This window comes from Pleurodeles waltl, chromosome 4_2 (assembly GCF_031143425.1).
Source record: "Pleurodeles waltl isolate 20211129_DDA chromosome 4_2, aPleWal1.hap1.20221129, whole genome shotgun sequence".
Lineage (NCBI taxonomy): Eukaryota > Metazoa > Chordata > Amphibia > Caudata > Salamandridae > Pleurodeles > Pleurodeles waltl.
The window spans coordinates 1,055,951,441-1,056,095,619 of NC_090443.1; the positions used below are offsets into that span (position 1 = coordinate 1,055,951,441).

At 48.5% G+C, this 144,179-nt stretch overlaps 1 protein-coding gene across 1 annotated transcript; it reads right to left on the reverse strand.

Annotated features, from left to right (window-relative positions):
* Positions 1-4,602: 4,602 nt before the first annotated feature.
* Positions 4,603-117,895, reverse strand: LOC138293740 (glutathione S-transferase P 1-like). Its single transcript, XM_069233078.1, has 7 exons — positions 117,740-117,895; positions 78,340-78,375; positions 61,165-61,277; positions 60,073-60,160; positions 59,590-59,693; positions 14,438-14,539; positions 4,603-4,932 (listed from the first exon to the last, which is right to left on the reverse strand). Coding segments are annotated over exons 1-7 (633 nt in total). The 5' UTR covers positions 117,741-117,895; the 3' UTR covers positions 4,603-4,743.
* Positions 117,896-144,179: the final 26,284 nt, after the last annotated feature.

Here is a 144,179-nt window from a genome sequence, read left to right on the forward strand (position 1 = left end):
CGCCTCCTGGCACGGAGTAAGGCAACACAGTGACCTGCGCTGTCATGTCTTACTCCATATGTATGAGGCCATGAAAAGCCATGCGCTGGCACCGTTTCGGTAGCCTAGTGCCAACACAGGCACCCTTGCACCATGGTGCTCATGTTGTAGGCCACCTTCCTGCACAAAAAGAATCCATGGAGGCACACATAGAAAGAGGAAAAACAAGGAGAAATAAAGATATTTCTCCTTGCTGCACCTTCCCTCAGGAGGCGTAAGGTTTGACGCATCCTCAGGTTTACAAGTCCTTGTAAATCTGGAGATGCGTCAAAACCCACGGGTGTTGTGTCGGAGCACCCACCGCAACGTCCATGGAACACCTCTTTGACGCAGAATAAGGCAAAGCAGCGACTTGTGATGCGATGCCTTACTCCATATCTATGAGGCCATGAAAAGCCATGCAGGGTGGGTCTGCGTTGCCTCATAGATATGGGTGAGAGGCTTGCGCCACAGAGAGTCTTAAAAAGTGACGCCGGCGGCGCAGGCCTCTTGTAAATGAGGCTCTAATAACCTTAGTAGCTGGGATGGTTTTCAGTAAACACAAGTGTCTGTTGTGATAGAACAGGTTAGAGACCCCTGGTCTGCTCTGTTGAAAGCGGCCGACAGGTCAAGAAGGACCAGTGGGGGAGCATTTTCCTGGACCATTGGATAATTTATCAGCAGCAGATAACGGGCTGTGGTTAGAATGAAAGCCATATTGGGTCAAGTCCAGAAGAATATTCACTTCCAAGAAATGAACCAATTGCTTATTGATAAGCATCTCAACAATTCTGAGCATGAGGGAGAGAGGAGGGAAATAGGTCTGTAATTGGCTGGCATCAAAGGGTCACCTGATGGCTTCTTCAGCAGAGGTGTCACCTTGGCATGTTTCCAGTTGTGTGGGCCACTGGTTCAGAGAAGGTGGTGTCACACAGAGACGTGGGGGGAGGCGCCACTTGAAAGTTTAGGGTGGCAAAGGGTCAAGAGGTGAACCAGGCTTGGTGGAAAGCAAAGCTGCTTCAACTTATGGTTCCAATACATCTTGAAACCTTGAGAAGTTTGGAGGGCACGTGGCAGGAAGATGAAATGTATTTTTGAAAAGGAGGGAGAAGTCTGCTTCTTACCAAAGGAGGCAGAGATTGTTTCATTCTTACTAAACAATAGGCAGAGAGAAGCTCACACAAAGATTACTTATCAGGGAGTAGCTGCCGGGGTTTAGGGCTGGATAAGGATGTGATTATTTTGAACACTCGGGGCATATGAACAAGCCCTTTGTGGCACCGGTGCGTCACTTTATTTGACGCTTCAGAGGCGCAGAGTGCAGACCCATGTTTACGAGGCCACGCACAGCCACTTAGCGTGGCTTTTCATGGCCTCGTAGATATGGTGTAAATCAATGCTGCACAAGTTGCATTGTTGCCGTACACTGCCCCGGAGGTGTTCCATGGGCATTGGGGTGGGTTTTCCTGCGCAACACTCATGTGCTCTGACGCAAGAATCTGTAAACCTGGGAATGTATCAAACCTTGTGCCTCCTGAGAGTAGGTGCAACAAGGTGAAATATCTTTATTTTTCCTCATTTCTTCTATTCTGCAGCACACGTAGAAAGAGGGAAACGCCTCCATAGATTCTGTTTGTACAGAAAGGTGTCCCTTCCTGCACGAAAACAATCCTGCATGGTGCAAAGGTGCATGCATTGGCACTAGACAGTAAATTGTGCTGCAGCGGAGGGGGAAAGGACAGAAATGAACGTATTTCGTAAATACAAAGCATTTCTGCCCTTTCCCTGTGGCGCATGGCAGCGCAGCAAGGTCACTTCATTGTAAATATGCCCCTTCTTTCTGAGAAGCAGCAGCATCCTTAAATAGTTGGGAGTAGAGATCATGGCACTCAGCTCTAATAAGTTTATGATGGCCTGGGAGCGCCTTCTTTCTGATGGTCCTGTCTTCTGGGAAGCGTTTGGAACCTTTTACTCACAAGGCCTTTGAAGCTCTTTTGCTGGGCTGCAGTGTTTCAGTGAACCAGAGCTCCTGGGTGGGGAGTGGGTGGGTGGGTCTGTTGCACATAGGGGTGTGAGGAGCGGTGATTTAAAGTTTTACTTCATCGCAAATGTGACAGATATCCCGTAAATATGGCGCAGCATTTTTGGCAACCATGCGCCACATTAGCATAAAATGCAATGCTGCTAACGTGGCTCTAGGTGGAGCTAGGGCTTCATAAATATGGCCCTAAATCAGGCCGTCAGTGTCGAGGTTACTCGGTATCCAAGAGTGAGATGTGCAGGATCCTCGCGTGACGAGCCTGCGGACATGTGTTGTACATGTCTTGGATGGCATTATGGGTAGATCTAAAGTGCTACTCATATTATCATGCATAACTTCCATACTTGTAACTAACCAGACTATGACCCAGATGCGGGGCATTGGCCACTGATCTGCAGTTGTGTGGCACAGGACTTTGTACCGCCCTTTCCCTCAGTGTGGAGGTTGCCTACTGGTTCTCTCAATGTAAACTTGCATATTGTGTAATAAATGGACTCCCAAGGTCTCCCAGAGATACGTGTGCTTATCTGAGTGTGAGGGTGGGGGGCTCCCAACCTGGGGTGCCATTGTGTGGCTGTGGGGTACTTCATACATTTAGCAGTGGTCAGTATGGCTGAGTCCAATTCCTCACATGCCTCCCTTTCATGCTCTCCTTCTTTCCTCGTAGCCATTGTATGCCAAGGCCCATGTTTATGGGAAATTGGTGAACGTCAGCGCAGCAAGTCTTTTTGCTGTGCTGACCTACGCCACTGTGAAAGGGCAGGAATGCACCGTATTTGTGAAATACGGTGCATTCCTGCCCTTTTTCCCAGAGTCGGTGCACAATTTGGTGTCTAGCCCCAACGCAGGCACCCTTACAAATGGGGCAAGAGTGTCAGCATTGCATGCAGGATTGTTTTTGTGCAGAAAGGGGCACCTTCCTGCACAAAAATAATCCCAAGACGCGTTTTCCTCTTTCCATGTGTGCTGCAGGATGCAACACACATGGAAAGAGAAAAACAATGAGAAATAAAACTATTTCTCCTTGTTACACCTGCTCTAGAGAGGTGTAAGGTTTTGGTGCTCTCCCAGGTTTACGCCATCTAGTAAATCTGGGGCAGCATCAAAATCCATGGGTATTGCCTGGATACACCCACCGCAACGCCCATGGAAGACCTTCCCAATGCAGTGCTGTGGATCTCTCAGGGGAGCTACCTGGTGCCAGGAGACACTTGGGGTTCACTGCTGTATCTCTGCTCTCTTTCCACTCTGAAAGCCTTCAGCTCAGCCTCTGCTCTCCTTCTTCCTCATCAGGTGATGAAGGATCTTGGATTTTGGCGGAATAGAAAGCTCACTATGGGGTACCAAATTAATAAGGAGTCTGCTAGTAGCTTTGGGCTTCTTAGATGCCTGAGAAAAATCCTGTAACTCCTGCCCATTTCTACCCAGAGGCCAGGATCATCCCTCGTCTGGGCTATGGGGATGTACTTTACTAGGGGCCTGGGGTGGGGATGCTAAATCATGTGTGAAAAGGCTTCAGATCACTCAGAATGCTGCAGCACCTTCGGTGTCACACCACTAAGTGCGTCTCTGTTTCCACTTAGCTTCGTAATCTTCACTGTCTTACTATAGACAAGTGCATCAAGTTCAAAGCATTCTGCTACACACATAAAGCCATGACTCGGTCAGAGCCCAGGTTCATCCTTATTCCCTCAACCGTTCTCTAGGCTTGGGCAGTCACAACCCAGCAGTGATTCCTCAGGTAAACTGGGTCCAACAAGGCCCAAACTTTGTAACTCTCTTCTTCTGTCTTCAAACCCCTTACTGCTCCCCCGTTCCATCCCCTTTAGGGGTAAGGCTGCCCCTCTTCCCATCCACTCCCGTGTCACTCCCACATTTAAGACTAAAACCTACTTATGTCTGCAGAGACTTTGCAGTCGGGGTGACGCACTCGAAACACATAAGTATAGGCAACACTTACATTTGTCGATGTTTTGTTTTACATTTTGTAGCACTACAAAACATTCTACAAAGAGCAGTTTATGAATCAGGCCCGTGATCCTAAAGTTTTCAGACTCACCCCTACTTCTCCCTCAAGGTGCTGAGATGGCTGTCACGAGAACCATGCAAACTCCTCACTGCAGTCTACATTATGTTGGCTGAAGCTCACTCAGTGCTCCTGGACATCCAAAACCTCTTGTACAGTTCCAAACTTCCCAGTACTCACGACAAGGAGGTCCTACAAACTACCTAGAGCTCACCACTGGAGCATTGTTACCTGCAAACTTGAGTTGGAAACTTTTTACTTGCAAGTCTGCCCTCAAAGGCCTTCTTATGATGGAGGGCCAATACTGTTGACACCCCCCACACGTCTTGCCCTGTCCCTGCTAGCCTCTGAGTGTAAATATGTGATATTATCTACGCATTATCTCTGTACTTGTCAACTGTACTGTAGCAGCAATTGCCTATGTAAACACCAATCTCGCTTTGTTCCACCATTTACAAAGTGCATTGCTTTGAACAAATACAAATAAAATTAACAGGCTTACAGATGGGCAGACAAATCTTTGACAAGACATTTTATTTTCAGTATCCTCCCATGAGCTCAGAGTTTGATCAGATCATTCCATTGGATAGAGCAGCCCCTGGTGAGATGAACGAGAGGTTTGATGAGTTGGCAGATGGCACATTGGATGATTGTCCGACTACAGCTTCCGGGTGGGGTGGACGAGGCGGTTCTTGTGATCGTTCGACTGCAGGTAGGCCTTGAGTTTGGGACGAGATTCCATCTTCTCCTTGAAGGCCTTCAGGTGGGGGAAGCTGTTCAGGCAGTCTGGGGCAAAGATCAGGTGGTTTTGGAGGATGTCCAGAAGATTGTAATCGGCAAAGGAGACCTGTCCGGAAGAAAAGACATCCAAGTGAAGAAAGAATCACTCGAAATCCTATTATTTCCTGTGGGATTTAGATCTCGGCGGATGGGATATTCATCACCATTGTGATGGAGTAACCCCTCCGACGAAACCTAAATCAGGCCCTAAATCCCATTGTATCCTATGGGATTTATATTTCAGCGGACGGGATATCCGTCACCGTTGTGATGGAGTAACCCATCTGACGAAACCTAAATCAGGCCCTAAATCCCATTGTATCCTATGGGATTTATATTTCAGCGGACGGGATATCCGTCACCGTTGTGATGGAGTAACCCGTCTGACGAAATCTAAATCAGTCCCTAAATCTCATTGTATCCTATGGGATTTATATTTCAGCCGACGGGATATCCGTCACCGTTGTGATGGAGTAACCCCTCCGATGTAACCTAAATCAGGCCCTAAATCCCATTGTATCCTATGGGATTTATATTTCAGCTGATGGGATATCCGTCGCTGTTCTGATGGAGTAACTCCTCCGACGAAACCTAAATCAGGCCCTAAATCCCATTGTATCCTATGGGATTTATATTTCAGCGGACGGGATATCTGTCACCGTTGTGATGGAGTAACCCGTCTGACGAAACCTAAATCAGGCCCTAAATCCCATTGTATCCTATGGGATTTATATTTCAGCGGACCGGATATCCGTCACCGTTGTGATGGAGTAACCCGTCTGACGAAACCTAAATCAGGCCCTAAATCCCGTTGTATCCTATGGGATTTATATTTCAGCGGACAGGATATCCGTCACCGTTGTGATGGAGTAACCCCTCCGACGAAACCTAAATCAGGCCCTGAATCCCATTGTATCCTATGGGATTTATATTTCAGCCGACGGGATATCCGTCGCCGTTGTGATGGAGTAACCCGTCCGACGAAACCTAAATCAGGCCCTAAATCCCATTGTATCCTATGGGATTTATATTTCAGCCGACGGGATATCCGTCGCCGTTGTGATGGAGTAACCCCTCCGCCGAAATCTAAATCAGGCCCTAAATCCCATTGTATCCTATGGGATTTATATTTCAGTGGACGGGATATCCGTCACCGTTGTGATGGAGTAACCCGTCTGACGAAATCTAAATCAGGCCCTAAATCCCATTGTATCCTATGGGATTTACATTTCAGCAGACCGGATATCCATCACCGTTGTGATGGAGTAACCCATCCGTCAATGACTAAATCAGGCCCTAAGTCAGATGGGTCTTGTTCATGTTTTATTGAAGGTTCTAGGGGTTACACCGAAGAGACAGAATCACTTCATAATCCTCAAATCATTTCTGGCCTGTACTGGTAGTAAGGTTATTGACTCTCAGATGGGAGACCTGATCAACATTTTGAAGTCTGTAGATCAAATGCTGAGATTATGCTGCCTGGAGATTCATGAATTAACCATACAAAGGATTTCTGTAACCAACCTTCAAAGGTTTGACACACTGACCTCAGAGGCTATTACGTGGTAAAACCCTCAAATCCCGCATAGGGACACAGGAGAAAAGACTGGCTTTCAAGGTCTCTTGATGAATCAACGACTATTCAGTAGTGGGTATTGAGAAACTCTAAAATCTGTTCTATTTTTTTAAAAAACAGTGAACACCATAGGCCGACACATGTTTCGCAATACATGTGGCTTCATAAGGCCAATATCCAATAACAATACACTGACTGCAGCATACAAACCTGATGATGACCTTGTTAAATTTGAGTTAAAGAAACATAGTTCCTGGTTCTGTCAAACACATAAAGAAAACGTTATCAAGATCTGATGTTGAGTGATATTGGGTTGTAAAGAGAATATTATCAATTTTGTATGTTGCAAACAGTGTATTGTTATTAGATATTGGCCCTGATGAAGCCAAGTGTCTCGTGAAACACATGTTGGCCTACTGTGTTCACTATGTTTTGAGAAAATATAACACATTTTGTATTTTTTTCCTGTTGCTATAATCAATGTTTTAGTTGATTAAATCTCTGGCAACTACTTTATGTGAGTCTCAGGACGAAACCTTGATAACTTTGTTCACTTCGGGAGGGTCTTCCTTAGAAGAAGACAAAGGGCCAATTTTAGATTTTGGTGGATGGAATACTCTGTCACAAACCTGACGGACATACCGTGTGCCTTATTACGACCTCCATTGAATCTAATGGGATCGTAATACGATGGGAAATCCATCATGTTTGTGATGGAGTAAACCCCATCCCAAGACCTAAATCAGGCCCTAAAAGAAGAAAGAATAATCTCTATGAGGCAAGAAGTCAAAGGAAGAACATTACGGAAAAAGTAAAGACATCCAGAAAGTGAAGAAATAAAACAGGGGACATCTCAGAAGGAGAAGATGGCACCCATGAGATGAAGGGATCATCCAGGGGACCTGTCAGAAGAAGGAGAGGAAGACACCCATGAGATGAAGGGATCATCGAGGGGACCTGTCAGAAGAAGAGGAGGACACCCATGAGATGAAGGGATCATCCAGGGGACCTGTCGGAAGAAGAGGAGCACACCCATGAGATGAAGGGATCATCCAGGGGACCTGTCAGAAGAAGAACAGGAGGAAACCCATGAGATGAAGGGATCATCGAGGGGACCTGTCAGAAGAAGAGGAGGACACCCATGAGATGAAGGGATCATCCAGGGGACCTGTCAGAAGAAGAGGGGGGCACCCATGAGATGAAGGGATCATCCAGGGGACCTGTCAGAAGAAGAGGATGAGATAAAGGGATCATCCAGGGGACCTGTCAGAAGAAGAGGGGGACACCCATGAGATGAAGGGATCATTAAGGGGACCTGTCAGAAGAAGAGGGGGACACCCATGAGATGAAGGGATCATCCAGGGGACCTGTCAGAAGAAGAGGATGAGATAAACGGATCATCCAGGGGACCTGTCAGAAGAAGAGGGGGACACCCATGAGAGGAAGGGATCCTCCAGGGGACCTGTCAGAAGAAGAGGGGGGCACCCATGAGATGAAGGGATCATCCAGGGGACCTGTCAGAAGAAGAGGATGAGATAAAGGGATCATCCAGTGGACCTGTCAGAAGAAGAGGGGGACACCCATGAGATGAAGGGATCATACAGGGGACCTGTCAGAAGAAGAACAGGAGGACACCCATGAGATGAAGGGATCATCGAGGGGACCTGTCAGAAGAAGAGGAGGACACCCATGAGATGAAGGGATCATCCAGGGGACCTGTCAGAAGAAGAGGGGGGCACCCATGAGATGAAGGGATCATCCAGGGGACCTGTCAGAAGAAGAGGATGAGATGAAGGGATCATCCAGGGGACCTGTCAGAAGAAGAGGATGAGATAAAGGGATCATCCAGGGGACCTGTCAGAAGAAGAGGGGGACACCCATGAGATGAAGGGATCATTTAGGGGACCTGTCAGAAGAAGAGGGGGACACCCATGAGATGAAGGGATCATCCAGGGGACCTGTCAGAAGAAGAGGATGAGATAAAGGGATCATCCAGGGGACCTGTCAGAAGAAGAGGGGGACACCCATGAGAGGAAGGGATCCTCCAGGGGACCTGTCAGAAGAAGAGGGGGGCACCCATGAGATGAAGGGATCATCCAGGGGACCTGTCAGAAGAAGAGGATGAGATAAAGGGATCATCCAGGGGACCTGTCAGAAGAAGAGGGGGACACCCATGAGATGAAGGGATCATACAGGGGACCTGTCAGAAGAAGAACAGGAGGACACCCATGAGATGAAGGGATCATCTAGGGGACCTGTCAGAAGAAGAGGAGGACACCCATGAGATGAAGGGATCATCCAGGGGACCTGTCAGAAGAAGAGGGGGGCACCCATGAGATGAAGGGATCATCCAGGGGACCTGTCAGAAGAAGAGGATGAGATAAAGGGATCATCCAGGGGACCTGTCAGAAGAAAAGGGGGACACCCATGAGATGAAGGGATCATCTAGGGCAGTGCTCCCCAACCTTTTTATCGCCGCGGACCGGTAAATGTTTGATAATTTTACCGTGGCCCGCTTGTTTTGATTGCAATGCTCTGCGCGTCGGCCGCCCGCCACAGTGAAATGATTTGAAGTTCCTCGGGCGGCCCGGTGCCGATTGATCCACGGACCGGCACTGGTCCGCTGCCCGGGGGTTGGGGAACACTGATCTAGGGGACCTGTCAGAAGAAGAGGGGGACACCCATGAGATGAAGGGATCATCCAGGGGACCTGTCAGAAGAAGAGGATGAGATAAAGGGATCATCCAGGGGACCTGTCAGAAGAAGAGGGGGACACCCATGAGATGAAGGGATCCTCCAGGGGACCTGTCAGAAGAAGAGGGGGGCACCCATGAGATGAATAGATTATCCAGGGGACCTGTCAGAAGAAGAGGATGAGATAAAGGGATCATCCAGGGGACCTGTCAGAAGAAGAGGGGGACACCCATGAGATGAAGGGATCATCCAGGGGACCTGTCAGAATAAGAGGGGGGCACCCATGAGATGAAGGGATCATCCAGGGGACCTGTCAGAAGAAGAGGATGAGATAAAGGGATCATCCAGGGGACCTGTCAGAAGAAGAGGGGGACACCCATGAGATGAAGGGATCATCCAGGGGACCTGTCAGAAGAAGAGGATGAGATAAAGGGATCATCCAGGGGACCTGTCAGAAGAAGAGGGGGACACCTATGAGATGAAGGGATCCTCCAGGGGACCTGTCAGAAGAAGAGGGGGGCACCCATGAGATGAAGGGATTATCCAGGGGACCTGTCAGAAAAAGAGGGGGACACCCATGAGATGAAGGGATCATCCAGGGGACCTGTCAGAAGAAGAGGAGGACACCTATGAGATGAAGGGATCATCTAGGGGACCTGTCAGAAGAAGAACAGGAGGACACCCATGAGATGAGGGGATCAATGAGGGGACCTGTCAGAAGAAGAGGAGGACACCCATGAGATGAAGGGATCATCCAGGGGACCTGTCAGAAGAAGAGGGGGGCACCCATGAGATGAAGGGATCATCCAGGGGACCTGTCAGAAGAAGAGGATGAGATAAAGGGATCATCCAGGGGACCTGTCAGAAGAAGAGGGGGACACCCATGAGATGAAGGGATCATTTAGGGGACCTGTCAGAAGAAGAGGGGGACACCCATGAGATGAAGGGATCATCCAGGGGACCTGTCAGAAGAAGAGGATGAGATAAAGGGATCATCCAGGGGACCTGTCAGAAGAAGAGGGGGACACCCATGAGAGGAAGGGATCCTCCAGGGGACCTGTCAGAAGAAGAGGGGGGCACCCATGAGATGAAGGGATCATCCAGGGGACCTGTCAGAAGAAGAGGATGAGATAAAGGGATCATCCAGAGGACCTGTCAGAAGAAGAGGGGGACACCCATGAGATGAAGGGATCATCCAGGGGACCTGTCAGAAGAAGAGGTTGAGATAAAGGGATCATCCAGGGGACCTGTCAGAAGAAGAGGGGGACACCCATGAGATGAAGAGATCCTCCAGGGGACCTGTCAGAAGAAGAGGGGGGCACCCATGAGATGAAGGGATCATCCAGGGGACCTGTCAGAAGAAGAGGATGAGATAAAGGGATCATCCAGGGGACCTGTCAGAAGAAGAGGGGGACACCCATGAGATGAAGGGATCCTCCAGGGGACCTGTCAGAAGAAGAGGGGGGCACCCATGAGATGAATAGATTATCCAGGGGACCTGTCAGAAGAAGAGGATGAGATAAAGGGATCATCCAGGGGACCTGTCAGAAGAAGAGGGGGACACCCATGAGATGAAGGGATCATCCAGGGGACCTGTCAGAAGAAGAAGATGAGATAAAGGGATCATCCAGGGGACCTGTCAGAAGAAGAGGGGGACACCCATGAGATGAAGGGATCATCCAGGGGACCTGTCAGAAGAAGAGGATGAGATAAAGGGATCATCCAGGGGACCTGTCAGAAGAAGAGGGGGACACCCATGAGATGAAGGGATCATCCAGGGGACCTGTCAGAAGAAGAGGATGAGATAAAGGGATCATCCAGGGGACCTGTCAGAAGAAGAGGGGGGCACCCATGAGATGAAGGGATCATCCAGGGGACCTGTCAGAAGAAGAGGATGAGATAAAGGGATCATCCAGGGGACCTGTCAGAAGAAGAGGGGGACACCCATGAGATGAAGGGATCATCCAGGGGACCTGTCAGAAGAAGAGGGGGACACCTATGAGATGAAGGGATCCTCCAGGGGACCTGTCAGAAGAAGAGGGGGGCACCCATGAGATGAAGGGATTATCCAGGCGACCTGTCAGAAGAAGAGGATGAGATAAAGGGATCATCCAGGGGACCTGTCAGAAGAAGAGGGGGACACCCATGAGATGAAGGGATCATCCAGGGGACCTGTCAGAAGAAGAGGATGAGATAAAGGGATCATCCAGTGGACCTGTCAGAAGAAGAGGGGGATACCCATGAGATGAAGGGATCATCGAGGGGACCTGTCAGAAGACGAGGGGGACACCCATGAGATAAAGGGATCATCCAGGGGACCTGTCAGAAGAAGAGGATGAGATAAAGGGATCATCCAGGGGACCTGTCAGAAGAAGAGGGGGACACCCATGAGATGAAGGGATCATCCAGGGGACCTGTCAGAAGAAGAGGATGAGATAAAGGGATTATCCAGGGGACCTGTCAGAAGAAGAGGGGGACACCCATGAGATGAAGGGATCATCCATGGGACCTGTCAGAAGAAGAGGATGAGATAAAGGGATCATCCAGGGGACCTGTCAGAAGAAGAGGGGGACACCCATGAGATGAAGGGATCATCCAGGGGACCTGTCAGAAGAAGAGGGGGACACCCATGAGATGAAGGGATCATCCAGGGGACCTGTCAGAAGAAGAGGATGAGATAAAGGGATCATCCAGGGGACCTGTCAGAAGAAGAGGGGGACACCCATGAGATCAAGGGATCATCCAGGGGACCTGTCAGAAGAAGAGGATGAGATAAAGGGCTCATCCAGGGGACCTGTCGGAAGAAGAGGGGGACACCCATGAGATGAAGGGATCATCCAGGGGACCTGTCAGAAGAAGAGGATGAGATAAAGGGATCATCCAGGGGACCTGTCAGAAGAAGAGGGGGACACCCATGAGATGAAGGGATCATCCAGGGGACCTGTCAGAAGAAGAGGGGGACACCCATGAGATGAAGGGATCATCCAGGGGACCTGTCAGAAGAAGAGGATGAGATAAAGGGATCATCCAGGGGACCTGTCAGAAGAAGAGGGGGACACCCATGAGATCAAGGGATCATCCAGGGGACCTGTCAGAAGAAGAGGATGAGATAAAGGGCTCATCCAGGGGACCTGTCGGAAGAAGAGGGGGACACCCATGAGATGAAGGGATCATCCAGGGGACCTGTCAGAAGAAGAGGATGAGATAAAGGGATCATCCAAGGGACCTGTCAGAAGAAGAGGGGGACACCCATGAGAAGAAGGGATCATCCAGGGGACCTGTCAGAAGAAGAGGGGGACACCCATGAGATGAAGGAATCATCCAGGGGACCTGTCAGAAGAAGAGGATGAGATAAAGGGATCATCCAGGGGACCTGTCAGAAGAAGAGGGGGACACCCATGAGATGAAGGGATCATCCAGGGGACCTGTCAGAAGAAGAGGATGAGATAAAGGGATCATCCATGGGACCTGTCAGAAGAAGAGGGGGACACCCATGAGATGAAGGGATCATCCAGGGGACCTGTCAGAAGAAGAGGGGGACACCCATGAGATGAAGGCATCATTCAGGGGACCTGTCAGAAGAAGAGGATGAGATAAAGGGATCATCCAGGGGACCCGTCAGAAGAAGAGGGGGACACCCATGAGATGAAGGGATCATCCAGGGGACCTGTCAGAAGAAGAGGATGAGATAAAGGGATCATCCAGGGGACCTGTCAGAAGAAGAGGGGGACACCCATGAGATGAAGGGATCATCCAGGGGACCTGTCAGAAGAAGAGGATGAGATAAAGGGATCATCCATGGGACCTGTCAGAAGAAGAGGGGGACACCCATGAGATGAAGGGATCATCCAGGGGACCTGTCAGAAGAAGAGGGGGACACCCATGAGATGAAGGCATCATTCAGGGGACCTGTCAGAAGAAGAGGATGAGATAAAGGGATCATCCAGGGGACCTGTCAGAAGAAGAGGGGGACACCCATGAGATGAAGGGATCATCCAAGGGACCTGTCAGAAGAAGAGGGGGACACCCATGAGATGAAGGGATCATCCAGGGGACCTGTCAGAAGAAGAGGATGAGATAAAGGGATCATCCAGGGGACCTGTCAGAAGAAGAGGGGGACACTCATGAGATGAAGGGATCATCCAGGGGACCTGTCAGAAGAAGAGGGGGACACCCATGAGATGAAGGGATCATCCAGGAGACCTGTCAGAAGAAGAAGAGGAGGACACAAATGAGATGAAGGAATCACCAAGGAACAAGAGAGATTGATGGAGGAAAAGACAAAGGGAACCTGTCAGAAGAAGAAGACAAAGGGGACAGGTAGAAACGATAAGTAAAGGAGAGGTTTCAGAACAGTAGGATCCCAGGACATGACGCAGGTCCCAAAGAGATAAGGGAGTGAAGAAGAAAGGAAGAGCTGTACAGCCAAGGGTACCTGCCTGGAGGAGGAGAAATGGCAAAGATGAAGGAATTTTCAATAAAGACCAATGAACATAGGGGAAAGGAGAGGGAAAAGACCTAGGAACTTTATCCAGAGATGAAGACTGAGGAGTCGTCATCAATGGGACCAGAGAGAGAGATGGAAATCATGAATAAACAAAGCTACCATCCACATCCAACCAACCTCCACTGAACTCTTCTCTCAGGTCCCTAAACCCACATGTTGGAGTGACATACATGCCAAAAGACTCAGTCATGAGACTCCTAAGTTTTAAATTAAAACCCAAAATGGCTTTGTTTTAGGTCTCTCCTCTCTAAGTGAAGAAAACAAAGTCCACAACTTTTTCTCACTATCTTCCGGTTTCCCATTTTGAAATGTTGGCATGCATGGGGTTAACCCAAGTACACCGTACGCCCACTCGGTGGACGGGTTACTCCATTACAACTGTGACGATATCCCATCCACTGAAATCTAAATCCCATAGGATATAATGGGATTTAGATTTTGGCAGACGGAATATCCGTCAACGTTGTGGTGGAGTAACTCATCCACTGAGTTCTAAATCAGGCCCTTTGTTTATGCCTCTATTGGAATCCTTCATCTCCATGTAGCGTGAAGGAACCAACTGCACAGACCATCTGCCCTTCTGTACCTGTCAAGCTCTGCCACCTCTGTATACTGTGAGGGAGACAACTCCACAGCCCACAGCCCAGTATGTCTCTGTTACTAGATTGCACTGTGAGGACAAGGTCCATGGGCCCCGGGCACCGGAAGTCTCCAGCACTGTGGCTATCTGAAGCCCAACCTTTCTTCTATCTGCAGTTCGGTATTGAGCCTCCAGAGGGCAGTCATTCTGCTCACCGTGCTGCCAACGAGGAATCCAGATGAATTCTGGGAGAGAAGACGCTCAAAAGGCCTCAGCTGATTGGGCAGATCTTCCATGTACTTCTCCTTGCCTGTGTCCTGTATCAAAGTAAACCAAACATTGACAAACTCAATGGGTTTGTATAGCGCATACACACATAAAACCCCAATAAAGAGGCGTAGATGCACACACAATATATGCACAGTGCTCACACCTATGAATACAGAATAACAGTCCCACCTGTGCCACCAACAATCACCCATGAAAGCAGACCAATATACACGCAGGCAGTCATATACATGGGTATTCATGCACACCTCGTCTCATACACTCATCAACAGTCCTAACCTTGCATAGAGGCTTAAATACTTCCAAGAGCACATTTAAATGCAGGTACCAGCAAGCATGCACAAAACACACAGACATACATCGATGCCCATAATGGTACATAAACAGGGCCTGCTTCACAAAGGTAAACTTACACTTTTGAGTAAGTTTACTACTTTATAGTATTCACAAAGGTAAACTTAGACGAAAAGTCTAACTTAGGCCAAAAGTCTAACTTTACTCGTAGTAAATTACCTTTGTGAATACCGAAAAATAGTAAAGTTAGACATTTGGGGGGTCATTCTGACCCTGGCGGCCGGTGGCCACCAGGGCCACCGACCACGGGAGCACCGCCAACAGGCTGGCGGTGCTCCCACGAGCATTCTGACCGCGGCGGTTCAGCCGCGGTCAGAAGCGGAAAGTCGGCGGTCTCCCGCCGACTTTCCGCTGCTCGGGGGAATCCTCCATGGCGGCGGAGCGCGCTCCGCCGCCATGGGGATTCAGACACCCCCTACCGCCATCCTGTTCATGGCGGGAAACCCGCCATGAACAGGATGGCGGTAGGGGGTGCCGCGGGGCCCCTGGGGGCCCCTGCAGTGCCCATGCCAATGGCATGGGCACTGCAGGGGCCCCCGTAAGAGGGCCCCAAAAAGAATTTCAGTGTCTGCCTAGCAGACACTGAAATTCGCGACGGGTGCTACTGCACCCGTCGCACTCCAGCAACTCCGCCGGCTCCATTCGGAGCTGGCTTCATCGTTGCTGGGTCTTTCCCGCTGTGCTGGCGGGCGGCCTTTTGGCGGTCGCCCGCCAGCACAGCGGGAAAGCCAGAATGGCCGCCGCGGTCTTGTGACCGCGGTGCGGTCATTTGGCGGTAACCGCATGGCGGGCGGCGACCGCCGCCCGCCGCGGTTAAAATCAGGCCCTTGGTCTAACTCTACTTTTATGAATCGGGCCCTCAGGGCAAAAAAAATTAGCCCCCGGGAGCCCGATTCATAAAGGTAAAGTTAGACCAAAAGTCTAACTTAACTACTTTTCGGTATTCACAAAGGTAAGTTACAACAAGTACAGTTAGACCTTTGGCCTAAGTTAGACTTTTGGTCTAAGGTTACCTTTGTGAATACCAAAAAGTAGTAAAGTTGGACTACTCGTCTAAGTTTACCTTTGTGAGTACTGAGAAGTAGCAAAGTTGAACTTTTCTTCTAAGTTTACCTTTGTGAATACCGAAAAGTAGCAAACTTACACAAAAGTATAAGTTTATCTTTGTGAATCGGGCCCCTAGGTAACATCACACAGACAGTCACAGACATCACAGAAAACAACAGACATACAAGCCCACATGGCACAGCAAAGGGAAGGACCACTGAACTAGTGGATGGAGCGAGTGACCACCAGACAAAGAGGTAGGACAATGGATGAATAGATGGATGCAGACAGGCTTCTTTGTCCTGCAGAGGAAATTGAGGCGGGGAGAGACGTGGGGTGTTAATGCTGATTTCATTCTTTCCCCTCCTTTAGAGGACCCACTAACAGCAGATGGTGGTTGGCTTCAGTCTGCACCCCCACCCCATCACTGCAGTTATTAGGAGCCCCACTGCCAACACCATAGTGTTCCCTGTGCCCCTTCAGCCTTGCCATCTAGTAACAACTATCAGTTGCGGCTCTGTGGCATGGTCACTCCAGGGCAGTCAGTCCTTGACCTGTTTATGGTAAAACCAGAAGCCAACAGTGCAATCTTCACAAGCATGAACCTTTATCTAAGCAAGCTTAATTTCTGTGAGAAATACAGAAATGGAATTGTGATGATCTTGACAATGTCAATTGTTTTTGTTTTTTGTATTTATAGCAAAAGATTCAGGAATCAAACTTCCAGGATCCAGAGACAAATCATCAGCATCCATGCCGAGCAAATGGACAGAGGCGAGAACAGAGATGCCACAACCCCCTTAGTGGTCTGTAGAGGCGCACGCACACACACACACACACACACACACACACAGTCCGCCAGTGGGTAACGAAACATGAGGGCCACCATTGCAAAGTACATGAAGGAGGCCCCCCTGACCCAGTCAGGAGCTCCCAGGCCAGGGGCCACACGCCTGTGCACAGTGTACTGTGCTGTGGGGGCCCCCTGGAGCTCAGGACCCCCCAAACCGACAGGGCTGCGGGGCCTAATGTTACGCCAGTGCAGTCAGCGTATTCACTCGAACATCATCATGTGCAATTCACTAAGGTAACCGTACACCTGAGTAAATGACGTGACACGCTGTGGGTGATTCAAAACACACTGGGGTCTATTCACAAAAGTAACCTTACACCTGAGTAAATCACGTGACACGCTGTGGGTGATTAAACTCTCACTGAGGTCTATTCACAAAGGTAACCTTACACCTGAGTAAATCACGTGACACGCTGTGGGTGATTAAAAACACACTGAGGTCTATTCACAAAAGTAACCTTCTAAGGGTGATTATAAACACACTGAGGTCTATTCACAAAGGTAAACTTACACCTAAGTAAATCACGTGACATGCTCAGCGTGATTAAAAACATGCTGAGGTCTATTCACAAAGGTAACCTTACACCTCAGTAAATCACGTGACACGCTGTGGCTGATTAAAAACACACTGGGGTCTATTCACAAAAGTAACCTTCTAAGGGTGATTATGAAAACACTGAGGTCTATTCACAAAGGTAACCTTACACCTGAGTAAATCACGTGATATGCTAATCGTGATTAAAACACACCGGGGTCTATTCATAAACGTAACCTTACACCTGAGTAAATCACGTGACATGCTGTGGGTGATTAAAACACACTGGGGTCTATTCATAAAGGTAACCTTACACCTGAGTAAATCACGTGACACGCTGTGGGTGATTAAAACACACTGGGGTCTATTCACAAAGGTAATCTTACACCTGAGTAAATCACGTGATATGCGAATCGTGATTAAAACACACTGAGGTCTATTCACAAAGGTAACCTTACACCTGAGTAAATCACGTGACATTCTGTGGGTGATTAAAACACACTGGGGTCTATTCCCAAAGGTAACTTTACACCCGAGTATATCACGTGATGCTGTGGGTGATTAAACACACCTGGGTCTATTCACAAAGGTAACCTTACACCTGAGTAAATCACGTGACACGCTGTGGGTGATTAAAACACACTGGGGTCTATTCACAAAGGTAACCTTACAGCTGAGTAAATCACGTGACACGCTGTGGGTGATTAAACTTTCACTGAGGTCTATTCACAAAGGTAACCTTACAGCTGAGTAAATCACGTGACACGCTGTGGGTGATTAAACTTTCACTGAGGTCTATTCACAAAGGTAACCTTACACCTGAGTAAATCATGTGACACGCTGTGGGTGATTAAAAACACAATGAGGTCTATTCACAAAGGTAACCTTACACCTGAGTAAATCACGTGACACGCTGTGGGTGATTAAAACACACTGGGGTCTATTCACAAAGGTAACCTTACACCTGAGTAAATCACGTGACACGCTGTGGGTGATTAAAACACACTTGGGTCTATTCACAAAGGTAATCTTACACCTGAGTAAATCACGTGACACGCTAACCTTACACCTGAGTAAATCAGGTGACACGCTGTGGGTAATTAAAAACACAATGAGGTCTATTCACAAAGGTAACCTTACACCTGAGTAAATCACGTGACACGCTGTGGGTGATTAAAACACACTGGGGTCTATTCACAAAGGTAACCTTACACCTGAGTAAATCACGTGACACGCTATGGGTGAATAAAAACACATTGAGGTCTATTCACAAAGGTAACCTTACACCTGAGTAAATCATGTGACACGCTATGGGTGATTAAAAACTCACTGAGGTCTATTCACAAAGGTAACCTTACACCTGAGTAAATCATGTGACACGCTATGGGTGATTAAAAACTCACTGAGGTCTATTCACAAAGGTAACCTTACACCTGAGTAAATCACGTGACACGCTGTGGGTGATTAAAACACACTGGGGTCTATTCACAAAGGTAACCTTACACCTGAGTAAATCATGTGACACGCTGTGGGTGATTAAACTCTCACTGAGGTCTATTCACAAAGGTAACCTTACACCCGAGTAAATCATGTGACACGCTGTGGGTGATTAAAAACACACTGGGGTCTATTCACAGAGGTAACCTTACACCTGAGTAAATCATGTGACACGCTGTGGGTGATTAAAAACACAATGAGGTCTATTCACAAAGGTAACCTTACACCTGAGTAAATCTCGTGACATGCTGTGGGTGATTAAAATCTCACTGAGGTCTATTCACAAAGGTAAACTTACACCTGAGTAAATCACGTGACATGCTCAGCGTGATTAAAAACATGCTGAGGTCTATTCACAAAGGTAACCTTACACCTCAGTAAATCACGTGACACGCTGTGGCTGATTAAAAACACACTGGGGTCTATTCACAAAAGTAACCTTCTAAGGGTGATTATGAAAACACTGAGGTCTATTCACAAAGGTAACCTTACACCTGAGTAAATCACGTGATATGCTAATCGTGATTAAAACACACCGGGGTCTATTCATAAACGTAACCTTACACCTGAGTAAATCACGTGACATGCTGTGGGTGATTAAAACACACTGGGGTCTATTCATAAAGGTAACCTTACACCTGAGTAAATCACGTGACACGCTGTGTGTGATTAAAACACACTGGGGTCTATTCACAAAGGTAATCTTACACCTGAGTAAATCACGTGACACGCTGTGGCTGATTAAAAACACACTGGGGTCTATTCACAAAGTTAACCTTACACCTGAGTAAATCACGTGATATGCGAATCGTGATTAAAACACACTGAGGTCTATTCACAAAGGTAACCTTACACCTGAGTAAATCACGTGACATTCTGTGGGTGATTAAAAACACACTGGGGTCTATTCCCAAAGGTAACTTTACACCCGAGTATATCACGTGATGCTGTGGGTGATTAAACACACCTGGGTCTATTCACAAAGGTAACCTTACACCTGAGTAAATCACGTGACACACTGTGGGTGATTAAAACACACTGGGGCCTATTCACAAAGGTAACCTTACAGCTGAGTAAATCACGTGACACGCTGTGGGTGATTAAACTTTCACTGAGGTCTATTCACAAAGGTAACCTTACACCTGAGTAAATCATGTGACACGCTGTGGGTGATTAAAAACACAATGAGGTCTATTCACAAAGGTAACCTTACACCTGAGTAAATCACGTGACACGCTGTGGGTGATTAAAACACACTGGGGTCTATTCACAAAGGTAACCTTACACCTGAGTAAATCACGTGACACGCTGTGGGTGATTAAAACACACTGGGGTCTATTCACAAAGGTAATCTTACACCTGAGTAAATCACGTGACACGCTAACCTTACACCTGAGTAGATCAGGTGACACGCTGTGGGTAATTAAAAACACAATGAGGTCTATTCACAAAGGTAACCTTACACCTGAGTAAATCACGTGACACGCTGTGGGTGATTAAAACACACTGGGGTCTATTCACAAAGGTAACCTTACACCTGAGTAAATCACGTGACACGCTGTGGGTGAATAAAAACACATTGAGGTCTATTCACAAAGGTAACCTTACACCTGAGTAAATCATGTGACACGCTATGGGTGATTAAAAACTCACTGAGGTCTATTCACAAAGGTAACCTTACACCTGAGTAAATCACGTGACACGCTGTGGGTGATTAAAACACACTGGGGTCTATTCACAAAGGTAACCTTACACCTGAGTAAATCATGTGACACGCTGTGGGTGATTAAACTCTCACTGAGGTCTATTCACAAAGGTAACCTTACACCCGAGTAAATCATGTGACACGCTGTGGGTGATTAAAAACACACTGGGGTCTATTCACAGAGGTAACCTTACACCTGAGTAAATCATGTGACACGCTGTGGGTGATTAAAAACACAATGAGGTCTATTCACAAAGGTAACCTTACACCTGAGTAAATCTCGTGACATGCTGTGGGTGATTAAAATCTCACTGAGGTCTATGCACAAAGGTAACCTTACACCTGAGTAAATCACGTGACACGCTGTGGGTGAATAAAAACACATTGAGGTCTATTCACAAAGGTAACCTTACACCTGAGTAAATCACGTGACACGCTGTGGGTGATTAAAAACTCACTGAGGTCTATTCAGAAAGGTAACCTTACACCTGAGTAAATCATGTGACACGCTGTGGGTGATTAAAAACACACTGGGGTCTATTCACAAAGGTAACCTTACACCTGAGTAAATCACGTGATATGCGAATCGTGATTAAAACACACTGAGGTCTATTCACAAAGGTAACCTTACGCCTGAGTAAATCACGTGATATGCGAATCGTGATTAAAACACACTGAGGTCTATTCACAAAGGTAACCTTACAGCTAAGGAAATCACGTGACACGCTAAGGGTGATTAAAAACACACTGAGGTCTATTCACAAAGGTAACCTTACAGCTAAGGAAATCACGTGACACGCTAAGGGTGATTAAAAACACACTGAGGTCTATTCACAAAGGTAACCTTACAGCTAAGGAAATCACGTGACACGCTAAGGGTGATTAAAAACACACTGAGGTCTATTCACAAAGGTAACCTTACACCTGAGCAAATCACGTGACACGCTAAGCGTGATCAAAAACACACTGAGGTCTATTCACAAAGGTAACCTTACACCTGAGTAAATCACGTGACACGCTAAGCGTGATCAAAAACACACTGGGGTCTATTCACAAAGGTAAACTTACACCTGAATGAATCATGTGAAACACTAAAGGTGATTTAAAAAACAATCTGTCTTTGTTTCGGAAGGTGTGCAGCTTTTCTGTCCTGGAAATCTCAGTACAAAATGTATCCTTTTCACACCTTTATTTATACCTGCGGGTGCTGTCCTATTTTGTGAAATAAACTAAATTTATATCAATTGCAAATCAGCAACTTAATTATGAAATTGTTTACGGAGTTGGATCGGTAAACAAAATAAAGTAGCAGGAGGGGGTGGGGACAAATGCAGGAAGGGTGGGACAACACGGAGGGCGTGAAAGCAAAATGGAGGGTGGGCAGAAACATCACAGGGGGTCTGTGGGGAGGAGCAACACAGAGGGCTCGGGAAGGGAAACAAACGGACAAGAGACTGCCATGTGGAGCGGGGAGAGAAGCAACATGGGGATGTGGGGAGAAGCACGGGGCTGGGGAGAGGTTAGAGGGGAGAAGGAGTTGAGTCTTTGCACTATGTGCGCATGTGTGTTTGGCTGGCTGTCTCAGGGCAATGTCGGAATGGCAGAACAATCCTGCTCAGACCAATCCTGGTGCTGCTCTCATACTAGGTTTAGCATGAGAGCCGCACCAGGATTGCTGAGGAGCCTGTGCTGGTGTTTCAGTGAATGCTGGGACACCAAAGAAGAGCAGAGGAGCGAGGTGGCAGGCGGCAGCAGCGACAGGAACCAATATTATTTTTTTATTATGTCCCTATCCCTACCCCCACCCGTCCCTCCCCTTGAGATCTGTGGTAGCCGCCGCTGGTAGGAGTCAGGCAAAACAACACCAGAGGAAGGGGAGATGTACATGAGGAAGATAGCTTGAAAACACATGCTCTCTCACAGGGGCGGCTCCTCCGTTAGAGCGGAGGAGCATCTCCCCCCGCCAGCAGCAGAAGCTGCAAAACGTTCACAACAAGGGGATAATAAACTGAGTTTATTATCCCCTCGTTGTGAAAGGGGTGGGGCATCTGGGATGAGGAGCAGTGAGAGGGAGTGCTGAGCACTCCCTCTCACTGCGCATGTATGTTTGTCCAGCCGTCTCGGGCCGGCCAAACACACAAGCACAGTAGGCTCTCTCCAGCCCAGGAGCACAGTTGCCGGGATAGAGAGAGCCTGCACAAGCTCCTAGTCAGCCTGGGAGCACCCTGGCTGGGCGCTCTGACTCTGCTTTGAGCAGCGTTGGGATTGGCTGCAGGGCAGGCTGGGCGCCTGCATGCAGCCAGCAGGGAAGAGGAGCGGAGTGGGGCGCTGTGTCGAAAATGTAAGTGTTAATTTTTTAAAATTTTATTTTATTACATTTTACATCCCCCTCCCAACCCCAGCCCCCCATCCGCGCACCGCACCCGTCCCACTCCTTATGAGGAAAGCGAGGTTCGACTGCGCTCTTGTGAAGTGGCCAAAGAAAAAGAAAAAAGTAGTGCCTGAAATGCGAGCAGTGGAAGGACACAAGTAGTGCTTGAGGGGAACAAACACTCATAAGCTGATGAATAACAAGGAACCAAATGATAGTGACAGTAAAGGTGACCATTGGTAAGCAATGGGCGGGCTCTAGGCCCACTCTAAGCAAAGTCATCTGACAGATTTTTGGGGCCCCAGGCAAAATATTTTAGGGGCCCCTGTTTGAAACAACTTCTTATTTTATTACCATTTTCTGGTAATTAATGCCTGCAAGATACCAAACAAACTTTCAGAAACAGGATAATATATAAATAGTTGAAATATGTCTTTCCTGGGTCACACAAATCCTCAAGATGACACTCAGCAAGAGAGTGAGGGGCAGTGGTGGGCAGAGAGCAGGGCAGAGGTTGGGATACAAAACTAGACAGAGGTGAGATAGAGAGAACATTCAGGGGCCTCCAGAAGTGGAGGCCCTTGGCATTGCCCACTTTGCACATGCCTCTGCGCGCCCCGGACTGTAAGCTCACAAAACATCATAGGCAATGCCAAGAGGTCTCGCTTCATTGTAAAGGAAAGGAGGGTCTTCAGAACGTACTACAGGTTTACTTTTTATTACTAATGGTGACTATGTTAATTCACGGAATTTACACCAAACCACTCCTTTTCTTTACAAACAAGTGACAACGGCGGGAATTGACAGTTCTTCGCAAAAAGATAGGGGGCGAGACCGGATGGGAGCTTCTGGGGGCAGACACAAAACCCAGAGCATCCGTGACAGCAAACACACACTTTCTAGGCAGTCACAAAATAACCAGTGAAAGCAAACACACACTTTATAGGCAGTCACAAAATGACCAGTGAAAGCAAACACACACTTTCTAGGCAGTCACAAAATGCTCAGTGACAGGCAAACACACACTTTCTAAGCAGTCACAAAATGACCTGTGAAAGCAAACACACACTTTCTAAGCAGTCACAAAATGACCTGTGAAAGCAAACACACACTTTATAGGCAGTCACAAAATGACCTGTGAAAGCAAACACACACTTTATAGGCAGTCACAAAATACCCAGTGAAAGCAAACACACACTTTATAGGCAGCCACAAAATGACCAGTGATAGCAAACACACACTTTATAGGCTGTCACAAAATGACCAGTGAAAGCAAACACACACTTTATAGGCAGCCACAAAATGACCAGTGATAGCAAACACACACTTTATAGGCAGTCACAAAATGACCAGTGATAGCAAACACACACTTTATAGGCAGTCACAAAATGACCAGTGATAGCAAACACACACTTTATAGGCAGTCACAAAATGACCAGTGATAGCAAACACACACTTTCTAAGCAGTCACAAAATGACCAGTGATAGCAAACACACACTTTCTAGGCAGTCACAAAATGACCAGTGATAGCAAACACACACTTTCTAGGCAGTCACAAAATGACCAGTGATAGCAAACACACACTTTCTAGGCAGTCACAAAATGACCAGTGATAGCAAACACACACTTTCAAGGCAGTCACAAAATGCTCAGTGACAGGCATACACACACTTTCAAGGCAGTCACAAAACTCAGAGCAGCAGCGAGAGGCAAACACACACCTTCTAGCCCGTCACAAAACTCAGAGCAGCAGTGAGAGGCAAACACACACTTTATAGGCAGTCACAAAATGCACAGTGACAGGCAAACACACACTTTATAGGCAGTCACAAAATGCACAGTGACAGGCAAACACACCCTTTATAGGCAGTCACAAAATGACCAGTGATAGCAAACACACACTTTCTAAGCAGTCACAAAATGACCAGTGATAGCAAAAACACACTTTCAAGGCAGTCACAAAATGATCAGTGACAGGCAAACACACACTTTCAAGGCAGTCACAAAACTCAGAGCAGCAGCGAGAGGCAAACACACATCTTCTAGCCCGTCACAAAACTCAGAGCAGCAGCGAGAGGCAAACACACACCTTCTAGTCCGTCACAAAACTCAGAGCAGCAGTGAGAGGCAAACACACACTTTATAGGCAGTCACAAAATGCACAGTGACAGGCAAACACACACTTTATAGGCAGTCACAAAATGCACAGTGACAGGCAAACACACCCTTTATAGGCAGTCACAAAATGACCAGTGATAGCAAACACACACTTTCTAAGCAGTCACAAAATGACCAGTGATAGCAAAAACACACTTTCAAGGCAGTCACAAAATGCTCAGTGACAGGCAAACACACACTTTCAAGGCAGTCACAAAACTCAGAGCAGCAGCGAGAGGCAAACACACACCTTCTAGCCCGTCACAAAACTCAGAGCAGCAGCGAGAGGCAAACACACACCTTCTAGGCAGTCACAAAACTCAGAGTAGCAGCGAGAGGCAAACACACACCTTCTAGGCAGTCACAAAACTCAGAGCAGCAGCGAGAGGCAAACCCACACCTTCTAGGCAGTCACAAAACACAGAGCAGCAGCGAGAGGCAAACACACACTTTCTAGGCAGTCACAAATACCCAGAGACAGGCAAAAACACACTTTATTGGCAGTCACAAAATGCACAGTGACAGGCAAACACACACTTTATATGCATTCACAAAATGCACAGTGACAGGCAAACACACATTTGTTAGGCAGTCACAAGAACCCAGAGACAGGCAAACACACACTTTATAGTCAGTCACAAAATGCACAGTGACAGGCAAACACACACTTTATAGGCAGTCACAAAACGCAAAGCAGCAATGATGGGTATAAGCAACTCGGTTACTGGTTGAGGGAGGTGAATCCCTACTTAAGCAGAACCCACAATCCTTGTCAGGGTGGGGCACAAGCAAACCCCAAAGTGCTCAACTCTCTGGACGCTTGGCACAAAGCAGTCAGGCTTAGCTTAGAGGCAATGTGTAAAGTAGTTATGCATCACTTCAAACAGTAATAAAATGAAAACACAACACAAGAAAAATACCACACCAATTTTACATAGCAAACTGTAATAAAGAAAACTAGACCAGAGTTATGAATTTTTTATGAGTTAAATGAAAAATAGTGCAGAAAACCACCAAAGTGCCACCTGAAGCTATCTGGTCACGCAAGACTGGGAGAAAGTTACAAGTGCAGCCTGAGCAAGATGGGGTGCAGGACAGATAAAGTCACAAGTGCAACCTGATCGCGATGGAGTGCAGGACAGATAAAGTCACAAGTGCAGCCTGAATGCGATGGAGTGCAGGACAGATAAAGTCACAACTGCAGACTGAATGCGATGGGGTGCAGGACAGATAAAGTCACAAGTGCAGCCTGAACGCGATGGAGTGCAGGACAGCTAAAGTCACAAGTGCAGCCTGAAGGCGATGGGATGCAGGACAGATAAAGCCACAAGTGCAGCCTGAACGCGATGGGGTGCAGGACAGACAAAGTCACAAGTGCAGCCTGAATGCGACGGGGTGCAGGACAGATAAAGTCACAAGTGCAGCCTGAATACGATGGGGTGCAGGACAGATAAAGTCACAAGTGCAGCCTGATTGCGATGGAGTGCATGAGAGATAAAGTCACAAGTGCAGCCTGAACGCGATGGAGTGCAGGACAGATAAAGTCACAAGTGCAGCCTGAACGCGATGGGGTGCAGGACAGCTAAAGTCACAAGTGCAGCCTGAAGGCAATGGGGTGCAGGACAGCTAAAGTCACAAGTGTAGCCTGAATGTGATGGGGTGCAGGACAGATAAACTCACAAGTGCAGCCTGAACGCAATGGATTACAGGACAGATAAAGTCACAAGTGCAGCCTGAGCGCGATGGGGTGCAGGACAGATAAGGTCACAAATGCAGCCTGAATGTGATGGGGTGCAGGACAGATAAAATCACAAGTGCAGCGAGAACGCGATGGAGTGCAGGACAGATAAAGTCACAAGTGCAGCCTGAACGCGATGGGGTGCAGGACAGCTAAAGTCACAAGTGCAGCCTGAAGGCAATGGGGTGCAGGACAGATGAAGTCACAAGTGCAGCCTGAAGGCGATGGGGTGCAGGACAGCTAAAGTCACAAGTGTAGCCTGAATGTGATGGGGTGCAGGACAGATAAACTCACAAGTGCAGCCTGAACGCAATGGATTACAGGCAGATAAAGTCACAAGTGCAACCTGAACGCGAAGGGGTGCAGGACAGATAAAGTCACAAGTGCAGCCTAAAAGTCACAAGTGGAGCCTGAACGCGATGGAGCGCAGGACAGATAAAGTCACAAGTGCAGCCTGAACGCGATGGGGTGCATGACAGATAAAGTCGCAAGTGCAGCCTGAGCGCGATGGGGTGCAGGGACAGATAAAGTCACACATGCAGCCTGAACGCAATGGAGTGCAGGACAGCTAAAGTCACAAGTGCAGCCTGAACGTGATGGAGTGCAGGACAGCTAAAGTCACAAGTGTAGCCTGAACGTGATGGGGTGCAGGACAGATAAACTCACAAGTGCAGCCTGAACGCGATGGATTACAGGACAGATAAAGTCACACGTGCAGCCTGAACGCAATGGAGTGCAGGACAGCTAAAGTCACAAGTGCAGCCTGAACGCGATGGAGTGCAGGACAGCTAAAGTCACAAGTGTAGCCTGAACGTGATGGGGTGCAGGACAGATAAACTCACAAGTGCAGCCTGAACGCAATGGATTACAGGACAGATAAAGTCACAAGTGCAACCTGAACGCGAAGGGGTGCAGGACAGATAAAGTCACAAGTGCAGCCTAAAATTCACAAGTGAAACCTGAACACGATGGAGTGCAGGACAGATAAAGTCACAAGTGCAGCCTGAGCGCGATGGGGTGCAGGACAGATAAGGTCACAAGTGCAGCCTGAACGTGATGGGGTGCAGGACAGATAAAATCACAAGTGCAGCGAGAACGCGATGGAGTGCAGGACAGATAAAGTAACAAGTGCAACCTGAACGCGATGGAATTCAGGGCAGATAAAGTCACAAGTGCAGCCTGAACGCAATGGGGTGCAGGACAGATAAAGTCACAAGTGCAGCCTGAACACGATGGGTGCAGGATAGATAAAGACACAAGTGCAGCCTGAACGCGATGGGGTGCAGGACAGATAAAGTTACAAGTGCAGCCTGAAGGCGATGAAGTGCAGGACAGATAAAGTCACAAGTGCAGCCAGAACGCGATAGAGTGCAGGACAGATAAAGTCACAAGTGCAACCTGAACGTGATGGGATGCAGGGCAGATAAAGTCACAAGTGCAGCCTGAACACGATGGGGTGCAGGTCAGATAAAGTCACAAGTGCAGCCTGAAGGCGATGGGATGCAGGACAGATAAAGTCACAAGTGCAGCCTGAACGCGATGGGGTGCAGGACAGGTAAAGTCGCAAGTGCAGCCTGAAGGCGATGAAGTGCAGGACATATAAAGTCACAAGTGTAGCCTGAACGCAATGGGGTGCCGGACAGATAAAGTCACAAGTGAAGCCTGAACGCGATGGAGTGCAGGACAGCTAAAGTCACAAGTGCAGCCTGAACGCGATGGGGTGCAGGACAGCTAAAGTCACAAGTGCAACCTGAACACGATGGAGTGCAGGACAGATAAAGTCACAAGTGCAGCCTGAACGCAATGGAGTGCAGGACAGATAAAGTCACAAGTGCAGCCTGAGCGCAATGGGGTGCAGGACAGATAAAGTCACAAGTGCAGCCTGAAAGCGATGAAGTGCAGGACATATAAAGTCACAAGTGTAGCCTGAACGAGATGGAGTGCAGGACAGTTAAAGTCACAAGTGCAGCCTGAACGCGATGGGGTGCAGGACAGCTAAAGTCACAAGTGCAACCTGAACACGATGGAGTGCAGGACAGATAAAGTCACAAGTGCAGCCTGAACGCAATGGAGTGCAGGACAGATAAAGTCACAAGTGCAGCCTGAGCGCAATGGGGTGCAGGACAGATAAAGTCACAAGTGGAGCCTGAACGCGATGGAGCGCAGGACAGATAAAGTCACAAGTGCAGCCTGAACGCGATGGGGTGCATGACAGATAAAGTCGCAAGTGCAGCCTGAGCGCGATGGGGTGCAGGGACAGATAAAGTCACACATGCAGCCTGAACGCAATGGAGTGCAGGACAGCTAAAGTCACAAGTGCAGCCTGAACGTGATGGAGTGCAGGACAGCTAAAGTCACAAGTGTAGCCTGAACGTGATGGGGTGCAGGACAGATAAACTCACAAGTGCAGCCTGAACGCGATGGATTACAGGACAGATAAAGTCACACGTGCAGCCTGAACGCAATGGAGTGCAGGACAGCTAAAGTCACAAGTGCAGCCTGAACGCGATGGAGTGCAGGACAGCTAAAGTCACAAGTGTAGCCTGAACGTGATGGGGTGCAGGACAGATAAACTCACAAGTGCAGCCTGAACGCAATGGATTACAGGACAGATAAAGTCACAAGTGCAACCTGAACGCGAAGGGGTGCAGGACAGATAAAGTCACAAGTGCAGCCTAAAAGTCACAAGTGAAACCTGAACACGATGGAGTGCAGGACAGATAAAGTCACAAGTGCAGCCTGAGCGCGATGGGGTGCAGGACAGATAAGGTCACAAGTGCAGCCTGAACGTGATGGGGTGCAGGACAGATAAAATCACAAGTGCAGCCAGAACGCGATGGAGTGCAGGACAGATAAAGTCACAAGTGCAACCTGAACGCGATGGAATGCAGGGCAGATAAAGTCACAAGTGCAGCCTGAACGCAATGGGGTGCAGGACAGATAAAGTCACAAGTGCAGCCTGAACACGATGGGTGCAGGATAGATAAAGACACAAGTGCAGCCTGAACGCGATGGGGTGCAGGACAGATAAAGTTACAAGTGCAGCCTGAAGGCGATGAAGTGCAGGACAGATAAAGTCACAAGTGCAGCCAGAACGCGATAGAGTGCAGGACAGATAAAGTCACAAGTGCAACCTGAACGTGATGGGATGCAGGGCAGATAAAGTCACAAGTGCAGCCTGAACGCGATGGGGTGCAGGTCAGATAAAGTCACAAGTGCAGCCTGAAGGCGATGGGATGCAGGACAGATAAAGTCACAAGTGCAGCCTGAACGCGATGGGGTGCAGGACAGGTAAAGTCACAAGTGCAGCCTGAAGGCGATGAAGTGCAGGACATATAAAGTCACAAGTGTAGCCTGAACGCAATGGGGTGCCGGACAGATAAAGTCACAAGTGAAGCCTGAACGCGATGGAGTGCAGGACAGCTAAAGTCACAAGTGCAGCCTGAACGCGATGGGGTGCAGGACAGCTAAAGTCACAAGTGCAACCTGAACACGATGGAGTGCAGGACAGATAAAGTCACAAGTGCAGCCTGAACGCAATGGAGTGCAGGACAGATAAAGTCACAAGTGCAGCCTGAGCGCAATGGGGTGCAGGACAGATAAAGTCACAAGTGCAGCCTGAAAGCGATGAAGTGCAGGACATATAAAGTCACAAGTGTAGCCTGAACGCGATGGGGTGCAGAACAGATAAAGTCACAAGTGCAGCCTGAACGCGATGGAGTGCAGGACAGCTAAAGTCACAAGTGCAGTCTGAACGCAATGGATTACAGGACAGATAAAGTCACAAGTGCAACCTGAACGCGAAGGGGTGCAGGACAGATAAAGTCACAAGTGCAGCCTAAAAGTCACAAGTGGAGCCTGAACGTGATGGAGCGCAGGACAGATAAAGTCACAAGTGCAGCCTGAACGCGATGGGGTGCATGACAGATAAAGTCGCAAGTGCAGCCTGAGCGCGATGGGGTGCAGGGACAGATAAAGTCACACATGCAGCCTGAACGCAATGGAGTGCAGGACAGCTAAAGTCACAAGTGCAGCCTGAACGTGATGGAGTGCAGGACAGCTAAAGTCACAAGTGTAGCCTGAACGTGATGGGGTGCAGGACAGATAAACTCACAAGTGCAGCCTGAACGCGATGGATTACAGGACAGATAAAGTCACACGTGCAGCCTGAACGCAATGGAGTGCAGGACAGCTAAAGTCACAAGTGCAGCCTAAACGCGATGGCGTGCAGGACAGCTAAAGTCACAAGTGTAGCCTGAACGTGATGGGGTGCAGGACAGATAAACTCACAAGTGCAGCCTGAACGCAATGGATTACAGGACAGATAAAGTCACAAGTGCAACCTGAACGCGAAGGGGTGCAGGACAGATAAAGTCACAAGTGCAGCCTAAAAGTCACAAGTGAAACCTGAACACGATGGAGTGCAGGACAGATAAAGTCACAAGTGCAGCCTGAGCGCGATGGGGTGCAGGACAGATAAGGTCACAAGTGCAGCCTGAACGTGATGGGGTGCAGGACAGATAAAATCACAAGTGCAGCGAGAACGCGATGGAGTGCAGGACAGATAAAGTAACAAGTGCAACCTGAACGCGATGGAATTCAGGGCAGATAAAGTCACAAGTGCAGCCTGAACCCAATGGGGTGCAGGACAGATAAAGTCACAAGTGCAGCCTGAACACGATGGGTGCAGGATAGATAAAGACACAAGTGCAGCCTGAACGCGATGGGGTGCAGGACAGATAAAGTTACAAGTGCAGCCTGAAGGCGATGAAGTGCAGGACAGATAAAGTCACAAGTGCAGCCAGAACGCGATAGAGTGCAGGACAGATAAAGTCACAAGTGCAACCTGAACGTGATGGGATGCAGGGCAGATAAAGTCACAAGTGCAGCCTGAACACGATGGGGTGCAGGTCAGATAAAGTCACAAGTGCAGCCTGAAGGCGATGGGATGCAGGACAGATAAAGTCACAAGTGCAGCCTGAACGCGATGGGGTGCAGGACAGGTAAAGTCGCAAGTGCAGCCTGAAGGCGATGAAGTGCAGGACATATAAAGTCACAAGTGTAGCCTGAACGCAATGGGGTGCCGGACAGATAAAGTCACAAGTGAAGCCTGAACGCGATGGAGTGCAGGACAGCTAAAGTCACAAGTGCAGCCTGAACGCGATGGGGTGCAGGACAGCTAAAGTCACAAGTGCAACCTGAACACGATGGAGTGCAGGACAGATAAAGTCACAAGTGCAGCCTGAACGCAATGGAGTGCAGGACAGATAAAGTCACAAGTGCAGCCTGAGCGCAATGGGGTGCAGGACAGATAAAGTCACAAGTGCAGCCTGAAAGCGATGAAGTGCAGGACATATAAAGTCACAAGTGTAGCCTGAACGAGATGGAGTGCAGGACAGCTAAAGTCACAAGTGCAGCCTGAACGCGATGGGGTGCAGGACAGCTAAAGTCACAAGTGCAACCTGAACACGATGGAGTGCAGGACAGATAAAGTCACAAGTGCAGCCTGAACGCAATGGAGTGCAGGACAGATAAAGTCACAAGTGCAGCCTGAGCGCAATGGGGTGCAGGACAGATAAAGTCACAAGTGGAGCCTGAACGCGATGGAGCGCAGGACAGCTAAAGTCACAAGTGCAGCCTGAACGCGATGGGGTGCATGACAGATAAAGTCGCAAGTGCAGCCTGAGCGCGATGGGGAGCAGGGACAGATAAAGTCACACATGCAGCCTGAACGCAATGGAGTGCAGGACAGCTAAAGTCACAAGTGCAGCCTGAACGTGATGGAGTGCAGGACAGCTAAAGTCACAAGTGTAGCCTGAACGTGATGGGGTGCAGGACAGATAAACTCACAAGTGCAGCCTGAACGCGATGGATTACAGGACAGATAAAGTCACACGTGCAGCCTGAACGCAATGGAGTGCAGGACAGCTAAAGTCACAAGTGCAGCCTGAACGCGATGGAGTGCAGGACAGCTAAAGTCACAAGTGTAGCCTGAACGTGATGGGGTGCAGGACAGATAAACTCACAAGTGCAGCCTGAACGCAATGGATTACAGGACAGATAAAGTCACAAGTGCAACCTGAACGCGAAGGGGTGCAGGACAGATAAAGTCACAAGTGCAGCCTAAAAGTCACAAGTGAAACCTGAACACGATGGAGTGCAGGACAGATAAAGTCACAAGTGCAGCCTGAGCGCGATGGGGTGCAGGACAGATAAGGTCACAAGTGCAGCCTGAACGTGATGGGGTGCAGGACAGATAAAATCACAAGTGCAGCCAGAACGCGATGGAGTGCAGGACAGATAAAGTCACAAGTGCAACCTGAACGCGATGGAATGCAGGGCAGATAAAGTCACAAGTGCAGCCTGAACGCAATGGGGTGCAGGACAGATAAAGTCACAAGTGCAGCCTGAACACGATGGGTGCAGGATAGATAAAGACACAAGTGCAGCCTGAACGCGATGGGGTGCAGGACAGATAAAGTTACAAGTGCAGCCTGAAGGCGATGAAGTGCATGACAGATAAAGTCACAAGTGCAGCCAGAACGCGATAGAGTGCAGGACAGATAAAGTCACAAGTGCAACCTGAACGTGATGGGATGCAGGGCAGATAAAGTCACAAGTGCAGCCTGAACGCGATGGGGTGCAGGTCAGATAAAGTCACAAGTGCAGCCTGAAGGCGATGGGATGCAGGACAGATAAAGTCACAAGTGCAGCCTGAACGCGATGGGGTGCAGGACAGGTAAAGTCACAAGTGCAGCCTGAAGGCGATGAAGTGCAGGACATATAAAGTCACAAGTGTAGCCTGAACGCAATGGGGTGCCGGACAGATAAAGTCACAAGTGAAGCCTGAACGCGATGGAGTGCAGGACAGCTAAAGTCACAAGTGCAGCCTGAACGCAATGGGGTGCAGGACAGCTAAAGTCACAAGTGCAACCTGAACACGATGGAGTGCAGGACAGATAAAGTCACAAGTGCAGCCTGAACGCAATGGAGTGCAGGACAGATAAAGTCACAAGTGCAGCCTGAGCGCAATGGGGTGCAGGACAGATAAAGTCACAAGTGCAGCCTGAAAGCGATGAAGTGCAGGACATATAAAGTCACAAGTGTAGCCTGAACGCGATGGGGTGCAGAACAGATAAAGTCACAAGTGCAGCCTGAACGCGATGGAGTGCAGGACAGCTAAAGTCACAAGTGCAGTCTGAACGCAATGGATTACAGGACAGATAAAGTCACAAGTGCAACCTGAACGTGAAGGGGTGCAGGACAGATAAAGTCACAAGTGCAGCCTAAAAGTCACAAGTGGAGCATGAACGCGATGGAGCGCAGGACAGATAAAGTCACAAGTGCAGCCTGAACGCGATGGGGTGCATGACAGATAAAGTCGCAAGTGCAGCCTGAGCGCGATGGGGTGCAGGGACAGATAAAGTCACACATGCAGCCTGAACGCAATGGAGTGCAGGACAGCTAAAGTCACAAGTGCAGCCTGAACGTGATGGAGTGCAGGACAGCTAAAGTCACAAGTGTAGCCTGAAGGTGATGGGGTGCAGGACAGATAAACTCACAAGTGCAGCCTGAACGCGATGGATTACAGGACAGATAAAGTCACACGTGCAGCCTGAACGCAATGGAGTGCAGGACAGCTAAAGTCACAAGTGCAGCCTGAACGCGATGGAGTGCAGGACAGCTAAAGTCACAAGTGTAGCCTGAACGTGATGGGGTGCAGGACAGATAAACTCACAAGTGCAGCCTGAACGCAATGGATTACAGGACAGATAAAGTCACAAGTGCAACCTGAACGCGAAGGGGTGCAGGACAGATAAAGTCACAAGTGCAGCCTAAAAGTCACAAGTGAAACCTGAACACGATGGAGTGCAGGACAGATAAAGTCACAAGTGCAGCCTGAGCGCGATGGGGTGCAGGACAGATAAGGTCACAAGTGCAGCCTGAACGTGATGGGGTGCAGGACAGATAAAATCACAAGTGCAGCGAGAACGCGATGGAGTGCAGGACAGATAAAGTAACAAGTGCAACCTGAACGCGATGGAATTCAGGGCAGATAAAGTCACAAGTGCAGCCTGAACGCAATGGGGTGCAGGACAGATAAAGTCACAAGTGCAGCCTGAACACGATGGGTGCAGGATAGATAAAGACACAAGTGCAGCCTGAACGCGATGGGGTGCAGGACACATAAAGTTACAAGTGCAGCCTGAAGGCGATGAAGTGCAGGACAGATAAAGTCACAAGTGCAGCCAGAACGCGATAGAGTGCAGGACAGATAAAGTCACAAGTGCAACCTGAACGTGATGGGATGCAGGGCAGATAAAGTCACAAGTGCAGCCTGAACACGATGGGGTGCAGGTCAGATAAAGTCACAAGTGCAGCCTGAAGGCGATGGGATGCAGGACAGATAAAGTCACAAGTGCAGCCTGAACGCGATGGGGTGCAGGACAGGTAAAGTCGCAAGTGCAGCCTGAAGGCGATGAAGTGCAGGACATATAAAGTCACAAGTGTAGCCTGAACGCAATGGGGTGCCGGACAGATAAAGTCACAAGTGAAGCCTGAACGCGATGGAGTGCAGGACAGCTAAAGTCACAAGTGCAGCCTGAACGCGATGGGGTGCAGGACAGCTAAAGTCACAAGTGCAACCTGAACACGATGGAGTGCAGGACAGATAAAGTCACAAGTGCAGCCTGAACGCAATGGAGTGCAGGACAGATAAAGTCACAAGTGCAGCCTGAGCGCAATGGGGTGCAGGACAGATAAAGTCACAAGTGCAGCCTGAAAGCGATGAAGTGCAGGACATATAAAGTCACAAGTGTAGCCTGAACGAGATGGAGTGCAGGACAGCTAAAGTCACAAGTGCAGCCTGAACGCGATGGGGTGCAGGACAGCTAAAGTCACAAGTGCAACCTGAACACGATGGAGTGCAGGACAGATAAAGTCACAAGTGCAGCCTGAATGCAATGGAGTGCAGGACAGATAAAGTCACAAGTGCAGCCTGAGCGCAATGGGGTGCAGGACAGATAAAGTCACAAGTGGAGCCTGAACGCGATGGAGCGCAGGACAGATAAAGTCACAAGTGCAGCCTGAACGCGATGGGGTGCATGACAGATAAAGTCGCAAGTGCAGCCTGAGCGCGATGGGGTGCAGGGACAGATAAAGTCACACATGCAGCCTGAACGCAATGGAGTGCAGGACAGCTAAAGTCACAAGTGCAGCCTGAACGTGATGGAGTGCAGGACAGCTAAAGTCACAAGTGTAGCCTGAACGTGATGGGGTGCAGGACAGATAAACTCACAAGTGCAGCCTGAACGCGATGGATTACAGGACAGATAAAGTCACACGTGCAGCCTGAACGCAATGGAGTGCAGGACAGCTAAAGTCACAAGTGCAGCCTGAACGCGATGGAGTGCAGGACAGCTAAAGTCACAAGTGTAGCCTGAACGTGATGGGGTGCAGGACAGATAAACTCACAAGTGCAGCCTGAACGCAATGGATTACAGGACAGATAAAGTCACAAGTGCAACCTGAACGCGAAGGGGTGCAGGACAGATAAAGTCACAAGTGCAGCCTAAAAGTCACAAGTGAAACCTGAACACGATGGAGTGCAGGACAGATAAAGTCACAAGTGCAGCCTGAGCGCGATGGGGTGCAGGACAGATAAGGTCACAAGTGCAGCCTGAACGTGATGGGGTGCAGGACAGATAAAATCACAAGTGCAGCCAGAACGCGATGGAGTGCAGGACAGATAAAGTCACAAGTGCAACCTGAACGCGATGGAATGCAGGGCAGATAAAGTCACAAGTGCAGCCTGAACGCAATGGGGTGCAGGACAGATAAAGTCACAAGTGCAGCCTGAACACGATGGGTGCAGGATAGATAAAGACACAAGTGCAGCCTGAACGCGATGGGGTGCAGGACAGATAAAGTTACAAGTGCAGCCTGAAGGCGATGAAGTGCAGGACAGATAAAGTCACAAGTGCAGCCAGAACGCGATAGAGTGCAGGACAGATAAAGTCACAAGTGCAACCTGAACGTGATGGGATGCAGGGCAGATAAAGTCACAAGTGCAGCCTGAACGCGATGGGGTGCAGGTCAGATAAAGTCACAAGTGCAGCCTGAAGGAGATGGGATGCAGGACAGATAAAGTCACAAGTGCAGCCTGAACGCGATGGGGTGCAGGACAGGTAAAGTCACAAGTGCAGCCTGAAGGCGATGAAGTGCAGGACATATAAAGTCACAAGTGTAGCCTGAACGCAATGGGGTGCCGGACAGATAAAGTCACAAGTGAAGCCTGAACGCGATGGAGTGCAGGACAGCTAAAGTCACAAGTGCAGCCTGAACGCGATGGGGTGCAGGACAGCTAAAGTCACAAGTGCAACCTGAACACGATGGAGTGCAGGACAGATAAAGTCACAAGTGCAGCCTGAACGCAATGGAGTGCAGGACAGATAAAGTCACAAGTGCAGCCTGAGCGCAATGGGGTGCAGGACAGATAAAGTCACAAGTGCAGCCTGAAAGCGATGAAGTGCAGGACATATAAAGTCACAAGTGTAGCCTGAACGCGATGGGGTGCAGAACAGATAAAGTCACAAGTGCAGCCTGAACGCGATGGAGTGCAGGACAGCTAAAGTCACAAGTGCAGTCTGAACGCGATGGGGTGCAGGACAGCTAAAGTCACAAGTGCAACCTGAACACAATGGAGTGCAGGACAGATAAAGTCACAAGTGCAGCCTGAACGCAATGGAGTGCAGGACAGATAAAGTCACACGTGCAGCCTGAGCGCAATGGGGTGCAGGACAGATAAAGTCACAAGTGGAGCCTGAACACGATGGAGCGCAGGACAGATAAAGTCACAAGTGCAGCCTGAACGCGATGGGGTGCATGACAGATAAAGTCGCAAGTGCAGCCTGAGCGCGATGGGGTGCAGGGACAGATAAAGTCACACATGCAGCCTGAACGCGAAGGGGTGCAGGACAGATAAAGTCACAAGTGCATCCTAAAAGTCACAAGTGAAACCTGAACACGATGGAGTGCAGGACAGATAAAGTCACAACTGCAGCCTGAGCGCGATGGGGTGCAGGACAAATAAGGTCACAAGTGCAGCCTGAACGCGATGGGGTGCAGGACAGATAAAATCACAAGTGCAGCCAGAACGCGATGGAGTGCAGGACAGATAAAGTCACAAGTGCAACCTGAACGCGATGGGATGCAGGGCAGATAAAGTCACAAGTGCAGCGTGAACGCAATGGGGTGCAGGACAGATAAACTCACAAGTGCAGCCTGAACACGATGGGTGCAGGACAGATAAAGACACAAGTGCAGCCTGAACGCGATGGGGTGCAGGACAGATAAAGTTACAAGTGCAGCCTGAAGGCGATGAAGTGCAGGACAGATAAAGTCACAAGTGCAGCCAGAGCGCGATAGAGTGCAGGACAGATAAAGTCACAAGTGCAACCTGAACGTGATAGAGTGCAGGACAGCTAAAGTCACAAGTGCAGCCTGAATGCGATGGGGTGCAGGACAGCTAAAGTCACAAGTGCAACCTGAACACGATGAAGTGCAGGACAGATAAAGTCACAAGTGCAGCTTGAACGCAATGGAGTGCAGGACAGATAAAGTCACAAGTGCAGCCTGAGCGCAATGGGGTGCAGGACAGATAAAGTCACAAGTGGAGCCTGAACGCGATGGAGCGCAGGACAGATAAAGTCACAAGTGCAGCCTGAACGCGATGGGGCACAGGACAGATAAAGTCACAAGTGCAACCTGAACGTGATGGGGTGCAGGACAGCTAAAGTCACAAGTGCAGCCTGAATCTGATGGGGTGCAGGACAGCTAAAGTCATAAGTGCAGCCTGAACGCGATGGAGTGCAGGACAGATAAAGTCACAAGTGCAGCCTGAACGCGATGGAGTGCAGGACAGATAAAGTCACAAGTGCAGCCTGAACGCGATGGAGTGCAGGACAGATAAAGTCACAAGTGCAGCCTGAAGGCGATGGGGTGCAGGACAGATAAAGTCACAAGTGCAGCCTGAAGGTGATGGGGTGCAGGACAGATAAAGTCATAAGTGCAGCCTGAATCCGATGGGGTGCAGGACAGATAAAGTCACAAGTGCAGCCTGAAGGCGATGGGGTGCAGGACAGATAAAGTCACAAGTGCAGAATGAACGCGATGGAGTGCAGGACAGATAAAGTCACAAGTGCAGCCTGAATGCGATGGGGTGCAGGACAGATACAGGGACCAGGTTAGACCGTCTGAAAAGTTACCTTCTTAGTTCAGCACAAAGAGTCCTGTTCATGGTGGAGGGGGCTGAGAAGAGCAGGGAAGCGTTGCAGATGGTTGTAGTCGCAAAGAGCTGGCCAGGCGTTGTGGACGCTTGTTGTTCTAGCGCAAACATCCTGTTGTCGTCACAAATGGGTGGGCTGGAGCTTTGCGTTGGCACTCCCTGAGAGTGGTGGATGCTGTAGTGTGGCGGGTCAGGCTGACAGAACTTCCCTTTTGCAGGCAGTGCTAGTGACAAGATTTCAGCACCAATCGACCCGTATGTGGTTGTGAAGAGCCCAACAACTTCAATTCAGCCTCTCCAGGGGTCCATGAACTAAAGGGCACCACTTGGGGGCCAGGGGCAAGCTCCTGCTGGATCAGGCGGTGGGGGACCCTTTTATGTCCCTGTGACTCTGAACCGGAGGCCAGCACACTAGCCCTTGGAGTGACTCTGGGAGTCCTGGGTTCTGATGCAGGTCAAAATCCCTCTGACCCAGGCAGGAGGGCAACATGGCAGCAGACAGCAGTCCAGCAAGACAGCAGTCCAGCAGGTCAGCAGTCCAGCAGGTAGGCAGTCCAGCAGGGAGGGAGTCCAGCAGGGAGGCAGTCTTTTCAGCAGCACAATATTCTTTTTCCTGGCAGAGCTTCGACAGGTTCAGAGGTGTACTGAAGAGTTGGGGTCTGGTGTCCAAAGGGGAAGGAGAGGAACCTTCTACAGGTTTCCACCCCACTGGGGTCTAAGGCATACCCTTCTTCCCTTTCCTGGCCCCAGCTTGTCTGTGATCACAACAGAGTAGTGACAAGAACTTTGTGAGAGTGCTCAGGCAGAGCCTTTATGTTGTGCAGGTGTGGTAGGTGACAGTTCCTCCCCCTCGTTTACTCATAGTGGACCATATAGACACTATCTTTCCTTTATTTCACTGTTTGGGAGCAATACACAAAGACCAACTGTCAGCTACAGCTACAGCTACAGCTACCGCTAGTCATGGGACCCAGGGATAGGCCGCAGGCAACAAATGATTATGACAAGGAAATTGCAATTGTGCTTAAAAATCTGACTTTCTAATAAAGAGGGCTTGCTATAATTGGAATTCTTTAGACACCAAACTTGAGCTGTCTACCTTTTCCCAATTGTAAGTCACAGCATATTAAATATAATAAGGTAACTCCAATGTTATCCTATGGGAGAGTTAAGCCTTGCATTAGAGAAAAACGAATTTAAGAGTGTTTCACTACCAGGACATGTAACTCTTAATAGTACATGTCCAACTTTTTAAATACACTGCAACCTGCCCTCTGGACTGTTCAGGACCTACCCTAGGAGTGACTTATATGTATTAAAAAAGGAAGGTTAAGGCCTGGTAAAAGGTTTATTTTGCCATGCAGGCTGCAGATGGCAGACCTGAGACATGTTTAAAGGGCTACTTAAGTGGGTGGGACAATTAGTACTGCAGGCCCAGTAGTAGCATTTCATTTATATTCCCTGGGTATATGGTATACCACTCCCAAGTGTGCAGGGTCCTAAAAGGCAACAACAATGTGTTCAGAAAACAGAAAAGTGAAGGCAAAATGCTTGGGGATGACCCTGCAGAAAAAAAGAAGTGGTGAATGCTGCGTTGGCTGAACTGCAAGAGACAAAGGGTGGACTGTGCGGATGGCACAGATGAGTGTCCTACAGGAAAATAGAGTCAACGGTGTCAGTGGCGGTGATGGCTCATTTTAGGGACCTGTTGAAGTTTCAGGAGAAGCCTCAGCAGGATGTGGACGGACTCTTTGTGAAGTACACAGCCCCTCAGGCAGATGAGCTTCCTTTCCATGAAGTCCTGAAAGCTGTGGTTCTAAAGAAATGCAAAGATTGGGAGAAGAAAACAAAAATCATAGTTTCCAAGGTATATATAAAAAAAGTATCCTTTGGACCAGTTGGAGGTGAACTTTACACGGTCGCCAAAGGTGAATACTGTTTCTGCCAGCAAGACGTCCACTTCATTTTTCGCTTTGGATGAGTTTTCTCTCTGGGATGCTGGGGCGAGGAGAGTAGAAAATGACTTCAAAAGGAGTTATTCACTGTTGAGTTTTGTGCTGACAGCTAATACTGATGCGGTGTATGCTTCACAAGTATTGTTGAAAGACTTTCAGGTTCTCTTGATTGTTTACAAGAAGGTAAATATCCCACAGAGGTTTTGGGGTAAATGGAACTTCTTGCCCAGTTCTAGTTGGACGCTGTTTTCGTGTCCTTGTGGACGTCGCCCGCAGCATCAGGGGCATTGATAGCCGATTGGAGGCTACGGTGGCTCAAACTGTGGGAGGTGGAAAAAGTCACCTGGCTGTTTTGATTCATCAACGGCTCTTTTTTAGGGGGGAAAAATATTTGATTCACAACTAGATGAAATGGTTGAAATGTCAGGAGAGGACAGAGTGATTTCTTTTCGCTTTGATCACATTTTGCAAAAAAAAGAAAATTCAGGAGAAGCCAGGAAAGGTTCTGCAATAGAATAAATGTCCCTTTTGAGACTGGGCTTGTGGTCGAGAAGACTGAGCTTTTTTCAAAAGCCTGACAGCAGTCCAACACAGAGCAACCTAGCATATCATGACTAAAGGCCCGATTTAGAACTCGGCAGACAAGCTACTCTGCCACAGTGGTGAAGGATATCCCGTCTGCTGAAATCTAAATCCTTCTATCTTCTATGGGGTTCAGATTTTCATCAGATGGGATATCCGTCACCGTTGTGACAGAGTAACCTGTCTACTGAGTTCGAAGTCAGGCTCTATGTGGGTGAGGCAGAAAGGAGCTTTCCTCTCTGCCTGTTTCCAGTCACAGATGAAACCAGATGTGGCATACTAGCTTTGAACGGCAGTGTTGTCAGATGACACAGTTTTTGTTTCTCATCCTTTTTAACTGTTTCTTTTTTTATGTGATTGCCTTGATTAGTAACATGCTGAGTTTCTCTTAATGAACCTATTATGTACTGGTAATCTTCATTACCTCTTCATCCATTCCTCGTCCCATTACTTACTCAATGCGTTTATGAGGAGAATCCTCATTCTAGTCACTTCCTCAAGCACCTCTCTTCAAATAAAACAAAGTCCACCCCAAGACCAAGATCATCAGATTTGGGTAAGTACTTTTCAAGATATACATTTTTGAAGTTTAATAAAAATAGTCTTTTTTTGTGTAATTACGCACCATAGGAATGGAGGATTACCTTTAAAAATGCATATAAAATTATACAGTTGGTTTACCAAGTTCTTCTTTTGCAGGTTGGTCGAGGTCATCGGTGGGCACACTGTGCCAGCTGGAGAAGTTCAGGTGGCTCCCGGTTCCAGCGAGAGCAGTGGGAGAAGGTCTCTGGAGCGAGTGCAGGGCCACTGCGGGGGACCACTTGGAAAAGCACTGCACAGGTAAGTTTAACAGTGAATCCTCGGGGTCCCCTTGGAGTGTTGAGGTCACAAGGGGTGGGCGGCCCTTAGAGCACAGTCGGTTCTTCGGTGCAGGGCACCGGGCAGCCGGGTGCAGAGGGAATCAGTGAGCCAGGAGCTTTGTGCAAGGAAGCCCTGGGGAGCAAGATGTAAGTTGGTTTAAGGGTATTTTACAGGACAACGGGGCCACTAAGGTGGGAGTTCCAGGTTGCTTCCGAAGTCCCTTGACTGGGGCTTCCTCCTGGTCCTTTTGCAGCTCCAGGGGGGCTGTTTTTCTTGGTGTCCGACATTGGCTGACCAATACCCAGGGTATTGGCATGATTTGGCCACTGAAGGGCACAGTGCCACCAAATGTGGCATACTGGTAGGGTTTGTCCTTGTGGTTGTCAGAGTATAGATTGGTGCAACTGCAGCATCCAGTGTGGGAGTTATTGGCTAGTCAGTGAAGTGACCCTCACTGGGTTGCTGGTTCCTTAAGGTTTTACAGTAGTGCCTCCACTCTGGAGGGAGTTCACTGGTGATTTGCAAAGCCTGGACTTGTTCAGATGTCCAGCAGCTCCTAAGCGGTGATTGTCAGGCCCCGGGTGCAGCAGGCAGGGGTTGGCGCCTTTTCTTTGGTACAGCAGGTCCACAGTTTTCGTGCTTCGGATCTTCCTGGTGCTGGTCTTCTTTTGTCCATCAAATCTGATTTCCTGGTCTAGGGATGCCCACTAAATACACTATTTAGTGGGCATTTTAGGGGGAACCTGGTAGTGACCAATGGGTCATCTACCTGAGGGTGGCTACACCCACTAAGTGGCCACTTCCGGTGGTCAGAGGTCACTTCCCTACACCTGACTGGCTATTTTCCTTCCCTACAAGGTAACACATTAGGGGTAGTGCATGCCAGGTGGGGCCATTCCTCCTACCCTTTGTGTGGTTTCCCGCCATTGCCCCCTCCAAAAGTGGGATTTACAATGGGAGAGACCATCTGCTGCTAGCAGCAAGCCTGGGGTTCGAGTTTTAAATGGCAGTAGGCCCTTTGAAGCTCGCTGCCAGGACAGTGCACATTCCTGAGAGAGAGGGTGTTAGCACCTGCACCCAGGAAGGCCCTTGTCAGCAACCCAGAGAGAAGAATCTCTCACTCCAAGGTTGTCGATTGGCTGTCTGGAGGAGGCAGGTTGGTTAGAACCACTCAGCAACCATGTCAGGGTAGGTAGCTTTTGCTGGGGGCACCTCTAAGGTGAACCCTGGGTACATTTAGTAATAAATACAATACTGGTACAAGTATGAATTTATGGGTTCAGAGTGGCCATCACGTAGCTGTGAAATTCGTGTTGGGCAGTGCCCAGCACATGTATAAAAATGGCTATGCTGTCCACCCACTATGCCCAAGGTTTGGCAAGGACATATTGGGGGCATATTGCTCATGCACCTATGCCTTCACATACAGTATAGTGCACCCTGCCTTAGGGCTGGAAGGCCTACCAGAGGGGTGGCATACCTATATTGTATGCAGTGTATGGTGGACAGGGCACACAGGCAGTGTGCCATGTCGAGTTTGTGTTTTAGGTTTGCACCAGGACACTCAGGCCCATATTTATACTTTTTGATTATGCCTCAAACCGGACTCGCGCCATTTTTTGACGCACAACCCCCATTGAAATGACTCCGGTCTTAGCAAAGACAAGAGTCATGCCCCCTTGCCCAATGGCCATGCCCAGGGGACTTCTGTCCACTGGGGCATGGTCATTGGGCACAGTGGCATGTAGGAGGGCCCAAATTAGGCCCCCCTATGCCACTTTAATAAAATTTAAAAAATACTTACCTCAACTTACCTGAACTTACCTGGGATGGGTCCCCCATCCATGGGTGTCCTCGAGGGGTGGGCGAGGGTGGCAGGGGGTGTCCCTGGGGGCAGGGAAGGGCACCTCTGGACTCCTTCCGAGCCCACAGGTCCCTTAATGCCTGCCCTGACCCAGCCGTTAAAAAACGGCGCACATCAGGCTGTGCGCCATTTTTTAAGGCCCACCCCCTCCTGTGCGTCAAAATGACTCTGGAGTATAACTAAGGCGCACAGGCCTTAAAGTAAATTTTTGGGCGGGAACGCCTACCTTGCTTACGATTAATGCAAGGCAGTTTCCCGCATCCAAAAAATGACGCACGCGGTGGAATTTTGATGTCCCCAGGGTCGGGCATCAGAGTTTAAATATGGGGCAAGGTTTGCGCCGAATGTGCATCAAAATTTTTGATGCACATTTGGCGCAAACAGAGTATAAATATGCCCCTCAGTCTGCAATGGCAGTGCTGGGTGCATCTGGATGCGTCAACAGTTTGTGTTAGCAGGGACCCTGGGCACTACAGTTTCTAGGCTACATCACCCATCAGGCAAAAAGTGGGGGCTAACCATGTCAAAAAGAGGCCTCTCCTCACAGGATGGCTGCCTTTTTCAACGCCCACTGAATGAGGGCTGCCTTCTTCAGTGCTTGCTGAGTGAGCGCTGGCTTCTTCAGTGCCCTCTAAATTTGGGCTGCCCTTTCCAGAGCCCGCTGAGTGAGGGCTGCCTTCTTCAGTGCCCGCTGAATGAGGGCTGTATTCTTCAATGTCTGCTGAATGAGAGCTGACTTCCTCAATGGCCGCTGAATGAGGGCTGCCTTATTAAGAGCCCACTTAATGAAGACTGCCTTCTTCAATGCCAGCTGAAAGAGTGATGTCTTTTTCAGTGCCCGTTGAAAGAAGGCTGCCTTATTTAATGCCCACTGAATGAGGGCTGCCTTCTTCAGTGCCTACTGAATGAAGACTGCCTTCTTCAATGCCCGCTGAATGAGTGCTGCCTTCTTCAGTGCCCGCTAAATAAGGGCTGCCTTATTCAGTGCCTGCTGAATAAGGGCTGCCTTCTTCAGTGCCAGCTGAATGAGGGCTGCCTTCTTCAGTGCCCACTGAATGAAGACTGCCTTCTTCAATGCCCGCTGAATGAGTGCTGCCTTTTTCAGTTCCCATTGAAAGAAGGCTGCCTTCTTCAATGCCCACTGAATGAGGGCTGCCTTCTTCAGTGCCCGCTGAATGAGGGCTGGTTTCTTCAATGCCTGCTGAATGAGGGCTGCCTTCTTCAATGCCCGCTGAATGAGGGCTGCCTTTTTCAATGCCCTGTAAATGAGGGCTGCCTTCTTTAGTGTCTGCTGAATGATGGCTGCCTTCTTCAATGCCCGCTAAATGAGGAATGCCTTCTACAATGCCCGTTGAATAAGGGCTGGCTTCCCCAGTGCCCACTGAATGAGGGCTGCCTTCTTCAGTGGCCACTGAATAAGGGCTGCCTTCTTCAAAGCCCGCTGAATGAGGGCTGCCTTCTTCAATGCTTGCTGCAGGAGGGCTGCCTTCTTCGATGCCTGCTGAGTGAGGGCTGCCCTCTTCAGTGCCCGCTGAATGAAGGCTGCCTTCTTCAATGCCCTTTAAATGATGGCTGCCTTCTTCAATGACCGGTGAATGAAGGCTGCCTTCTTCAGTGCCTCCTGAATGAGGGCTGCCTTCTTCAATGCCCGCTGAATGAGCGCTGCCTTTTTCAGTGCCCGTTGAAAGACGGCTGCCTTCTTCAATGCCCTCTGAATGAGGCATGCCTTCTTCAGTGCCAGCTGAATGAGGGCTGCCTTCTTCAATGCCCACTGAATGAGGCATGCATTCTTCAGTGCCCGCTGAAGTAGGGCTGCCTTCTTCAATGCCCGCTGGATGAGGGCTGCCTTCTTCAATGCCAGCTGGATGAGGGCTGCCTTCTTCAACGCCCGCTGAATGAGGGCTGCCTTCTTCAATGACCTGTAAATGAGGGCTGCCTTCTTTATTGCCTGCTGAGTGACGGCTGCCTTCTTCAATGGCCGGTAAATGAGGAATGCTTTCTTCAGTGCTCGCTGAATAAGGGCTGCCTTCTTCAATGCCTGCTGCATGAGGGCTGCCTTCTCCAGTGCCCGTTGAATGAGGGCTGCCTTCTTTAGTGCCTGCTGAATGAGGGCTGCCTTCTTCAGTGCCTGCTAAATGAGGGCTGCCTTCTCCAATGTCCGCTGAATGAGGGCTGCCTTCTTCAATGACCTGTAAATGAGGGCTGCCTTCTTTATTGCCTGCTGAATGAGGGCTGCCTTCTTCAATGCCCGCTGAATGAGGGCTGCCATCTTTAATGCCCACTGAATGAGGGCTGCCTTCTCCAATGCCCGCTGAATGAGAGCTGTCTTCTTGAATGCTCGCCCAATGAGGGCTGCCTTCTTGCATGCTCGCTGATTGAGGACTGCCTCCTTTAATGCCTGCTGAATGAGGGCTGCCTTCTCCAATGTCCGCTGAATGAGGGCTGCCTTTTTCAATGCCCGCCCAATAAGGGATGCCTTCTTCAATGCCCGCTGAATGAGGGCTGCCTTCTTCAATGCCCGCTAAATGAGGGCTGCCATCTTTAATGCCCACTGAATGAGGGCTGCCTTCTCCAATGCCCGCTGAATGAGGGCTGCCTTCTTGAATGCTCGCCCAATGAGGCCTGCCTTCTTGCATGCCCGCTGAATGAGGACTGCCTCCTTTAATGCCTGCTGGATGAGGCCTGCCTTCTTCAATGCCCGCTGGATGAGGGCTGCCTTCTTCAGTGCCCTCTGAATAAGGGCTGCCTTCTTCAATGCTCGCTGGATGAGGGCTGCTTTCTCCAATGCCCGCTGGATGATGGCTGCCTTCTTCAATGCCCGCTGGATGAGAGCCGCCTTATTCAATGGCAGTTGAATGCTGTGTTCTGTTTTTAATCCCCTTTAAAGAGAAATAATAGGGAAGAAAATTTTCCTTTATTACACATCTGGAATTACTTGCTTTGTTTACTGATATACATAGATATTAATTGTACTTTGTAAGTACTGTTTTGTATTGGGCGCAAGGTGAAGTCTCTGCTGACCTATGGTACTTTCAGGGGGTATATTGTCTGCCTCTCTTTTTCATGTTTTCTGTGTTGGCGCTTACATGCAGAATCCTGTCCTCTTCTCCCTCTAGGGAAAGGGGCTCTTATGAGCCATCTAGAGGTCTGTTCCAGATGTGACGTATTGGGGGAGCTCATAATATTCCTGCTAAGCAGCTCCAGCTTATGAATATGTTTATCTCTGATGCCTTTAATGGACAACAGGAAGAGAGCAGGTGTTTGTCGCCTGCCAGAAGCCTTTCCTCTCGTTTCCTGTTCACCTCCATCTTTGTCTGGGTCCTCTTCCAGCTCTCACCTCCCACCTGGCAGGTGCAGGAGAATCAGAATTTCCCCAGAAGCTCTATGTTGACCCTTTACTTAGTAACCTAACAGGTCAATTGTCAAGCCTTTTGTCTGATGAGGTGGTGATCCCGGATCCAGTTCGTCAGAGGGTGGAAACATTTCTAAAAATAGTTGTTTTTGGCCTGTAACTAGGGTGGGGCGCAGGGTTGTTTTTACTTTAAACACCCCAGTCTCTGGTGATAGATTTTCCAGTCTTTTCTGCTGCTATCCAGATGGGAGAAGACACAGCATGATTGCCAGCAGCTATGGAAAGGTGGGCACACATTCTCCCAGATATTACCTTTGACAATATAAAAGCATCTGCCATGATTGCAAGTGGGAATGTGATTGCTAGAAGACAAATATATCTGAGAGGATGGAAAAATGACTCCTCCCAAAAAATGTGCCTGTTGAAGATGTCTTTTCAGGTGATAATCCATTCGAAATTAGAGAATGTGATTCAGAAGTATATCAAGTAGGAAGCAAACGCTTCCTTTGAAGCATGATTCAAAGACTTTCTTGAAGAGAAGACAGCGTTACATTAATCCCAGAACAAAGAAATGTGATTTTTAATTCAACAGAAATCATTTCCAACCAAAATCCTTAGGATCTAATTCAAAGAACACCCAGGGCCCAGAAAACATTCAGCTCTCCTGACTATGGCGAGGGATCCCCGATAGACAAGGTTGTTGCTGGAAGACTTTATTGATTTTTCCATACTTGGCAGGATCTGGTCAAGACAACTGGGTGCTTCAGATGATATTCAAGTGTTATTCTTTAGAATGACAAACCTTTTCCGTAATGAATTGTCTTTTTACTAACTTACCTCCCCAGGTCTTAAGGTATAAGTCAAGCACTGAGGGAGTATGTTGCTTTCATGCTCCAGAATACAGCTATTGTCCCTGTTCCAGATTTAGAAAGTGGACAAGGGTGGCACTCTCCTGTCTTTCTAGTAAAAAAGTCCTCGGGGGAATATAACCTTATCATAGACCGCAAAGATCTGAATCTGTTTCTAAAGACAATTCATTTCAAGATCAGTGACCTACAACAAGTCATTCCATAGGTTCATTAGGGGTTAATTAGCATCCTTGGACCTTCGGGATGCATGCCTACACATTCCCATTGTCTTGGATCATGAGAGGGTTTTGAGGTTTGCAGTGGAAATGAATGAAACTCAGATTTGGTTCCTCACTTTGGATTGCTATTCTGCACAAGATGAATATTCAGATACTCCCTTATCTGTGGGATCTGCTTATGGTTTCCAGTTCTGCTCAAAAGCCAACATTAGGCATTACAAGTGTTGTTCAGACCTAGAGGATGTTTGGTTTGGTTTTCTCCTCAGTTTCTAGAACTTTGTTCTGGTTTCTTCTCAGAGTCTGCATCATGCATCAGCCAGGGGGTTCCTATGGGCACAGAGGACATGGTAAGTGTGTCCTATTATCCTAGTTTTCCTGTTTTAGAAATTGACACAGACTCACACAATGGTCCGTCAATCCTCCTACTGGGACTCTGGCAGACAGACAGATTGGAAAGTACCCTCTTTTTGGCATGTTACCCTCATGTTCTGCCTGATGTCAGTGTGTTTGACTGTGTTCACTGGGATCCTGATAACCAGGACCCCAGTGCGTATGCTCTCTCTCCTCTAAATGTTGTCACTGCATAATGGTAACCCAGTATTTCACCCAAAATTGGCATACTGGTCCCCCTTTATAAGTCCCTAGTATATGGTACCTAGGTACCCAGAGCATTGGAGTTCCAGGGGATCCCTATGTGCTGCAGCATTTCTTTTGCCACCCATAGGGAGCCCATGCAAAGGATTCTACAGGACAGCCATTGCAGCCTGTGTGAAATGGTGCATACACCATTTCACTTCCATTTACACTGCACCAGGTCTCTTATAAGTCAACCATATTGCAGGCCTTCTAGCCCTGAAGGTTGGGTGCAGAGTACCTGTGTTGGCAGAGGTGCCCCCACAACCTCCAGGACCATTTTCCCAGACCTCGTAAGTGCGAGGACACCATTTTATGCGTGCACTGCACATAGGTCACTACCTATGTGCAGCATCACAATGGTAACTCCAAATATGGCCATGTTTGGTATCAAACATGCTCGAATCATACCCCAAGGCTTTTGCAAGCATTGGTTGTATGATTTCATGCACTTCGGGGGCTACTTAGAGGACCCCCAGTACTGCCATTACAGCCTTCTGAGGTTTTCCAGGCAGCCCCAGCTGCTGCCACCTCACAGACAGGTTTCTGCCCTCGTGTTGCTTGAGCAACTCAAGCCCAGGAAGGCAGAACAAAGGATTTCCTTTGGGAGAGAGATGTTACACCCTCTATCCTTGGAAATAGGTATTACAGGCATGGGCGGGGTAGCCCCCCAGAGCCTCTGAAAAGGCTTTGAAGGGTACAGATGGTGCCCTCTTTGAATAATTACTTGGGTACTTACACCTTACACCAGGTCAAGTTATCCCTTATTAATTAAGTAATAGTGTTCTAGCCGCTTAGGCTGATATAGGTAGCTATAGCAGAGCAGCTTAGGCTGAACTACGAGACATGCAAAGCTCATGCAATACCACTTATTGTTACACAGTACTTAAAAACAAGTAAAGACAATGCTCAGTGTTACCAAAAATTAAGGTAGTTTATTTGGGTGACAAAGTACCAACAATATCTTAGAAGCAATACTTCTTCTGGAAGTAAGTATTATACACAATCTATACACTAGACACCAAAATAATGTAAGTAATTAGACATAGGATAGTGCAAACAATAGGAAATGCTATAGAATGCAATGGGAGAAAATAGGTCTGGGGTAACGCAAACCATATACTAAGAAAGTGGAATGTGAATCACTAATTCCTCCCTAGATAAGTGTAGTGTGTGCAGAATCGCTGGGAGAGTAAGAATACATTAAAGGTAAGTAAATTACCCCACCCCAGAACCCAGAAAAGCAGGAGTAAAGTACTGCAAGTTTCCTTAGGGCACACTACACCTCGTGATATGGATTATTGCAGTAACCAACCAAGTCTGCAAACAACAACTGCTGGATTCCTGGATCTGAAGACCTGCAAAAGAAGGGGACCAAGTCCAGAAGTCAAAAGAAGTTCCAGGAAGGACAGGAGCCTCTGCCAACCCAGAAGAGGGTGCAAAAGAAGAGTCCCCAGTTGGACGAAGACTGAAGGAATGCACCCTAGGAAGATACCAGCGGGTTCCTGCATGATGCAAAGGATGTCCCACGACGTGAAGATGGATGCAGATGTGATTTCGTGTTGGAAGTGTCCAACAAGCCTTGGTTACGACAAATGTGCGTTTTGCATCAAAATGGCGCAAGCTGGACCCAGGAGGGACCTGGGGGCCTCAACTCTGCGTGAGGAGGAAGAGGGGGCTATTAGCAATTCAGAGAGCCCTCCGGATGCCAGACAGCACCCACGGGAGTCCCAGGACATGGGGACAAAAGAGGTGAAAAACGCAGTTGGTGCAGCACTACAAAGAAGAGTCCCACTCAGCGAGTTGAGCGTCGCAGGGTAGAGTGCTGGGGACCTGGGCCAGGCTGTGCACGAAGGAATTTTGCAAATAGTGCACCGAGGTCTCAGGAGGTGAAGAAGACATGGTGCACAGGGGAACTGTCGCTCTCAGGGAAGGCAAGGTCTTACCTCCTCCAAATTGCATCAGCAGGACCTCAGGACAGTCTATGTCGATGGGGTCCACCGTCTGTGTCCTTAGGAGCATGCTCCTCACTGTGAGAGGAGTCCAAGGGTACCAGTCGTCGTCTTGGAAGGTGCCTGCGTGAGAAGGGGAGTGATTCTGTCACCCCACTGGAGATTTCTTCGGTCCTTCTGGTGCAGGATGAAGACAGGGAGTCCTCAGAGTGTGCACACCATGGAAACTGTTGCAGTTGATGGCTGGAGCTGAAGTTGTAGAAGAAAGGTATCCCTTGTGGATACTTTGTTGCTGTTACAGCGGTTCCTGGAGCAGGCTGCAGTTGATCCAAGGTCAAAGGATGAAGTAGCAGTTGCAGAGGATTCATGCTGGAAACTTGCAAGTAGAATCTGAAGCGAAGCCACACGAGAGACCCTAAATAGCCCTGAGAGGGGGATTCCCTACCTTATCAGGTAAGGACCTATCAGGAGGGGTCTCTGATGCCACTTGCTGGCACTGGCCACTCAGAGCCTTCCAGAGTGCCCCCACACCTTGCAAAGCAAGATGGCTGAAGTCTGGGACACACTGGAGGAGCTCTGGGCACCACCCCTAGGGTGGTGATGGACAGGGGAGAGGTCACTCCCCTTTCCTTTGTCCGGTTTCGTACCAAAGCAGGGAACAAGGGGTCCCTGAACCGGTGTAGAACGTCTTATGCAAGCAGGGCACCACCTGTGCCCTTTAAAGCATTTCCAGAGGCTGGGGAGGCTACCCCTCCTAAGTCTGGAACACCTATTTCCAAAGGGAGAGGGTGTAACACCCCGCTCTCAGAGGAAATGCTTTGTTCTGCATTCCTGGGACTGACCTGCTCAGACCCCAGGAGAGTTGAACCCTTTCTGTGAGGTGGAAGCAGCTGCAGTGCAAGCCTCCGAGAGCTGGTTTGGCAGTACTGGGGGTCCATAGTGGAGCCCCCAGGATTCATGGAATTAGCTCCCCAATACCAGATTTGGAATGGGGAGACAATTCCATGATCTTAGACACCTTACATGGCCACATTCGGAGTTACCATTGTGAAGCTACATATAGGTATTGATCTATATGTAGTGCACGCGTGTAATGGCGTCCCTGCACTCACAAAGTCCCGGGAAATGGCCCTGAACTATGTGGGGGCACCTTTGCTATTGCAAGGGTGCCCTCACACTAAGTAACTTTGCACCTAACCTTCAGCAAGTGAAGGTTAGACATATAGGTGACTTATAAGTTACTTAACTGCAGTGAAAATGGCTGTGAAATAGTGCGTGCACTATTTCACACAGGCTGCAATGGCAGGCATGTGGAAGGGTTTGTCTGAGCTCCTTATGGGTGGCAAAAGAAATGCTGCAGCCCATAAGGGTCTCTTGGAACCCCAATGCCCTGGGTACCTAGGTACCATATACTAGGGACTTATAAGGGGGTGGTCCAGTGTGCCAATTGAAATTGGTAAATGAAGTCACTTGCTTACAATGACATACTTAATAGCAGAGAGAGCATAAGCACTGAGGTTCTGGTTAGCAGAGCTTCAGTGACACAGTCAAGCAATACTGACAACACACACATTAGGGCACAAACTATGAGCCCTGGTGTCCTGAATAGCAGGATCACAGTGAGACAGGCAAAACACACTGACATATAGGTTTTTTTCAATGAGCACTGGGGTCCTGGCTAGCAGGGTCCCAGTGACACAGTAAAAACACACTGACACACACACACAAACAGGCCAAACGTCGGGGTAACCATGCTAGAAAGAGGCTACTTTCTCACACTGATTAAGAGGATCCCAGTGAACACAGTCAAAACACACTGACATCAGGCAAAAAATGGGGGTAACATGCCAAAAAGAGGGTACTTTCCTACACAATCCCCCCAAATAAGGGACAGCAAGGATAACCTTGTCCAGATGAGTGTGCTTTGGAGTGGTTACTCCCAGGTCTATGTTCCACTGTAAAGTCCATTCCCTGTAGGGAAATGGACCACCTCAACAATTTAGGGTTTTCACCTTACGTTTGTTTTAACCATAAAAGAGGTTTGTGGTCTGTCTGGACTATGAGGTGAGTCCCAAAGAGGTATGGTCTCAACTTCTTCAGGGCCCAGACCACAGCAAAGGCCTCCCTCTCAATGGCTGACCAAAGCTTTTCTCTAGGTGTCAACCTTCTACTGATAAAAGCAACAGGTTGACCCTGGCTCTCTGAATTCAGTTGTGATAGCACAGCCCCAATCCCTACCTCTGAAGCATCCGTTTGGACAATAAACTTCTTTGAGTAGTTTGGGCTTTGTAGGACAGGTACAGTACACATAGCCTGCTTCAGCTCCTCAAAAGCTTTCTGACAGCTTGCTATCCATAATACCTTTTTAGGCATCTTCTTTGAGGTGAGGTCATTAAGAAGGGCAATAATGGTGCCATAATTGTCAATGAACCACCTGTAATACCCAGTGAGACCAAGAAAGACTCTGACCTGGGTCTGTTTTGTAGCAATAGACCAGTCTAAAATAGTCTGAATCTTCCCCTCTAGTGGTTCAATCTGTTCTACACCTACCAGTCTGCAAAAATAATTCCTTCCTCTGAGCCATCAGCTGTAGTGTTGGAGAAGAGATCAGGGAGAGGGTCACTCTCATTTTCCTGTCCCTCATCAGTGGCCATGAGTAGGGTTAAGTCAGCCCTATCATAGTAGGGTTTCAGGTGGTTCACATGAAATACTCTAAGTGGACTTCTGGGAGTGCATAGGTCCACTAAATAAGTGACCTAACCCTTCTTTTCCACTATTAGGTCTATCACTGCATTGTCCTGGATTGCCCTGGGTGCCACAGGCTCCATTACCCACATCTTCTGTCCTGGTTGGTACACTGTCAGGACAGCCTACTGGTCGTGCCATTGTTTCTGTAACTCCTGGCTTGCCTGAAGGTTTTTGTGTCCTTTTTCATGTACTCAGCCATTCTAAATCTTACACCAAGCACATAGTTCACTACATCTTGTTTAGAGGGCTTGCAGGGTTGCTCCCACCCCTCTTTCACAAGAGCTAATGGACCCCTAACAGGGTGACCAAAAAGGAGTTCAAATGGGCTGTAGCCCACTCCCTTCTGGGGTACCTCCCTGTAGGCAAAAAGGAGGCATGGTAACAGGACATCCCATCTACTTCTGAGCTTTTCATAGAGTCCCATAATCATACCTTTGAGAGTTTTATTAAACCTCTCAACCAACCCATTCATCTGGGGATGATAAGGTGTGGTGAACTTGTAGGTTACCCCACACTCTTTCCACATTGCTTTAAGGCATGTAGACATGAAGTTGCTACCTATGTCTGACACCACCTCTTTTGGTATGCCCACCCTGGAAATTATTCCCAGGAGGGCCTTTGCCACTGCAGGACCTGTATTGGTCCTCAGAGGTATTGCTTCTGGATATCTACTGGCATGGTCCACTACCATCAAGATAAACCTATTGCCAAAAGTAGTAGGAGGGTCAAGTGGGCCAATAATGTCAACCTCTACCCTTTCAAAGGGCATCCCAACCACTGGCAGTGGGATCAAGGGGGCCTTTGGGGCACTACCAGTTTTACCACTGGCTTGGCAGGTGACACAAGAGTGACAAAACTCTTTTGTGTCTTGTGACATGTGAGGCCAGTGAAAGTGAGGGACCAGTCTGTCCGAGGTCTTGCCTTGCCCCAGATGTCCAGCAAGGGGAATGTCATGTGCCAAGGTCAAAAGAAACTCCATATACTGCAAGGGAATGACCAGTCTCCTGGTAGCACCAGGTTTTGGGTCAATTGCCTCTGTGTATAGGAGATTATTTTCACAGTACACTTTGTGAGTGTCACTGACATCCCCTGCTTCTTGCTTGACAGCTTGCTGTCTTAAACCCTCAAGTGTGGGACAGGTATGCTGAGCCACACTCAACTCCTCCCTGGCAAGCCCCCCTGCACCCAAAAGCTCAGCTGTGTCAGCCTGGAGCTCCTCTGGTGTAGGTTCTGCACAGGGAGTTGACTCCTCCTCCTCAAAAGTTTTTGGGAGCACTTGGTCGATTTTTCCAGGATTTCTCTGTCCTCTTTGCTTTTTGGCCTGAGCCCCTGTCAAAGCCAATATATGGTCAGGAATGCCCAGCATTAATGTATGAGCCTCCAGCTCCACCTCAGCCCAAGCTGAAGTCTCCAAGTCATTGCCTAGGACAGTCTACAGGTAGGTCTGTGGATACCACAACTTTCTTTGGACCAGTAAACACCCCCCACCCAGTTCAGATCAACAACAGCCATGGGGTGGCTAACAGTGTTATTATGGGCGTCAGTCACTTGGTACTGATGACCAAGTACGTGTTGCTCAGGGGCTACCAGGTTTTCTATTACCATTGTGACACTGGCACCTGTCTCCCTGTAGAACTCAACCTGAATCCCATTTATTAGGGGTTGTTGCTTGTACTTATCCATATTAAGGGGACAAGTAACAAGGGTGGCAAAGTCACCGCCACCATCAGAAACTAAAACAGCCTCAGGGGTTTACCTAACTAAACCAACCCCACTACATTACCCAGAGTGGGCCCTGCTACACCCTTGGACTGGCTATTTGTAGTGCTGTTTTTCCCACCACCACTGCTATTCCTAGGGGCACTTGTGGAAGCAGTGGGGGTTGTGGTGGTGGGAGGTTTGGCGTTTTTCTGTACACAGGTACTGTCAGTTGCCCAATGGCCTTTGTTTTTACACATATAACACCAAGACTTTTTATTATGTTGGTTAGAAGAGGATTTAGACCAACTCCCAGAGGATTTTTGTGGGCCTGATGAAGACTCCTTGTTTTTATCTTTGTCCCCACCTTTGTCATGTAACTTACCATCTTTCTTGTCTTTGTCACCCCCTGCATGAGCTTTCCTGCTCACCCTTGTTCTGACCCATTTGTCTGCCTTCTTTCCCAATTCTTGGGGAGAGGTAAAATCTGAGTCTACGAAGTATTGGTATAACAAATCAGACACACAGTTATTCAGAACATGCTCTCTCAAAATTAGATTATATAAGCCCTCATAGTCAGACACTTTGCTGCCATGTAACCAACCTTCCAAATCCTTCACAGAACAGCCCACAAAGTCTATCCAATCTTGTGAGGACTCTTTAATGGTTTCTCTGAACTTAATTCTGAATTGTTCAGTGGTTAAGCCAAATCCATCCAAGAGTGCAGTTTTAAGAATACCATAGTTGTCTGAATCTTCTTCTCTGACAGTGAGAAGTCTATCCCTCCCCTTGTCAAAAAAGGACAACCACAGAATAGCAGCCCACTGCCTTTGAGTGATCCTCTGAACTTTGCAGTCCCTCTCAAGATCAGCAAAGCACTTGTAAATGTCATCCCCCACCTTGTATAGGGGAACAATTGTATGCAAGTTTCTAGAATCAAATGTGTCCTCCCTAACTCCCTAACTCCTGAAACTGCAGCTGCGACCATGGGGAACTAACCCCAACCCCTGCCTTTCCCGTTCCACAGCCAAGGCCTCCCTATCTAGGGCTAGCTGTTGCTGCTGCAGCCTCAGCCTGGCCTCCTCCAGTCTCAGTTTCCTGAGCTCCCTATCTACGCAGTCATCACCTGGAGTTGAACCATGGGATCCCTCAGAAACTGAGGAGATATGGGAATGGGCAGAGGTAGATCTTTCCCTACTTTGTTAACTCTAGTAACCTGACCTCTAGGTGCGAAGGGAGCCCTCCCGGAGTGACTACCCCTCCCACTGCCAGCTACACTAGAAGGTTTACTAGATGGAAGATCTTTGGAAGAGCCCTCCCCAGAATCTAAAGAATGATTCCCTGAATCTAAGGGCGTGGATCTTCCTCCTCCACATCCCAGCTACCGGTATGTTCCTGGTCATCCTGAATAAGTAGGCTCAGAAGAAAGTTTTTCTTAGGGTTTTTCCCTACATATAAGCTTCTCTCTGAGCAAAGCCCCTTCAGTTCTTTGAAGGTCATGTCCTCATAAGGAGTACCCATGACCTCAGAGCTAGGCCCAGCAGTAGATATGATGTAGTCTGAGTGTTAGTGTAGTGTAAGTAAAAACCTACCCTACCTAACTTCTAGTCTCTTAGAAAGGAAGGTAAGAGACTAGACCCCTGTAACTAATTATATGCGTATAGCTCTAGGTACAGAGTACTCTTTCCTGTGGAAAACACCGGTGACAGAGTGATAAGGCAATTGCAAGTACCTATCCCACCGCTGCACCACCAATGTAGGAGGCTGGCCTGGTTTGTGGTAGGTACCTAAGGTACTTGCACCTTATACCAGGTCCAGTTATCCCTTATTAGTGAAATGTAGACAGTGTCTAGAAGCCAGGCTCTCTAGGGGCAGTGGGGATGAGCACCAAGGCCTAACTAGGAGACCTGCAAAGCTCATGCAATACCACTGTAGTCACACAGTACTCATACACATGAAAGAAAATACTCAAGTTACAAAAATAAATGTACTTTATTTTGGTGACACAAATGCCAAAAATTCTAAAATCCTAATAATATTTGTAGCTCTGGGTGATTTTCATCAACATAAATAGCTTTTACTACAAAAAAGGTTTGAGACTCCTGGGGGAATGTACAAAGCCCAACTGTCATCACCCCAGATGGGTATTCAGAGACAGGTAGAGAATGGTTAAAGTAAGAAGATGCCATCTTTTGAAAAGTGGCATTTTCAGACTTACAATCTTAAATCTGATTTCATCATAAATTGTGAATTTATATTCCAGTCGAGAGACACCAAACTCCAAATTTCTATCTATTCCCATTTGGAAATGACACTTAAAAGATGTTTTAAGGTAATCCCAATGTCAACTCATGGGAGAGATAGGCCTTGCATAAGTGAAAAATGAATTTAAGGGTTTTTCACAATGTGGACATGTTAAGCTAAAACGTACATGTTCAACTTTTTAAATACACTACACCCTTCCCTAACCAAAGCCCACATTAGGGTTGACATATGTAATAAAAAGGAAGGGTTGAGCCTGGCAAGTATGTACACTTGCCAGGTCCAAGTGGCAATTTAAACTAGACACACAGGTTCAGCAGTGGCAGGCCTGAGACATGTTGAACATTGCTACTGTAGTGGGTGGCACAATCAGTGCTGCAGGCTAACAAGTAGCATTTAGGTTACAGGTTCTGGGCACATACAGTGCCCTTTACTAGGGATGTACAAGTAAATTGAATGTGCCAATTGTGCATACGCCAATATTACCTCATTCTAAGGAGAGAGCACAAGCACTCAGAAAACAAGAAGGAGGAAGGCAAAAAAGTCTGGTGATAACCCTGCAGAAAGGGCCAGGTATAAAAATGTGTTTTAGTGTCTCTGTATGTTTGTGAGTGTTATTGCTTGTACATGTATGTTTGATTTGTAAGCATGTGTTTGCGTGTTTATGTGCGTATCAGTGTGTGAGTGCTAGTATTTACATATGCGTTTGTCCATGTATGAATGTGCTTTAGTGTTTGTTTGTATATGTGTTTGTGTGTAGCCTCTAAGTTTGTGATTTCAGAGGTGACTGTCTCACCTTGCACCAATTGCACCATTGCACATCTCGCCTTGCATCACTGCTCCCCCTCAGACACACAGACCACTGTATGTCAGGTTGATGTACATCAGGTCTGGGCACACAAATTGACTGGACATTCAGGCCCATATTTATGGGGAATTGGCTTAGGGTAGCTGGAAGTGCCGGGGGAAATGTAATCTGCAGGGGGCTATTTGTGCACCCTTTGGACAGATCAGGTCTAACTTGTGGGAAGAGTTGTTCACCGGACAACGGGACCATGTTTTCCTGTTAGCGAAGGGGGTTTACTGTCCCCTGGCTCAGAATGGGTCAGTGGGGAAATACATAAGAAATTCCATTCCATCTATTCCCCTACCTTCAGGAGAAGATGAATGTGCTATACCCCCTGTCCTGCACCAGGCTCCTCCCTAGTGAGGGATCTCACAAAGGAATCAAGAGGAGGTCAAGAGGTCAGGATCTATAATTCAAGAGTTAAATAAAGGTAGCCATTCCTCAGAGAAGCATCACTGACATAAAGCAACACAGTGTGGCAGAGAAAGACTGGCCCTTATGAGCTTGCTGAAGTGACTAATTCTGCACCTTATAGAGGGATCGATTGGGAGAAAATTTAACCCATTTCCCAATTGGCTATCCCTCCTCTGAAGACTGCAGCAGGTTTCTCTCTTGGCGCCATGAGTTGAACCCTAGAAGGAGAGGACCCAGCCCTCTGGTGGCCATCTTGTAGTGAAGATAAAAACAAACTTACCCATTCTTGGAAAAAGAATTTGGCATACTTCAGTCGCAGGTCCTCCACCCCATCGTTGGCCATGTCAATGAACGCAGCTTCCTTGTCGTTCTTCCCATAGAGATCTGTGAAGGAGGCGGAGGTGTTTAGAAGGGTGGAATGGAGGCAACACACTAAAGGTGGGAATTGTCAGACATTCCTAAGACTGGGAGAGGCAGCGTTCACAATCAGTCTATACTAGTTCAGCCTCTTATGAATTTAGCAAGGCAGAATGGAAACCTTCTTCCACGTCCTGAAGCTAAAGCTTTTGTTGAACCCTGGTGTACTGAGGGCTGCATTGCTCCTGAGGAACTGAGAATTTGTTTGAATTGAGCATTTGTGAGACCTTCAACTGTCTCAAAGTTGTGTTTGGTTCACCTCACTCTTTGTTTATGTCAACCAAAAGAAAGGATTCTGTAAAACCACTGTGAGTTCATACCCCCAATCTACTTGCATGGTGCTCACCATGTTTGCGCCCCAGATATCGGAGGATGGCATTGGACTGGAACAGGATGAAATCACCATCAGCAAACATGGGCAACTGCCCAAAGACCTGAAGAAGGAGGAGATAAAAAGAGAGAGTAAATACATTGTGCCCAGTGTGATCTTCCAGACCTAGTGAAAGGATTCTGATGGGTAGAGAAAGTTAGATCGAGCCTCAGCCGATGAGGGCACCCGATCAAGAACCACCCAGCTACCGATCAGCCCCTGGTGATCACCTGAGACATTAACCAGGTGCCTGGTTTGAATACCCAACGTCGGGGCCCTGCGAGTACCTGTGTGTGCTGTAAGAAAGGTGCACCTCATAGAACCACCTGGGCCACAAGGCAATGATGCTTAGGTTCCCAGCCTATCTGTGAGAGCCCGGGAGTATGAGAACAATCCTGTATGATAGTCTAAGTGTACAATGCAATGTCCCGATGAGCCAGCAATACAGCCTTTGTGTAGCCTGCCTCAACCGCAAGACAGAGGAACTCCGCACCGACTATGTCCACCCTCAACAGGACATTCATGTTCTAATTCAGACTAGTGGACCCTGTACAGCTCCTGGGATTGGATTTGTAGCAAAAACACCAACATACACTGACAGAAGGTGACTCTGAGTTTTCCAAGGTCGTGATCCATTTTCCATTGCAAGACCCTCCGAACCCAAAGGTCATTATCAAAGCTTCCATTGGGCAAGTGTGTGCTTTGCCCCCTCCAGGCAGAATGAGCATCCCCTGCCCTAAATACAATATTTTGGTTCCAATATTCCAGCCTATTGACAAATTATTGGAATGAGAGCTGTCTTCAAATAACTCCAGCTTCTGTACCAGCTGGAATGCCCAAGATATCCTCTCCATCTCCAGTCCACACTTAGGACCTAGGATGCCACAGAAACACTGACCCTCTGGATCTTCTCGGGTGACACCTTAGAGTGAGCGGACAGTCAACAGCTTGCAAGGGAGATACTGATGGACCTGCCAGAGGTGCTGGACACTGGCTCAGCTTACGACGAAGACTCACTGTAGCGAGAGGCGTGATAGGAACCAAATCCTCACTCTCATAAATACTCACCGCTGTCTTCTTGAGCTCAGCCTTTCCATCATACCAGTCATGAAAGGGGACTATGTCCTCCTTCCACTCACAGCCCTGGTCTGCCAGCAGGAACCTCATGACCTCTGAGCGTCCTGGAGGGAAGGAGAGAGAGCAGAGGTAGGAAATTACATACACCCTATAAGGCATCATGTGTGGGGAAACATTATGAGCTACCCCATATATATATAGTAGACAGTTTACAATCCCAGCATAAAGGCCCGCCTCTAATTTCCTTATTACAATTGAGTTTTCTTAGTAGTCACCTGTAATAATGAAATGATGAACCTGCTCAACTGTAATAACTTAGGGCCAGATGTAGGAAGCCTTTTGGGTGTCGCAAACTGCGAAAAACGCAGTTTGCGACGCGCAAAAGGCTTAACGCAATGCACGACCTCAAATTGCAAGTCGGTACCGACTCGCAATTTGAGGCTGCGACTCCCAAATAGGAAGGGGTGATCCCTTCCTATTTGCGACCACATCGCCATGCTGAGTTGGTTTGTGACCGCGAATGCGGTCGCAAACCAACTCGCAGTTACCATCCACTTGAAGTGGATGGTAACACATTCGCAAAAGGGAAGGGGTCCCCATGGGGTCGCTCCGGGGGGGGGAGGGCAAATTACTAGGCCATTTCTGCACCCCCTGGGGGCAGATTAGCCTTGCGATCTGCCCCCGGAGGGGGGGCAGAAGCCACTAGACACCAGGGAATCTTTTTTTGTGTGGGCTATTTCAAGTAAGGTGAGCGGCCCCTTGGGCAAGGGCCGCTCCTCGGGGGCAAATTATTTCTAGGATATTTCTGCCCCCACCGGGGGCAGATTGGCCTAATATTATTAGGCCGATCTGCCTCCGGGGGAAGGCAGAAAACCACTAGACACCAGGGATAATTTTTTTTTGTTTATTTTTAATTTTTTTATGTTCGGGGAGCGACCCCTTAGGCAAGGGTCGCTTCCAGGGGGGGCAAATTTTCATTAGGACATTTCTGCCCCCCTGGGGGCAGATCGGCCTAATATAATTAGGCGAAACCACGAGACACCAGGGAATTTTTATTTTTTGTATACTAACGCATAAGGGGAGCAGCCACTTTGGCAAGGGCCACTCCCTGGGGGGAGGGGCAAAATATTTTTAGGCCTTTTCTGCCCCCTGGAGGCAGATCGTCCTAGTATAATTAGGCGGATTTGCCCCCGGGGGCAGAAACCTCTACACACCAGGGATATATATATATTTTTTATTTACTTTATGTTTTTATGTATGGGGAGCGACCCCTCAGACAAGGGTCGCTCCCCTGTGGGGAAAATTGCATTTAGGCCATTTCTGCCTCCATTGGGGGGCCAATCTGCCCCCTTTGGGGCAGAAACCTCTAGACACCATGGATTGGTGTGTGTGTATGTGTGTGTTTTGTTTGGATGGGGCAGCCCCTTGGGCAAGGGTCTCTCCCCATGGGGGCACATTACTGTTGGCCATAACTGGCCTATTTTGGAAGCGCCATCTGCCCCCAAGGGGGGCAAAAAGCCCACCAGAGACCAGGGAAGATTTTTTTTCAAAATAGGAGGTTGGGGGTATGGTCATACCCGCACCCCGAATAAATGGGGCCAAAGTTGTTCTGCCCACCAGTGGGCAGATTGGGCAATTACCCCCAATCCACACCCCGGGGGGACAGAAAGTCTACTAGATGCCAGGGAATAAAAAAAATAAAAGAAAATAGTGGGGTGGTGGCTACCAACCATTATGGGCCTGGTTATGCCCCCACCCGAACTGAAGGGGCTATCAGTCTTTCAGCTCTCCCCAGCACACTAAAACATCTTATGCCATGGCAAGCAAGAGGACTTTTGATTATTTTTGTTTTTTGTTTTACATTTGGGCCATGAGAGCTTGGTAACTCTCAAAATCGTCCCACTTGGAATGGTGAGGGCTGCACTTTTTTTTAGTTTGGGACGCTGCCATGTAGAAAAATCCACAAGACCTAGACACATCTGAAAACTAAACATCTAGTAGATTCCAGGGTTGTGTCCTTCACATGCACCCGCACCATTTCCTTACCCACAATGCCCTGCAAACCTGCAACTTTGCTTGAAATCACACATTTTTCCCACATTTTTGTGATGGAACCTTCCGGAATCTGCAGTAATCCCCAAAATTCCTACCACCCAGCATTGTCTCATCTATACCGATAAAATTTCTGCTGCACTTGACAGCCTAAAGATGTTTTTTTTCAAACTGCCCTTTTGGAACCACTTTGGTTCCCCCTCAATTTCGACGTGTTTTTTGCTCTTCCCTATTACAAACACTTGGCCCACCTACACAAGTGTGGTACCATTTTTATCGGGAGACTTGGGGGAACGCTGGGTGGAAAGACATTTGTGGCTCCTCTCAGATTCCAGAACTTTCTGTCACCGAAATGTGAGGAAAACGTCTTTTTTTTCTCCAAATTTTGAGGTTTGCAAAGGATTCTGGGTAACAGAACCTGGTCAGAGTCCCACAAGTCACCCCATCTTGGATTCCCCATAGGTCTCTAGTTTGAACAAATGCACATGTTTGGTAGGTTTCCGCAGGTGCCGGCTGAGCTAGAGGACAAAATCTACAGGTAGGCACTTTGCAAAAAACACCTCTGTTTTCTGTCAAAAAATGGGATGTGTCCACGTTGTGTTTTGGGGCATTTCCTGTCGCGGGTGCTAGGCCTACCCACACAAGTGATGTATCATTTTTATCGGGAGACTTGGGGAAACATAGAATGGCAAAACAAGTGTTATTGCCCCTTGTTTTTCTCTACATTTTTTCCTTCCAAATATAAGAGAGTGTGTAAAAAAGACGTCTATTTGAGAAATGCCCTGTAATTCACATGCTAGTATGGTCACCCCGGAATTCAGAGATGTGCAAATAACCACTGCTCCTCAACACCCTATCTTGTGCCCATTTTGGAAATACAAAGGTTTTCTTGACAGCTATTTTCCACTCTTTATATTTCAGCAAATTAATTGCTGTATACCCGGAATAGAGTGAAAACCCACTGCAGGGTTCAGCTCATTTATTGGCTCTGGGTACCTAGGGTTCTTGATGAACCTACAAGCCCTATATATATCCCCGCAACCAGAAGAGTCCAGCTGACGTAACGGTATATTGCTTTAAAAAATCTGACATTGCAGGAAAAAGTTACAGAGTAAAACGTGGAGAAAAATTGCTGGTTTTTTCACCTCAATTTCAATTTTTGTTTATTCAGTTGTTATTTTCTGTAGGAAACCCTTGTAGGATCTACACAAATTACCCCTTGCTGAATTCAGAATTTTGTCTACTTTTCAGAAATGTTTAGGTTTCTGGGATCCAGCATTGGTTTCATGCCCATTTCTGTCACTAACTGGAAGGAGGCTGAAAGCACAAAAAATCGTAAAAATGAGGTATGTCCCAGTAAAATGCCAAAATTGTGTTGAAAAATTGGGTTTTCTGATTCAAGTCTGTCTGTTCCTGAAAGCTGGGAAGCTGGTGATTTTAGCACCACAAACCCTTTGTTGATGCCGTTTTCAGGGAAAGAAAAAAACACAAGCCTTCTTCTGCAGTCCCCTTTTCCCATTTTGTTTTTAAAAAAACGAAATTTTCACTGTATTTTGGCTTATTTCTTGGCCTCCTTCAGGGGAACCCACAAAGTCTGGGTACCTCTAGAATACCTAGGATTTTGGAAAAAAAAGGATGCAAATTTGGTGTGGGTAGCTTATGTGGACAAAAAGTTATGAGGGCCAAAGCAAGAACTATTCCAAATAGGCAAAAAAAGTCCTGGCACAGGAGGGGGAAAAGGCCTGGCAGCGAAGGGGTTAAATAACCTTTGAATCCCAGCTGACATCTGACATGGTGCAGCATTACAGGTGTAATATTAGAAGAAGGGCCCTTAATTTCTCTTTTTGCCAAGGGTGACTTGACCTTGATACTTCGGTACCTAATAATCAGTACTAGGGTAATCCTGTCACAAAATGTTAATATTTTACCCCCAACTTAAAGGAGGTGGTAACCCATTCACTACAGGGAAGGGGTCCTCAAGAAACAAATTTTGAAAAAACTCCTTACATGAGTAGGTAGTGATCTGTGGGCCCAAAGCGTCCTCTTAAGTAAAGTTTGTGTAACTTTTAACTTTTTTTAAATGCAATATATTTTCTTTCAAGGAAAATGGGATGCGAATAAAAGAAAGTTTGCCGTATTTAATTTCAGTCACAGACATTGTGGTCTGCTAAGCCCAGAAGGCAGCCTTTGCTGTGGTTGTGGCCAATCGTAGTACATAGGTCGTACGCAAAATGCAAATACATTTGTCAGAAGCTGGGGCCAGATGTAGCAAATTCCGGCTTTGCGACTCGCAAAATGCGGGTCCGAGCAACTCGCAATTTGCAAGTCGCAAAGCCGGATGCAGGATGGTGTCCCTGACACCATCTGCGAGTCGCAAGGGGGTCGCAAAGGCCCATCTCATTAATATTAATGAGGTGGGTCGCAATTTGCAACCCCCTTGCGAGTCGCAGCACTCACAGGGATGGTGGCCTGCTGGGGACAGCAGACCACCATGTCTGTGACTGCTTTTAAATAAAGCAGTTTTATTTTTGTAATGGAGCCCGTTTTCCTTAAAGGAAAACGAGATGCATTACAAACGAAAAAATGAAACTTGTCAGTTTCATTTTTTCAGAGCAGGCAGTGTTCCATAGGACCAATGCCTGCTCTGAAAAAAATGTTTTCAGGGCCTGGTAACTGCAAATTGCTTTGTGACCCCGTTTGCGGTCACAAAGCAATTCTGCATCGAGATGCGACTCGGAAATAGGAAGGGGAATTCCCCTTCCTATTTGCGACTCGCGTTCCCATTTTGCGAGTCGGTAACCAGGTTACCGACTCGCAAAATGGGAATGGGCATCGCGATGTGGCTTTTGCGTCTCGCAAACAGCGACTTTTGCTGTTTGCGAGGCGCAAAAGCCTTGCTACATCTGTCCCCTGGTGCGCAAATTGCGAACTCTTTCCAAATTCATTTGAGTACATTTTAAATAAGAAATCGCAATTTGCAAACTGTTCTTATTTGCAATATACAATTTCTTATTTGGAATCTTTATATGTGAGGCCATAGGTTGTTAAATAGCGCCTCCACGCCGTCAAATTAGCTATAGGAACTATGTGCAATGGGCAGAGACACGCCCACCTAGAAAATGAGCTAAAACACGTGTTATTTCATGTTATATGTTATGTTCTGTTATGTTGTGTCATGATAAGCAAACTTGATATAGTGCTTGCCCACCTACAGTTTCATAGCGCTGAGTACCAACTTTGTAACCAAGCGAGAAGAGGACGAGAACAACGACTGAAGAGATGTCGGCGGTACAGTCTCGTTTTCTGCACAGGAGGCGCTAGGAAGGAAGATCCTTCCACCTGCCACGTGCTGCGCTTGCACTGACCTGCGCCTTGAAGCCCTGCGAAACGCCCCAGGTGATGACTACTCCTTGTGCTAGAGAGAGCATTGCAAGGTTCGCTCTGACAAACTGAGGTTCCCATGGGCCTCACCAGGCGGTCCTGATCAGGGACCTCCGCCCCGCCCCCGGGTGCTACTTACACAGTGTGTCTATTGTAAACCCTGAGCAACTTAACTCCGTGTCCTGCTACCATGAGGCAGTCCTCAATGTGCTTTGTAGTGAAATGCATCTTGTTTGTTCCTCATCGGTGCAAACTCTGAGAAACCGGGCAGTCGTGTAGGATTGCACAAAGGGCACTCTCTAAACTCATATACAAGTCCTATGAAAGCCATTGTCTAAAGTCCTATAAAAGTCACTGTCTAAAGTCCTCTGAAAGTCAGTGTCTAAAGTCCTTTGAAAGCCACTGCCTAAAGTCCTATGAAAGGCACTGTCTAAAGTCCTCTGAAAGTCAGTTTCTAAAGTCCTATGAAAGCCACAGTCTAAAGTCCTATGACAGGCACTGTCTAAAGTCATATGAAAGCCACTGCCTAAAGTCCCATGAAAGCCACAGTCTGAAGTCCTATAAAAGCCATTGTTTAAAGTCCAACAGAAGGTCTGTATCCCAGAAGCCCCATTCCCCACTTCAGAAGGTACAGCTATGCCACATTTTATTTAGACCTTTCTAAAGTCCTTTGTATTGATGAACTATATGCTGTGTTACTAAACCTTTGATGCCATATGTAGGAAGTTGTCTCTATATATACTATTTCAAAGTAAGAGATAGTGTGCACAGAGTCCAAGGGTTCCCCTTAGAGGTAAGATAGTGGCGAAATTAGATAATTCTAATGCTCTATTTTGTAGTAGTGTGGTCGAGCAGTAGGCTTATCAGAGGGTAGTGTTAAGGATTTGTTGTACACACACAGGCAATAAATGAGGAACACACAAGACTTAACTCCAGGCCAATAGGTTTTGTATAGAAAACTATATTTTCTTAATTTATTTTTAGAACCACAAGTTCAAGATTTGAAGTAAACACATAAAATGCAAGGCACTCCACACAGGTAAGTAAGGAACTTTGAATTAAAGCAGTAGTACACACAGTATAGGTTTAAATGGCAATAAGCTATTTTAAAAGTAGACAGTGCAAAAATCAACAGTTCCTGGGGGAGGTAAGTATTGGTTAGATTGTGAGGTAAGTATGACACTTACAAGTCTCAGTTCCTGGGCATAGGCAGCCCACCGTTGGGGGTTCAAGGCAACCCCAAAGTTACCACACCAGCAGCTCAGTGCCGGTCAGGTGCAGAGGTCAAAGTGGTGCCGAAAACACATAGGCACGTATGGAGAACATGGGGTGCTCCGGTTCCAGTCTGCCAGCAGGTAAGTACCTGCGTCTTTGGAGGGCAGACCAGGGGGGTTTTGTAGAGCACTGGGGGGGGGACACAAGTAGGCACACAAAACACACCCTCAGTGGCACAGGGGCGGCCGGGTGCAGCGTGCAAAGCAGGCGTCGGGTTTTGTATTGGAAGTAATGGAGGGACCCAGAGGTCACTCTAGCGGTGCAGGCAGGGCACAGGGGGGCTACACGGGTCAGCCACCACCTGGGCTGGGCAGAGGGTCGCCTGAGAGTCATTCCTGCACTGAAGTTCAGTTCCTTCTGGTCCTGGGGGCTGGGGGTGCAGTGCGTGGTCCAGGCGTCGGGTCCCTTGTTACAGGCAGTTGCGGTCAGGGGGAGCCTCTCTATTTTCTCTGCAGGCGTCGCTGTAAGGGTCCAGGGGGGTCGTCTCAGGCTACTCACGGGATCGCAGTCGCCGGAGAGTCCTCCCTCTGGTGTTGGTTCTCTGGATCTCGAGCCGGGGGCATCGGGTGCAGAGGGTGAAGTCTCACGTTTCCGGCGGGAAGAGTGAAGTCTTTAAAGTTGCAGAAAAGTTGCAATATTGTTGCTGGTTGTTGAGCAGAGCCGCTGCTCACAGGAGTTTCTTGGTCCTGGGGGTCAGGGCAGTCCTCTGAGGCTTCAGAGGTCGCTTGTCCCTGTTGGATGCGTCGCTGTGGCAGGTTTTCGAGTCAGGAGACAGGCCGGTGGGGCTGGGGCCAAAGCGGATGCTGTCTCTGTCGTCTCTGCAGGGTTTTCAGGTCAGCAGTCCTTCTTAGTTCAGGTTGCAGGAATCTGATTTCTTGGGTGCCCTTAAATACTAAATTTAGGGGTGTGTTTAGGTCTGGGAGGGCAGTAGCCCATGGGCACTGTCCTGCAGGGTGGCTACACCCTCTTTGTGCCTCCTCCCTGAGGGGAGGGGGGCACATCCTTAATCCTATTGGGGGAATCCTCCAAACCTAAGATGGAGGATTTCTAAAGGCAGGGGTCACCTCAGCTCAGGGCACCTTAGGGTCTGTCCTGACTGGTGGGTGACTCCTCCTCGTTTTTCAAATTATCTCCTCCAGCCTTGCTGCCAAAAGTGGGGGCAGTGGCCAGAGGGGCGGGCATCTCAACTAACTGGGATGCCCTGTGGTGCTGTAACAAAGTGGGTGAGCCTTTGAGGCTCACCGCCAGGTGTTACAGTTCCTGCAGGGGGAGGTGAGAAGCACCTCCAACCAGTATAGGCTTTGTTCCTGGCCACAGAGTGACAAAGGCACTCTCCCCATGTGGCCAGCAACTCGTCTGGTTGTGGCAGGCTGGCAGAAACTGGTCAGCCCCACACTAGAAGTTGGATTGGTATTTAGGGGGTGTAAGGAAATGCCTCCTTGGCATGGTTACCCCCTGACTTTTTGCCTTTGCTGATGCTAAGTTATGATTTGAAAGTGTGCTGGGACCCTGCTAACCAGGCCCCAGCACCAGTGTTCTTTCCCTAAACTGTACCTTTGTCTCCACAATTGGCACAATCCTGGCACTCAGGTAAGTCCCTTGTAACTGGTGCCCCTGGTACCAAGGGCCCTGATGCCAGGGAAGGTCTCTAAGGGCTGCAGCATGTCTTATGCCACCCTAGAGACCCCTCACTCAGCACATGCACACTGCTTCACAGCTTGTGTGTGCTGGTCGGGAGAAAATGACTAAGTCGACATGGCACTCCCCTCAGAGTGCCATGCCAACCTCACCCTGCCTGTGGCATAGGTAAGTCACCCCTCTAGCAGGCCTTACAGCGCTAAGGCAGGGTGCACTATACCACAGGTGAGGGCATATGTGCATGAGCACTATGCCCCTACAGTGTCTAAGCAAAACCTTAGACATTGTAAGTGCAGGGTAGCCATAAGAGTATGTGGTCTGGGAGTTTGTCAAACACGAACTCCACAGCACCATAATGGCTACACTGAAAGCTGGGAAGTTTGATATCAAACGTCTCAGCACAATAAATGCACACTGATGCCAGTGTGCAATTTATTGTAAAATACACCCAGAGGGCATCTTAGAGATGCCCCCTGAAAACATACCCGACTTCCAGTGTGGGCTGACTAGCTTTTGCCAGCCTGCCACAACCAGACGAGTTGCTGGCCACATGGGGAGAGTGCCTTTGTCACTCTGTGGCCAGGAACAAAGCCTGTACTGGGTGGAGGTGCTTCTCACCTCCTCCTGCAGGAACTGTAACACCTGGCGGTGAGCCTCAAAGGCTCACCCCCTTTGTTACAGCGCCACAGGGCATCCCAGCTAGTGGAGATGCCCGCCCTTCCGGCCACTGCCCCCACTTTTGGTAGCAGGGCTGGAGGAGATAATTAGAAAAACAAGGAGGAGTAACCGACCAGTCAGGACAGCCCCTAAGGTGTCCTGAGCTGAGGTGACCCTTACTTTTAGAAATCCTCCATCCTGTGGATGGAGGATTCCCCCAATAGTATTAGGGATGTGCCCCCATCCCCACAGGGAGGAGGCACAAAGAGGGTGTAGCCACCCTCAAGGACAGTAGCCATTGGCTACTGCCCTCCCAGACCTAAACACACCCCTAAATTCAGTATTCAGGGGCTCCCCAGAACCTTGGAAACTAGATTCCTGCAACCTTAAGAAGAAGAAGGACTGCTGACCTAAAGCCCTGCAGTGAAGACGGAGACGACAACTGCTTTGGCCCCAGCCCTACCGGCCTGTCTTCCAACTTTGAAGAAAACTGTAACAGCGACGTATCCAACAGGGACCAGCGAGCTCTGAAGCCTCAGAGGACTGCCCTGCAACCAAGGACCAAGAAACTCCCTTGAACAGTGGCCCTGTTCAACAATCTGCAACTTTCTTGCAACAAACAAACGACTTTGAAGACTTCACGTTTCCCGCCGGAAGTGTGAGACTTTCCACTCTGCACCGACGCCCCCGGCTCGACCTGCGGAAAACCAACGCTACATGGAGGACTCCCCGGTGACTGCGAGTCCGTGAGTAGCCAGAGACGACCCCCCTGAGCCCCCACAGCGACGCCTGCAGAGGAAATACAGAGGCTCTCCCTGACCGTGACTGCCTGTAACAAGGGACCCGACGCCTGGAACCAACACTGCACCCGCAGCCCCCAGCACCTGAAGGAACTGGACTTCAGTGCAGGAGCGACCCCCAGGCAACCCTCTGCCTAGCCCAGGTGGTGGCTACCCCGAGGAGCCCCTCTGTGCCTGCCTGCATCGTTGAAGAGACCCCCGGGTATACCCATTGCTTTCTATGCAAAACCCAATGCCTGTTTGCACTCTGCACCCAGACGCCCCTGCGCCGCTGAGGATGTACTTTCTGTGCCTGCTTGTGTCCCCCCCGATGCCCTACAAAACCCCCCTGGTCTGCCCCTCCCAAGACGCAGGTACTTACCTGCTGGCAGACTGGAACCGGGGCACCCCTGTTCTCGATTGAAGCCTATGTGTTTTGGGCACCTCTTTGACCTCTGCACCTGACCGGCCCTGAGCTGCTGGTGTGGTAACTTTGGAGTTGCCTTGAACCCCCAGCGGTGGGCTGCCTATGCCCCAGAACTGAGACTTGTAAGTGTTTTACTTACCTCCTAATCTAACCTTTACTTACCTCCCCCAGGAACTGTTGATTTTTGCAGTGTCCACTTTTCAAATAGCTTATTGCCATTTGTGTCCAAACTGTACATGATATTGTGATTATTCAAAGTTCCTGGAATACCTGAGTGAAATACCTTTCATTTGAAGTATTACTTGTAAATCTTGAACCTGTGGTTCTTAAAATAAACTAAGAAAATATATTTTTCTATATAAAAACCTATTGGCCTGGAGTAAGTCTTTGAGTGGGTGTTCCTCATTTATTGCCTGTGTGTGTACAACAAATGCTTAACACTACCCTCTGATAAGCCTACTGCTCGACCACACTACCACAAAATAGAGCATTGGAATTATCTCTTTTTGCCACTATCTTACCTCTAAGGGGAACCCTTGGACTCTGTGCACACTATTTCTTACTTTGAAATAGTATATACAGAGCCAACTTCTTACAGGGGGCATCTCTAAGATGCCCTCTGTGTGCATTTCACAATAAATTCCACACTGGTATCAGTGTGCATTTATTGTGCTGAGAAGTTTGATACCAAACTTCCCAGATTTCAGTGTAGCCATTATGGAACTGTGGAGTTCGTGTTTGACAAACTCCCAGACCATATACTCTTATGGCTACCCTGCACTTACAATGTCTAAGGTTTTGCTTAGACACTGTAGGGGCATAGTGCTCATGCACATATGCCCTCACCTGTGGTATAGTGCACCCTGCCTTAGGGATGTGAGGCCTGCTACAGGGGTGACTTACCTATGTCACAGGCAGTGTGAGATTGGCATGGCACTCTGAGGGGAGTGCCATGTCGACGTAGTCATTTTCTCCCCAGCAGCACACACAAGCTGAGAGGCAGTGTTCATGTGCTGAGTGATGGGTTCCCAGGGTGGCATAAGACATGCTGCAGCCCTTAGAGACCTTCCCTGGCATCAGGGCCCTTGGTACCAGGGGTACCATTTACAAGGGACTTATCTGAGTGCCAGGTCTGTGCCAATTGTGGAAGCAAAGGTACAGTTTAGGGAAAGAACACTGGTGCTGGGGCCTGGTTAGCAGGGTCCCAGCACACTTTCAATTATAACTTGGCATCAGCAAAAGCCAAAAAGTCAGGGGGTAACCATGCCAAGGAGGCATTTCCTTACACCATATTTCTTGTAATTGGTAAATTGATCCATTATATGAATTTTGCAAACGTTACCTCGCGTGTGTCATTCTTATTAAGAAGGCCCCCATATTGGGCTGGGTGTAATGTATTCAACACCGCTGCCAGTCCCGGCTGCTGGCACGTCCGTACACAGTATGGTGCCACACAGGGCTGTGCCCTGACACACCTGTGCCTACCATCACCAGAAGCTTTGCCCAGGTAGAACGGAGAGCGCGAGAAGGAACCTGGTGGGTCACATCCCTGGTTCCAAATCTAGGTGCAGCACCTTGTAAGGCCTTGACACAGACAGCAGCACTTAAACTGAACTCCGGCACAAATAAAGCTGCTGTCCCTATGGACCATTACCACACAGTTCATGACTAATCAAGCATAATCATTCAGTGAAATATAGATGTAAAGGCCTAATCTATTATTTAAAGAAATAAGCCATTGCTTTTTAAAATACTCCTATGATTCTAGTTTTCTAAATATATCTTGAAGATGTAAATTTAAATGCGTTATAAATTTGAAAGCGTTCTCACCTCTGGAAGAACAGCCTTTGCTGCTCAGTTCTCCGTTAATTATAATTGTTGTTTCGCTGGGATGTGCATATCAAGGAACATACAATGACTGGGCCTTCCTTTCATGCTTCGGTTTAATTTTACAAGTGTTTTTAAGGCAAGTGGTGATGTTAAAGTGACAATTCACTTACGCTATGGAAAGGAGGAACACTACACATACAGGACATATAAAATGTAACGTAAGGTGGATTTGTAGAGCGCAAACTTGTCACCTGCGGGGGTATCCTGAGCGCTAGAACCTCTTGGAGCTCCAAGTTTGATTGAAACTCCCTGGAGCAGCTTTGGGGAATGCGACTTCAGTTCGCACAGAGACAGGACACTGAGGGCCTGATTTAGAGATTGGCGGACGGGTTACTCCGTCACAAACGTGATGGATATCCGTCCGCTGTATTACGATTCTCATAGGATATACTGGTATCGTAATACGGCAGACGGGATATCCGGCACATTTGAAAAGTACTGAAGGTGTTCCTTTGTGATTACCTCTTTGGGGAGCACCTACTGCTTCAGGAAACCCGATCTTCATTGTCTCTCTCTCATCCTGTAGCTCATGGCGCTCCCCGTGTGACTGATGTACACAAAGCCTTGCACCATTTGTAGAAGTAAAAGTCACGGTGGAGGCAGAGGGTCCTTTCTTGCCCACAGTTCCTTCTGCATAAGCTTGGTTCATACTGTACCCAGAGAGCTCTGCAAACTTGTAGTTCCAAGAGGGTGAATCTTGCCATGCAGAAGATTCGCCTGTCTTGGCTGTTTGAAAGTTTGGTTATATGAGGTCGTACACGATTGGAACAGGTGAAGATACCTTACTAGGGCACATGCTTCGCGTTTTCTATTTTGTCTTCCAAGGTATATACTTCCTTGTTCCTAAACAGCTGTTTTAGATATCTTTTTGTTTGTGACAAGGGTTGTCCACAAGGGTGTCCTTCACCTGAACTTTCTTAAGAGGCCGAACTGCGTATCTCCTCAGAATGCTTTTTTCTGTTTTAGGGTATTTTTTTCTGATGCTGCTTCTTCCTACTATTATGTCACAAGATGGCTGCTCATGTAAACTCATGTGCAAGATGGCTGCTCACATAAACTCAGCCACAAGATGGCTGCTCATGTAAACTCATCTATAAAATGGCTGTTCATGTAAACTCAACTGTAAGCTGGCTGCTCCTTAAAACTCTTCCTCAAGATGGCTACTCATGTAAACTCAACCACAATATGGCTGCTTATTAAACCTCTTCCTCAAGATGGCTGCTCATGTAAACTCAATCACAAGATGGCTGCTTATTAAACCTCTTCCTCAAGATGGCTGCTCATATAAACTCATCTGCAAGACGGCTGCTCATGTAAACTCATCTACAAAATGGCTGTTCATGTAAACTCATCTCCAAGATTGCTGCTCATGTAAACTCATCTGCAGGACAACTGCTGATGTAAACTTAGCTACAAGATGGCTGTTCTAAACTCATCCGCAAGATGGCTGGTCATGCAAGCTCATCCACAAGATGGCTGCTCACCCAAACTCATCTACAAAATGGCTGTTCATGTATGCTCATCCGCAAGGTGGCTGCTCATGTAAACTCATCCGCAAGACGGCTACTCACGTAAATTCAGCCACAAGATGGCTGCTCATGTAATCTGATTTACAAGATGGATGGTTGTGACAGAATTCCTTTTGGCTGTTTAGTGCATTGCCTTCATTTTGTTCACCAGTATCCTCCTAGGCTTAGCCGCGTTTGGTGATTTTCGAAAAGGATCCCTATGGACCTTATGCATATCTTGGATTAACATGTCGTCAGGTCCCTCCCATACCCCGCTTTGTCTCAGGAGGTCTACCACTAACATTTTAATATTATCTCCTTCAGCCCCTTCTAGAACATTTATTATTTTAATGTTATTCCTCCTAACGTTGTTTTCCAGGACTTCCAACCGTTCAGCTTTCTGGCTTCCCATAATTTTTAATACTTTGATTTCACTGGTATGCTTCTCCACCGTTTCGTTACGTTGAACAACTTGCTTTTCCAGAATGTGAGTTTGTTGAGTTAATAAATCCATCTTGGTTGCCAGAGCTTCACATACCTCTTGAATCCCCTTCTGATTCATCTGTGATAATAGGAAGCCCTGCCTGACTTCGTTAGATAAGGAGTGCAACAGGAATTCTAGAGATGATGGCTGAGCGGGCACTAAGTTCGTCTCCACCAGCGGCTCCTGTTGAGATTCCGGTAGATCCTCTGTTTTCTACTCTGAAGTGATATTCCTTTGTTGTGAAGGAATATCTTCTCTTATGTCGGGAGATTCCTGCCCCTGTGTCGAAATACCTATGTCTGGTGCTCCTCCCTCCTTTACACTTAGCAGGAGCGTAAATGAAGGCGAAAGACTCAGCCTAGGCAGATCTACTTGCCCTACCTCCTCACAGTGATTCTATAGGGTCTCGTTTGACATTGTACCTGAAGGAACGGGGGAGGATGAGGTATTGGAGGTGGCCATAGTGGTAGCAGAGTTCTTGGCCTTAAAATATGCCCTTAATGAAGGGGTTATTCTCCGTTGGAGAGGGGGGAGGACTGCCTTTTTCTCCCTGCAATTTTCTTCTTTTGCTGCAGATGAGTTACCTCCTTCCTCAAGGTGGGAACATCAACAGTGTCCTCGACTGCATTTACTGTGTCTCTCTCTACTTGAGAGTGCCTAATACAAAGAGGACCCCCCCTTTGAATTATTCACCTCCTCTGAATTTATGCTTCCCCCCCTCTCCCAGTACCTGACTTATGCCGTCCGTGGTGCCTTGGGGCGAACTGGAAGCTCCCAGTGCCTGGGGGAAAATAAATGAGTCCTTTCCTCTCCTGTGGGACAGCGACTCTTTAAACATGCCTTCCATGCCGCCGTCTTGTGCTGCCTCTGCCTGCCTCACCCCCGGTCACGCCTCTCAGCGCGACCCTGGAGGTGAGGGTGCGAACTCTCCTAACCTCGAGAGCGGTGCGCTCCCAGTTGCCACCGCCCTCCCTCACCACCATTGCTGCTGTTGGCGTCCCGACTCGTGCCATGATCCGATCACGGAGCCTGCTGCGAGGCGGCATACCGCCTGTCAGGTAAGAAGCTCCCCGACCAAGGATACGGGGGGTGTCCCTATTCTCGTTCCCGTCTTCTGTTGACGGTTGGGTCCTAAGCAGCGCCGCGGCTGTTCTAGCAGCATCGGCGCTGCTGACCTTCAGCCGCCATGTTCCCACGCAGCTTTCATCTATTGCCTTCATCTTGTTCTTTGACACTAGGGTCCTGATTTCTACATTTTTTTTTGTGCCGCATTACTGTCATTTATTGACGCAAAAGCGTCACAAACTTACAAAATACAATACTCAGTCAGCTTCGAGGAGGGTGGTTTGTGTAGCTTGAGGGATCTGGAGAAGGGATTTCCATAATTTTCCTGGCACTTTACGCAGCTGTTGGCTCAAGTTGTGGAGTCTCCATACTTCTGAGCCATAGAGTAGGATTTTAAAGGCATCCAAAATTCCATGGTCCTCATGGTTTTGTTCGCTTTAAAAAAGCACTACATGGTTACACTCGCACTACTGCAGACTTACAGATGCATTACCTGACATGCTCACATTTTCTCCATGGCACGAGGCTTTCCCAGGAGTTTATACAGATCTGTGCCTCTAGCGAAGCACCCCTTCGGATCTCTGAGTTCAGCCACTAAACTCAGTTATTTCAATTCACAAACCAACCTGTTGATGATTTACATGATCTTAGGAAATTAGTAGTTGGGAGCTCTTAATCACCAGCATTGTGAATATGTAGAAATGTTGATGTTTACCTTTATTTATTTCCTTGGATGGAGACTGCCAGTCTTTGCTGCAGTTTTACTAAATGACAATAGAGGGCAGACTTGGAGCTAACTGCAGCTTTACTCAGTGATCATAGAGGGCAAACCAGGGCATAACTGTAGATTTACTCAATGACCATAGAGAGCGGACCAGGATATAACTGTAGATTTACTCAATGACCATAGAGAGCGGACCAGGACATAACTATAGATTTACTCAAAGACCATAGAGAGCGGACCAGGACATAACTATAGATTTACTCAATGACCATAGAGAGAGGGCCAGGACAACATCGTAGATTTACTCAATGACCATAGAGAGCGGACCAGGACATAACTGTAGATTTACTCAATGACCATAGAGAGCGGAACAGGAAGTAATTAGAGATTTACTCAATGACCATAGAGAGCGGACCAGGATATAACTATAGATTTACTCAATGACCATAGAGAGGGGGCCAGGAAAAACATCGTAGATTTATTCAATGATCATAGAGTGCGGACCAGGTCATAACTATAGATTTACTCAATGACCATAGAGAGTGGACCAGGGTATAACTATAGATTTACTCAATGACCATAGAGAGAGGACCAGAACGTAACTGTAGATTTAATCAGTGACCACAGAGAGTGGACCAGGACATAACTATAGATTTAATCAATGAGCATACAGAACAGGCCCACCACTCAATCTCTGGAGGGACCAGATCATGAAATAACTGTAGCTCTAATGGGGCCACGGAAGTCTGACCAGGACATAACGCAGTGATGCTCCGAGGCAACAATAGACAGGCCACGTTATAGCTGTGATTTTAAAATCTGGCTACAAAGGGCAGATAGTGGCATAAGTACAAGTTTACACAAGTGACCAGACTACAGTGAGTAGACAGTACAATGGTTGTAGTTGTACTAAATGACCAAGGAGGGGAGACAGTCTCCTACACTTAGTTCTACTGAATGATAACAAATGACAGACCATGCCAATGCTGACTACAGATGGCAAGCTTGTAATTCTGTTCTTAAACAACAGAGGGCAGCACAGGAGCAAATATAGTTATAGGCCTCATCTACCTATTGTAGCAGCCCTACTCCATGGCCATCGAGAGAACACAGAGCCATATTGTGGTGCTAACGAGGCCATGAAGAGCAAACCACACCATAGATAGAGCTGCACTGCTTCACAGTAGGAGCAGGGCCCTTCCCTGGCATAGAGGGCACAACATGGCAAAGCTGCAGAACTACTTCTGCTCCTGCGTACTTAAAAGAAGAGACAATATGTCACTTACCGCGGATGTTGAAGTAGGTGATGGTGTACTGTGCCACTGCAAGAAGGAAAACAAAGAATCAGAGGGTGTAATATACACAGATAAACATATACAGCAGGAAATGCATGCTGGCAGCAATCACAGGGCCAGCACTGCCCTAGGGTACACCCAGGCCAGTATTCACAGGAGCGGCACTGTACAGGGTAACACGGGAAGGCCAGTCTCTACAGGACGTCAATGCCCAAGGGCACACCCGGAAGTCCAGTCTTCACAGGGGCAACACTGCTGCAGGGTACACCTTGGAAGCCATTCTTCACAGGGTGCCACTGCTCAAGGGCACACCTGGAAGGCCAGTCTTCACAGGTGCAGCACTGCCCAAGGGTTCACCCGGAAGGTCAGTCTTCACAGGGAAGCACTGCCCAAGGGTGCTCCCGGAAGGCCAGTCTTCACAGGGCGGCACTGCCCAAGGGTGCACCCGGAAGGCCAGTGCCCAAGGGTGCACCCGGAAGGCCAGCCTTCACAGGGCGGCACTGCCCAAGGGTGCACCCGGTAGGCCAGTCTTCACAGGGCGGCACTGCCCAAGGGCACACCGGAAGGCCAGGAGGTGCACCACTGTGCAGACGGCCCTAGGGCAGCCCTCACAAACACTGGCACAGAGGCCCTGCACACACAGATGAAGCTGTTCCCACCAGTGCCCAACGGCTGCAGAATGACACAATGCTACAAACTGTTGCGTGTGTGAGTCCAATGCATGACTGACCCAAGGAGCGAACAGGGGCAGGGTAATGAGAACAGTCTGTGCCCTCTGCTACATGAGAGAGAGGGGATGTGTCCAGCTTTGCTTCTCCCCCTTCCACATGAGCAGTCCCTCTGAACTCCATTATTGCACAACATATAGACATGGCTACTGCCTTAATCCCAAAGCCCTTTCTAGGAAAGAATGCCAGGACTCTCCCACCCCCTCTCTCTGCTCTTCACTCTTCCATGTCTCCAGGCTGGCAGTTTCCCAGGTCCCTGTGTGATGTGTTACTCCAGTCCTACTGTCATCTCTCCTTGGGCTTCAAACCACGCCCATGTCACATCAGTCACTTACATTGGTTTGTGGGCTTACCTTTTAAAATCCGCTTGTTTTCATTTGTGAAAGGCATGCATACGTCATGCCTTTTCCGGTGTTTAGCCCACCTACACAGCACCGGTAAACTACTGAAAACATATGAGGCTCGATGTTTTCAGCCTGGGGTCCGGACTACTTTATCTGTTTATTTTCCACGCAGCGCGATGAGTTTTTTTTCTTTTCACTAATAGCTCTAACTCGAGCAAATGCGAGACCCGTTGCATTGAAAATGCTTGTTTTCTTTGCATTCTGGGACTTGAAGTTCTGTTTTTATAATGCATTTAACAACACTACAAATACCAGAATTCAAAGAAAATACCTAGATGGAAGAAGAACATCAAGCATTGAACTTGGAACCTGCAGACTGTCTCCTGTGGCCACCCTACCCCTTTTGCCCTGGGTCACCTACAGTGCCCGAAGCATCTTGTCAACAATGGAGAACCAAGATAGCTGGTACCAGATAGAGTGGATTTGTCAAACTGAAATCTGCACCATGTCACCAGATACCCAACTTTTCAGCTTTCTCCTATTGTGATGTGCGATGTGCGGTGCTGCACGTTTGATATGTGACCTGGCAGAGTCTCCAGCAGTGACAGACCACAGGCCAATCAGTGTTTTCTTGTCAGGATCTATCACAAAAATACTGCAAATGTTATTATGTTTTCTTAGCAATATTTTCTCTTTCTTACTGCAACATTTGCCCGACCAGGCCACATAATCCACGTGGTCAAGTTAGGTTTGCGACTTTCCTTATTGGATGTCCGGGGCTTATTCAGCAGACAGATTATTCAATTTAATGTTGACTTACCTTAATGAATACAGTGTTTAATTTGAGCCACTGTTTATTGGTGCTCAGCACCGGCTCTTAATTGTGAACACCAGCACTTATGACAGCCCACCACATGGTTGCGCTGTTGGTCTAATTCTGAGGTGAGCATAACACAAGAGTGTTTAATAATTCAAACTACTTTGAAAAAGTAACACCTGCTCCCCAGGCCATTCTTAAAGCTTTGGGGGCCTGGAATAGACCAAATTGTCACATTTGTATGAGTGTGATGGTTAGTAGTTGTGTTGAAACTGGCACCAGCAGCACTGACAGGGAAAATTTACAAATTAAGCACTGTGAGAATGGAGGGGCAATGTGTCTGTTGGCTCTATCTCTGCGCTTTCTATGAGTGAGTCTGTGTTTCTGAACCTAATGACCAAGTGCAGAAACTGTGGGCACAGTTTTTACCAGGTGCAGATGTGTACCCGATAAAAACGAGTCTGGAGAGAAGCCAAGACTCTGGGCAGAGTCCGGCCTGATGCTCCCTCTCCCCTGCCGAGCCACCCCACAGCCCCCCACAAGCCTCATCAAGAGCCCACACCCCCAGTACACTCTATTATCCAGTATTATGCTTAATATGTGTTATTTCTGGAATCGGAGATTACGCCCTAAATCCCATTGTATCCTATGGGATTTATATTTCAGCGGACGGGATATCCGTCACTGCTGTGATGGAGTAACCCATCCGACGAAACCTAAATCAGGCCCTAAATCCCATTGTATCCTATGGGATTTATATTTCAGCGGACGGGATATCCGTCACTGCTGTGATGGAGTAACCCGTCCGACGAAACCTAAATCAGGCCCTAAATCCCATTGTATCCTATGGGATTTATATTTCAGCGGACCGGATATCCGTCACTGTTGTGATGGAGTAACCCCTCCGCCGAAACCTAAATCAGGCCCTAAATCCCATTGTATCCTATGGGATTTATATTTCAGCGGACGGGATATCCGTCACCGTTGTGATGGAGTAACCCGTCCGCCGAGCTCTAAATCAGGTCCTAAATCCCATTGTACCCTATGGGATTTATATTTCGGCTGACGGGATATCAGTCACCGTTGTGATGGAGTAACCCCTCCGACGAAACCTAAATCAGGCCCTAAATCCCATTGTATCCTATGGGATTTATATTTCGGCTGACGGGATATCAGTCACCGTTGTGATGGAGTAACCCCTCCGACGAAACCTAAATCAGGCCCTAAATCCCATTGTATCCTATGGGATTTATATTTCAGCGGACGGGATATCCGTCGCCGTTGTGATGGAGTAACCCCTCAGACGAAACCTAAATCAGGCCCTAAATCCCATTGTATCCTATGGGATTTATATTTCAGCTGAGGGGATATCCGTTGCCGTTGTGATGGAGTAACCCGTCCGCTGAAATCTAAATCGGGCCCTAAATCCCATTGTATCCTATGGGATTTATATTTCAGCTGACGGGATATCCGTCGCCGTTGTGATAGAGTAACCCGTCTGCTGAAATCTAAATCAGGCCCTAAATCCCATTGTATCCTATGGGATTTATATTTCAGCTGACGGGATATCCGTCACTGTTGTGATGGAGTAACCCCTCCGACGAAACCTAAATCAGGCCCTAAATCCCATTGTATCCTATGGGATTTATATTTCAGCTGACGGGATATCCGTCGCCGTTGTGATAGAGTAACCCGTCCGCTGAAATCTAAATCAGGCCCTAAATCCCATTGTATCCTATGGGATTTATGTTTCAGCTGACGGGATATCCGTCGCCGTTGTGATGGAGTAACCCCTCCGACGAAACCTAAATCAGGCCCTAAATCCCATTGTATCCTATGGGATTTATATTTCAGCTGATGGGATATCCGTCGCTGTTCTGATGGAGTAACCCGTCCGACGAAACCTAAATCAGGCCCTAAATCCCATTGTATCCTATGGGATTTATATTTCAGCTGATGGGATATCCGTCGCTGTTCTGATGGAGTAACCCGTCCGCTGAAATCTAAATCAGGCCCTAAATCCCATTGTATCCTATGGGATTTATATTTCAGCGGACGGGATATCCGTCGCCGTTGTGATGGAATAACCCGTCCGACGAAACCTAAATCAGGCCCTAAATCCCATTGTATCCTATGGGATTTATATTTCAGCGGGCGGGATATCCGTCACTGTTGTGACAGAGTCACCCCGCCGCTGAGTTCTAAATTAGACCCTGAATCCATTTAGTGGCCCCCACCCCTACACATGAAATCTAGCATCCCCCTTCCCGGAGTGGGTGTAATCTGCATGTGACATGCATGTCCTCACCCTGCAGAAGAACATGATGTTTTCTTTGTATTATCAGGCTGTGAATCACATTCTTTTTTCAGTCTGAGTTAGAAATCTCTTTACATTTCTTAAAAACCTTGCGTAAGTAAGTAAATAATTATTTTATTGTTTAGATTTCTTAAAATCATATAAAATAAAGTGCAAAGTGCAGTACATTTCTTAAAAACTTTGTGATTTTACTCATGGCCTGTTGGGATGGAAAAATCCTCTACATGGTAAAGACGTGCTGCCCTGCCCTGAGTGCCCAACTGTGCAGTAGTCTGGATCCCTATTGCTGACTTTTTTGTCACAAGGTGAACACGGAACATGCGTGTGCGCCCAGACATTGGCTTGTCTCAGGGATTGCGGCCTTGTTGGACTGCGAGGGGCGCTATCCTCATAGTGGTGGAAGGCTACTGCCATCACCAGTAATTAAGCAGCACAAGCACGGTGGTGGCAGCGAACCGGGTATTGATCAATAGGAGTGAACAGGATCATTGTCCCGGGTATTGATCAGCAGGAGTGAACAGGATCATTGTCCCGGGTATTGATCAGCCAGAGTGAACAGGATCATTGTCCGGGTATTGATCAGCCGGAGTGAACAGGATCATTGTCCTGGGTATTGATCAGCCAGAGTGAACAGGATCATTGTCCCGGGTATTGATCAGCCGGAGTGAACAGGATCTTTGTCCCGGGTATTGATCAGCCAGAGTGAACAGGATCATTGTCCCGGGTATTGATCAGCAGGAGTGAACAGGATCATTGTCCCGGGTATTGATCAGCCGGAGTGAACAGGATCATTGTCCCGGGTATTGATCAGCCGGAGTGAACAGGATCATTGTCCCGGGTATTGATCAGCCGGAGTGAACAGGATCCTTGTACCGGGTATTGATCAGCAGGAGTGAACAGGATCATTGTCCCGGGTATTGATTAGCTGGAGTGAACAGGATCATTGTCCCGGGTATTGATCAGCAGGAGTGAACAGGATCATTGTCCCGGGTATTGATCAATAGGAGTGAACAGGATCATTGTCCCGGGTATTGATCAATAGGACTGAACAGGATCATTGTACCGGGTATTGATCAGCAGGAGTGAACAGGATCATTGTCCCGGGTATTGATCAGCCGGAGTGAACAGGATCATTGTACCGGGTATTGATCAATAGGAGTGAACAGGGTCATTGTCCCGGGTATTGATCAGCCGGAGTGAACAGGATCATTGTACCGGGTATTGATCAATAGGAGTGAACAGGATCATTGTCCCGGGTATTGATCAGCCAGAGTGAACAGGATCATTGTCTCGGGTATTGATCAGCCGGAGTGAACAGGATCATTGTCTCGGGTATTGATCAGCAGGAGTGAACAGGATCATTGTCCCGGGTATTGATCAATAGGAGTGAACAGGATCATTGTACCGGGTATTGATCAGCAGGAGTGAACAGGATCATTGTCCCGGGTATTGATCAGCCGGAGTGAACAGGATCATTGTACCGGGTATTGATCAATAGGAGTGAACAGGATCATTGTCCCGGGTATTGATCAGCTGGAGTGAACAGGATCATTGTCCCGGGTATTGATCAGCCAGAGTGAACAGGATCATTGTCCCGGGTATTGATCAGCCGGAGTGAACAGGATCATTGTACCGGGTATTGATCAGCCAGAGTGAACAGGATCATTGTACCGGGTATTGATCAGTAGGAGTGAACAGGATCATTGTCCCGGGTATTGATCAGCAGGAGTGAACAGGATCATTGTCCCGGGTATTGATCAGCAGGAGTGAACAGGATCATTGTCCCGGGTATTGATCAGCAGGAGTGAACAGGATCATTGTCCCGGGTATTGATCAGCAGGAGTGAACAGGATCATTGTCCCGGGTATTGATCAGCTGGAGTGAACAGGATCATTGTCCCGGGTATTGATCAGCCGGAGTGAACAGGATCATTGTCCCGGGTATTGATCAGTAGGAGTGAACAGGATCATTGTCCCCGGGTATTGATCAGCAGGAGTGAACAGGACCATTGTCCCGGGTATTGATCAGTAGGAGTGAACAGGATCATTGTCCCGGGTATTGATCAGCCGGAGTGAACAGGATCATTGTCCCGGGTATTGATCAGCCGGAGTGAACAGGATCATTGTCCCGGGTATTGATCAGCAGGAGTGAACAGGACCATTGTCCCGGGTATTGATCAGCCAGAGTGAACAGGATCATTGTCCCGGGTATTGATCAGCCAGAGTGAACAGGATCATTGTCCCGGGTATTGATCAGTAGGAGTGAACAGGATCATTGTCCCCGGGTATTGATCAGCAGGAGTGAACAGGATCATTGTCCCCGGGTATTGATCAGCCGGAGTGAACAGGATCATTGTCCCGGGTATTGATCAATAGGAGTGAACAGGATCATTGTCCCGGGTATTGATCAGCAGGAGTGAACAGGACCATTGTCCCGGGTATTGATCAGCCAGAGTGAACAGGATCATTGTACCGGGTATTGATCAGCCGTAGTGAACAGGATCATTGTCCCCGGGTATTGATCAGCCAGAGTGAACAGGATCATTGTCCCGGGTATTGATCAGCAGGAGTGAACAGGATCATTGTCCCGGGTATTGATCAGCAGGAGTGAACAGGATCATTGTCCCAGGTATTGATCAGCAGGAGTGAACAGGATCATTGTCCCCGGGTATTGATCAGTAGGAGTGAACAGGATCATTGTCCCGGGTATTGATCAGCAGGAGTGAACAGAATCATTGTCCCCGGGTCACTGGAGCGAGGTCTACGGTGGCCTCCGAGCAGAATGGGGGAGGCGGACTCTCTGGGTTCTCCCGGTAAGAACATCAATCAATCAATCAATTTTTGTAAAGCGCAACTACTCACGTGTGAGGGTCTCAAGGCGCTGAACATACCTTTCTGATTCTCAGCCTTTGTATTTTTGTGGTTGTGACTATCTTGCTTTATACATTATTGAGATAGAATTTACTACGACGTCTCAGTTTTCCGTTCATGATTTTGTATCTTTACTTATATTTTGCCGAGATGCATATTGATTGAACTAACAGTTTATGCTTAATACATTTCTTCAACTTAGGGCCCGATTTAGAGTTTAGCGGACGGGTTGCTCTGTCACAATCATGACAAATATCCCCCCTGCCGTATTACGATCCCATTATTGCCAATGGAGATCGCAATATGGTGGATGAGATATCCTTCGCGTTGTGATTCTCTGATTTCAATACTTGGATTAAGGAGGCAATTGAGTTGGTGGCTCCCTTGAGGGCAGTCCACTGCACAGAGAGGACAAGAACTTCTTCCCCTTGGTTTTCCTCTGAGCTGAAGATCTTCCAAAGGGATTGCAGAAGACAGGAAAGGAAATGGAAACTCTACCCTACCCTATTAGAAAGTATCAAATTAAGAGATATTAGAAATCAATACAAAACAGCCATCAGACAGGCTAAAACTGTTTATTTTTCTCAGAGAATTCTAAAGGCCTCAAATTCCCCTCAGGAACTGTTCAAAACGGTTAAGTCCCTCTCTACTCATTTGATGCCTCAAGGACTAGACAATTCACAATCGCTTTGCGACAGGTTAGCTAGTTTCTTTAAGGATAAAGGGCCTCATTCTGACCCTGGCGGTTTGAAACCGCCAGGGCAGAGGTCCGCGGAAGCACCGCCAACAGGCTGGCGGTGCTTCATGGGCCATTCTGACCGCGGAGGTAAAGCCGCGGTCAGAAAAGGGCAACCGGCGGTTTCCCGCCGGTTTACCCCTGGCCCAGGGAATCCTCCATGGCGGCGCTGCTTGCAGCGCCGCCATGGGGATTCCGACCCCCTTCCCGCCATCCTGTTTCTGGCGGTTTTTACCGCCAGGAACAGGATGGCGGGAACGGGTGTCGTGGGGCCCCTGGGGGCCCCTGCACTGCCATGCCACTGGCATGGGCAGTGCAGGGGCCCCCTAACAGGGCCCCATAAAGATTTTCAGTGGCTGCTGTGCAGACACTGAAAATCGCGACGGGTGCCACTGCACCCGTCGCACCCCTACAACTCCGCCGGCTCCATTCGGAGCCGGCTTCATTGTTGAGGGGGGTTTCCCGCTGGGCCGGCGGGCGGCCTTCTGGCGGTCGCCCGCCGGCCCAGCGGGAAAGCCAGAATGGCCGCCGCGGTCTTTTGACCGTGGTGCGGTCATTCGCGGTTCCCTCCAGGCGGGCGGCGGGAGCCGCCCGCCAGGGTCAGAATGACCCCCAAAATCATCAAAATCCACTCCGTATTCCAGGACCCCTTACTTTTGATGAGTGACCGGGATTTAGATCTCTATCGAGAGCAGCTTGAGCGCCCCACCCTAGAAACATTTGCTCCACTTTCTTCAGAACAAATTAAGGTCCTTTTATCCAGGACTCATTCAGGATCCCCGGCCGATTCTTGTCCCCCCCAGGGTTCTACAGCGGATTTGCGACTCAGTTCTAGGAAAAGTTGTATGCTGGACTGCTGGAACGGGGTACCTATCCTCCAGAATGGAAAGAAGATCTTAAGAATTTGCGCCCTATCGCTCTGTTACCTACTCTAGCTAAAATCTTGGAGAAACACTTAAACCAAGAACTCACTTCTTACTTCACAACCTATGGATGTTTACATAGCTCCCAACATGGGTCCCGGAAACATCATAGTACAGAAACTTCCCTGTTGGCAACCACCGATGCTATTAGAAAACAGGTAGATTCAGGAGGGGGTATCATCTTAATTTTATTGGATTTATCGGCAGCCTTTGATACCATCTCGCCACTTAGATTAACTGACCGTCTTTATGAGGTCAGAGTGAGAGGACCAGGCTTAAATTTGCTTACATCTTTTTTTCAGAATAGATCACTTGCAGTTAAATGTGGTGACTATATTTCGGACCCTTTTCAGCTCCCTTGTGGAGTTCCTCAGGGATCCTCCCTTAGTCCAACCTTGTTTAATCTGTATGCTGCACCTTTGGCAGAACTAGTGCGCTCCTTTGGGTTTCAGGTGTCTTCCTATGCCGATGATACACACATCATTGTCTCCTTTGGAAACACGACGCAGGACATTGCTAAACAATTTCAGGCCTGCATGCTTGAAGTTCAGAACTGGAAGGATAGTAATTGTCTCAAGATAAATGGAGACAAGACTGAGGTCCTTATCTTTGGGGCTAGGTCATCTGTCTGGGACTCTAATTGGTGGCCGGTCCCCTCAGCCACAGTGAAAAATCTTGGAGTCCTCTTTGACTCTGCCTTAATGTTTGACACCCAGGTTGATAAAATCACCAATGTTTGCATCTGGATCATTAAGATGCTTGAGAAAATCCTCCCTTTTATACCTCTGGACTTGAGAGTAACGGTAGTGTTAGCCTTGATTGGATCAAGACTGGACTACTGTAATGCTCTTTATTTGAACATTAATCAAGCCTCGTTAAATAAGCTACAACTGATTCAGAATCATAGTGCCCGTCTGGTTCTGGGTTTAGACAAGTTTGCGTCTGCCAAAAATAGCCTGCACAAACTCCATTGGTTACCGATTAGGAAGCGGATCATTTGTAAAACATTGTGCCTGGCTCATAACTCCCTTTACTTACAGGCTCCTCTCTCGCCTCTTCCATTTATCAAGTGGTACATTCCTGGGCGGACCCTCCGCTCAGCTGATCAGAAAGTAGCTTACATCTCTAGACCAAGAAAGTGAAATGGGGGGACCAAGCTTTCTCTACAGCTGCAGTTAAATTATGGAACCCTCTACCTTGGAAAATCAGGAACACCCCTTCTCTTCAGCTATTTCGAAAACAACTGAGAACCTGGTTATTTCAGGCTTAACTTAGAGCGAGTGTAGTATTAAGGTCTTGCTTCCCTTCATAGCGCTTTGATACCTCAGGTCGAAATGCGCCTTACTAAATACTCGATAAATAAATAAATAAATTGTGATGAAGTTAACTGTTTCCAAACTCTTAATAACTTTCTTTTTTGTTTTGTTTTACTGAACCTGGGGCCAGATGTAGGTAGTTCCGATTTTGCAAATCGGAAATTGCGAGTTGGTGCGACTCGTAATTTCCGATTCGCAATATCGGATGCATAACGGTGTCTCAGACACCGTCTGCAATTCGTTATGTGGTCACAAAGACCCACCTCATTAATATTAATGAGCTGGGTCGCATTTTGCAACCCCATAGCAAGTCCCTGCACTCACAGGGATGGTGGGCTGCTGAAGTCAGCAGACCTCCATGTCTGTGACTGCTTTTTAAATAAAACAGATTTTTATTTTTATTTTGCAGCCCGTTTTCCTTAAAGGAAAATGAGTTGCAAAATAAAACAATTACCGAAACCATTTGGTTTCGTTTTTTCAGAGCGCCATGCAAAATGCTTGCTACATCTGGCCCCTGGTCCATATTGCCAGTTTGAATGGTCTTCAAGAGACTGAAATATTAAGGGACATATTTACGAGAAACAGGTGCATCCGTCCTGATGTGCCAGTTTTCTTGCATCACCCCTGCCCCAACTAATAATACCATGTTATGTTATGTCATAAGATTTTATATAGCGCATTATCTGCCCAAAGGCCTCTTGGGTGCAGTGTATTTACAATACGGCACACCATGACAGTCGTTAGGACAATAGCTTCAGAATTGTAGACACTATTGTGGCGTTTTGCTGCACTAGCTTCAAAAACTTCGACGCTAGTGCAGTAAAGTGCAAGGAGGCCGGTAGGTTTCTATAGGTGCGTCATTTTAACACCTGCAAGAAGTGCAAAAAGATCCACAGATTCCGATAGGTGCGTCATTTTAACACCTGCAAGAAGTGCAAGGAGGCCGATAGGTTTCTATAGGTGCGTCACTTTAACACCTGCAAGAAGTGCAAGGAGGCCGATAGGTTTCTATAGGTGCGTCACTTTAACACCTGCAAGAAGTGTAAGGAGGCCCATAGGTTTCTATGGGTGCGTAATTTTAACACCTGCAAGAAGTGCAAGGAGGCCGATAGGTTTCTATAGGTGCGTCACTTTAACACCTGCAAGAAGTGCAAGGAGGACGATAGGTTTCTATAGGTGCGTCACTTTAACACCTGCAAGAAGTGTAAGGAGGCCCATAGGTTTCTATGGGTGCGTAATTTTAACACCTGCAAGAAGTGCAAGAAGGTCCATAGGTTTCTATAGGTGTGTCATTTTAACGCCTGCAAGAAGTGCAAGGAGGCCCATAGGTTTCTATAGGTGTGTCATTTTAACGCCTGCAAGAAGTGCAAGGAGGCCCATAGGTTTCTATAGGTGTGTCATTTTAACGCCTGCTAGAAGTGCAAGGAGGCCCATAGGTTTCTATAGGTGCGTCATTTTAACGCCTGCTAGAAGTGCAAGGAGGCCCATGGGTTTCTAAACGTGTGTCATTTTTACACCTGCAAGAAGTGCAAGGAGGCCCAAAGGTTTCAAGCAGTGCGTAATTTTAACGCCTGCTAGAAGTGCAAAGAGGCTCATAGCTTTCCATAGGTGCGTCATTTTAACACCTCCTAGAAGTGCAAGGAGGCCCACAGGTTTCTAGCAGTGTGTCATTTTAGCGCCTACAAGAAGTGCAAGGAGGCCCATAGGTTTCTAGCAGTGCGTCATTAAAACACCTGCTAGAAGTGCAAGGAGGCTCATCGGTTTCTATAGGTGCGTCACTTTAACACCTCCAAAAAGTGCAAGGAGGCCGATAGGTTTCTATAGGTACGTCATTTTAACGCCTGCAAGAAGTGCAAGGAGGCCAACAGGTTTCTATAGGGGCGTCATTTTAACACCTGCAAGAAGTGCAAGGAGGTCGATAGGTTTCTATAGGTGCATAATTTTAACGCCTGCTAAAAGTACAAGGAGGCCCATAGGTTTCTATAGGTGCGTCATTTTAATGCCTGCTAGAAGTGCAAGGAGGCCCATAGGTTTCTATACGTGTTTCATTTTAACGCCTGCTAGAAGTGCAAGGAGGCACATAGGTTTCTATAGGTGTGTCATTTTAATGAGTGCTAGAAGTGCAAGGAGACCCATAGGTTTCTACACGTGTGTCATTTTTAGACCTTCTAGAAGTGCAAGGAGGCCCATAGCTTTCTAGCAGTGCGTCATTTTAACGCCTGCGAGAAGTGCAAGCAGGCTCATAGGTTTTTATAGGTTCGTGAAATTAACGCCTGCTAGAAGTGCAAGGAGGCCCATAGGTTTCTAGCAGTGTGTCATTTTAACGCCTGCGAGAAGTGCAAGGAGGCCCAAAGGTTTCTAGCAGTGTGTAATTTTAACACCTGCTAGAAGTGCAAGGAGGCTCATCGCTTTCTATAGGTGCGTCATTTTAACACCTGCAAGAAGTGCAAGGAGGCCCATAGGTTTCTATAGGTGCGTAATTTTAACGCCTGCTAGAAGTGCAAGGAGGCCCATAGGTTTCTATACATGTGTCTGTGCAAGGAGGCACATAGGTTTCTATAAGTGTGCCATTTTAATGCCTGCTAGAAGTGCAAGGAGGCCCTTAGGTTTCTATAGGTGCGTCATTTTAACGCCTGCTAGAAGTGCCAGGAGGCCCATAGGCATTTATAGGTGCGTCATTTTAATGCCTGCTAGAAGTGCAAGGAGGCCCATAGGTTTCTATAGGTGCGTCATTTTAACGCCTGCTAGAACTGCAAGGAGGCCCATAGGTTTCTATACGTGTGTCATTTTAACGCCTGCTAGAAGTGCAAGGAGGCACATAGGTTTCTATACGTGTGTCATTTTAACGCCTGCTAGAAGTGCAAGAAGGCCCATAGGTTTCTATACGTGCGTCATTTTAACGCCTACTAGAAGTGCAAGGAGGCCCATGGGTTTCTATACGTGCGTCATTTTTACACCTGCTAGAAGTGCAAGGAGGCCCATAGGTTTCTAGCAGTGCGTCATTTTAATGCCTGCTAGAAGTGCAAGGAGGCTCATAGGTTTCCATAGGTGTGTCATTTTAACACCTCCTAGAAGTGCAAGGAGGCCTACAGGTTTCTAGCAGTGCATCATTTTAACGCCTGCAAGAAGTGCAAGAGGCTCATAGGTTTCTAGCAGTGCGTCATTAAAACACCTGCTAGAAGTGCAAGGAAGCTCATGATTTCTATAGGTGCGTCACTTTAACACCTCCAAGAAGTGCAAGGAGGCCCATAGGTTTCTAGCAGTGCGTCATTAAAACACCTGCTAGAAGTGCAAGGAGGGCGATAGGTTTCTATGGGTGCTTCATTTTAACGCCTGCAAGAAGTGCAATTAGGCTCATAGGTTTCTATAGGTGCGTCATTCTAATGCCTGCAAGAAGTGCAAGCAGGCCGACAGGTTTCTATAGGTGCGTCATTTTAACACCTGCAAGAAGTGGAAGGAGGCCGATAGGTTTCTATTGGTGCGTCATTTTAACAGCTCCTAGAAGTGCAAGGAGGCCCACAGGTTTCTAGCAGTGTGTCATTTTAGCGCCTGCAAGAAGTGCAAGGAGGCCCATAGGTTTCTAGCAGTGCGTCATTAAAACACCTGCTAGAAGTGCAAGGAGGCTCATCGGTTTCTATAGGTGCGTCACTTTAACGCCTGCAAGAAGTGCAAGGAGGCCAACAGGTTTCTATAGGGGCGTCATTTTAACACCTGCAAGAAGTGCAAGGAGGTCGATAGGTTTCTATAGGTGCATCATTTTAACACCTGCTAAAAGTACAAGGAGGCCCATAGGTTTCTATAGGTGCGTCATTTTAATGCCTGCTAGAAGTGCAAGGAGGCCCATAGGTTTCTATACGTGTTTCATTTTAACGCCTGCTAGAAGTGCAAGGAGGCACATAGGTTTCTATAGGTGTGTCATTTTAATGAGTGCTAGAAGTGCAAGGAGGCCCGTAGGTTTCTATACGTGTGTCATTTTTAGACCTGCTAGAAGTGCAAGGAGGCCCATAGCTTTCTAGCAGTGCGTCATTTTAACGCCTGCGAGAAGTGCAAGCAGGCTCATAGGTTTCTATAGGTTCGTGAAATTAACGCCTGCTAGAAGTGCAAGGAGGCCCATAGGTTTCTAGCAGTGTGTCATTTTAACGCCTGCGAGAAGTGCAAGGAGGCCCAAAGGTTTCTAGCAGTGTGTAATTTTAACACCTGCTAGAAGTGCAAGGAGGCTCATCGCTTTCTATAGGTGCGTCATTTTAACACCTGCAAGAAGTGCAAGGAGGCCCATAGGTTTCTATAGGTGCGTAATTTTAACGCCTGCTAGAAGTGCAAGGAGGCCCATAGGTTTCTATACATGTGTCTGTGCAAGGAGGCACATAGGTTTTTATACGTGTGCCATTTTAATGCCTGCTAGAAGTGCAAGGAGGCCCTTAGGTTTCTATAGGTGCGTCATTTTAACGCCTGCTAGAAGTGCCAGGAGGCCCATAGGCATTTATAGGTGTGTCATTTTAATGCCTGCTAGAAGTGCAAGGAGGCCCATAGGTTTCTATACGTGTGTCATTTTAACGCCTGCTAGAAGTGCAAGGAGGTCCATAGGTTTCTATACGTGTGTCATTTTAACGCCTGCTAGAAGTGCAAGAAGGCCCATAGGTTTCTATACGTGCGTCATTTTAACGCCTACTAGAAGTGCAAGGAGGCCCATGTGTTTCTATACGTGTGTCATTTTTACACCTGCTAGAAGTGCAAGGAGGCCCATAGGTTTCTAGCAGTGCGTCATTTTAATGCCTGCTAGAAGTGCAAGGAGGCTCATAGGTTTCCATAGGTGTGTCATTTTAACACCTCCTAGAAGTGCAAGGAGGCCTACAGGTTTCTAGCAGTGCATCATTTTAACGCCTGCAAGAAGTGCAAGAGGCTCATAGGTTTCTAGCAGTGCGTCATTAAAACACCTGCTAGAAGTGCAAGGAGGCTCATGATTTATATAGGTGCGTCACTTTAACACCTCCAAGAAGTGCAAGGAGGCCCATAGGTTTCTAGCAGTGCGTCATTAAAACACCTGCTAGAAGTGCAAGGAGGGCGATAGGTTTCTATGGGTGCTTCATTTTAACGCCTGCAAGAAGTGCAATTAGGCTCATAGGTTTCTATAGGTGCGTCATTCTAATGCCTGCAAGAAGTGCAAGCAGGCCGACAGGTTTCTATAGGTGCGTCATTTTAACACCTGCAAGAAGTGGAAGGAGGCCGATAGGTTTCTATTGGTGCGTCATTTTAACGCCTGCATGAAGTGCAAGGAGGCTCATAGGTTTCTATAGGTGCGTAATTTTAACGCCTGCAAGAAGTGCAAGGAGGCCCATAGGTTTCGATAGGTGCGTCATTTTAACGCCTGACAGAAGTGCAAGGAGGCCCATAGGTTTCTATACGTGTGACATTTTAACGCCTGCTAGAAGTGCAAGGAGGCCCATAGGTTTCTATACGTGTGTCATTTTAACGCCTGCTAGAAGTGCAAGGAGGCCTATAGGTGTTTCTATAGGTGCATCATTTTAACACCTGCTAGAAGTGCAAGGAGGCCCATTGGTTTCTATAGGTGTGTCATTTTAACACCTGCTAGAAGTGCAAGGAGGCCCATAGGTTTCTATACGTGTGTCATTTTAACACCTGCAAGAAGTGCAAGGAGGCCCATAGGTTTCTAGCAGTGCGTCATTAAAACACCTGCTAGAAGTGCAAGGAGGCTCATTGGTTTTTATAGGTGCGTCGCTTTAACACCTCCAAGAAGTGCAAGGAGGCCCATAGGTTTCTAGCAGGGTGTCATTAAAACACCTGCTAGAACTGCAAGGAGGCCGATAGGTTTCTAGCAGGGCGTCATTAAAACACCTGCTAGAAGTGCAAGGAGGCCGATAGGTTTCTATAGGTGCGTCATTGTAACGCCTGCAAGAAGTGCAAGCAGGCCGACAAGTTTCTATAGGTGCGTCATTGTAACGCCTGCAAGAAGTGCAAGCAGGCCGACAAGTTTCTATAGGTGCATCATTTTAACACCTGCAAGAAGTGGAAGGAGGCCGGTAGGTTTCTATAGGCGCGCCATTTTAACGCCTGCATGAAGTGCAAGGAGGCTCATAGGTTTCTATAGGTGCGTCATTTTAACGCCTGCCAGAAGTGCAGGGAGGCCCATAGGTTTCTATACGTGTGACTTTTTAACGCCTGCTAGAAGTGCAAGGAGGCCGATAGGTTTCTATACGTGTGTCATTTTAACGCCTGCTAGAAGTGCAAGGAGGCCCATAGGTTTCTACACATGTGTCATTTTAACGCCTGCTAGAAGTGCAAGGAAGCCCATAGGTTTCTATAGGTGCGTCATTTTAACACCTGCTAGAAGTGCAAGGAGGCCCATTGGTTTCTATAGGTGCGTCATTTTAACACCTGCTAGAAGTGCAAGTAGGCCCATAGGTTTCTATACATGCGTCATTTTAACACCTGCTAGAAGTGCAAGGAGGCCCATTGGTTTCTATAGGTGCGTCATTTTAACACCTGCTAGAAGTGCAAGAAGGCCCATAGGTTTCTATAGGTCTGTCACTTGAACATCTGCAAAAAGTGCAAGGAGGCCGACAGGTTTCTATAGGTGCGTCATTTTAACGCCTGCTAGAAGGGCAAGGAGGCCCATAGGTTTCTATACGTGTGTCATTTTTACACCTGCTAGAAGTGCAAGGAGGCCCATAGGTTTCTAGCAGTGTGTCATTTTAACCCCTACTAGAAGTGCAAGGAGGCTCATAGGTTTCCATAGGTGCGTCATTTTAACACCTCCTAGAAGTGAAAAGAGGCCCATAGGTTTCCAGCAGTGCATCATTTTAACACCTGCTAGAAGTGCAAGAAGGCTCATCGGTTTCTATAGGTGCGTCATTTTTTCACCGGCTATAACTGCAAGGAGGCCCATAGGTTTGTAGCAGTGCATCATTTTAACACCTGCTAGAAGTGCAAGGAAGCCCATAGGTTTCTATACGTGTGTCATTTTAACACCTGCTAGAAGTGGAAGTAGGCCCATAGGGTTCTATATGTGCGTCATTTTAACGCCTGCTAGAAGTGCAAGGAGGCCCATAGGTTTCTATACGTCCTTCATTTTAACCCCTGCTAGAAGTGCAAGGAGGCCCATAGGTTTCAATACGTGTGTCATTTTAACACCTGCTTTGAGCAGGCATTAGAAATTATGCCAAAAATCTGTATGTGAGCACACAGAGCACACTACAAAGAGAATGCAGTGTGGTACAGTGAGCACAGGGTAAATGTGTGTGCGTTGGCAGTGTGTGGTTTCAAGTGACACACTCTGGTACAGTACAGAGGAACTGTGAGTGCACAGACTGAGTGCACATATGATGGTGAAAGCATAATGCATGCTTACTGAGTGCCCTAGAAAGATTTTTGGTCACACCCTTATTTCCCTGTATCTCCGAATGTGGTTTTTATGGAACAGGGTTTTTCAAGCCTTGGGCACACTTTCCTACCTTTCATCCACTCCTTGTTCAGTCATTAGTGAGTGACTTTGGACTCTGGCTGTGTTTACTTTTGTTGGTACTTGGCAGCTGTGTCCAACGTTCTGCCTGTTCAGCAGGAATGTGTCTGTTGCTGACTGGGGGACTTGTGTCTTTAGCTTGACGTGACTGGAGGTGAAGGATGCTGGGATCTCTTGATGTGAGTGGAGGTGAAGGATGCTGGGACCTCTTGGCGTGAGTGGAGGTGAAGGATGCTGGGGTCTCTTGACGTGAGTGGAGGTGAAGGATGCTGGGGTCTCTTGCTGTGAGTGGAGCTGAAGGATGCTGGGACCTCTTGGTGTGAGTGGAGGTGAAGGATGCTGGGTTCTCTTGACGTGAGTGGAGGTGAAGGATGCTGGGGCCTCTTGACGTGAGTGGAGGTGAAGGATGCGGGGGTCTCCTGGTCTGAGTGGAGGTGAAGGATGCTGGGGTCTCTTGACATGAGTGGAGGTGAAGGATGCTGGGGTCTCTTGATGTGAGTGGAGCTGAAGGATGCTGGGACCTCTTGGCGTGAGTGGAGGTGAAGGATGCTGGGTTCTCTTGATGTAAGTGGAGGTGAAGGATGCTGGGGCCTCTTGATGTGAGTGGAGGTGAAGGATGCTGGGGCCTCTTGACGTGAGTGGAGGTGAAGGATGCTGGGGTCTCCTGGTCTGAGTGGAGGTGAAGGATGCTGGGGCCTCTTGACGTGAGTGGAGGTGAAGGATGCTGGGATCTCTTGACGTGAGTGGAGGTGGAGGATGCTGGGATCTCTTGATCTGAGTGGAGGTGAAGGATGCTGGGACCTCTTGATCTGAGTGGAGGTGAAGGATGCTGGGATCTCTTGATCTGAGTGGAGGTGAAAGATGCTGGGGTCTCTTGACGTGAGTGGAGTTGAAGGATGCTGGGATCTCTTGACGTGAGTGGAGGTGAAGGATGCTGGGGTCTCTTGAACTGAGTGGAGGTGAAGGATGCTGGGATTTCTTGATCTGAGTGGAGGTGAAGGATGCTGGGATCTCTTGGTGTGAGTGGAGGTGAAGGATGCTGGGATCTCTTGATGTGAGTGGAGGTGAAGGATGCTGGGATCTCTTGATCTGAGTGGAGGTGAAGGATGCTGGGATCTCTTGACGTGAGTGGAGGTGAAGGATGCTGGGATCTCTCCCGCAGGACGGGGCCAGCCTGGTTTAAGGTCTCCACCGGAGGACTGGTGGGTCACCCAGGCGGGCCAGGCACACACTGTGCATCTATGAAGTTGGATCACTCATGGGTAGCTGCGTGGGTTTATGCACCCGTGGGAGTGGGTAACCTGGTTCTCAGGTCTTGAGCTGGCTGTTTTCCGGGTTCACTGGCCCATTATTTACTTGCTCTGCAGAGTTTGGTCATACAGAGGGATTTGTCCATAAATATAGCGTCATGCCCTTCACGTTAGCCGGAGCAACATACTCTCAGGATGGTTTAGAGAAGCTGAATCCTAGTTATGAGGCATCAAAAGCTCCCCAGCTTACCAGTGCCAATCCCCGATCAACTCAATCCACTGCCCCTCTACAGCTCTCCTTAGCTAAGCTTCTGTCCTCATTGCCACAATACTCTTTTAACACATCTGACCATCTCCAGGACTGCACACACAATAGCTTTACCACATCTGACCATCTCCAGGGCTACACACACAAGAGCTTTACTGCATCTGACCATCTCCAGGGCTGCACACACAATAGCTTTACCACATCTGACCATCTCCAGGGCTGCACACACAATAGCTTTACCACATCTGACCATCTCCAGGACTCCACACACAATAGCTTTACCACATCTGGCCATCTCCAGGGCTGCACACACAATAGCTTTACCACATCTGACCATCTCCAGTGCTGCACACACAATAGCTTTACCACATCTGACCATCTCCAGGGCTGCACACACAATAGCTTTACCGCATCTGACCATCTCCAGGGCTGCACACACAATAGCATTACCACATCTGACCATCTCCAGGACTCCACACACAATAGCTTTACCACATCTGACCATCTCCAGGGCTGCACACACAATAGCTTTACCACATCTGACCATCTCCAGGACTCCACACACAATAGCTTTACCACATCTGACCATCTCCAGGGCTGCACACACAATAGCTTTACCACATCTGACCATCTCCAGGACTCCACACACAATAGCTTTACCACATCTGGCCATCTCCAGGGCTGCACACACAATAGCTTTACCACATCTGGCCATCTCCAGGGCTGCACACACAATAGCTTTACCACATCTGACCATCTCCAGGGCTGCACACACAATAGCTTTACCGCATCTGACCATCTCCAGGACTCCACACACAATAGCTTTACCACATCTGGCCATCTCCAGGGCTGCACACACAATAGCTTTACCACATCTGACCATCTCCAGGGCTGCACACACAATAGCTTTACCACATCTGACCATCTCCAGGGCTGCACACACAATAGCTTTACCACATCTGACCATCTCCAGGGCTGCACACACAATAGCTTTACCACATCTGACCATCTCCAGGGCTGCACACACAATAGCTTTACCACATCTGACCATCTCCAGGGCTGCACACACAATAGCTTTACTTCATCTGAGCATCTCCAGGACTCCACACACAATAGCTTTACCACATCTGGCCATCTCCAGGGCTGCACACACAATAGCTTTACCACATCTGGCCATCTCCAGGGCTGCACACACAATAGCTTTACCACATCTGACCATCTCCAGGGCTGCACACACAATAGCTTTACTTCATCTGACCATCTCCAGGGCTGCACACACAATAGCTTTACCGCATCTGGCCATCTCCAGGGCTGCACACACAATAGCTTTACCACATCTGGCCATCTCCAGGGCTGCACACACAATAGCTTTACCACATCTGACCATCTCCAGGGCTGCACACACAATAGCTTTACCGCATCTGACCATTTCCAGGACTCCACACACAATAGCTTTACCACATCTGGCCATCTCCAGGGCTGCACACACAATAGCTTTACCACATCTGACCATCTCCAGGGCTGCACACACAATAGCTTTACCACATCTGACCATCTCCAGGGCTGCACACACAATAGCTTTACCACATCTGGCCATCTCCAGGGCTGCACACACAATAGCTTTACCACATCTGACCATCTCCAGGGCTGCACACACAATAGCTTTACCACATCTGACCATCTCCAGGACTCCACACACAATAGCTTTACCACATCTGAGCATCTCCAGGGCTGCACACACAATAGCTTTACCGCATCTGACCATCTCCAGGGCTGCACACACAATAGCTTTACCGCATCTGGCCATCTCCAGGGCTGCACACACAATAGCTTTACCACATCTGACCATCTCCAGGGCTGCACACACAATAGCTTTACCACATCTGACCATCTCCAGGGCTGCACACACAATAGCTTTACCACATCTGACCATCTCCAGGGCTGCACACACAATAGCTTTACCACATCTGGCCATCTCCAGGGCTGCACACACAATAGCTTTACCACATCTGACCATCTCCAGGACTCCACACACAATAGCTTTACCACATCTGAGCATCTCCAGGGCTGCACACACAATAGCTTTACCACATCTGGCCATCTCCAGTGCTGCACACACAATAGCTTTACCACATCTGACCATCTCCAGGACTCCACACGCAATAGCTTTACCACATCTGACCATCTCCAGGACTCCACACACAATAGCTTTACCACATCTGGCCATCTCCAGGGCTGCACACACAATAGCTTTACCACATCTGGCCATCTCCAGGGCTGCACACACAATAGCTTTACCACATCTGACCATCTCCAGGGCTGCACACACAATAGCTTTACCACATCTGGCCATCTCCAGGGCTGCACACACAATAGCTTTACCACATCTGAGCATCTCCAGGGCTGCACACGCAATAGCTTTACCACATCTGAGCATCTCCAGGGCTGCACACACAATAGCTTTACCACATCTGAGCATCTCCAGGACTCCACACGCAATAGCTTTACCACATCTGGCCATCTCCAGGGCTGCACACACAATAGCTTTACCACATCTGGCCATCTCCAGGACTCCACACACAATAGCTTTACCACATCTGGCCATCTCCAGGGCTGCACACACAATAGCTTTACCACATCTGGCCATCTCCAGGGCTGCACACACAATAGCTTTACCACATCTGACCATCTCCAGGGCTGCACACACAATAGCTTTACCACATGTGGCCATCTCCAGGGCTGCACACACAATAGCTTTACCACATCTGAGCATCTCCAGGGCTGCACACACAATAGCTTTACCACATCTGAGCATCTCCAGGGCTGCACACACAATAGCTTTACCACATCTGAGCATCTCCAGGACTCCACACGCAATAGCTTTACCACATCTGGCCATCTCCAGGGCTGCACACACAATAGCTTTACCACATCTGACCATCTCCAGGACTCCACACACAATAGCTTTACCACATCTGAGCACCTCATCTACATTAGCCTCAATGACTTTACCATATGACCATCTCAATGACTTTATCCTGAAGTGACCATCTCAGTCGCTTCATCCTTAGCGACTTTACCATATCTCAACCACTTCGTTCAGTACTGCCTGGTTCTCCTGTGCCTGGTTGTTCTCTTCCTGGTTCTCCTGTGCCTGGTTGTTCTCTTCCTGGTTCTCCTGTGCCTGGTTCTCCTGTGCCTGGTTGTTCTCTTCCTGGTTCTCCTGTGCCTGGTTGTTCTCTTCCTGGTTCTCCTGTGCCTGGTTGTTCTCTTCCTGGTTCTCCTGTGCCTGGTTCTTCTGTGCATGGTTCTAATGTGTCTAATTCTTCTGTGTGTGGTTCTCCTCTGACTGGTTCTCATGTGTCTGCTTCTCTTGTGCCTGGTTTTGCTGTGCCTGGGTCTCCTCTGTCTGGTTCTGATGTGCCTGGTTCTTCTGTGTGTGGGTCCCCTTTGCCCGGTTCTCGTGTGCTTGGTTCTCCTCCACCTGGTTCTTCTGTGTGTGGTTCTCGTGTGCCTGGTTCTCATGTGTCTGGTTCTCATGTGTCTGGTTCTTTTGTGTCTGGTTCTCGTGTGCCTGGTGCTTCTGTGTGTGGTTCCACCTTTGCCTGGTTCTCGTGTGCCTGGTTCTTCTCCACTTGGTTCTTCTGTGCCTGGTTCTCATGTGTCTGGTTCTTTTGTGTCTGGTTCTCGTGTGCCTGGTTCTCATGTGTCTGGTTCTTTTGTGTCTGGTTCCCGTGTGCCTGGTTCTCATATGTCTGGTTCTTTTTTCCCTGGTTCTCCTCGCCATGGTTCTCATGTGCCTGGTTCTTCTGTGTGTGGTTCCCCTCTGCCTCGCTCTCCTGTGCCTGGTCCTTCGGTGCCTTGTTCTCATCTGCCTAGTTCTCATGTGTCTGGTTCTCCTGCACCTGGTTCTCCTGTGCCTGGTTCTCGTATGCCTGGTTCGCGTGTGTCTGGTTCTTCTGTGTGTTGTTCTCCTGTGCTTGGTTCTCCTGTGGCTGGTTCTTCAGTGCTTGGTTCATTTGTGCCTGGTTCTTCTGTGTGTGGTTCTCCTGTGCCAGGTTCTCCAGTGCCTGTTTTTTCAAGTGTCTGCTTCTCCTGTGCCTAGTTCTTCTTTGTCTGGTTCTCCTGTACCTGGTTCTCCAGTGCCTAAGCCTTCATGTGTGCCTCAATCTCCTTTGTCTGCTGCACCTGTATCTGTTTCTTCTGTACGTGGTTCTTCTGCGTCTGGTTCTCCTATACCTATACCTGTGTGTGTTCTCCTGTGCCTGGTTCTTATGTGTCTGGTTCTCCTACACCTGGTTCTTCTGTGTGTGTTCTCCTGTGCCTGGTTCTTATGTCCTTGGTTCTCCAGTGTCTGGTTCTTCCGTACCTGGCTTCTCTTGTGCCTAGTTCGCCTGTACCTGTTTAATTTGTGCCTGGTTGTTATGTGTGTGGTTTTCTTGTGCCTGGTTCTCCTCTAACCTCTAGAATTCTGGAGTTCTTCTGGGGGTCCAGAGCTCTAAATGGCACAGTAAGTATGTGTGCATGATACACTCTGGTACTAAACCCACCATGCACCATGCAACCCACGAGCACCAGGTACTGAATGGGGTGCAGCAGACATCAGGGGGGCTTAGCACCATGGGACGTGGGGGTGAGGAACAGCTAAGACTCTCAAAGAAACATGGTGGACCTCAGGCCAGAGCAGGGAACAGGGCCACGCCTGCAGTGAGGTGCACTTAAATTTAGAACTGGAACCCACCCACAGATCTGTGACCCCAAAGTATTACTGCACTAACCCTGCACCCCACATCTGTGACCCCAAATTGCTACTGCTCTAACCCTGCACTCCCAAATCTGTGACCACAAATTGCTATTGCACTAACTCTGCACCCCAAAATCTGTAACCACAAAGTACTATTGCACAAACACTGCACCCACAGATCTGTAACCACAAAGTACTACTGCCTAACCATGCACCCCCAGATCTGTGACCCCAAAGTAATACTGCAATACCCCTTCCCCCCCCAGATCTGTGATCACAAAGTACTACTGCACTAACCCAGTACCCCCAGTTCTGTGATCCCAAAGTGCTACTGCACTAACCCTGCACCCCCAGATCTGTGACCCCCAAAGTGCTACTGTACTAACCCTGTATCCTAGATCTGAGACCCCAAAGTACTACTGCACTAATCCGGCACCCCCATCTATGACTACTAAGTAGTACTGCACTAACCTAGCACCCCCCAGATCTGTGACCTCAAAGTGATACCCCACGAAACCTGCACCCCCAGATCTGTGATTCCCAAAGTACTACTGCACTAACCCAAAACCCCTACATTTGTGACCCCCAAAGTGCTACTGCACTAACCCGGCACCCCATATCTTTGACCCCAAAGTTCTCCTGCACTAACCCAGCTCCCCCAGAACTCTTGCTACAAAGTACCACTGCACTAAACAAGCACCCCCAGATCTGTGAGCCCAAAGTACATCTGCACTAACCCAGTACCCCCAGATCTGTGACCCTAAAGTACATCTGCACCAACCCAGTACCCCCAGATCTGTGACCCTAAAGTACTACTACACCAACCCAGCACTCCCAGATCTGTGACCCCAAAGTGCTACTGTACTAACTCTGCACCCCAGATATGTGGCCCCCAAAGTGCTACTGCACTACCCGAGCACCCCAGGTCTGTGACCTCAAAGTGCTATTACAATAACCTTGCACCCCGAGATCTGTGACCCCTCCAAAATTATTGTGCACCAACCCAACACCCCCAGGTCTGTGACCCCCAAATGCTATTGCAATAACCCTGCAATCCCAGATCTGTGATCCCCAAGTACTACTGCACTAACCCAGCATCCCCATATCTGTGATCTAAAGTACTACTGTACTAACCCAGCACCCCCAGATCTGTGACCCCAACGTATTACTGCACTAACCCAGCACTCCCAGATCTGTGACCCCAAAGTTCTACTGTACTAACTCTGCACCCCCAGATCTGTGGCCCCCAAAGTACTACTGCACTAACCCAGCACCCCCAGATCTGTGAAACCAAAGTACTACTGTACTAACCCAGCACCCCCAGATCTGTGACCCCAACGTACTACTGCACTAACCCAGCACTCCCAGATCTGTGACCCCAAAGTTCTACTGTACTAACTCTGCACCCCCAGATCTGTGGCCCCCAAAGTACTACTGCACTAACCCAGCACCCCCAGATCTGTGAAACCAAAGTACTACTGTACTAACCCAGCACCCCCAGATCTGTGACCCCAACGTACTACTGCACTAACCCAGCACCCCCAGATCTGTGAAACCAAAGTACTACTGTACTAACCCAGCACCCCCAGATCTGTGGCCCCCAAAGTACTACTGCACTAACCCAGCACCCCCAGATCTGTGAAACCAAAGTACTACTGTACTAACCCAGCACCCCCAGATCTGTGAAACCAAAGTACTACTGTACTAACCCAGCACCCCCAGATCTGTGGCCCCCAAAGTACTACTGCACTAACCCAGCACCCCCAGATCTGTGAAACCAAAGTACTACTGTACTAACCCAGCACCCCCAGATCTGTGACCCCAACGTACTACTGCACTAACCCAGCACCCCCAGATCTGTGAAACCAAAGTACTACTGTACTAACCCAGCATCCCCCAGGTCTGTGACCCCCAAAGTTCTATTGCAAAAACCCTGCACCCGCATATCTTGACCTCAAAGTACCACTGCACCAAACCTACAACCCCAGATCTGTGGCCCCAAGGAACAACTGCATTAACCCTGCACCCCGAGATCTGTGACACCAAAGTGCTACCACACTAACCCTGCTCTCCCAGATCTGTGACCCCCAAAGTACTACTGCACTAAACCAGCATCCCCCGATCTGTCACCCCCAAAGTGGTCCTGCACTAATCCAGCAAACCCGCATCTTGCAGATCCTTGACCCCAAAGTGCTCCTGCACTAACCCTGCACCCCCAAATCTGTGACCCCAAAGTACTACTGTTCTAACCTAGCACCCACAGATCTGTGACCCCAATGTACTGCTGCCAGGCCTTGCAGCCAAGTTCTTATAACCCCCCCAACCCCGCGGCACGCATGACCTTTGGCTGTGCACAGCGTAGGTTGGCCACGGGTCCTGCCTCTGTCGGTGGATTTGTGAGTGGGTGCGTGAGTGTCTGAGTGGGTCTGAAAGTGGGTGTGTGAGTCTATGATTGGGTCTGAGTGGGTGCATGAGTGTCTGAGAGGATGAATGAGTCTCTGAGTGTATGTATGAGTGAATGAATTAGTGTATGAATGAGTCTGGTTTAAAAATAAAAATCATATTTGTGAATATTTTGCAAATAACTGGTGAAAATTTACGAACTTTCATGAATGTTGCGCATGGTAATGAAAAAGTATTTCAAACCCTATAATTTTCCCCTAAAAGACACCTATATCAAACCCCTGGGGTTAGGGTATCTTCATTCTGACCGCTTCTGCCACTTTAAATTTGGATTTTCACCCCCAGGGACCGTGTCCCGTGAAGTAAAATGGAAGCCGCAACTTTTTAGTCAGGTTGCGTTCATCCAATTGCAATGCTTCTTTTCGCATGTGTAGTCGCGAAAATTCACAAATCTTCGCAAATTATTCACAGAATATTTGCGTAGTCATTGCGGCCAGAGACATACATATTTATTTTCCCTTTAATATCTCAAAAAGTACTGAACGAATTTACACCAAATAAGCAAAAGCATCTCTCAAATTTGGTGTAATTCCGTCCAGCAGTTCGAGTGTAGTCGTATCTAAAGGTCCTAAGGAAATTAACATGGGAAACACAACTTTTTAAACTCCCTCTTTTTCTCGGCCCCTGCCTGAAGGATCACCCCGAAACAGTCTTTGACATCTCGTGTCAGCCTATATTTGACCCAACTTTCATTCATCACATAAATTCTAGGGAATGGGATCCCTCAGTTCATAATGCCAAAGGTGTCACATAAGCTGAGACAGCATCTCAATGAGGTAATGTCCACACCCTTCCTTTCCTAACAATACAACTTCCACCCTTGCAATTCACCCCAACATATTATTGTCAGTGGCGGGTCTTCCTGAAGGGCGGTGGAGCGCCCCCCACGTGTTATTGCTCGGTTTGCTGCTGGCCCACGCTGTTAAAGCACATGTGTGAGGGTGGGATGCGCGGCTGACTACGGCTGATTGCAAGATGATAGCTGCCAATGCCCAGTGCGCGTTGGCCGGCTGGTTTGCGACAGTCAGCCCGACATGCGCACTTCAGACCCTGCAATCAAAGCTGCTGTGATACATGTGGGCGATTGCAGCACAGGCCCCGCGCCTCAAAATGAGCACTGGTTAGCCTGCTCCAACCAATCCTGGAACTGCTCATACTGAAAAAAAGCATTGGAGCAGCACCAGATTGGTTGTTGGCACTCGAAAGGAAGTCCACCACCTTCCCTCCCTGTCTTGCTCGTCGTCACCCTGGGAGAGGAGAGCCAGCGGGCACCAGCAGCATCTTGGGTGAGTTTTTTGGCACCGCGCCCCCCCCTCAATTTTCAATAACACTAGCCACTCCCAGGTATTGGCCTTTACTAAGTTTTGAACCGACCCTCAGAAAGGGGTGGACAGGGCATGGACCAATTGCCAAGACAGACTCTTGGATATAGCTGGTCCATTTACTGGAATACTGGCCATAGCAGAGGACGCAAGACTCGAGGGCACAGAGGTTCACACCGCCACTTTGTCTAGTTGGGCTCCAAGGGCTACATGCCATCAAGGTAATGCAAATGCAGCCATGCATAGGAGCAGTATGAGTTTACTTTTAAAACTGGTCCCAAATTGGAAAATCTGGCAGCTAAAAAGGGGGGTGGGCAGAAAGCAAATGGCTTTTTTATTGTGATTTTTTCATCGAGAAACTAAACAGATATGTGGCTACCTTTGCGTCCATTTCCTTGATAAAGATCTGTAGATCTGGGATTTTTGTCTGGGCTGACACAGGCAGTAGCCTCTCTACCAGCCAATATCCCTCAAGCGGAAATTACTACTAAACCAGAGGCTCTGACCAATTCCCACAGGAATTCAAACCACAGTTTTACCTTAGAGGATTCGGACACCGTGGTTACTGAAATAGAGGATCCCAAAATCCAGGCAAGTCTTTTTCCTTCTAGCCATCCTCCAGTAGGTCGTCTATGTTCTCTCCTCCTGCATGATAAGCGATCACATCAGATCCTTGAGATCTACAAACCAATCAGGGCTATTGTACAGATCGTTAGGATCAATAAATACAAACCTTGTTACCTCATCTTCTGTCTTTTGTCACAGACCAGGATCTTTCACTTTCTCAGGAGGTAAATTCACTTCTTCTAAATTAAGCTACAGTGATAACTTTGTTCAATCTGTCTTTCTTAGCACGTTTTTTAGTTCACAGAAAAATACAAATTTCCGCCCAGTCATCATCCTAAGGTCGTTTAACAATTTTGCAGCATACGTTCACTTCAAAATGAAGATAATAAATCAACTAAGGGACTCCCTGCTAGAGAAAGACTGCATGGTCCACTTGGGCCTTCTAGATGCATATCATGAACTTTTTCTACACCCTTCCTACAGGAAATTCCTACAGTTCCAGTGAAAAACACATTTCCAAATCAAAGCTTCTTATTCGGTCTCTTCTTCAGCACCTTGGTGTTTCACCAGTCATAAGACCCATCAGACTCACTTGAGGGCACAGGTGGCATGATAAATTTCATATCTGGATGACTTTCTTCTTTGGACTCAAGCGAAGAATCTATAAGCCACCTTCTTCAGAATCTAGGGTTCCTAGTTTACAAAGGCAAATCTGCTTTAATTCCTTCAAAACGATGGAATCTTGAGGTTTTCTGATAGACTCAGGGAAAGCACTTCTTCAACATTCCCAAGAGAAGGTATATTTGAAACCAAAGAAGATTCATAAAACTTAGACAACGTCCACTCTATCTCATAGACTCTTCGCAAGAATCGTAGGCCTTCTAGCCTTCTCAACTCAAGCCATCCTTACGGGTTCTCTTCACTATTGCAGGCTGTAAAGGTTGAAAATTCACAGCCGCCAAAAAGGGCTGTCTTATTCAGACATGGCAATTAGATCCCGAGTCCCGCAACCATTTGGATGCATGGAACCTGAAGGCAATGTGAAGGCTGGATATTCTATAAAAATGTAATGCAAGTCGGATTGATTGGAGCGTAAAATGGGGTCAGTGCTCGACTGCAGTCCATGGTCACAAGAGGAGTCTTTTGCAAAACAAACTTTTGGAAAAACAGAATAAGTTGCGTCTTTGTATGGACAATATCTCAGTAGTAAGGCAATCCCACTATTTGGGGTAATTTCTTTTATACCTTTGGCCAAACTAGCTAAAAACATTTGAGAGTTTTGTCTTCAGAGAAAAATTTCAAAGGAAGTAGAAAACTTTCCGGGCAACCTGAACACTATAGAAGGTTGGTGCTCCGAGCATCTTCAAGATGTGAGCCATTGGCATCTTCACCCTACAATTTCCAGAAGCTTTTTTCCAAATTTGGACCCTATGTAATGGCTTGCTTTGCTTCTCGAATAAATGCTCCACTTACCTCCTTTTACTGTTGGAGACCAGGTCTAGGGAATAGATGCTTTTCTTTTTTGGTTTCTTTAGCTAAACTTTGCTTTTCTCCCTTTGTCATGATAGCACAGGTCTTGGCTCAAGAACATCCCCCAAAAGCTACCTTACTATTGATATCTCCCCTATTTCAGGGTCAGCCTTGGTTCCCTACTGTCCTGGAGTAATCAACAGACTCCCCCATCCTAATTCCTTCATCTCCCAGTTTTCTTCTCAATCACAAACGTCAAAATCACAAAATGATTGCCAATCAGTCCTTTACATCGGTAGCATGGATGGTTTCGGGTCACCCTAGAGAACCCCAGGAATTTTGACAGCAGCTGCTCAGCTCACAGGCCAATCCTGGGCCCTAGGAATGACCAAACAGTACAAACCCTCCTGGTTGGTCTGAAATAATTCGTGCATGGACAGGGGTGCAGATCCCTTTTCAGCAGAAGCCATTCAAGTAGTTCATTTCTTAGCATCCTTGCGCCTCAAGGTACAGAATGCAAATATGTACAGGTTGGGAATTTCATTGGTACATGCATGAATGGATGTTAGACCAGTTGGAAGGCATCCCTCATTTGTCAACTTTTAAAGGGTTAAGATTTACTATCCCTGTTTTCCCTAAATATAATCAAATGTGGAATATAAATTTGATTTTAACTTTGTTCCTGAATTGATCTGAAGTGCTTCTTCATCTATAAATGCTTGTCTGTAAAGTTAACGTTCCTACTCTTCTTGGTCTCTCTGAGATGACTTTCAGATGTTATCGCTTTCAATGCCGCGTCAGTCCAATATACTTCTTCTGGTGTTTGTTTCAAAGTCTAGAGAAGAACTAAACAAATTTAATGGGTGTCTTGTATCCTCATTTTCCTCTTCACCCTAAACTCTATGTAGGACATTGTTTCAAAGAGTATGTTTGGAAAACAAAAGACTTGAGAATGTCCTTCTCAAACTCCCTCATAATTTCACTTAAAACTCCTCACAAACCAGTTTCTTCTCCCACTTTGGACCCTGGGTTAAATAAGCCATGAATTTAGCAGCCACTGACACGTCTGCTTTTGGTGCTGGCCCCACGGGGGTGCTGTGGCATCAAAACCTTTTTGGGCTGGTGCGGGATTGGAGGACAATCTCAGATCACCAGATTATTCCAATGTTTTGACTTTTAGAACCTTTTATTGCAAACCCATTCCTTGTGTCGCTAGTTTTGTGGCTAGTGCTGTAAACTAGCATAATATGAGCATAACATGAGCCTCCGGTCTTGTAATAAAATGTAGATTTTCTTAGCTTTAGTGAAAGAAATAACTGATTTTATTAGCTCACCACATTTACTAAATTTTTTCATGCTTTAGTGCCTACCAAAGCCACAAGTCACGCAGCGTAAAGTGGTTTGTCAGAGGGATAATGTCCTTAGAGCCAACAAGCGTTTCAGGGTGAATGACGTCTACTCCGACCAAGACGCTCCTCATGCTGTCTGCGGAGCCCCTCACAAATGCAACACAGACTTCTTGATATCAACCTTGACTTTGAAAAGTTTACTTTTCTATGGGCATTCACAATTATTTTATTTACTGATAGTATGTTTGAAAACTCTTGATTCTCTCCTGCAAGAAAGGAGCACTTGTTGGACCTAATCTAGAGGTTTATTGGGTATGTGGTAGCTGATTGGTTGTCAGCACTGTGATGATGTGATATGGTAATTTGTTTCTCAAGTTTTCATGGGTAATGTAGTTGCTCGTTGTCGGACCTGGCCCTTTTGCAGGGTTATCCCCAAATGTTTTGCCTTCCTCCTTCTGTTTTTCTGTCTCTTTTTGTTGGAATTAGGACTCTGGGCACTTTACCAGTGTGCTCTGTCCTTTAAACGTGGTATAATTGGCTTACACCTGTTAGGCACATTTAATTTACCTATAAGTACCTTGTACAGTGGTATCACATGTGCCCAGGGCCTGTTAATTAAATGCCACTAGTGGGTCTGCAGCACTGCTTGTGCCACCCACAGAAGTAGCCTTTCAAACCTGTCTCAGGCCTGCCACAGGCAGGCCTGTGTGTGCGGTTTCATTGCCACATTGACTTGGCATTTAAAGTTACTTGCCAAGCCTGAAACTCCCATTTTACTACATATAGGTCACCCCTAAGGTAGGCCCTAGGGACCCTATGGGCAGAGTGCTGTGTAGGCAAAAGGTAGGACATGTGCCTTTATTGTGTGGCATGTCCTAGTAGTTACAAACAGCCAATTTGGTTTCTCACTGCTGTAAGGCCTGCTTCTCTCATAGGTTAGCATTGGAAATTCCCTTAAACGTACGTAAGTGGTAATTTCTGATCTGTGAAGAGTAGCTTGGGCATGTTTGGTATGTTTGGAATAGTAGTCAGAAATCCTGTTTATTGGGGTAGGTGGATTTCTTATTACTATTGTGGAGATGCCACTTTTTGAAAGTGAGCATTTCACTGTGCTTATGACTCTTGTGCTTTGCACCCTGGCTCCAATCCAGATCTAGGATACAGTGACAGCTGGGCTTTGTGCATACTTTCAAGACAGCAATCACACAGGGAGTGTGGAGGTGTAACAGGATTACATCTGCAAAGTGAATGTTTTTTGCTGGGATGGTATAGAGGGAGACGTGGCGCACTTACATTTGTATAGGCTGTGTCCTGCCCCCACACAAAAGGCCTTGTTTACCCCCTACTGATGTCTGGAGCAAGGGATGGAATTGAAAGGGGGTGTTGTGCACTTTTAAGGTTCTTCTGAAGTGTCCGCTATATCAAAGACATTTTGAGTATAAGTACAGGGGTTGTAATTTTGGGATACTGCGTGGGACTTGTAAGCAGACGCTGCTGGCTCTACATGCTACACCTTGCCAGAGACTGTTGTGTTGTCGGCACAGACCGACAATGGGACTACTTGCGTGTTGGGCTGATGGAAGGACAGCTTCTCTGCAAAGACATCTTATGCACTGGCTGCCCACCTGGCATGTGCACCCTCAGTTGTTCTCCAGGGGCAGATTGGCAGCCTCCCCTCCCCACTCCTGTTTACTCTGCGCGAGCCTATCGTCCTGAAGGGCCCCATCGTTAGAGCTGGTTTCTGCTTTGGACCGTGCCCCTTGACTTAGCGCTGGGAGAGCGCTTCCTAATTTCCCCTTCTATGGCGCTCAGCACACGGTGAGTGCTTTGCCCAGGAGGAAGTTGTGTAGGCTGAACGGGCCTTCCAAAGCTGGCCTGACCAGGAGGGCCCTCTCTATGGACAGCATGGGGAGCACTGTCCTCCTTGTCACCTTAAGCGTGTGGTGAGTGCTTTCCTACTCGGATTCTAGGACAGGCCCCCAGCTGAGGGTGAATGTGACAGATGATTATTCAAGACCAGAAGAGGTCTCCAATGTGACCGGCACCTGGGAGGCCCCGGAAGGGTCCAGGAGACGAGGGGTGGTCACACCAGCCTGAGTGATCAGAGCAACGCTGCCTTGGTGGTGGCGGCTGCACCACACATTCGTGGGCAGACGCCCCTCACTGTATAGGTGTCCCCACAATGTGCCGGCCATCCCTGGGGGCAGCCTTCCTGTTCTCCATCGCAGTGCAGGGGATTGAGGGCCTCCAACGGGCCCCGTGAGGCTGACGTCAGCACCGTCGTCCCACGGTGTGCCGTGGGTGGCTGAGCCCCTGGTGCCCAGTTTTATGGAGGGTGGGGCTTGCGTTGCAGCTGCAGCGTGTGATCGTGGGCAGCAGCCTATCACTACTGCAAGGAGGGGGGGACCCCGCAAGGCCTCCCCGTGGTGACCTGAGGTGTGTGGGTGCGTGGAGGGAATGCTGTTTCCCTAACAGTTCTAGGAGGCATACTGATCCGTGTAGGCACTCATCCGGGGCTTGCAGGACAGAAAGGAAACCTCGACGGAGCTCCTGTTCCTGCAGAGCTTCTTTGTACGTGACGTGGTGGGTTTCCACTTACCGAATAACCCACAAAAGGCGCACAGGTGCGCTGTAGCCCTCGAATGGAAGGTACTTTGGGGTGATTGTTTTATGTTCTACATTTCACTATTGTATTTTATGCCCTCAGTGTTTTGGCTGCATTTTCTCACCTGGTGTGATTTCATATGTTGTTTCACTCTGTCTGGATAACCAGCATATTTCAGGATCCGCATTGTATGCATAGGGAGGGTGGCTTTTTCATGACGTGCAATGTGGGAACATTTCTTTTATTTAACTCATCATGATGTTTGACAGTTGCCTAGTTGCCAAGGTAATCACTGTTTTAAGAGGTTTTGGTCTATGTTTTCTGAACAATATATTTTATATTTTTACATACTAGTGTGTGGAGTCTCTCTTGTGGTGTATTTATTGTGTCACTGAAGCATGTGTGTTGTGCAAACGCTTCACACATTGCCTCTGGGATGGGCCTGACTGCTCTGGCCAGGCTACTAGGGGTGAGCAGGAGTTATCTTGGACGTGTACCTCCTTTGCCCTGACTAGAGTGGTGGGTTCTGCCTGTGCCTACCCCACCCAACCAGAAACCCATTTCTAACACTCATCTGGGCTGCTGTGTAAATAAACAGAAGAAAATAAACCACAATGCTCGCCCTGTGTCTTCAACAAAACCACCACCAAATCACATGTATCCTACACCGAGAGTAAGAAAATGTGTTTACGACACTCTGTGCTGTCCACTTACAGGGCTCCATTTTTACACTTGGAAAATCACAGGTGAGAAACGGTGCAGAGCGCCCCCTCCTGGCACAGGAACTCGTGGACACAATTCACATGGCCTTACACCACTTCCCAGTCAAGTTATTTTAAAAGTGTCATAGAGATGGCTGAAATGTGACCCACCAGCCACACTACACTGAAGGGAGCCACCTGCTGCCTTTTCCCCCACACTCACACAGCAGTCTGGACGTAAAAACATCTATAGGAAGTAAATGTGTACTACTTTCTTCTGTGAAAGTTGCTTCTGCATCAGCGTATGGTCAGTGGTTGGCTGTGTCCTCCAGCAGGCAGAGGCGTGCTTCATTTCTGCCAGGGTGATGTGGTATGTATTCCAGGTGGAAGAGGTTGCAAATTACAACCTTGCCCAACCACAAATGTTCCTCGCACCATCACACCCCACCCCCCACCCATCACACTACCACCATCACTCTTAATTCTCACTCTTGGACCTTGCACGTGTCTGCTGGGGCGGCCATCTGTGAGAAAGTAGCCTCTTTCTAGCCTTGTTACCCCCACTTTTGGCCTGTTTGTGAGTGTATGTCAGGGTGTTTTCACTGTCTCACTGGGATCCTGCTAGCCAGGGCCCAGTGCTCATAGTGAAAACCCTATGTTTTCAGTATGTTTGTTATGTGTCACTGGGACCCTGCCACCCAGGACCCCAGTGCTCATAAGTTTGTGGCCTATATGTATGTGTTCCCTGTGTGGTGCCTAACTGTCTCACTGAGGCTCTGCTAACCAGAACCTCAGTGGTTATGCTCTCTCATTTCTTTCAAATTGTCACTAACAGGCTAGTGACCAATTTTACCTATTTACATTGGCTTACTGGAACACCCTTATAATTCCCTAGTATATGGTACTGAGGTACCCAGGGTATTGGGGTTCCAGGAGATCCCTATGGGCTGCAGCATTTCTTTTGCCACCCATAGGGAGCTCTGACAATTCTTACACAGGCCTGCCCCTGCAGCCTGAGTGAAATAACGTCCACGTTATTTCACAGCCATTTTACACTGCACTTAAGTAACTTATAAGTCACCTATATGTCTAACCTTTACCTGGTAAAGGTTAGGTGCAAAGTTACTTAGTGTGAGGGCACCCTGGCACTAGCCAAGGTGCCCCCACATTGTTCAGGGCCAATTCCCCGGACTTTGTGAGTGCGGGGACACCATTACACGCGTGCACTACATATAGGTCACTACCTATATGTAGCTTCACAATGGTAACTCCGAATATGGCCATGTAACATGACTATGATCATGGAATTGCCCCCTCTATGCCATCCTGGCATAGTTGGCACAATCCCATGATCCCAGTGGTCTGTAGCACAGACCCTGGTACTGCCAAACTGCCTTTCCTGGGGTTTCACTGCAGCTGCCGCTGCTGCCAACCCCTCAGACAGGCTTCTGCCCCCCTGGGGTCCAGCCAGGCCTGGCCCAGGATGGCAGAACAAAGGACTTCCTCTGAGAGAGGGTGTTACACCCTCTCCCTTTGGAAAATGGTGTGAAGGCAGGGGAGGAGTAGCCTCCCCCAGCCTCTGGAAATGGTTTCATGGGCACACATGGTGCCCATTTCTGCATAAGCCAGTCTACACCGGTTCAGGGACCCCTCAGCCCTGCTCTGGCGCGAAACTGGACAAAGGAAAGGGGAGTGACCACTCCCCTGACCTGCACCTCCCCTGGGAGGTGTCCAGAGCTCCTCCAGTGTGCTCCAGACCTCTGCCATCTTGGAAACAGAGGTGCTCCTGGCACACTGAACTGCTCTGAGTGGCCAGTGCCATCAGGTGACGTCAGAGACTCCTTCTGATAGGCTCCTCCAGGTGTTGCTAGCCTATCCTCTCTCCTAGGTAGCGAAACCCTCGCCAAACCCTCTTTTCTGGCTATTTAGGGTCTCAGTCTCTTGGGATTCCTTAGATAACGAATGCAAGAGCTCATCCGAGTTCCTCTGCATCTCTCTCTTCACCTTCTGCCAAGGAATCGACTGCTGACCGCGCTGGAAGCCTGTAAAACTGCAACATAGTAGCAAAGACGACTACTGCAACTCTGTAACGCTGATCCAGCCGCCTTCTCGACTGTTTTCCTGGTGGTGCATGCTGTGGGGGTAGTCTGCCTCCTCTCTGCACTAGAAGCTCCGAAGAAATCTCCCGTGGGTCGACGGAATCGTCCCCCTGCAACCGCAGGCACCAAAGAACTGCATCACCGGTACCTTGGGTCTCCTCTCAGCACGACGAGTGAGGTCCCTTGAATCCAGCAACTCTGTCCAAGTGACTTCCACAGTCCAGTGACTCTTCAGTCCAAGTTTGGTGGAGGTAAGTCCTTGCCTCCCCACGCCAGACTGCATTGCTGGGAACTGCGACTTTTGCAGCTACTCCGGCCTCCGTGCACTTCCGGCAGAAATCCTTTGTGCACAGTCCAGCCTGGGTCCACAGCACTCTAACCTGCATTGCACGACCTCCTAAGTTGTTCTCCAGCGACGTGGGACTCCTTTGTGCGACTTCGGGTGAGCACTGTTTCACGCATCCTCGTAGTGCCTGTTTCTGGCACTTCTGCGGGTGCTGCCTGCTGCTGAGAGGGCTCCTTGTCTTGCTCGATGCCCCCTCTGTCCCCAGACGCAATTGGCGACATCCTGGTCCCTGCTGGGCCACAGCAGCATCCAAAAACACTAACTGCACGATTTGCAGCTAGCAAGGCTTGTTGGTGGTCTTTCGGCGGGAAAACACTTCTGTACGACTCTCCACAGCGTGAGGGATCCGTCTTCCAAAGGGGAAGTCTCTAGCCCTTGTCGTTCCTGCAGAAACCTAAGCTTCTACTGTCCAGTGGCAGCTTCTTTGCACCCACAGCTGGCATTTCCTGGGCATCTGCCCATCTCCGACTTGCTTGTGACTTTTGGACTTGGTGCCCTTGTTCCACAGGTACCCTATATTGGAAATCCACAGTTGTTGCATTGTTGGTTTGTGTCTTTCCTGCATTATTCCTCTAACACGACTTCTTTGTCCTTAGGGGAACTTTAGTGCACTTTGCACTCACTTTTCAGGGTCTTGGGGTGGGCTATTTTTCTAACCCTCACTATTTTCTAATAGTCCCAGCGACCCTCTACAAGGTCACATAGGTTTGGGGTACATTCGTGGTTCGCATTCCACTTTTGGAGTATATGGTTTGTGTTGCCCCTATCCCTATGTGTCCCCATTGCATCCTATTGTAACTATACATTGTTTGCACTGTTTTCTAAGACTATACTGCATATTTTTGGTATTGTGTACATATAGCTTGTGTATATTTTCTATCCTCATACTGAGGGTACTCACTGAGATACTTTGGCATATTGTCATAAAAATAAATTACCTTTATTTTTAGTATAACTGTGTATTGTGTTTTCTTATGATATTGTGCATGTGACACTAAGTGGTACTGTAGTAGCTTCACACGTCTCCTAGTTCAGCCTAAGCTGCTCTGCTAAGCTACCATTATCTATCAGCCTAAGCTGATAGACACCCTATACACTAATAAGGGATAACTGGGCCTGGTGCAAGATGCAAGTACCCCTTGGTACTCACTACAAGCCAGTCCAGCCTCCTACACCCTATCCCTATGTGTCCCCATTGCATCCTATTGTAACTATACATTGTTTGCACTGTTTTCTAAGACTATACTGCATATTTTTGCTATTGTGTATATATATCTTGTGTATATTTCCTATCCTCTCACTGAGGGTACACTCTAAGATACTTTGGCATATTGTCATAAAAATAAAGTACCTTTATTTTTAGTATAACTGTGTATTGTGTTTTCTTATGATATTGTGCATATGACACTAAGTGGTACTGTAGTAGCTTCACACGTCTCCTAGTTCAGCCTAAGCTGCTCTGCTAAGCTACCATTATCTATCAGCCTAAGCTGCTAGACACCCTATACACTAATAAGGGATAACTGGGCCTGGTGCAAGGTGCAAGTACCCCTTGGTACTCACTACAAGCCAGGCCAGCCTCCTACACCATCTTGTAATGGTTTTTTATACATTGCTCTTTATTTCAATGGACTCTTGAAAAAAATAACTTGTGACTCTTCTTACTGACTGTTTTCTAAAGCTAATTTTATGCATATTTACATGTACTCGAAATGAAATGTAATATCTAACTGGTGATCATCGTACAGTAATTAGCAAATAGTTCTGAAATCATGCAACAGGTTTAACTTTTTGGACAAAAATGACACCAAAATTAAGAGCATTTTCTTAAAGTAATCAGTAAATCAGAGCAATTAATTTTATGTTAATGACTATAACTGTGCTTTCAAAAGCATCAAATAATCATCTTTAAGTCACCAGGAGCAATCACATCCTGTGAAGTAATCAGAGAGTCACTTTCAAGTCATCCTGAAATCATCAGGCAGAGCGGCTAAACTTTGTTGATGACTTCAAGAGCTTGATGACGTCTGACGACGAGAAAGTGACTTGTGCAGTAGTTTGAAGATCATCACATTACTCTGGGTGGCTTCTCAAGTCATCCAGTGGGACCGGGATAAACGCTAAGAGGCGGCCACGCGCGCAGGCGCACCCGAGGCAGTGATCATGTAACCAGTTGTGTTACTGTTCACAAAAAGAACATTACAAAGTAGCTGCCGGTGCATCAATGCGCATGTACGCACAGGTGCCCAACTCTGAATGCAGCTCTTGCACAGAAAACATTCCAAGGAAACAAGCACTGGCAAAGACAAATGCTCAGCTGTAAAGCCAGACAGACTGAGTTTGTTAGTGCAGGTGTTTTATGCCCGTGTGGACAACCATTTTTCTTTTTTTGCGATGCTGTAAAGCATAATCAAAAAGCACTGAGAAAGCCAAAAGGCGAGACTTATTGGCGCTGCCAATGCTTGTTTAGCAGGCCAACCCTCCCTCTGTTTGCCTCAACAATTAATAAAGATGAGATGGTTCCATCCGGTGCAAACAGCTCTGCGGCACCTTTGAAGTGTTTCTCGGTTTGATGATGTCCCCATCGGTTCTGTACTTGTCCGGACAGTGCAATACCGACCTCCTCCAGGAGCCCCCTCCCCTCCCGGGGGCCCTCCAATGTAAGGGTCGGTCACTTACTTGTGGTCTCTAGATGAGAAGAGCTACGGCTCTTCGACCCGTCCAATCCCTGCAGTCTGAGAGTAAAGTGCAGCGCCTAGACTTTGTGCCGGACTTTATCTGTGCTGGGAGCTGAGTCATGGAGAGAGGTGGGAGAGGGAGGGACAGGGAGGAGAGGGAGGGAGAGAGGGGGAAGGAAGAGAGGGTGGGGAGGGAGGGAGAGAGAGGGACAGAGAGCGAGATATGGAGGGGGAGGGAGAATGAAAGACGGAGAGAGAGAGGGAGGGGGTAGAGAGAGAGAGAAAGAGGAAGGGAGGAGGAGGAAGGGCGCAGGAGAGCGAGAGAGACTTGCAGAGAGGGAGGGAGAGACAGATAGGGAGGGGAACAGAGAGGGAGGGAAGGAGAGACAGAGAGGGAGGGGTAGAGAGAGAGAGAAAGGGAGAGAGGGGAGCGAGAGGGAGGGCGCAGGAGAGAGAGAGGAAGGGAGGGAGAGAGAGTCGGAAAGAGAAGAGAAGAGAAGGAGAGGGAGAAGGAAGGGACGGAGGGAGGGAAAGAGAGGGAAGGAAAGAGAGGGGGGAGAGAGAGGAGGGAGGGAGGGAGACGGAGAGCGAGAGAGGGAGCCAGGAGAGAGAGAGAGAGAGCGAGAGAGGGAGCCAGGAGAGAGAGAGAGAGAGAGAGAGAGAGAGGGTGCCAGCAGGAGAGAGAGAGAGGGAGGGAGGGAGAGAGAGAGAGAGAGAGAGGGTGCCAGCAGGAGAGAGAGAGAGGGATGGAGAGAGGGAGAAAGGGACTGGAAGAGAGAGGGATTGAGAGGGACTGATAGAGAGAGGGAGCGGGGGAGAGAGCTGGAGAAGCAGAGAGAGGGAGGGGGAATGGAAGTTGTGGTCTGTGGCACTTAGCTCTGAACTACCCCTAGGCGGGGGGGGGGGGCAGTAAACACAACTGTGGTGGTCCATAAACATGATATGTAGAGTGTTGGCACGCGCTGCCGCATGGAGCGGCGGGGCAGGAGGATTGGTGGGCGGAGTGAGAGAGCCGATTGGCGCTAGAGACGCTGGGGGGAAGCGCTGCTCCTTAATTATTGTGTCACTTACAATAGACTCTTAGGGGCAGATTTACAAGCCCATAGCGCCACTGGAGAGTCACTTTTTGCGACGTTCTGGTGGTGCTGAGCACTGCGCCATATTTACAAGGAGGTGTAATGCCACGTTTTGTGATACCCCGGTAGCGCTGTGCTCTTCGTATTTATAAGGCAGCGCTAGGCCACTTTTTGTGGCTTAACGTCACCTTGTAAGTGTGGCCCCCCTGATGCAGTCTTCTGCAGTGGGAGTTGCTGTGGGCATTTCCAGGCGACACCCATTGTTTTTGACGCTGCCCCAGATTTACAAGAATTTGTAAATCTGTGGGAGCACCAAAAACTAATGCCACCCCCGGGGTGGCGTTAGCATGGCGCAACAAGGAGAAATGCTTTCATTTCTCCTTGTTTTTGCTTTTTCCATGTGTGCTGCACTCTGCAGCAAACATAGAAAGAGCAAAACGCCATGAAGGATTGTTCATGTGCAGGAAGGTGTCCCTTCCTTCACAATAAAAATCATTACCTAATGGCGATTTGGCACTTCTGTCAAAAATCGAGGAAAGGTAAATGAATGTTAGAAAAATACACTTATTAATTAACTTCAAATATTACAAATCTTGAAAGTCTGTTTATACAATACTACTTTTCTTTTCATATTATTATACCCATTATTATATTCCCTCCACATATATTCCCTTACTATGTATTTACATATCTATTTATTTATTAGTCTAGTGCTACTGTACTAGAGAAAAATAAATACAAATAAATAAAATAAAATCTATAAATAAAATTCAAATTATAAATAATTAATTTAAATTAAAACACTTTAAAAAGTATGTATATATATATATATGTGTGTGTAAAATAAAAAAATAAAAAAATAATATAAATTTTACTCTCTTGTAAGCTTTACTCAGTCTCACCATCACCCTATACCTCTATGAATCTATCCTCCATCCCCACTCTGACTCATCCCAAACCCATTCTACTACTTTCATCTCCAAATTAGCCCTGCCTAAGATCTTCCCTTCTCTAGCATATCTAGCTCACCACAAACCACAATTTACTACTGTGATCTCCCAATGAACCCTACTAAATTCTCCCTCATTTATCTCACCTTTGACTCATCCAAAACCCTCCTGCCACAGACTCTTCCCTTCTCCATCTCTCCTTTAGTCATCCCAAGCCTCATCCTATTACTATAAACTTCCAATTAACACTTCTGGAGTCTTCACTCCTTTACCACTCCGTTACTCCAGTCAATCCAACTAACAAGCTCACATATTCTCTGCTCAAATTAACTCATACTAGTACTAAAACTGTACTCATATTTCCCTATACTAATCAACCACTAATTCCTCTTGGGTTCCGTAGTAGCGTGCTACTTGCTGAAAAGTGCTTCAACGCCTCATCAGTGGTAGTAAGCGCTATATAAATGCAATTACAATTACAATGAATTGAATTACAGATTCTACAGACTTGTACTTAAAGTTTCGGCACTTGTGGATTGTTTACGGCATCACACTCCTCAAGTTGAAAAATTCTCCATGTCTGCGGATCGGTGATTCCCACACCTTGATTGTAATAAACGTTATCTCTAGTTTTCATAGCTAGTAAACATATATGTAGTCAGAGATTCTATTGTAGGTGAACGGAAGTGTTCTAATGGCTGCAATACAACCACCACCATTACATTTGGCCAAGCCTGGTGAACCACAATAGAATGGGGACCATGGGAATTTGAAGCTGACGTGGAGGCTTTGGAGGCAGAAGAATGAACTCCAGAAAGGTATTTGTCCCTGTTAAGGCATAGATTGGGAGCCACAGGATTAACGATTTGCCACCATTGGAAAATCCAGGGAATGTTGATGGATACTGTTAGACCTGACAGCCTTAAGGTGGGCGTCCCCCAACTTTTTGCCTGATTCCCCCTACTTTACCGACACTATTTTTGCTGGTTTTTGCACTTCACCACTGCTAACTAGTGCTAAAGTGCACATGCTCTCTCCCTTAAGCATGGTAACATTGGTTCATACCCAATTGGCATATTTGATTTACTTATAAGTCCCTAGTAAAGTGCCCTACATGTGCCCAGGGCCTGTAAATTAAATGCTACTGTGTGTTCTTTGGAGGCGGGGCAGGAGCCCTTTAAAACTCGTTCGCGCTCCCGCCGTCGCGGGAAGCGCTGTGTGTTCTTTGGAGGCGGGGCAGGAGCCCTTTAAAACTCGTTCGCGCTCCCGCCGTCGCGGGAAGCGCTGTGTGTTCTTTGGAGGCGGGGCAGGAGCCCTTTAAAACTCGTTCGCGCTCCCGCAGCGCGGGACGCGCGCGGGCGGCGCCCGGGCGAAGCCCGGGCCAAGGGCGGGCCCGTCCTGCGCCCGTCAGCGGCTGACAGAGGCTGGGCTGGGCCACTCCCCTAACATCTATCTCCCAAGAAGGCCATATTGTACTCAGTCCCTTTTGTTATTTCCTACTCTGTCTCCCCAGTCAGCTGTTCCATTTAATCTGACACCTTATCATTTAACCTTGCACCTACACTAACACCAGATGGGCAAAAGGAAAGCAATAGAGGCAGGGGCCGGGGCAGTACTAAAAGCCAAGCGAAAAAGGCATAAGCATGCAGCTAGCAACTGCGTTATGGATAGAATCGACTCTCTCCTGGGCGAATGCAACGGAATACTAACTAGCCCCCAGGGTAACATTTCTATTGCAACTGGGGAGGGGCCCACTTCAACTAGCAGGAAGGAAGGTTCCATGAAAATCGCTGAGATTTTCGTGAAACGTGGGCAACAAGTTACTGACACTACAGGGGTGGGTGAAAATAGGAACGTTATCACCCATGCGGCCCCCTCCCTAGCAGAAGACCTACCACTTGCCACCAACGATTCCATCCAGCTCAGTAACCGCTTCAATCCCCTAACCAACCTCCCTGAATCACGCGACGACATCAACCCAGACACCCTGGCAGATGGGCCAGCAGCAACCAACACGCACTCTCCTCATGTAACCCCACAGCATATCGAATACATACAAGCTCTAAGGAAGGAAGTCACAGAACTCAAGCATATGGTTAACTCATTACTTGCAATAGTAAAACAGCTAACCCACGCAAATAACACGACCACCAGTAACCTTGCCCAAAATCCAATCCTATCAGGCATCACAACAAACTCGCCCAACTCCTCCGCTTCTAGCCACGCTGGCCCTCACCCTACCAAAGAAAAGACCATGAACTCCCACCAGACTCCCCTCTTCCACAATTTAGGCATAGGAAATTCACTAGACATCTATCATAATACCCTCAAACCCATGAGCAACACCGCCTCAAAATACTCTACGCAACCAGCCACTGACCAGTCCCATTTAGGTAATATAGTTCTAATGGTTAACGTTCCCAAGTTAACCACATTGGCGCGCAAGGAAGGGGTAGACTCTATCAAAAACAAGGCAATCCACTGGATTCGCCATGTTAGAGGCTGCCGATCCATAATACGTGAGGACCTAATTACCGTAGTACGACAGCCAGACCTGGGAACTCACTTTGATATCCTAAAACTGACACTCAAGAACAGGACCATGGCGAACAATCTGGTGGCCCTAGACGCAAGAACAAGCCCACCTGCACACTCACGCATCCAGTTTAAACAGCCCAGGTCACCTACGCTCCACGAGGAATGCCCGAGTTACCACCCGGCAGAAAACCTATCCCCTCTTGGTAAACATGATTGACTCACAGCCCCACCTAAAATCTATGCAGGTAAACCTTGCAACCTTCCAACATCTATCACCCCCAGATCCTCCTTTTACCCCACCACTGTCTGTCCATGTCTTCACCCCCCTACCCATGACACCGCGACCATTTCCGGCTCACCGAGCAATCATGACAACGATGCTCCACCCATCTTGCAGGCACATTGCCCACCAAACCTAGAGCTGCTGTCTAGGCCCGCAAGCATCTCCTTGATCAGGACCAGGCCTGTTCCAACAGAGGAACATCACCAACCACCACAAGCCTCACGGGCAAACATTGGTATCAACCCATCTCTGCTCCCTCAGCCACATCTGCCAAACCAACCCCCGACAGCCAACTTCACAAACCCCGGGCATTTAGGCAGGACAACTCAGTCACAATCTGGGGTACGACTTGTCTCATGGAACGTGGCAGGTCTGAAATCTATTCTTCCCCTTCCATCCTTCTCCTCATTTATTGACGAACATGACATATGTCTCCTACAGGAAACATGGTCACTCGACCCACTCTTCCGAACAGGCTACTCAAATTTCCACATCCCCGCTGTGGCCAGCACGAGAGGCAGGCCCTCAGGGGGTCTGACCATCTGGATCAAAACATCGCTTAGCTGCCATATATCACAGCTACCTACCGCCTCTCCCGACCTGTTAGGCCTTCGTCTATCCTTTGGGCCTGACTCTGTGGTGAACATCTTTAATATCTACGCTCGAGGGGTCAGGGGGGGTCAAGTCTCCAAAACCCTCTGCGCCCTCGTAGCCCTCTTACAAAATTATCCCCGCCATCATAAAACCATTGTGGCTGGGGACTTCAACGTCACATTCGAACCCCTTGACTGGGACGATCTCAGGTCCACCCGCGAGGAAGATCAAGCCTGGTCTATCCCCGCCCTGTCAATTCCACCCATCAAAAGGTGGACGTCGGTTGCCATTCAGGTTAAATCATTGACCATGGAGTTTGGACTCAGGGCGCTAAATGGCAGAACTAATTCAGACACCAACGGTAGTCACACATACAACAAAACGAACCACACCAGCAGAATCGATTATTGCCTATTCGATATAAGATTATGGCCTCTAGTCATCGATATGACAATCATCGAAAGGACCGAAAGTGATCACAACCCTCTCTCTGTCCACACATTAGCCCTAGGTAACCTCCCAGCCACGTCTAACCCCGCAGCAGTAGCACCCGAGGGTATTAACCTGGCCAACAACAAAAGACACCTAAAATGGGTCAATATTGTGGCCCGGCCCGCACTCATCAATGCTGCCAACAACACCCTAAAATCCACACTAAGGGACCTAGAGGCGGGTTCTGCAACACCCCACCAGGAAATTAGCTCAATCCACACCTCCTGCTTTAGGGATATCGCAGCCCACTTCTCAGCACCCCCAGCCCACGACGACAAACGACCCAAAGCCAGGCACCGCTGGTTCAACAAAACGTGCCGGTCCCTAAACAAGCGCCTAGTTCAAGCCATTAAATCCAAGGACCCCATCGCCATCCGCGTAGCTAGGAAGTCCTATAAATCTGCAATATGCATAGCCAAGCGTGATCAAGATAGCAAATGGTGGACAGCACTCAGCGACGCTGTGCGCGAGAGAAATTATAGTCTGTTCTGGTCCCTGGCAGCGCGAGGCCCAGAAACCAGTGGTTTGGACATCACAACCAATATTGCCCCAAGAGACTGGATAGCCCACTTTAGTAGTCTGTACTCCCCTGATCATGATAGCCCCACCTCTGTTTGTACGGGCCCCCTCCTACTTCACTCATCAGCACCAACCACCGCAGCACCCCTGTTGTTCTCCCAAAGTGATATAACTTATTCTCTAAGCACTCTAAAACGCGGCAGGGCCCCTGGTTCAGACTGCGTCCCAGCAGACCTATTCTCAACAGACCTAGCATCCTGGTCAAGATATCTCACCATTCTAGCTAACGCAATAGCATCTGGGGCGCCAATTCCCGACTCTTGGAAAGCGGCCATTGTTATTCCAATCTTTAAAAAGGGCGACAGATCTCTTCCCTGTAACTATAGACCCATTAGTCTAATTGACTGTGTCCAAAAAGTCTTCTGCCACTGCCTCCTAGGGAAGATAGAAGAATGGATAATTGACCACGATATCCTTAGCCCCCTCCAAGCCGGTTTCCGAAAGAAGATTTCCACCACTGATCAAGCCCTCAGATTCCTATTATTATATTGGAAAACAGTGTTCATTGGTAAAGGCAGCCTTTATGTAGCTTTCGTGGACCTCAAATCTGCCTTTGACCTAGTACCTCGCAACAAACTGTGGGTCACTCTCTCTCGGATGGGAATCCCGGAACACATCCTTGCCATTTTGATACGACTCCACGAGGACAACTACGCACAAGTCAGGTGGGGCAACAAGGGCCAACTTACCGATAGAATCCACGTCTCTAGGGGTGTGCGGCAAGGTTGCGTACTTGCCCCGACCCTCTTTTCCCTGTACATCAACGAAATTGTCCCCTCCCTTCTCAGACTGCAGGCTGACGCACCTTCACTTGGCACACAAAAAATCCCAGTCTTACTCTTTGCCGATGACACTCTTTTGATATCTAAGACCCCTAGTGGTCTAAGGAAACTCCTTGCGTGCTTCGAGCATTTCTGTTCATCCCAGGGACTCGAAATCAACGCAACGAAAACCAAACTAATGACCCTTAATCCCCACAGATCTTTCAAAGGGAAATTTACTTTAGAGGGCTCCTCACTCGAGAAGGTGGGCATTTTCAGCTACCTGGGCATAACACTCACTGACAACATGTCCTGGAAGCCACACATAGGAAAACAAGCCCTTAAATTAAGACAAAAAACTGGGGCTCTACTAAAAAATTTCCACCTCTCACACACAAAACCAATTCGCCCAGCATTACAGTTATACGAATCCCAGGCAGTTTCCTCAGCGCTCTACGGGGCTGAACTTTGGGGTTATACCAAAACCCAAGACCTAACCACCGCTGAAAACAACTTCTTAAGAAATCTTGTGTCCCTTCCGCTAAGCACCCCACTGTTCCCTCTTTTCAAGGACCTCGGCATCAAACGCATTGGTCACAAAGCCCGCCTGCGACCTCTGCTGTACTGGCGACGTCTCTGGACCACTCCGGAACTTGACATCTTCACCGAAGCTCTACAGGTCATCCTAAAAGCCGAACACCTGCACAGAATCCCCTGGCTACGATCCATCAAGGATTTACTTCACTCTATCGGGCTCGATGATCTCTGGAACTCACCAGCCACGTCAGTCTTTCCCTCGAAAAGCGAACTAAAGAAACTTTACTGGCAAAGGGCCAACAACGAAGACACTCGGGCTGCACTCCACACTACATTATCTTGTGACTTTGCCAACCTAAAAGAGTCATGCAAGTACGAAACTTTTTGGGACCTAATCACGGTCCCAAGGGAAAGGAAACTGTACTTCCAGCTCCGCATTGGAACACTCCCATTAAGACTTTTCACCAGCAGCTGGTCACACAACGAATCCACCGCATGCCCTGCTTGCAAAGCCCCCGTCGAGAATCTCCCTCACCTCCTTTTTGCATGCCCCGCGTATACTGCCCCCCGTAGGAAATGGCTGGCCCCGGCATGCAGACTACTGGGAGCACGCTGCTCTGCGCTAGCTCTGCGAATCCTTAGATCAGACACCAGGCCAACGCTAGTGATCGCTATCGCCAAATTCCTCGGAGCTAGTTGGCTTATTAGAGGGAAAACTCTCCTGGACAAAGACTCCAAATAAGACTGTCCCAACATCCTGCACAGTGCATTTCATTTCATTTCATTTCATCTAATTTCATTCCATTTTATTCTATCTCATTTTTATTCCATTTTAATTTTTATTTATGTTTTACTCCCTTTTATCACCATATTTACCTGCAATTTTATTTTATTATGTGCATTTACTTGTATTTATTACTGCTCGTGCTTTTTTGGCTCTTGTAGCCGCAATAAAGCTTCTTTGAATTTGAAATGCTACTAATGGGCCTGCAGCACTGATTGTGCCACCCTCATAAGTAGCCCCTTAACCGTGTCTCAGGCCTGCCATTGCAAGGCTTGTGTGTGCAGTTTCACTGCCACTTCGACTTGGCATTTAAAAGTACTTGCCAAGCCCTAAACTCCCGTTTTTCTACATATAAGTTAACTCTAAGGTAGGCCCTAGGTAACCCATAGGTCAGGGTGCTATGTAGGTAAAAGGCAGGACATGTCCATATGTGTCTTATGTGTCCTGGTAGTGGAAAACTCCTAAATTGGTTTTCCACTGCTGTGGGGCCTGCACCTTTCATAGGCTAACATTAGGGCTACCCTCATATAATGTTTGAGTGGTAGATTCTGATAATAAAGTGGTAAACAGGTTATGTTTAGTATGGCCAGAATGATAATACAAAATCCTGCCTAATGGTGAGGTTGGATTTTATATTACTATTTAGAAATGCCACTTTTAGGAAGCAAGCATTTCTCTGCACTTAAAATCCATCTGTGCAATACAGTCTGTCTCCAATCCACGTCTGGCTGGGCTGGTTGACAGCTCCCTTGTGCATTTTACCCAGACAACCACAAACACAGGATACTCAGTCATACCTGCACTCATCTGCATACTGAATGAGTCTCCCTGGGTTGGGAGGGTGGAGCGCCTGAAGGTTACATTTCAAAGGGTAGTGTCCTGCCCTCACACAATGGACTGCCAAACCCCCTACTGAAACCCTGGCGGACAGACTTGTACTGAAAGGGGACCTTGTGCACTACAAAACCACTCTTTGAAGTCTCCCACACTTCAAAGGTATTTTTGGGCATACAAACTAGGTCCCTGACCCCACCAAATCAGACACTTCTGGACTTGAACCTGCAACCTGTCAAGAGGAACTGCCTTGCTGCCCAAAGGACTCATCTGGCTTGCTTTGTTGTGAAGGACTGCTGCCCTGCTGTTGTCCTGCTGCCCTGCTGCCCTCCGACTTTGCTGAGAAGTGTTCTCCAAGGGCTTGGATTGAGCTTGCCTTCTGTTTTCTGAAGTCTTAGGGCCAAAAAGACTTTGGCGGTCATTACAACATTGGCGGTAAAAGCCGCTTATCGCCGTACAGAAGTCCGCCAACACACCGCCGCGGCTGCGGAAAGCCGCCACAGCAATTATGACCCACAGCACGGAATCCGCCAAAATTCAGACACCCACACAAGTCCGCCACACCAAAGGTCAGTGATAAACTGGCGAAAAAAACACCTCCACCGTCACACCAACAGAAATACGCCCACACTATCATGACCCACGAATCCACGCGGCAGTCTTTCAACCGTGGTATTCCATTGGCGGTACACACCGCCGCGCTCAAAATACACACACGTTTACAAAACACAGCCACATTGGACAAATCAAAATACACACACCTGATACACATACACACACACCACTCCCACACACCCAATACAATATAAAACACCCACCCACATCACCCACAAACCCCTACGACCAGAATTGCGACAGAAGCACAGAGAGAGACACCACCATCAACAATACTAGCATCCACAGGCACACAACACCATCACCCACATAACTTCCACGCACCTCACACAACACCCCACTACATATCAGCACACTTATCACCACACACACCACCCCACACATCACCCACACCACCCCATGGCACGGCATAGACACCCCAGGTTCTCGGAGGAGGAGCTCAGGGTCATGGTGGAGCAAATCGTCCGGGTAGAGCCACAGCTATTCGGATCACAGGTGCAGCACACCTCAATTGCAAGGAAGATGGAGCTATGGCAAAGATTAGTGGACAGGGTCAACGCAGTGGGGCAGCACCCAAGAAATCGGGAGGACATCAGGAAGAGGTGGAACGACCTACGGGGGAAGGTGCGTTCCGTGGTCTCAAGACACCAACTTGCGGTTCATCGGACTGGCGGCAGACCCCCACCTCCTCCCCCACAACTAACAACATGGGAGGAGCAGGTATTAGCGATTCTGCATCCTGAGGGCCTTGCAGGAGTAGGTGGAGGAATTGACTCTGGTAAGTCAAATCTTTACTATTACATCCCCCACCCTACCTGCATGCCAGCACATCCCCCCACCCTCACCCTCACCCCCATCACTCTAACTCCTCACAAATGTCCCAACATCACAAACCACACATCCTAACACCAAGCCCTGCATGCAACAACAAAGCATGGACACCCATCACTAAAGCATGCCCACTGCACAGACCCATACACCCCCCTGAACCATCATCACACAAGGTCCCACACAGGAATGCAAGCACTGGGGTACATGGTTACCCACCCATTGCACACCATGGCACACACAGATGTAATAAGCATCCTTTTATACCCCTGCAGGACCCCTACCCAACGTCACCGGACAGGAGGGTCCACCCATGTCCACACTACCAACAGAAGAGGCCCACAGTGATGACAGCAGCTCTGTCCAACTGGATCTAGATGACCAGCCTGGCCCATCGGGGACCTCGGGACAGTTGGTTCCCCTCACCCAGTCACAGGCCACCACAGAGCTTCCCCCCTCTGGAAACACCAGCACAGCACCCACCCAGCGGGCCCATACCTCCGTCCCCAGGACACGTCAATCAGCAGTGTGTCCACCACTGCAGGGAACCCAGGCTAACCCGCCACCCCAACAACAACAGGGACCTGGGGGCAGTGGTAGTGGGCACACTGTCCAGGGGACGGAGGCCCAGGAACACAGGGGAACTGGGAGGGCTGCTGTGTGACAGGGGGCGGACAGGCCCAGGGAACCCACTCTCCACGAGGCCCTCTCCAACATCATGGGAGCCTACTACTACTCCCAGGAGACGATAGCAACGGTACTGGCCAAGTTTCAGGAGACCCAGTGCCTACAGGAGGAACAGTATTTGGGGTTCAGGGAGGAACTCAGAACCATCAATTCCACCCTGGGCACCATCGTAGGGGTGCTGAAGGAAGTAGTCAACACCAGGAGGGACACTGTGGCACTACAAGGGGCCCCTGACACTAGCATGGACGATGAACTGCCCACCACCTCCGCCGGCACTAGTGGACAGGAGGCACCGCCACAGGACCACCACACCAGCACCCCACCCCCTGCAGAGGGGAACCACCTCGTAAATGGTCCCTGAGATCCAGGACAAAGCCAGAGAACGATGCCAAGACCCCCGCCAAGAAATAAGACCACCCTGAATGTCATCCTACTGTCCCACTTTGTCACCCTGCCCATCCTTAAACTGCCCCAGCTCCACTTCCTATGCCCATTTGGGCAATGCACCAGTGAGACTAATAGACTGGACTCTGCCATGGACATTCCTCTGCCATCACCCCTCACCATTTTGCTACCCCTCCAATATTGAGCACTAAAATAAACACCCTTAAAGCACAAAACAATCTGGAGTCAGTCTGTGATTTCGGAATACTGTATTAGCAATTACTGTGGCAAAAGGCTCTTTCATTTGTAATGTCAACATACCTATGTCACACAGCTCTAGTCCATGAGGAATCAAAGCAGATGTCACACATTGGGACCCACATCTGTGAAATTGTAAGGGAAAGTGACAACTCAGTGACCATACACTGGGTGAAAACGACAGACAGTAGAGAGGTAGTAGTGTTTAAGTACATGTAGTGGGCAGGTTTGTATTCTTACCTGTGTTTCACTGGAAATATTGCTGGATCACTGAGTCCCTCTTGTCCATGTCTTCTTCTTCTGCTTCCTCGTCTTCACTGTCCACAGGCTCCACAGCTGCAACAACACCGCCATCTGGACCATCCTCCTGCAGAAAAGGCACCTGTCGTCGCAAAGCCAAGTTGTGAAGCATACAGCAGGCCACGATGATCTGGCACACTTTCTTTGGTGAGTAGAATAGGGATCCACCTGTCATATAGAGGCACCGGAACCTGGCATTCAGGAGGCCGAAGGTCCGCTCTGTAATCCTCCTAGTTCGCCCAAGGGCCTCATTATAGCGTTCCTCTGCCCTTGTCCAGGGATTCCTCACTGGGGTCAGTAGCCATGACAGGTTGGGGTAACCAGAGTCACCTGCAAATGGAGAGGGACAACTGTTAGACACACACTAACCTGTAGGGATATCCCCAGACCCAGACAACCATTTGCCACTGTCTTGCTTCCAGGTGCTCACCTAATAGCCACACACGGTGCCTCTGGAGTTGACCCATCACATAAGGGATGCTGCTATTCCGCAGGATGTAGGCGTCATGCACTGAGCCAGAGAACTTGGCATTCACATGGGAGATGTACTGGTCTGCCAAACACACCATCTATACATTCATCGAATGATAACTCTTCTGGTTTCTGTACACCTGTTCACTCCTGTGGGGGGGGACCAAAGCCATATGTGTCCCATCAATGGCACCTAGGATGATAGGGATATGTCCCAGGGCATGGAAATCACCTTTCACTGTAGGCAAATCCTCCACCTGAGGGAAAACGATGTAGCTCCGCATGTGTTTCAGCAGGGCAGACAACACTCTGGACAACACGTTGGAAAACATAGGCTGGGACATCCCTGATGCTATGGCCACTATTGTTTGAAATGACCCACTTGCAAGGAAATGGAGCACTGACAGCACCTACACTTGAGGGGGGATTCCTGTGGGATGGCGGATAGCTGACATCAGGTCTGGCTCCAGCTGGGTACACAGTTCCTGGATTGTGGCACGGTCAAGGCTGTAGGTGATGATCACATGTCTTTCCTCCATTGTCGACAGGTCCACCAACAGTTGGTACACCGGAGGATGCCGCCATCTCCTCACATGTCCCAGCGGACGGTGCCTCTGAAGGACAACAGCGAGCACAGAGTCTAACAACTCAGAGGTAAGTACCCACAGCTTACACAGAACACCATTCATAATCCAAAAAGTGGCCTGTATGTGTGTTTAGTCTAGGCCTAGGTATGTGTGAAGCAGTTAAAAATGAAACCATGTGGGGCCCTGAAATGGCGGCTGCCTGACCTCTAAAGTGGGACAATTGGATGTGAGGTAACTGCGCTGGCGTTGTACACCGTCGCAGAAGGCGGTCGAAGACCGCGGCGCAATTCTGCATTGGTTAACATTGGACCCTATGGGTCCCAGGAGCCAATGACGATGTATGGCGGCGGTGACGGTACTCACCGACGCGAATGTGACCGCCATTTCCTATCTGTTGAATCACTCGATACCTGATCTTCGACAGGAGAGGACCTACACTGCAAGTGCTGCTGTGATCTCGGTCTGGAAGAGACAATGGCTCGAGTGTCTGGGGAAAGGGCCCTTGCCTTCACATCGGAGGAGTTGGAGAAACTCGTGGATGGGGTCCTCCCCCAGTACACGCTACTCTACGGTCCTCCAGACAAACAGGTAAGTACAATGGGAGCATGCTGTATGGGCTATGCCTGTGTGGAGAGGGTTGGATGTAAGAAGGAAGGGGGGAGAGTGCGGCGTGCATGAAACAACGGTGAGTGCATGTGCCACATGGCAAGGGTAGGGATGGGGGCCAATGACTGTGACGGTGCAGTTGGTAATAAGTTTCTCTTCCCCCTGTACAAATCATGTAGGTCAGCGGCCACCAGAAAAAATATATTTGGCGTGCCATCGCCAAGGACGTCCGGACCCTGGGGGTCTACCACAGACGGAGCACCCACTGCCGGAAAAGATGGGAGGACATTCGCCGTTGGAGCAAGAAGACGGCGGAGGCTCAGCTGGGGATGGCCTCCCAACGTGGGAGGGGTGCCCGTCGCACCATGACCCCCCTGATGTTCAGGATCCTGGCGGTGGCGTACCCAGAGTTGGATGGATGCTTGTGGTCATCACAGCAGCCACAAGGGGGTGAGTACACTCTCATCCTGCTGATTTTGCACGCAGTGGAGGGGTCTGGGTGGGGGAGGTGGGCTGTGGGTTTCCCTAGGCCAGTGCGATTTTAGTAGGCAAGGTCCCTCCGTAAGGCAGGCCATGTGGCACCCCACCTCTGTAGAGTGCCAAGTACACCTAGTCATGCCCCTGTGTCATCCATGTGTGCAGACGTCGTCCATAGCCTAGTAGGCCCTTTCCCAGGAATTGAACAGTGCAGCCCAAGAGCGCGGTGTAGTGCAGGGGGTTTCTGTGTCTGTCGTGTTCGCCAACGATAGCGGTAATGCATGCACTCAACATGTCTTTCTTCTGTCGTCGTCCCCCTTTTTGTGGTCTCCCTGTTCTTGTGTGCATTAGCATCATCAGCCGGAGGAGCAGTGGCACCGGAGCAAGAGGGAGGTGCATCCCACATGGCCCTGGAGGGCGAAACTACGGACTCGGAGTTCACCAGTGGGACGGAGGGCGAGGGGAGCTCCACGGCGGGGACAGGAGCTGACACCAGCGACACGGACTCATCCTCTAATGGGAGCTCCCTTGTGGTGGCGGCAACATCTGTGCCCCCCGCATCTACAGGTACAGCCGCCACCTCCCCTCCCAGCACCGCCCTCCCAGCAACCCCTTAGCCTTTGACCCGTGCCCGCTCACCCAGGAGGGTGGGCATCACCTTCGCCCCAAGCACCTCAGGCCCTGCCCCAGTCACCCCTGCTGCCCTCAGTGAGGAGGCCATTGACCTCCTCAGGTCCCTCACTGTTGGGCAGTCTACCATTTTGAATGCCACCCAGGGTATAGAAAGGCAGTTGCAACAAACTAATGCATTCCTGGAGGGCATTCATTCTGGTCAGGCGGCCCTTCAGCGAGCTTTTCAGACTCTGGCCTCAGCACTGATGGCAGCCATTGTCCCTGTCTCTAGACTCCCCCCTCCAACTTCCTCCACCCAGACCCAATCCCCTGTACAACAGCCTATCCCAAGCACACCTTTAGACCAGCATGCACACACGTCAACACACAAGGGAAGCTCTGGCAAACATAAGCACCACACATCCCACAGGCACTCACGCAAGCATCACACACATGCAGACACACCAACATCCACTGCCTCCACTGTGTCCCCCTCCTCCTCGTCTCCCACCTCCCTCCTAGTCTCATCTACACTCACACATGCATGCACTACATCTACAGCCACTGCCACTACTGTCATCACCAGCACACCCACCACCACACCCCGCTCACGTGCAGTCACCACCCCCACTACCATTCACACATCCCCTGTGTCCTCTCCCAGTGTGTCTGTGACGCCACCTCCCAAGATACACAAACGCAGGCACACACCCACCCAACTGCCATCCACCTCACGACTGCCTCCAGCGCATGCACCTTCACCCAAAGTCAGCAAACGAACACCTCCTACAACCACAACCTCTTCCTCCACTCCCAAACCCCCCCCAGCTACCTGTCCCAGTGTCTCGCCAAAAAAAACTTTTCCTGTCCAACCTTGACCTCTTTCCCACACCTCCCCCACCCCGTCCGTCTCCTAGGTCCCGAACTAGCACCTCAGCCACAACATCTCTGGGACCAGTGGTGCCTGTAGTCACCGGAATCTGGAGTGCACCGGCCACCAGGGCAGCCAGTGTGGCACGGAGCCACAGCACAGACAGTCCCCCACCTGTGAAGCATCAGAAGTTGGCCAGTGCCCGGCGGGAGAGGGGGAAGACTCCAGCCACCAAAACCGCTCCCAGGGTCACGGTGGGAGTGTGGAGTCAGCTGCGACACCTTCCAAGGTGGGGAAGGGCCACAAGGAAGCAGGAAAGTCTGGGAAGAGCAGCACGGCGGAGGAGACCGCCATCATCCCCGCTGCCCAGGAGGTCACAGCCATCATCCCCGCTGGGCTAGAGAGGACCGCCACCACAAGCCCCACTGGGACAGAGAGGACCGCCAGCACAAGCCCCGCTGGGCTAGAGAGGACCGCCAGCACAAGCCCCGCTGGGACAGAGAGGACCGCCAGCACGAGCACCGCGGGGACAGAGAGGACCGCCAGCACAAGCCCCGCTGGGACAGAGAGGACCGCCAGCAGCTGAGTCACTGCAAAGGAGCCCGCCGCCTCAAGCACCGCTGAACAGGGAACCGCCGCTCCAAGCACCGCTGAACAGGGCACCACCGTCTCAAGCACTGCTGAACAGGGCACCGCCGCTCCAAGCACCGCTGAACAGGGCACCGCCGCTCCAAGCACCGCTGAACAGGGCACCGCCGTCTCAAGCACCGCTGAACAGGGCACCACCGTCTCAAGCACCGCTGAACAGGGCACTGACGTCTCAAGCACCGCTGGCCCATGAGCACCAAGGGCACTGATGCTACTGAGTCCGTCACGGGCAGAATGAAGCACTCTGGGCACAAAGCCCCCTCCAGAACTAGTGGAGAGATACATCCACTACCTCTGTCCTTAGCAGGATGAAGTACTCTGGGCACAAAGCCTCCTCCAGAACCAGTGGAGAGATACATCCACTACCTCTGTCCTTAGCAGGATGAAGCACTCTGGGCACAAAGCCCCCTCCAGAACCAGTGGAGAAAGGCATCCTCTACCTCTGTCCTTAGCAGGATGAAGCACTCTGGGCACAAAGCCCCCTCCAGAACCAATGGAGAGATACATCCACTACCTCTGTCCTTAGCAGGATGAAGCACTCTGGACACAAAGGGGGTCATTCTGACTCCCGCCGGGCGCGGTCACCGTGCGCCCGGCGGGAGCCGCCAAAATACCGTACCGCGGTCGGAAGACCGCGGTGGGTATTTTGAGGTTTCCCCTGGGCTGGCGGGCGGCCTCCAAAAGGCCGCCCGCCAGCCCAGGGGAAACGGTCCTTCCCACGATGAAGCCGGCTCGTAATCGAGCCGGCGGAGTGGGAAGGTGCGACGGGTGCTGTTGCCAAGCAGACAGTGAAATACTCGTAGGGGCCCTCTTACGGGGGCCCCTGCAGTGCCCATGCCAGTGGACCGCCGGGAACTGGATGGCGGTAGGGGGGGTCGGAATCCCCTCGGCGGCGCAGCTAGCTGCGCCGCCTTGGAGGATTCGAAAGGGCGGCGGTACACTGGCGGGAGACCGCCAGTGTTGCCGGTCTGACCGCGGCTTTACCGCCGCGGTCAGAATGCCCTGCGGGGCACCGCCGGCCTGTCGGCGGTGCTCCCGCCGACCCTGGCCCCGGCGGTCTAAGACCGCCGGGGTCAGAATGACCCCCAAAGCCCCCTCCAGAACCAGTGGAGAAAGGCATCCACTACCTCTGTCCTTAGCAGGATGGAGCACTCTGGGCACAAAGCCCCCTCCAGAACCAGTGGAGAGATACATCCACTACCTCTGTCCTTAGCAGGATGAAGCACTCTGGGCACAAAGCCCCCTCCAGAACCAGTGGAGAAAGACATCCTCTACCTCTGTCCTTAGCAGGATGAAGCACTCTGGGCACAAAGCCCCCTCCAGAACCAATGGAGAGATACATCCACTACCTCTGTCCTTAGCAGGATGAAGCACTCTGGACACAAAGCCCCCTCCAGAACCAGTGGAGAAAGGCATACACTACCTCTGTCCTTAGGAGGATGGAGCACTCTGGGCACAAAGCCCCCTCCAGAACCAGTGGAGACTGTTATCCACTTGAGAGACTGTGGCTTTGCACTCCCCAGGATATGGCAGTGGGCAACCCACCCACTGTAGAGACTTGAGAGACTGTGGCTTTGCACTCCCCAGGATATGGCAGTGGGCAACCCACCCACTGTAGAGACTTGAGAGACTGTGGCTTTTCACTCCCTAGGATTGAACAGTGGGCAAACCACCCACTGTAGAGACTTGAGAGACTGTGGCTTTTCACTCCCCAGGATATGGCAGTGGGCAACCCACCCACTGGAAAGACTTGAGAGACTGTGGCTTTGCACTCCCCAGGATATGGCAGTGGGCAAACCACCCGCTGGAAAGACTTGAGAGACTGTGGCTTTGCACTCCCCAGGATATGGCAGTGGGCAACCCACCCACTGTAGAGACTTGAGAGACTGTGGCTTTGCACTCCCTAGGATATGGCAGTGGGCAACCCACCCACTGTAGAGACTTGAGAGACTGTGGCTTTGCACTCCCCAGGATTGAACAGTAGGCATGTGGCCCTCTCATGGATTTGGCGTCGTGCAATCAACCGGCTGAGGTGCCCCCCCTTTCCCTCCCCCTGAGGTGCCTGTTTTCTTGCTCTCTGATGCCCCGGCAGTGTTCTCTCCGTCATGGTCAGGGATCGTGTGTGGGCCTCGCCCATACCGTGTGGGCCCAGTGTTCCACTGACTTAATTGGAGCACTACCTGGACTACTATGCTTGGTGTATATATAATTTTTTGCATACTTGCTTTTAATATATTTCTATGGTTACACTAATTTCCTTTTGTCTTTGCATTCTTCCGGGGGGTTGGGGAGTGTAACTATCATGTATAAATATGTATTAGTGTGTGTGTTGTAGTGGGTGAGGGTGGGGGTGGGGGTATTGCATGTATGTGTCCCTGTTTTTTCCCTCCCCCCTCCCCTGTGTCATAGGTGCAGTACTCACCGTGGTCTTCGCCGCCGGCGTTCGTGCTCCTGGTAGAGGAGCAGGAAGACTATCACAGGGAGAATTTGGAGTTCCGGCTCCATGGTGTCCTAGTTCCTCGTGGGGTGTGTAGAGGTGAGCGTCTTCCCTTCGGAATCCTGTTTCTGCCGTGTTTTTATCTGTGGTGAATCCACCCCGGAAAAGGTGGCAGATTGGTAGGTTGTGATACTGTGGGCGGTACTTTGTCCTAAGCCTGTCTGTTGGCGGTGACCGCCACACTGTTTGTACCGCCGTGGCGGTCGGAGTGTTAAAGTGGCTGTCTGGGTTGGCGGTTTCCGCCACGGTTGTAATTGCAAATTTGTTACCGCCGGCCTGTTGGCGGTCTTACCGCTGCTTTAACACCGACGCCAGGGTTGTAATGACCACCTTTATCTGTTCAAGGAAACTCCTAGTGCGCTGAAAATCGATGCACAGCCTGCTGGAAACAATGCACAGCCTGCCCTGTGACATGAAAATTGACGCACAGCTCAACTGGAGCAATGCAGCCCCACTTCCTGAGCGAAGATCAATGCAGCGCCTGCGTTGTGACCTGAAATTCAATGCACAGCCCTACCGGATTGATGGTCAGCCGAGCAGGAATGATGCAGTCCAACTTCCTGTGTAAAGAATTGATGCAGCGGCTGCCGTGTGACAGAAAATTGGACACATCGGCTACTGGATCGACGCAACGCCTGTGACTTCTTCCCGCACGCCCAGGATTTTCCCCACATTGTCCGTGGACGCCAAAAGATCCCTGCATCGCAGTGAGGAACCAAGACTGTGCACCAGAAATCAACGCAAAGCCCCTCCCAGTGAGGAAAGAAACAACGCATTGCCTGTGCCACGTTGGAAAATCCAATGCACACCTTATTTTTCCATGCATCTCCTCCTCTGTGCATGGTAATTTTTTACGCAAACCAGGTACTTTGTGCAAACAAGAGACAATTGTTGTTTTCTAAGATTCAAGACTCTTTTTAATCTTCCAAAAGTGATATCTCAACTTGTGCTTATTGAATCTTTATCGCTTTGACCTTAATGTAACCAGATAAATATCTTATAGTTGTCAAAACCTGTGTGGTGTATTTTTTGTGGTGTTTTCACTGTGTTACTGTATGATTTATTGCACAAATACTTTACACATTGCCTTCTAAGTTAAGCCTGACTGCTCAGTGCCAAGCTACCAGAGGGTGGGCACAGGATAATTTGGATTGTGTGTGACTTACCCTGACGAGGATTTCGGTCCCTACTTGGACAAGGGAGTATACCTTGGCCAACTAGAGACCGCATTTCTAACATATACCAAGTGCAAAAAACAATTACAGGACCGGTATGGTATGAAAATAAACACTGTACTGGAAAGATTCAAGGTTTATTCCAGGGCTCAGCAGGATGATGAATCTACCAATCAGTTTGTAGCAGCACTAAGGGGCTTACAAGTTACATGTAAGTTTGAAACTATGTCATACGACGAGTTGTAAGAGATCAACTGCTAATGAAAACGAAATCAAAAAAGTACAGGAGAAACTGAGGTCATGTGGTTAAGTAAATTTGAAAACTGCATTAGATGCAGCCAGGAGCATTGAAGTGTCGGAAAAGTGCATTCAAACTGCAAAGAAGAGATCTAACATGAACAAAGTTGAATGTATAAATGCTATTACAAAATGAAGTAAAGAAAATGAGAAAAGAAAGAAAAATGATGCAAAGAAAATGGGTTTGAAATGTTATAGATGTGGATCAAGCAACCACTTAGCTAATGCTAAAATGTGTCCAGTGGCGGGAAGTGTTTGAAGCACATGTAAAACAATTGGTAATTTCAGCCGAGTATGCAAAGGAGTGAAGGAGAAAGTACATTTTGTGTTGGACGGTGATGAAGAAGAGGAAGGAAGTCTGCAGAATGTAGTACTTAGGCCCATATTTATACTTTTTTACTGCTGCATTTGCGTCATTTTTTGATGCAAAAGCGGTGCAATCTTACAAAATACAACTGTATTTTGTAAGTTTGCGCCGATTTTGCATCAAAAAGCGGCACAAATGCGAAGCTAAAAAAGTATAAATATGGACCATAGTGAACAGAGAGGAAGTGAACGTGAGAAGGATAATCCTGTGTCGTTGCCTACATGTGAACTAATTGTAGATGGGTGCAAAATGACCACAGTGGTAGACTCATGTGCTTGGTATACCATTATGAGTAAAAACATTGTTTAATAAATTGTGTCCGGGGAGGGAAATGTTTCCATCAGATGTAAATCCTGGAAGTTATAGGGGCCACAAAATGCAAATGGTGGGATTTGTGTATGTACAAATTGAATTTGGTCATAGGAAGTGTCAGGGTAAGCTGTGTGGTGCTGATGAGGGTGAATTAATACTAGGTTGGCCCCACATAAATACATTGGGAGTTAAATTGGAACCTAATAGGAGACCACCAGTTTATGTAGTGCATGAAATTAATGAGGTAGGGAGTGAATATGAAGATTTTAAGAAGGAATTTACATAAGTGTTCAAGGAATCCTTGGGGAAGTTGAAAGGATTTAAACATAAAATCACATTGCGAGTAAATTGAAATCCTGTAAGACCAAAATTATGGGATATGCCAATGATGCTGAATGATTTATGTGCAAAGGACATAATTGAACCTATTGAGAGTTCTGATTGGATGTCAACAGTGATTATATTACTTAAAGCGAATGGAGAGTTACGCTTATTCATAGATTTCAGGTGGTTGAATGAAGCAATTTGGGTAGACATGCATCTGTTATCTAATTTACAGGAATTACTATCATCTATAAGACATGTCACTATTTTTTCTACAATTAATTTGTCCAGCACATATCACCACATCGAGTTAGATGAAAATTTGGTGAGGAGAAGCCGCTTTTTGACATAGGTAGCCCCCACGTTTTGCTTGATGTATGATGTAGCCTAGAAATTATAGTGCCCGGGCCCCTGCTAATCAGGATCCCTGGGCCAGAGCTCTTTCCCTAAAACTGTTAAGATGCTTTGGCACACTTGACAATCCCTTTAGCTGCCACTTTAAGCCCCTAGTAACTGGTACTTAGGTACCTAGGGCAAGAGGTACTAAGGATAGGCCCTTCAAAGCAGCAACACTGATTGTGCCACCCTCCAGGGCAGGCATCCAGATGCACCAGCCATACCGTTGTAGGCTGAGTGCCCTGGTGCAAACCAAAAACACAAACCCAACATAGCACACTGCCTCTGTGCCCTGCAGACTATACACTGCATGCACTATGGGTAAGACACCACTCTGGCAGTCCCTCTAGCCCCAAGGCAGGGTGCACCATACTGTATTTGAGGGCATAGCTGCATGAGCAATATGCCCCCACTGTGTCCTTGCCAAACCTGGGACATAGTGAGTGAACAGAGCAGCCATTTTAATACATGTGCTGGACAATGGTCAGTATGAGTTTCACAACTACATGATGGCCACACTGAACCTTGGGTTGTTTGGTATCAAACAACTCAGAATCATGAATCCAAACTGGTACCAGTGTTGGATTTGCTATAAGATGTACCCAGGGGTCATCCTAGAGGTGACCCTGCAAAAGCTAACCACCCCGGCACAGTTGCTGACTGGTCCTAACCAGTCTGCCATTCCAGGCATAGGTTGGTACCCCTGAGGTGAGGGCTTCAGCCCTCTGGGATGCAAGACAACGCCCTTCCTGGGTGGAGGAGGTAACACCCACTTCCTCAGGAATGTGCACTGCCCTGCTGGCGAGCTTCAAAGGGGTTGCCGCCTTTGAAACTTGACCTCTAGGCTTGCTGCTAGCAACAGAGGGCCACCTGTTGCAAACCCCACTTTTGCGGGGAGCAACAGCGGAAAATTCAAACCTAAGATAGTCGGAGTGGCATTACCTAGCATGCACCATCCCAAAGGTGTTGCATGCGAGGTGGACTCTCCATTTCATTTTCCTCCATCTTGAATGAAAGGAAAATAGCCAATGAGGTGTAGGGATGTGAACTCTGCCCACCGGAAGTGGTCACTTAGTGGGTGTAGCTACCCTAAGGTAGATGACCCATCGGTCACTGCCAGGTTCCCCCTAAAACACCCACTAAATACAGTATTTAGTAGGTAGCCCTAGATCAAGAACTCAGGCCCATATTTATACTTTTTGACGCAAAACTGCGCAAATGCAGTTTTGTGTCAAAAAGTTGAGCACTGGCTTGCGCCATTTTTTACTGCCACTTGAGCGTATTTATACTAAGGCGCACGGTGGTGCTAAAAACTAATTAGGTAAAAAAAAAAATGATGTTAGCCCTTGCGCCCTGTCGTAAGGCAAAATGAAGTTAACGCTGCAAAATTGACGCTAACCCGTTTTACGGCACGTAAACATGTCGCAAACGGATATGTACCATTTTAACCAGGCATTACCGTCCACTTTAGACGGTAATGCAGGAAACTTTGCAAAGGAGAATCAAAATGGAACCAGCAGGCCAGGAGAGGTCGCAGGGTGACCCTATACAACCAGGAACCAACCAGGAGAAGGTCCCACACACAAGTCCGAGGGAAGGGAGAAGAAAAAGTGTTGTTTTAGTGCAGAGGAGCATGAAATCCTTGTGAGAGAGTTGACGGCGCACTAATAACATCTATTTGTCACCTCTCAATTGGCAGGAGAGAGGCAATATAGCTGATAAGATTAACAGTGTGGCAGAGGTCAGGAAAACTGTAGCCGAGTGCAAGGAACACTGGCATGATTGTAAGCGAAGGACAAAGGAGAATATCAAAAGGACCAAAAGGACCAAAAGGCCACCAGCACCCCTCCCCCTGCAGAAGGAGAAACACCCTGCAAACGTTCCCTGCGATCCAGGCAGAAGCCAGAGACTATTGCCAAGACCCCCACCAGGAAATAAGACTCTCCTGATTGTCACCCACTCTGTCACCCTGTCCGGCCCTACCATGCAAATGGATGCATAGGAAGGGTCCACAATAACAAGATGGTGTCAGGCCACCAAAAGGACATACATAACACCTAGTAAATATAACGCAGCCTATTGCACCACCTGAGCTTCCCTTTATGTGACAGTCAGGTGGGGCAGAGTGCTGATAAAGTCCACCCAGGATGTATAGGAACAATGTTTGGGCTGTAAGTTGTCACTGAGCCTCAATAGCAAGTCAGTGATGTGACATGTCAACTCACACAACATAGAAAGATTGCTTTTACACCATCTCATTGCAGAGGGTGATGGCTCTCCTGCTGATCTACCTGTCTTGGAGTTCCCAGATGAACTGGATGACCAGCTGACAACCATCAGCCAAGAGACCATCCAGGATGTCCTGGTATCCCTCCAGATACCACCTCCAGTTGCAAGGAGGATAACCAATGTAGCAGCCATCCCAGATGACCTTCCCAACACCCAAATAGTGCAACCTGCCAGCACCGACACAGGTGAGGACTCCAAGGACCCAGGGACAAGCTTCCTGAGGACAGTGGTAGGAGTCCAGCAGGAGCTGGCAAACCTGGTGTGGGTGGGGATGGAGACTGTGGCAGCCAGCCTACAGGGAATGCGCATGTGCCTCGTGATGGCTAATGAACACCCAGCTGATAAACGAGGCACACAGTCCCCAGTGCATGGAGTCCAGCAGTGTCTGAAGGACATAGCTGCTGCCCTGAGGGAGAAGCCACAACAACTGCCCTCCCAAACTGGCAGCAGCGTGATTGAGAACAAGCTGGACTCCATGCAGTGTGAAGTGGCCTCCCTCAGGGCAGATACGGCTGCCTACCACCGGGATGTTGCTGCTATCCTCAAAAATCAGCAGCTCCTCCTTGCTGCAGTGATGCCGGATGTTGTTCCACAAACACAGCTGCCGGAAATTGAGACTCCACATCTTTCACCACTGACGTGTGTGTGGTCCCCTCTACCTCCCCACTACCACCACCAAGGGCACAGGAGACACCACACACTTCAGAGGATGAAGATGTGGAACAGATCACCTTTACTCGGAAGAGTACCCGGTAGCACCAGCCTATGCCACATGAGCAGTGTTCACCTTTGTTCTGTGCTAAAGATCATGCCAGTGTTGGATATGTGCACTCTTCATCCACACACTGTTGACCTGTCTGCTATGGACTGTCATTGTTTATCACTTACCAATTGGCAATTATTGTTCCTCTGCACTTATCAACACTACTCCCCAAGTGTGTCCCAGGACATGTCCCTCAACCCTGGACCTGTGTTGTGTCACAAATGTATGGATTTCACAAATGGGATCACTGACCTGGATATTGTATGTATCTCACTACAACACTTCCACTTGTAAATAAACACCTTGTACACAATCAGCATGTCTACGTCTATTGTGATCCATCAACTCAGCGGAATGATTTTAATGTGTGAATCCATGTAATCGGTCACAAAATATCAGTACAAGAGTGCCGGACTGTGGGGGCACAAAGCTACACACAAGGTTCCTAACATGACACATGTGTATGCTGGTCTTATCACCTGCAAGCAATTCACTGAGTATGTCACAAATGAAGAACACATATATGGTTACCTTATTATATACGGCAGGTATGGCTGTAAAGCAAGTCTAGGGCAATATCGTCAGCTGGGAGTACCAGAAGAACTCATTTGTGTGATACAGAGGTAGCTGACGTCATTAGTGATGTCCACCGGTCAGTTTTGCAGGATAGAGTTCCAATTTAGGCTGTTGTCAGATGTGCCACAGTTCCTAACATTCCTACATAGGACCCCAACACTGACATCTGAAGTACCAGACCTACCTGTCCAATACAAAGTAAACATAGTCATCATGAGTGGAGGGTATACTGGGCGGCCAATGTGACAGCTCAGTTTTCAATTGGTGACGCACATTATAAGAGAGGTATTTGAAAGCAGGACGGAATCCCTAGGTCAACACACAATTTGCCTGTGCACTCATGGGAAGACCCTGAGACTCAAGCATACTACACAAATTCCATGAGAGAATGCAAAAATGTTCATTATAAATTCCAGTAACCTAAACAAAACTAAAACCTACCCTATCCTAAACTAACCTATACTAACTATACTTGTCCAACAACTAAAGCTATCTACCCTATGTTAAACTAACCTATACAACTAAAGCTATCTAATTTAATTTACATACTGAACACCACACTCTAAACATTGGCCCCCCACTCCTCTTAAGTTACAAGACACATGCAGGAGAACAAATACTAATACTACACATTAACTAACTAATCCTAAACAAATATAAATATTTTTGTAAT

Excerpts from the sequence above, each read along its gene's own strand:
- LOC138293740 (XM_069233078.1), bottom strand. Across the intron at positions 60,161-61,164 it reads CTGAGCTCAAGAAGACAGCG|GTCTTTGGGCAGTTGCCCAT; the intron begins GTGAGTATTTAT and ends CTCCTTCTTCAG. Across the intron at positions 59,694-60,072 it reads ATATCTGGGGCGCAAACATG|ATCTCTATGGGAAGAACGAC; the intron begins GTGAGCACCATG and ends CCTCCTTCACAG.